Source organism: Schistocerca serialis, chromosome 9 (genome assembly GCF_023864345.2).
Source record: "Schistocerca serialis cubense isolate TAMUIC-IGC-003099 chromosome 9, iqSchSeri2.2, whole genome shotgun sequence".
NCBI classification, from domain to species: domain Eukaryota; kingdom Metazoa; phylum Arthropoda; class Insecta; order Orthoptera; family Acrididae; genus Schistocerca; species Schistocerca serialis.
This window is the reverse complement of record NC_064646.1, coordinates 440,320,069-440,464,247: the sequence shown is the minus strand read 5'-3', so window position 1 is coordinate 440,464,247 and position 144,179 is coordinate 440,320,069. Positions and strand designations below refer to the sequence as shown.

General features: G+C 39.2%; 2 protein-coding genes and 1 non-coding gene across 4 annotated transcripts; 1 reads left to right on the top strand and 2 right to left on the bottom strand.

Moving 5' to 3' along the window:
• Positions 1-55,914: 55,914 nt before the first annotated feature.
• On the bottom strand, positions 55,915-141,399 carry LOC126418490 (transport and Golgi organization 2 homolog). Of its 2 annotated transcripts, none has more exons than XM_050085268.1 (6): positions 141,359-141,399; positions 98,028-98,174; positions 61,866-62,109; positions 56,613-56,840; positions 56,158-56,268; positions 55,915-56,077 (listed from the first exon to the last, which is right to left on the bottom strand). In XM_050085268.1, exons 2-6 carry the CDS (start codon positions 98,167-98,169, stop codon positions 55,945-55,947), a joined length of 858 nt encoding a protein of 285 aa, XP_049941225.1. In that variant the 5' UTR covers positions 98,170-98,174; positions 141,359-141,399; the 3' UTR covers positions 55,915-55,944. The 2 variants fall into 2 exon arrangements, with proteins under 2 accessions (XP_049941225.1, XP_049941224.1); XM_050085267.1 differs by lacking the exon at positions 141,359-141,399 and adding an exon at positions 123,937-124,207.
• Positions 104,222-118,741, top strand: LOC126419694 (uncharacterized). The gene is made up of 2 exons (XM_050086878.1): positions 104,222-104,749; positions 118,700-118,741. The coding sequence occupies exons 1-2, from the start codon at positions 104,222-104,224 to the stop codon at positions 118,739-118,741; spliced, it is 570 nt and encodes a 189-aa protein (XP_049942835.1).
• Trnap-cgg (transfer RNA proline (anticodon CGG)) lies at positions 123,736-123,807 on the bottom strand. Its single transcript has one exon. It is a non-coding gene; the product is annotated as a tRNA-Pro (tRNA).
• Positions 141,400-144,179: the final 2,780 nt, after the last annotated feature.

Sequence of the window (144,179 nt, the reverse complement as noted above, 5' to 3'; positions counted from 1 at the left end):
TATCCCGGTAAGTTACCACACCTTTGCTGGAGTTAAGGGAATTATGCAATTCAACAATGATGTCGTACTCACCCAGTTTCTGCGACTCCTTAAGGGGTTCTCCAACTGTCCCAGTTAGTCTCAACAAGCAAGGAACCATTGCGCAACCGCTCAACAGACTTTAGGGTACTAGCCAGCCCTTCCAAGCCTTTATGAGTAGAGAAGGGGGACAGTTTCTCGAACGACCCCTCCTTCCTCTTGATCACTACAAATACATTGTTATTCATGACTCATTGAGCCTCGTTACTGACCACAAAATGATTAGCAGGAGGACCAGCCTCTCTCATTCTTTTGGATGCATGGGTGCGAGAACTCCCAGGCCATACACCCTTCCCGCTGGGAAAAGAAGAAGAAAAGTTCGAGGGTTCCATCCCGGTCCCATGAGCAGCTAGGGAAATAAGGGTCCACTCAGACAGAGCCCCGCATCCCTGAGTAAGCCTTATACAAGTGAGGTGCAGCAAATTCCCCGGAGGTTGCCCACTAATGACTGTTTCACCTCAACAGCCATGCATCTCATCAGCACGCAGCACACCTTGAGATTGAGGTTTTTTTTTTATAGAGGTTTATTCCGTCCTCGCGATCTGGGCGATAAAGTCAAGATCCCCATTCCCTGTGACACACAACGTTCCACCACCGTGCTGCACGGTGGTCGCTGAAGCATGCCCAGAGCTTACAGTGACAGAGAACTGGTGGCGCTTACCAGTCCCCAGCTCAGGAACCCCGGGGTCACCTAGCCTGTACTCAGCAAACAAATACTGAGCCCCTGAGGGGGCGAAGCCAACGAATATGAAAAGAAAAAAAACTGGTTGTGGTGACAGACTGACCTGTAGCATAGCCTGAGGCCTAGGTTAGGGTGGAAGGCAACAGTTGGGTGATGAGTTGCTGAAGTCAACGAATGTGAAAGCAGAAAACTGCTTGTGATGGCAGTCTGACCTGCAGTGTTGCCTAAGGCCTAGGTTAGGTTGGAAGGCAATGGTTCAGTTGCGAGTTGGCGAAGCCAGTGAATACGCAACCAGAAAAACTGGATTTGGTGACAATCTGACCTGTAGTGTAGACTAAGGCCTCACTTAGGTTGGGGGGCAACAGCTTGGTTATGAGTTGACGAAGCCAACGAATATGAAAGCAGATAAAATGGTTTCAGTGATAGACTGTAGCGTAGCCCAAAGACTAGATTAGGATGGGAGGCAACAGTTTGGTTGGGAGTCGGCAAAGTCAACCAATGTGAAAGCAGAAAAACTGGTTGTGATGAAAGTGTGACCTATAGTGTAACCCGAGGCCTTTGGTCCTGTTACATTACGTTCTGTACTAGAGTTGTACAGAAAAAAATATTACATGAAGAAAGAGAGAAGAAAAATAAACAGTATTGTGTTATCGTTTCCATAGCGTGTCTACCACAAATAGTTAATATGGTAATAATGATTTTGTTTATTTAACCACTCTTTATTCCTCTTATCACATTTTGTCTTTTACTTTTTCCGTAATACAAGCAAAAGGGTTGCCAAGCAAGCGCATCGTCATCCGAGCTCGACATTTCCTGGTTGACAAAGTAATGCTTCTACAAGCATGCTTGAACCTTGTGTAAGCTACAGGAATTTGTGCATGCTTACTCAAGCATGGCTGCGCAAGCGTGTTTGTCATGTATGCAGTTAACATGTGTGGCCACCTTTATGATACAACCGTGGATATTAATGCTGCATTTGGTGCTTAAGAAAACAATGCAAAATACCGAAACAGATGACTCCAGCCTCTTTTGATGGACAATTCGATTTGAAATCCATTGTGATTTCAGCTATAGCCTCCAAAGTAATTCGCTGCAGGGACCCAGTCCTTATGGAAAACGAATGCAATACAGTTGGTTCAAATGGCTCTGAGCACTGTGGGACATGCAATATAGTGAAATGGTTTACGTCGTATGGTTTTATAGCCAGGCGTAGAAAGCGTCAAAAGTGTGGTGGGGATGTGAGGTGTATTTCCCGTACAAAAGGTACAGATGGGATGCAGTGGAGGTGCAATAAGGCGGATCACAGAGTTAGTTGCAGCATTATAAAAAATTCGTGGCTTGAGGAAGCAAGTTAAGTATCGTAAAAATTGTACAATTAACTTGTCTGTGGGTCAAAATGTGCAGCAACTTTTTTATTACTGATGAACTACAGCTATCTGAGAAGACAGTAGTGGATTGGAAAAGCTTCTGCAGAGACGTATGTACTAAAATGTGCATCAACAAAAGTGAGAAACATGGTGGGGATGGAGTCATTGTCAAGATCGACGAGGCGATGTTCGGGAGAAGAAAATACGGCAGACGAAACGGGAAGATGGGTTTTCAGAGGAATCCAAAGAGGAACCCCACAAATGTTTTCTCAGAGTTGCTCCCAAATGTACGAAGGAGATGCTGCTCGGTGTCATAAAGCAGTAGGCCTAATCCTTCCACAAACGAATTTCATTTCCGATCGTTGTAGGTCGTACGAATGCTTGAACGAATGTAGGATTCAAGCATTTTCGAGCAATCCACGAAGTGACATTTAAGGATTCTTAAACGGGTACACACATTAATAGTATCGAAGGCAGCTGGTCGGCCATAAGGCGATATCTCCATGGCACCAGACACTGCAAAAAATATTTTTCAGTTACTTGTTTGAATGTATGACACAAAACGTTTTCTCAAAATCAGGATTTATTTATGGATTTTATGAAGAGTGGAGCAACAGTGTACTAGCTCTAGTGTGATGTGTTGGAATATAAAAAAATCATGGTATTATTATTTTTATGTTTTCTGGAATATGTTTCTACATTTTTATTTTCTGGAAGATGTCTATGTAAATAAAAGGCAGTTTGTTTTTGTCATGCACGTTTGCTTCCTTTTATTTACGAATTGTCACATTTGTGGCTTGTGATACAAGGCGATTCTTAAATGCAAAGAATCGAAACCTATGTTTGATAAAAATAAAATCCATAGATATGTCACGTCTCCAAGAATATGTCGATATCATTTGTGTTAATTCGCTTATTACGTGTGTGTACCTGTTTTTCTCTGTGAAACTAAAATTTCATTGCACTAATTATACATGCAATGCTAAGGGATGCTGAGAAAAATGCTACGCTTGTTTCTCCAGCGTTGGGAGACAAAACATCGTTCTTACTTGCTACACAAATCAGCTCTCCCTTCTTACTTTCCCGTCACCACTTGCGGCAGGCATTACCAACATACGCTGTAAGGTTGGAGTACTGACTGCCCTTTTACTAAAAATCGTAAATAAACAGTCCTGTGTTGCAACGTTTCATACTTCCTTTGTTTCATACTTCCAAGGATCTTTTGGAAATCAATTTTTTTTAGTTATTGCAATTTTTATGACACTATCCCTACTGTAAAAAAAAATGTTACAAATCAGTATAAATGATTCTATTCGCACATTCAGCACTGTGTTTCCAACAAATCGAAAAATATCAAGAACAGTTCAAATACCAAAAGCCGACTAAAACTTACGTGACCCACAAAACCACCGTCCATAAGCGTTATCAACGATGTCAGAAATTCTCGAGAGAATTATCGTTAAAAGATTACAGCAACCTCACATAGAAAATAACATAATATGCCTGGAAAGGTTCGATTTCAAACTGTACAATCTCCAGAACTCACTTTACACATCTCAGTATATATATCTCTTATAACACGAACAGTACTAATTACATAAATGCCATTTTCCAGACATAGAATAAGCGTACGATAACATTTAGAACGACTACAGTCGATACAAGCAACAACCGACTACTGCATAAAAATCATCGATTTTTCTTATACGAAACAGAGGCTTTTTTTGTCACGTATGACATCTATCCAGTATAAAACGTCTATAGAAAGGTCTACCACACAGATCGGTTTTATCAAGCACGATTTTTATACTACACGTGAATGACATTGCCATCTAGAATTCTTGCACAGTTTGCAGACGACAAGGCGCTATTACAAGCAGTAGAGAAATTAATGTGACAATAATGAGACCGCAATGGCATCTAAAGATCCACATACAAGAATTTAATAAATGCAGACAAAACAGAGGCAACACTTCTCACACGTTGACGATCTAGCTTAGAGAGACCGACTAACAATCAACAAATAAACTGGTCAGACCAGGTGACATATCCTGTTGTATTGGTATTATTCCACCGAATTGTTAAAAAAAAAGAAAAAAAAGACGACTCCCACATGCACACATTTTGATTTGGTTGACTGAGAAATCATACCACAGCGGACTGGTCAAGCAGTCTCTGCAGAAATTCCAGACGTCGACATAAAGCACTTCAATTGATAGAATTTAAACACAAACGCTTTCTTCCTTTGAGTGGCTTCGCAATATGTTGGGAACTCTCTACTTCTTTAATGCCAACTCTGGCCTAAGCTTCACTTCGTGCTCCTTGCATAACTATACACACTGACGAAAGATCTTACTCAACGTGGACTAGGCAAAACGAAACAAAACTACACAACCACACTCCGTAACTATACAAACACATTGCAGTCACGAGTAACGATGCTAAGTTACACGTCAGGTTCGATTCATGAGATCGCATGGGAAATCCAATCGATCGCTGCGATATTCAATTTGCCCACACGTGCGATCTACGGACAAATTACAGTATTGCACGACCTGACGAGGTGGCGACGAAACGCTTTGATCGTAGCGTGTGTATCTAGTAGAACGCTAGACGGGGACCTTATTTGCGTATTAGGCATTTCATGGTTCTTCCAGAGCGAATATAACTCCAACATCAGAAGTCTTAAGTTTGTTTGTTAATCACTTTGATAAGCGTTTAACTCATTTAATTCTTATATCAAATTTCACTTTACAATCGATTTCGTTATACCTTCCAGTCGTGCCGACATGGGCATGTCGTTCGTTTTCGAGAGAACCGCGGCAGGGCGGACAGCGCTAGTGCAGGTTAAATGCGCCATTAATTAGTGGGTTTATTTAATCATCGCCAATAACGCCAGTGACTGCAGCAACTAGTCAAAGCAGTTTTAGCAAATCTAAGATGATAAAAAACCTACTTAAATCATAATCAGTTAGTTTGCTATGTTCAAAACAAGGAAATGCAAAGAAAATTATAGTAAAAAGACAGAATTTCTGGAAAGTGATATTTTCTCAACACTTATAACCCTTAATCCGCCATTTCAAATAAATAAATTGTACACTATTAACTTCCATAGGGTGCGGCTGATCAAACTGATACACTGAATGTTCTGTCAACAATCGACGACAATGAGGCCTTTTCGCTTGTACCCGTTGTTCTTCGAACTCTTTTCATTGTTCTGTGCTTCAGCGCAGCACCGAATCGATTGTACTGTAGAGAAATATGTGCCGACGACTCAGCTTGACACACTGCATTGGTTCCCATCGCATTTCAACAGTTCATGTATTTGATTTAATGTCTTTATTTTGTTCATGGATCATTCAATCATATGTTACAGGTTTCTGAATATCGAACTGATACATGGCGCATAGTTGTGTCACTTTATAGAAATTTTATTATTTTAGGTGTGATGTACTTGATCCTGGGAGGCTACAGAAAGACATATTATCACATTTATAAATCATGTCGGAAATCGGGATTATTTATTTTATTTCTTTGTTGCGGCTTTTGTCTGAAGGCCATGGAGGCATGTTTCAGTGTTTTTGAGGTTAACCATGTGAGGCTGCATCTGTCAATGAATTTCATAGCTAATTTTAAAACTGTGATATTATTTTGTGAAGGAGGGTGGGTGTAGTACAAGGAGGTTATAATAAGGGGAAGTGACACTACTTGTGCTTTCAGCCATCGACCAAAGCCAGGGGCACCACCTTGTTGAGCCCAGGAAGTGAGTTTCTTGGTTAAATACTGTTGACCGATGCCGTCTTGGCTTTGATACGTCTAATAGGCAGTCATTTCTGTGTATATATTTTGATACTGTATAAAGTATCACTGCAATGCAGTGTGAATACTCACTTGACACCAAATTTTATGGACACACCAATATGGCGGCTGTGGCTTCACCTTTGTGGCATAAGGGTATCTCCCTTTATTGTAACCTCATTGGTATAGCATTGGGTAATGGTTGATGACAGTGGATTAGCTGTTGTATGAAATAGATTTGTTGATTTTTCATACACTTTACATTTAAAAAATATGTGATTGATATCCCCTACTGTTATTCCAGCACATCCATAATAAGGGTTATGTTAAATCTGTATCTGGTGAAGGTGTCTAGGGAGTGATCCATAATTAAATCTCACGTATACATTGGAGCTTTATTCGCCTTAATTGTGTAGAATCAGGGCTTCAAGGGAATATGTGGCTGTATTTGACCATAATTATTCCCTTTCTTGCGTAATGAAAATTCATGTTCTTCTTCCCATTGACCTCTTATTCTTTTATATAGCATAGTCTTCAGACAGTAACAATATGCTTTTGAAAGAGCCATTTTGAGCGGTGATTTTCGGTAAGTCATCGATCATTTCATTATACTTTACGTTAGCATGTCCTTTGATACATATAAATTTTATCATTTTTCTGAAATATTCGTTTTTCTTAGTAGTGTTCATAATATCCATCACCAGTGGATTAGTTTTCTTGAGTACGGCAGATGTATGCATACATTGAAAAAAGATTCGTTAATCTATTAAAAACAAAATGTTTCTGATTGGGAGATTTTGTGAACATTTTAAAGATGCAAATATGGCTGTAACTTATACAAAAAACTAGAAGTTTCACTAGTAAACACAATAAATTCTTCATAACCTGTGCCTGGGAATAGAAATGCACAGCGCACTCTGCCATTATCTGGGGTTTAGGAGCGATTAGTATAAATATGGAAGTATTCCAGGAAATTATCAGAAATGCAGGTTTTTAATAATTTTTCTGGTCTGTCATTTGGTTTTGTTGGAAAGTAGAAGTCATCAGCTACTGATATTATTCTGTTATAGTGGTAATCTGAATTAGGACATATTGGTGTTCTTCAGAGTTAAGGAGAATGCCCTTTAAATCTTTCAAGCTTGTACTTAATTCTGTTTTTAGAGCAGTGTTTATCCTCTGTATATTCACATCTCATTGAAACAATCTTTTGAGTTTCTATATAGGTGGATGGTCAATTAGAGTCTTTTTAGTAGGAATATATCCATCATTAATTTCCATCATAATGCATTTCTGTGGCTTCTGCTAGCAATACATTTTTGTTGGTGTGGAATGCATAGGTCTTAGGCAAGTCTTGATGCAACTAAACTGGAGTGTTCCTAGTTTCAAAATGATTTTCTGCTGCCTCTACAGAACAATACTTCCATGGCTGATTTTAGATCTTATTAGTTCTCTGTATATTAATAGCAGAATTTTATAATACGTTACCCACTATATGCTTGTAACTGAGCACACCACACTGAGACAAGAAGGCGCAAGTTCATTGTCATTCCTAGAAATTTAGTATGGCTCTTAACTGGGAAAATTGATTATTTAATCTTATGTGTGTTAAGCCCTGTGGAATCGTACACCAGCCAAAGTTAACTGCAGTTGTCTTCAGCAATGAGACCTATAAGCCTTTAGATACCAACCACTAATAGGGTTTCTAACTGGGATGTTGCTATGGTCATTACTTGAGTTTTTTCTTCAAGGCTGGTATCAGACCTATTAGTATATATGCATATATCATCCGCATATTGTTGAACTTCAATAGCTTTTGGCGGCCTGGTAGACATGTCTGTTGTGTAAACATTAAGCACTGTAGGGCTTAGCATTGAATCCTGTGGAAGTCCAACAATGGCATACCTTGGGCCTGCAGTTTTATTTTTTACATGTAAGCGGACAGTTCTAATGAAAAATTTGCTTACACCATAAACAAATTTGCATGGGAGTCTTATATTGTTCTATGCCATAACAAGCGAATAATAATATTACCACATACCCTTCAATATAGATAAATGTGAATGTGACATACTGACTTTCCTCAAATACAGTTTGTATGTCCAGAGTGAGTTCTGTCAGATTATCTAACACAGAGCGATGTTTTCAGAAACCATTTTTTATAATCTGGTAGCATGTTATTAGTTTCAAGACACCATTCAAGACCATTTTTAATTAATTGTTCCAAGGTTTTTGAAATGCTTGAAGATATTGCTATAGGTCTGTAGGGAGTGGCAGATGTTTGATCCTTTCCAGGTTTAGAGTTGGAGAGTTGGTATAATGATCTGTGTAGCCCAATCGTCAGCAAATGATTCATATAACCATATTAGATTATAAATATTCAACAGCCACACTGTATCAGGTTCAGTTGAATTCCACAGCATTTCATAATAGATATTGTTCACTCCTGGTACCATGTTCACTGGTCGAGTTAAGGCAATCGACAGTTCTTCCTTTGTACACAGTGAGCATAGGAAATTATGTGATACTTATTCTGGAGCACTCAAATGTTGTGCCAGTACTGAAGGACGCACTACCACATTCTGTCTAGAAGTATGTCCACAAGTGATTAATTAGTCCTTTGGAAATTTATATTGTGGGGTTACAATTGACGTAACAAACACTTAAATGCACCTTCTTTAGTTCGCACAGCTCAGTCAAGTTACATAGAAGAGGAGCACGTATAGTTATCACATCACAACACAAGCAGAACAAAGCAATGAATAACAGTCAAAAGATATGACGGACATATAATGTACCCTTGTTACTAATTTGACCTATCTCGGTTGTTGATCAATGCACTCGTTGCACACGCACTTAAACCCTTTAGCCCTCCCCCCTTTTGGAAGATCTATGCTCAAACACATGTTTAAGAGGCCCTGTCGTAGCAGAAGCCCAGAGCACCCAGAGCTCAGAGAAAGCACACTTGATATGTCTACCAGAAGGCGTCTGTGGAGCGGATGGTGGTGGGGGAACTGGCATGGGTGGCAAATGAGTGTTGACTGGAGATTCCACAAGTCGAGGTGGCTGCTGCATCTTGGTAAATGCTAGCTTCAGGCAGTCAACTGAGACAGTTCCATTTTTTTCCATTTTCATCAATGACGAAGGTCTTGTGGTTGTTAGAGATGATACTGAATGGTCAGGAATAAAGGGGAGTCAGTGGAGGCCTCATAGTGTCGTCTCAGATACAACATTAGCAAGGGTGAATAGGTCTTTGAGAAAAAGGGAATGCTCGAGATCAGTGCCACATTGGAGGAGGAGGATGCAGAAAGTGCATGGAAGCTTGTAATTTTTGCAGAAACCGGGTATATTCACATGTTCCCCAATCATGCAGAAGGAATGAGACGAAAACTGTTGACAAATTCTGCTGTGGAGCTTCCGATATCATTCTTTAACATACTACATAGACCCAGCAAAACAATGAAGAGGGCGGCCATCCATACTCCAATTTGACAGGCCAGTGCACCCTAAAGGGTAAAATGCATATGTTCTACCATCCTGTTATTGCAGATATAGTAGCTCGTAGTTTGCAGATGCTTGCAATCTGTCAGGCCTACTAATTCATGAAATATCTGATTATCAAATTGAAGTCTGTACCAGAAGTAATGGGATACCGAACTGGGTGAACCATGTGGATAAAACAGCCCTGGCAATGTTAACTGCTGGGCAAGACTTCGTAAATCTGTCAACTAAGGTGATGATATGACAGAACCCCCCCCCCCCCCCAAAGAAAGAAGGGGTCCTACAATGCCAATATGAACGGGATAAGTCACGTGACAGTCAGTTTTATTTTTCTGACACGGAATGCAACTTTGTGCACAGCGCCGACAGTCTTTCTATACTTCCAGCCATACAAGTTTGGGGGCCACTAACTGCGTTGAAGCATTAATGCCAGAGAATGGCAAGATGTGTAAAATATCAAAGATAGCCCATCGCCAATGAAATGGAATAAGAAGTCACATCAAATTGTGAGATGTGTCGCACCACAAGCGGTATTGAAAACCCTGTCATTGCACATATTTAAGTTTCATACCGGTAGTTGCTGGATCGAGGCCGCATTGTTACAAAAATGCGTCAGATTCTTGGTCAGTTGCGACCACTGCTTAATCGACACAAGTCAGAGATGCACAGTTACGCGTCAAGCAGTCTGTGGCAACATTGGCAGACCCTGAGATATGGCTGACGTCAGTAGAATATCGGGGAATAAATTACACATAACGTACCTAACGTTGGGAATTTAATTCGGAAACCCGTTGAAAAAGTGAAATTAAGGGTTTATTGGTCTGTGTAAATTTTGAACTCCACATCTTTCAAGTATTGTTGATAATGTTTGACAGGGAGATATGTAGCAATCAACTCTCTGTCAAACGCACTCCAGTACTTTTGCTGTGGAGACAGACATTTCGAAAAGAAAGCTAGCGGCTGCGAAGCTCCCAGTGCCAATTGCCGAAGTGCTGCACATACAGCAGGTTCGGTAGCATCAACAAAAAGTACCGCCTGAACGCTGGGGATACGATGAACCAAAATACAGCATTTGCTAAGGTCGGCTTCAAGGTTTCGAAGGCTTCCCTGCCCGCGCTCGTGCACAAAGCTTTCCTGACCCTGTAGGTGTTTGCCATCCAGTAGGTCATTGATAGGTTCTTCAATTCCCACAGGCCTGGGCAGGTGTCACCGGTAATAATTAACAATCCCAATGCGCCTGTGTAAGTTTTTGTATGTAATGGGATGGACCGTATGCGAAATACCGCCCAGCTGTTGAGATGTAGGATAAATACTGTCTTTGGACACATGGTAACCCAAGATATGCACTCTGTCCTAAGCAAACACACGTTAGTCTTTATTGATTTTGACGCTGTACGTGTTCAGATGAGAGAAATATGCATGCAAATGGGACCCATGATCAATCATATTGTCAGCAAAAACCAACACATCTTCCACATAGCAAAACCGCGATTTAAACCTTGTAGAACCTCATCCATAAAGCGCTGCCACGTCAGGTCAGCGTTACAGAGACCAAAAGGCATGACATTATGTTGAAATAAATCGCAAGGCATTGTGATGCCAGTCTTATGCTTGTCTGCATCTGCCATCGAGATTTATGCAAAATGTTTAGTACAGTCAACGACACTGAATACCAAAGCACCCTCCAAACTGCATGTAAATTCTAACACATTCAGTATTGGCTAACACTTTGGTGTGGTAGAAGAACTTAGTCCTTCATAGTCACTGCACAGATGCTAAGTGTCATCTTTCTTATGAGCTGTCTGTAATGGGGCTGCCTAAGCACTCTTAAGCGAAACACTGTTCCGTCTGGCAGCATTGCCTGACAGCAGTCTTAGCCACTCTTAACTTCTCCGGTGGTAGTCGCCATGGGTGGTGCATGATAGGTTACCCAGTCGTTGTGTGGAGGTGGTGGATGGTAGAATGTTTCCACTGGGATTGCACTGATACTGGATCGATAATGGCAGGGAATTCTTGACACAAGACCTGTGCAGAGTTGTTGGCTGAAAAGGGAGGCAAGGAGGAAGATGAAGGGGCACTGTACGGATCACTGTCGGGCTTTGTCACTAAGCTTCGTGATTCTACCTGGGCCACATGAAGGACCTTCTCTGTATCAGCAGTCTACTGCAGTAGACACATATTACAACCATTCAGGAGTCTTATACTCTCCTCTTCTTTCTGGAAAAGGTCAGTGAAAACATCAATCTCTTGCTGTACCATAGTGCAGTGCTGCTGAAGTGAAGCCAGTTGCGCGTACTTGTACTAATCACGTAACGTTTTTTTCTGACATGATGCACGCATGTGCAAACTGCAGCAAGGCATGCACAGAATGAAGAAAAGCTGTCATGGTGCGGAAGATGTGGGAGGTGCGGAAATCTTCATGCCAACGTGGCTAGAGAAGGAGACTGTACAAGAAGGTGATTACAGAGGTCTGTCGATAATGAGAAAAATTTAAGAAAGTCCATGCCCAGTATGGGGCCAGTAACGTTGGCCACTAAGAAACATCATGAGGTGTAAAAACTATCCTGCAGAGTCAGAGTCATATGTCTCTGTTCATCTGTCTTAATTGTAGATTGATTTTTCGCTGTTAGTATAGGAATGCCGTAAGATTGAGGCTTGTCCCTTACGTCTCATGGAGCGACACTTATCTTTAAGCCAGTGCCGACCAAAAACTCCATTTCAGAGCTTTTAGCTAAGACAGATAATCGTGAAGATTCGTCTCTGGCAGCAACTACAACTTATGTAACTCAAGAAGGCGCCCGATAGCTTTAGAACGGACTTGGCACATCTTTACATGTCTGTTGTTGACAGATGGGAACCTGCAACGTTGTGAACATTGCCTAGCATTGTCAAGAAGTGTCTGTGATACCAACACCACTCGAGATGGCGGGTAGGTCGATCGTCTGCACCATATGCACAGCCCCAAACAAAGAAAGCACCACCAATTAGGTGGCGGTCGTCATTTTGAACCCAAGTGGAGAAAGAGGAGAAGATTAGTGTTTAATGAACTGTCGACAATAAGGTCATGAGAGACGGAGCACAAGGTCGGATTAGGGGAGGATGGAGTAGGAAACAGGCTGTGCCCTTTCAATGGAACAATTTAGGGAAATTACGGAAAATCTAAATCAGATTGGCCGGATGCAGGTTTGAACCAACGTCCTCCCATATGCGAGTCCAGAGCGCTAACCACTGCGGGTGGCTACGGCAGCACTATGGACAGAACTGTTAAATTCGAATTTACGAGGAAGTGAATGGGACTCCATGTGCATGTGATATGCTAGTGTGTAAAGTAAACATCGTTTTCTGCTTTCTATTGGAAATATTAAGCGAATAAAATTACTACTTTTGTAGGCTGTCGGTGAAATATTTCCATTTTATTTTGCTCATAATACAGATTAAATTTCCTCACTCTTACTTTTGTGGTAAGTAATATGTCTTCTAGATGTAATAGCATTGTGTATTATGCCCTGTCAGTTTGTCTGAGGGAGATATTTGGGAACTGCAGGCCATATTGCAACACAAATGCATAATTCTGTTTACATATTAACTTCTTTAATGTGTTTGTTTTTAAGATTATAACTCTTTCTAAATTTACATAACATAATTAGCGAAAAATAAAGGAAATACATTATTTACCTGGTGACAGTCTCTTAAAATATCCTTACCGCATTTTTCATGCTATGTGTTTACTGCCAAATTTTGCAGCGTCCACCTTTGCCTGACGACTATACTTCTCCCCCCCCCCCCCCCCCACCCCCAAAAAAAAAAAATCACTGTTTTGTCAAAAATACTATTTGTATAATTCTCTCTGTGACAGTGTGACAAGACGGAAAACTTGAATGCTGTACATGTATATCCCTCCAGTACTTGAAACACTTTCGATTCCAAAATTTTTCATTGACACAGAAAACTATTCCTGCCAGTTGAAGAATGTTTAACACTGCTTCCGATTTACATCATGAGCTGTTGTCTGTTACGTAATTTTAAGTTCCGTTAATCTAAGGACTCTTTCTCAGTCAGACTGTTCAACTGCTGAAAGTGAGACATGATACACATCACACACCTGATTGATTGACTAGCTAATTGAGGAGTGTTATGGGACCAAACGGCAATGTCATGAGTCCCGTGATTCCACGTTACTCGCAAAAGAAAGAGGGTCTGATAAAAGTGGACGGATCCAGTCAGAGGAGTCGAACTATAAAACAAGGAAGTTAAAACACCATAGCAGAAGGGATATGGGGTAGACCAAATCTAAAAACTGGAAAAGTAGAGAGGTAAAAGAGCGGTCTATCTATGGGGGAGTCGCCATGGGTCCTAGACAGAGAAAACATGAAGAGACGCCACAACCACACTGCCCCTGCTACAAGAGTAAAGCAAAACCCTATATTTGAAAATAAAAACCACTTTTATAGAAGAAATTGAGGACCAGTTCAGCCACCCATGAATCCTCTACTGATATTAAAATTAAGTAATCTGGAAGACTACTTAGTACGGAGCGCCAAAAGAAAGGGACATTCCACATTATATGTCTGCTCCACAACCACATTATGGTGGTGGTTCATTACACAAGAGGAAACAATGGGTGTGCCTGCTATGACCAATGCATAACAGCATAAGACAGTGGATTCCTTCTGAGAAGAGTGGAAGGAAGAGTGCCAAATCACAGTAGTCTCCTTGATTGTGTAGAGTTTATTACTGAGAGCAGTAGTGCATCAGATGGTATTCCACTTTTGGGCAAAGAGGGAGTTGATGTAGATCCACATATCCGCAACTGGAATCATGAAAGGGAATTGGGAGGGGGGGGGCGGGGGGAAGTATCTGCTTCTGTAGCCAAACAATCAGGCAGTTCATTCCCTGGGATGCCCACATTACTTGGAACCCAGACAAAGACAACTGACCAGGCGGCATAACCAAGGGCAGAGAGGAAGTCATGGATAGGACAGATCAAAAGATGATTGGAATAGCATCGGTCAACAGCCTACAAGCTGCTCATTGAGTTGGTACATATTAAAACATTGTGTAGGGCAGTCAGAGTAACGAAATGGATGGCCCTGTTAATGGTTAGCAGTTGCGCTGTGAAAACACTACGTGGTTCCAGCAATAAATGGTGTTGCAAGCCAGTAGGAGGCGTGAAAATGTATCCTGCCTCATATATTGTCTTAGAACCAGCAGTGTAGAAGATGGTGGCACCCTGGAACTCTGCAAGGATGGAACATACAAGACGCCATATAGGTGACAGAGGCCTTAGGACCCTGGAACAGGTCAGTCCAAATCCGTGGTCTAGGCACCATCTAAGGGGGGATGTGGGAGTAATACATGGGGCTCATTCCAGTGAGTGGATATGAAGATCCCGACAGAGGGAAGTGAGACCCATTCCAAATGGCAATCCCACACGTGGCTATTTATCAGGAGGGAGGCATCCCTTGTTTGCAAAAAGGACAAGGTACTGGGATGGTCAGGGAATCGATGAATGGCGATTGTGCAAGAAACCGGAAGTTGGCTCCATCATGTTTATAGAGGGGGAATCCCTGCTTCTGCTAGGAGATTGTCAATGGGACTAGTGAAAAAGGCACCAATAGCCAGATGCACCCCACAGTGGTGAACAGGATAAAGTCAGGTTACCTTCCATTTGGAAAGTGGGTACACTCAGCGACTGTTATGTGACTTATAAATTATAAAGTGCAGCAATCAGTCATCCTTTTTTAGAATTTATTACGCAAATCCAGATTTCAGCTAGTAGCTAGCCATTCTCAATGCTAAAAATACAAGAAGTACATAGCCAGATGATATAATAAAAAGTTACAACTAATGGCATAACTTATATGGCTTGTATATTATATACCACTATTTTCTATTCTCAATGCATGTAAGTCCCTGTTGTTCGGTCGTCAGTCACAGTTCTTTGAATACTACTGTATAAGGAAGTAGGCTGTGTGCAGAACACATCAGTTGGTTGTATGGCACCCTCTATATGAACTACGTATATAATATTGAAAGGAAGTAAAACACTTCAAATTTACATGTGAATTACATAAAATAAAACATAAGTAAAATTCTCTACATTGCTGTCTGACTTATTTAATGTTTGCCAGTAAGTATAGAAAATTTATACAAGAAAATTTCCAGGTTCATTCATTAGGAGTCAGTTGTCTTAGTCTTTTAACAGCTAAGTAACGTCAGATGGGTAAAACTTTTTTTAAAATTATTTATAAGACACAATGAGACATTAGAGTTGATTTGATTTAAACGTTTTTATCTTTGTGTTATTTTTCTCCCTTTATTTAAACATCATAACAGGTATATTGTTCCTCGAATGAGATTTTCACTCTGCAGCGGAGTGTGTGCTGATATGAAACTTCCTGGCAGATTGAAACTGTGTGTCCGACCGAGACTCGAACTTGGGACATTTGCCTTTCGCGGGCAAGTGCTCTACCATCTGAGCTACCGAAGCACGACTCAAGCCCGGTACTCACAGCTTTACTTCTGCCAGTATCTCATCTCCTACCCTCCAAACTTTACAGAAGCTCTCTGCGAAACTTGCAGAACTAGCACTCCTGAAAGAAAGGATACTGTGGAGACAGGAGAGCTTCTGTAAAGTTTGGAAGGTAGGAGACGAGATACTGGCAGAAGTAAAGCTGTGAGTACCGGGCGTGAGTCATGCTTCGGTAGCTCAGGTGGTAGAGCACTTGCCCGCGAAAGGCAAAGGTCCCGAGTTCGAGTCTCGGTCGGGCACACAGTTTTAATCTGCCAGGAAGTTTCATATCAGCGCACACTCTGCTACAGAGTGAAAATCTCATTCTGGAAACATCCCCCAGGCTGTGGCTAAGCCATGTCTCCACAGTATCCTTTCTTTCAGGAGTGCTAGTTCTGCAAGGTTCACAGGAGAGCTTCTGTAAAGTTTGGAAGGTAGGAGATGAGATACTGGCAGAAGTAAAGCTGTGAGTACCAGGCGTGAGTCGTGCTTCGGTAGCTCAGATGGTAGAGCACTTGCCCGCGAAATGCAAAGGTCCCGAGTTCGAGTCTCAGTCGAGGACACAGTTTTAATCTACCAGGAAGTTTCATATTGTTCCTCGTATCTACTAAATAGTTCATAGATGGTGCCAAATGTCAGCTTTGCTATTTCGCTAGAGATGTAGGTGGTACTAGTCTATCTGTCACTTCAAACCTATTTTCTTATAAATACAATAAAAGCAATACACTGAATTACTGTTATGAACAATGTATATGCATCTGAGCTAACGTACCATGAAGAAAGTTCTGTAGGTTCAATGTTGCAACCATCAATACTTACTGGGAAACACGAAATAAGTCGGGCAGCAATGTAAAGAAATTTACTTATGTTTTGTTTTATGTAATTGCCAAGTAAATTTGAAGTGTTTTACTTCCCTTAGATATTATATACATAGTTCATATAGAGGGCGCCATACAACCAACCGATCTACATCTACATGGTTGCTCTGCAATTCACTCTTAAGTGCCTGGCTGAGGGTTCATCGAACCATTTTCATACTACATCTCTGCCATTTCACTCTCGAATGGCACATGGTAAAAAGGAACACATAAATCTTTCCTTCCAAGGTCTGATTTCTCATATTTTATTATAATGATCATTTCTCCCTATGTAGATGGGTGTCAACAAAATATTTACGCATTCGGAAGAGAAAGTTGGTGATTGAAATTTCGGAAATAGATCTCACCGCAAAGAAAACCGCCTTTGTTTCAGTGACTGCCACCCCAACACGTGTTTCATGTAAGTGACACTCTCACCCCTATTACGCGAAACACGAAACGAGCTGCCCTTCTTTGGACTTTTTCGATGTCCTCCGTCAATCCTACCTGGTAAGGATCCCATAATATGCAGCAACATTCCAGCAGAGGACGGACAAGTGTAATGTAGGCTGTCTCTTTAGTGGGTTTGTTGCATCTTCTAAGTGTTCTGCCAACAAAGCGCAGTCTTTGTTTCGCCTTCCTCACAACATTATCTATGTGGTCTTTCCAATTTAAGTTGCTCGTAATTGTAATTCCTAGGTATTTAGTTGAATTGACATAGTACCCATTGAATGACCTCGCACTTTTCTTTGTTTGGTGCTAATTGCCACTTTTCGCACCATACAGAAATTCTCTCTAGATCATTTTGTAATTGGAATTGATCATCTGATGATTTTACTATGCGGTAAATTACAGCATCATCTGCAAACAATCTATGGGGGCTGCTCAGATTATCACCTAGATCATTTATATATATCAGGAACAGCAGAGGGCCTATGACACTACCTTGCGGAACACCAGATATCAATTCTGTTCTACTCGATGCTTTACCGTCTATCACTATGAACTGTGACCTCTCTGAGAGGAAATCACAAATCCAGTCTCACAACTGAGATGATACTCCATATGCCCGCAGTTTGATTAATAGTCGCTTGTGAGGAACGGTATCAATAGCCTTCTGGAAATCAAGGAATATTGAATCGATCTGAGATCCCTTGTTGACAGCACTCATTACTTCATGGGAATAAAGAGCTAGCTGTGTTGCACAAGAACAATATTTTCTGGATCCGTGTTGGTTATGTATCAATAAATCATTTTCTTCAAAGTGATTCATAATGTTCGAGTACAGTATATGCTCAAAAATCCTACTGCAAATTGAGGTAGGTGATATGGGTCTGTAATTCAATGGGTTACTCCTATTTCCTTTCTTGAATATTGGTGTGACCTGTGCTACTTTCCAGTCTTTAGGAATATACCTTTCGTGAAGTGATGGGTTGTATGTGATTGCTAAGAAAGGCATTATTGTGTCTGCATACTCTGAAAGGAACCTGATTGGTATACCATCTGGCCCAGAAGACTTGCCTTTCTTAAGTGATTTGAGTTGTTTCGCAACACATAAGATATTTACTTTTATGTCACTCATGCTAACAGCTGTTCTGGTTTCGAATTCTGGAATATTTACTTTGTCTTCTTTCGACAAGGAATCACGGAAAATTGTATTTAGTAACTCTGCTTTAGTGGCACCATCATCGGTAACATTTCCATCGCTATCGTGCAGTGACGGTATTGACTGTTTTTTGCCACTTGTGTACTTTACATACGACCAGAATCTCTTTGGGTTTTGTACTATACTTTGAGACAATATTTCATTGTGGAAACTACTAAAACCATCTCGCATTGATGTCCGCACTAAATTTCGAGCTGCCGTGAAACTTAGCCAGTCTTGGGGATTTTGCGTTCTTCTGGATTTGGCATGCTTTTTTCGTTGCTTTTGCAACAGTGTTCTGATGTGTTTTGTGTATCATGGTGGATCAGTCCCATCTCTTATTAACTTATGCGGTATGAATCTATCTATTGCTGTCGATACTGTATCTCTGAATTTGAGCCATATCTGGTCTACACTTACATAATTAGCTTGGAAGGAATAGAGACTCTCTCTTAGGAAGGCATCAAGCAAATTTTTATCTGCTGTTTTAAATAGATATGGTATGTTTATTTTTGGTGGTTTTGTTGATATGGTTTTGAGCCTCGCTACGGTGACCTTGTGTTCACTAATCCCTGTATCCGTCATGACGCTCTCTATTAGATCAGTACGTGTTTTCCACACAGCTTACTTCCTTATACAGTAGTATTCAAAGAACTGTGACTGACAACCAAACAACAGGGACTTACATGCATTGAGAATAGAAAATAGTGGTATGTAATATACAAGCCATATAAGTTATGCCATTAGTTGAAACTTTTTGTTATATCATCTGACTATGTACTTCTTGTATTTTTAGCATTGATAATTGCTAGCTACTAGCCGACATCTGGATTTGCGTAGTAAAATCTAAAAAAGGACGACTGATTGCTGCACTCTATAATTTATAATACAGGATAAACTATTTTCATAGTGAAATGAGCTGCTGAGCAATAAACCTGACTACCATAATCTAGTCTGGGCAAAGCAGAGCATGATAAAGATGGAGAAGAATAGCTTGGTCTGCACCCCAAGATGTGTGGGCCAGCAGGCAGAGAGCATTAAGCTTCCGCATGGAGATAGTCATCAGGTGGTGAATATGGGATATCCATGTCAGCGTTTTATCAAAAATTAGGGCAAGAAATGGGACTGTGCTACAACGGCTAGAAGCTGGTCGCCTAAATAAAGTGAAACACCCACTAAACCTGCTGCGCAGAACAGGTGATTAGGATTGTGGAAAGGGCCGAATAAGGTTGAGGTCAGTTTTACCTTAAAATTGTAATTTACACATCTACATCCAAAGCAGCACATAGCCGAACCTTTACAACTACGAGTTTCAAACTCCAAGTCTTTTATGGCTGAAGGCCTCCAAACAAGAAATCTTAAAAATCAACAAGGTAAACTTCAAGTGACTGGAAACAGGCAGTTACAATTACAAATAAAACAAATTAAAATGTATATATCACAGCTAGGCTGAAACCCTCAAGGCAAGTGTGGATAGACAAACATAAACAAGATGCAATACAAACGGCTGATGGCCCACAATAAAATTTTCAAGATTTTAAAATAAATTACCATAACCTTTCAAAGGCAGAAGGCCACAAGCTTGAGAGGTAATTTTAAGAATAAGGTTCCAAGGCTGAAGGCCCAAAATTAATTTTCCAAAATTTAAAAAAAAATATAACCATAAGCCTTCAGCAGCTGTAACCGGACTAAAAGAAAAGACCGCACAACGGCAATAACCATACAGCAAATATGCACTTGCCGGAATTCATACTTACTTACATAAAATAAAGTAAAACCAACAATTTTTCTTTTATCATTGGCTATGATAGATTATAAACAGACAATTAAACACTGGTGAGAAAGACAGTAAAGACAACAGCACTCAGAAGCCTCCAGTGGGTCGGTCTGCCCTCGTTCACTTAGGTGACACAGGTGATGAGCCTAACTACACTTGATCCGTCAGAACCCCACCGAGGTACAGCCATGGACTGACCGTCAAACTACTTGCTTGCCACCAATCAGTACATGAGAATTCAAACACAAAATGTTATTGGCGTGATTATCCACAATCAAATATTTATATGTATCAAGCTGTCAAAACTACACACCATGTTGGACAGTGAAAACAGGTGAGGGAAGGACACAGCCTGAAATTACGTTAGTGGCCAGAGCAGGTAACTGGAACACTACCGGCCACAAGGCAGAAAATTCTGCTGATGCACTTGAATTGTAGTCAACCAATATAGTTTATCCCACTGCATGGCGGCTAAATTTCAGCAATACAGACACTCTGTGTTGCTCACAGGAAAACCGCCCCAACAGCGAACCACTGAAACAGGCCACACAACATGAATGGACGTGGCTTGGGTACTTGAGACCACTAGTCAACTTTGACGTCCTGGGTTGGTGACCCACGAAGCTCGTAGCGATCGTACAGCTCCACGCACACTCCAACACTGCGCAGAGACTGCCAGCGGACCCAGCCGACAGCACTGCGCGGAGATAACTTGCCTGGTCCGCAGCAACCGACCACTTCTCTCAGAATGCCGACAACATCTAAAATAGTCGTCAGTGGAAATCGATACCCAACAGTAACTAAGCACGCACGAAGACAAATTGGGAGTTGATGCGTGCGCGCGCGCACACACACACACACACACACACACACACACACACACACACACACACACACACACAGAGTCGGCCCGAACTCATGACCTGAACCCCCTTACGACAAACAACGACTGGGAAGTAATAGCAGTCTAACAAAGATACTACAAGAGGGGATATATCGATACAAGCTGCTAATGCTGCTCACAGTCAGGCAAAGCAGCAACTCAGTGATGGTAGTAGTTTTAATTTAACGTAGTGACGTGGAAGTTCGTTAAAAACAGGGTATAGAATACATGATGGCGGGAACACGAGCCCCACAAGGCTCATAAAGTTCTGGATTGGGGTGTACTGTGGGTCAATGACAAAAATGCATGACCCACGATTTGAAGGGAGAAAACTGTAAGCCATGGGAGATGGCTCATGCAGAGGCCTGTGAGATGGCACCTTGGAGCCAGTGGTGGGAGCTGCACCAGATGCAAAAATTGTCGACACACAACTGGGGTAATCAGAGGCCCAACAGATGTAATAGCCCATTGATGGCTATGAGGAAGAAGGTGACACTTAACACAGAACCCTGTGGGATACTGTTCTCCTAAATCCAAGGGGAGCCGAGCGAACTGCTAACTTGAACCCCAAAAAGCTGGTGGGATAAAAACTCATGGATAAAAATTGGAAGGGGGCTGTGAAAGCCCCAGTCATGGACAGTAACTAAAATATGACGGCACAAGCCATGTCATATGTCTTATGTATGGCAAAGAAGACAGCAACAATGTGCTGCTGGTTAGTAAAAGCCTGTTGGATTCCTGTTTCCAATCTGAGTAAATGGTCAGTAGGAGACTGTCCTTCCCAGAAGCCACATTGATACAGGGTCGAGAGGCCCCAAGATTCAAGTATCCAACATAATTGGAAACCAACCATCTTCTCAAGCAGTTTACAAAGTACATTCATCAGGCTAGTTGGGCCATAGCTGTCCAGAGATGTTTGGTTCTTCCCGGGCTTAGGGGCGGGGATAATTATACTGTTTCACCATTGTGAGGGGAAGGCACCCATGGGCCAAATACAGTTGAAGTCCCTGAGTAGTCCCATTGGCGGCCAAGAAGGCTATGGAGCTTGGGCCAAACCTGTGATGAAGAGGCATATGCCCCAGGGTGGAAACATAGCGCTCAAGCATTTCTCTTTACTCTGCTGAATAAGGTATTGAACCTTAGCATGAAGACGCTTAAAAGTATGGAGGTTGGTCCATAAAGGATGTCGTTTAAATCGCTGCAGCACCCGTCGGTGGTCCTGGACAACGACTGCTACATCCTTGGACCACCATAGTACCGACCAACGGCGAGGGGGATCAGTGGATACGGGGACAGCAGTCCAAGCAGCTTGAAGAATAGTGGCAGGGATGCCCTGCACGACCACATCAATGCAATTCGAGAGAGAGGTGTCGAAATGCACAGCAGACGTATGTTAAGGCCAATTGGCTCTGCAGGACGCCCAACGTGGTGATCTGTCTGCCTGGCGGCGGCAGGGGAGCGGTAGAATCACCAGAAAGTGCTCACTGTCACAAAGGTCGTCATGGAAGATCAATGTATGGAAGCCAAAAGGGCAGACGAGGAGATCGTGAGATTAATAGCAGTGAAGGTGCCATGAGCAGCACTGAAGTGAGTAAGGGAACCATCATTGAGGAGACACAAGTTAAAGTCTGTAATAAGTTGGTCAGTTAGAAGATCCTTTCCCAAAAAAGTGGCATTACCACACAGGGGGTGTTGTGCATTGAAGTCCCCAAGGAGGAGATATGGAGACAGGAGTTGCTATGTTCAGGGAGACAGTATAACATAGGGGAGTGGCCTTCTTGTGTAATTGTACTCATGGGAAACTGCAGACCTTTAACAGTTTTACACATTGTAGTTTTTCTGTTAGTACAGCACATTGCAAACACTGATTGCTGGAGTATTTTGCACTACCACTATTGCTTCCAGGTTGGTACGAAAGGGTATCCAGTCACTAATGACATTGGCACAAATCAAAGTGCAGACTAGTCCAGATGCCATCTCCAGGCCAGTACAGTTCTGACAGAACGTCCGATAGCGAAACGTTGAAGAGTAGTCATCACGGAAGTGCATTTCGTGAAGAGCACACAAAACCAGTGTACTAGGTGGTCGATGAGGAACTAAGCATTTTCTGTTTGATATTTGCCATGGCCCCTGGAACAAAAATTCTATAACACAGCAAAAAGCCACAGAACTGTCTTAGAACTGCATTAATCTGGAACTGGATTATTTGCTCGAAGCATGCCAGAATGTTTTTTCAGAGCATTTTGTGAAAGCCTGCACAACAAAAAACAACGGAAACCTTTTTCATTCAAAAATTAATTCTGATTGTTAATTGGTGTGGTTGTAGCCAAAACTACTACTGCTTTCCAGCTACATACCTCATTTCCAAATTTTTAAATTTTCGAACAGTGTAATTGTACTCATGGGAAACTGCAGACCTTCAACAGTTTCACATGTTGTAGTTTTTCTATTACTTCAGCAAATTAATTTAAGCCACTGGAAAATTATGTCTATAAAATTTACAGTTGATGCAGCAGAACCTTGAAGTACCTGTTGTTCCACTGCATACTTAACTGCTGCTGAAACACTATGATTCAAAAGTGTTTAAGTGGGACCAACTCTTATTTTATGTTGATGCCTTGGTCTTATTACATTTTCTCATAGATTCCAAGCAATGTACAGTTTTTCTTCTTCATCAATATCAAACAGGTTTACAACAGGCTCAACAGAGACTATTGCAAGTGACAAATTATTGCCTTCAGTGACTTGTTTGGGGAGCACAGTGTGCTTGGAAACTGTTAGATGGTTTCATTCTTCAGAATGAGAGTTACACCAGTCATGAAATGCAGCTTCTTAACAGAATCTTTGTAATTCATCACAAATTTATGAGGAGTAAAATGAAGCTGATAAACGAGAACAGATGTTAATATGTAATACGATATGGAATTTAAAGCTGTATAACACATAAAGTAAACTTAAGAAGGCAGTAGTATTAAGCGAAGAGAACAGAAACTAAAAAGGAAAAATGCACGAATGAACTCTTTCAGACCTTGCATTTGATGTCCAACACGCTGTTAATTATGCCACAAGTGTTTTCAAGTTGTTATTGGTATGAAGTGTAACTTATTCTTCATAGTTAAGTAATCCAAAATGAAAGAAAAGTTTGTTTTTTCACACTGTCTAGCAGACTTGTATCTAAAATATTCCTTCCACTTCAATGCAGCCAAATTTTGCATCTTTCCGCAATGCTTTCGCCTTGTGGAATTCGGAAAATTCTACCGCCATCCTCTGCCTTTGAATCGCAGTTTATTGCACAACACTCCGGCGGTCTTCACCATACTTTTGTTAGGCTCTTAATTTCATGTAAAATAAGTCTCTATGTTTCACATACCTATTTGTATAAAATAACTGCTAATTAAATCAGCTCTCCTGTGCTATTTGGGTACAAAATGGCTACCTTGTACCATGTGACAACCAGCTTACCAATGGCAGCACTCAGTTGTCGACAATCAAAAAATAAATGTTTGGTGCTACTTTCATTATTCAGGGCTTTAGACGCATGCTTCTAGGGCTGCCACTGTCATCATGCCGTTGAGTCTCGCCAATTCAATGAGGATTTTCTCCCTAGGTGGCTCTGCCAGTTGCTCGCCTGAATACTGAGTGTACGGGTGCCGTTTGGGGCCAGGATCCATAACTCATCTAATGCTGAGCATGAAGTAACTGTTCCCCACATGTAAGTGCGACAGCATCTGCTTACGGAGACAGTTCAGGAAACAGATAAAACTCCGAGAACTGTCTGCAGGAGCCACTGTAACCAAAGTAATTTCATGGACTGATCTGAATGGAGTTCTGGACCCACCAAAGCATGTAGCGAGCGCAGTAGCTGAGATGAGGATTCCGCTGTACCAAAATCACTGTCTACAATCTTTTTTAAAACAAGATTCTGTATGATCAAGAAATCGCTGCATGTCAGTCCCTGTAAATACTGTAGAAAAGCAGCGAGGCAGAATATCCTCAACTTGCTCAATATTGTTCAGCTGTAAGACGACGACAGCAAACTGGTCAACGCCTGGAAAAATGTACTGCAGTTTAAAAATGGCGTCCACTTGTGCAAACCAGAACTGAGGCCTCATAGGCCAGAAAGGCCTGTCTTGATAAGGTCTCACTGAGAGGGGCAGGAGGTTACTCAGGCACAGTAGGTGACTGTAGAGAAGAACCTGTTGCCAGCAGTTCTTGCTGTCCTGTCTTGTCATCATTACTTTGGATTGTAATTAAGGGTGAGATAAGAAAAAGCTACTCATTGATCATGTTGACGTCACCACAGCATTTTCTCTGTTCCCAAGCCGAAGAGACTTAATACATCTCCATGTATCTGTGACATTAGTATCTTTACATAATTTTTTTTATAAATGCTGTCTCTTTCTTCTTTTTCTTTAAAATGCACATCACTTGGGAATCTATTTTCTTAACTGTATGTACCTATCGAGTTATTGGTTTGCATGAGTTCCTCAGTGCGTTTTTCCTTGCTACAATTGTGCTCAAACATTCTGCATCCCACCAAATGGTTGGATTTTTCACTGGTTTCTTTGATATTTTCTTCATTGGAATTGCTTCAGAAGCTGTTCAGTTTATGTTTGATAAATGCTTGACCCATGGACCTTGCCGTTGGTGGGGAGGCTTGCGTGCCTCAGCTATACAGATAGCCGTACCGTAGGTACAACCACAATGGAGGGGTATCTGTTGAGAGGCCAGACAAACGTGTGGCTCCTGAAGAGGGGTAGCAGCCTTTTCAGTAGTTGCAAGTGCAACAGTCTGGATGATTGACTGATCTGGCCTTGTAACAATAACCAAAACGGCCTTGCTGTGCTGGTACTGCGAACGGCTGAAAGCAAGGGGAAACTACGGCCGTAATTTTTCCTAAGGGCATGCAGCTTTACTGTATGATTAAATGATGATGGCGGCCTCTTGGGTAAAATATTCTGGAGGTAAAATAGTTCCCCATTCGGATCTCCAGGCGGGGACTACTCAAGAGGACGTCGTTATCAGGAGAGAAAACTGGCGTTCTACGGATCGGAGCATGGAATGTCAGATCCCTTAATCGGGCAGGTAGGTTAGAAAATTTAAAAAGGGAAATGGATAGGTTAAAGTTAGATATAGTGGGAATTAGTGAAATTCGGTGGCAGGAGGAACAAGACTTCTGGTCAGGTGACTACAGGGTTATAAACACAAAATCAAATAGGGGTAATGCAGGAGTAGGTTTAATAATGAATAGGAAAATAGGAATGCGGGTAAGCTACTACAAACAGCATAGTGAATGCATTATTGTGGCCAAGATAGATACAAAGCCCACACCTACTACAGTAGTACAAGTTTATATGCCAACTAGCTCTGCAGATGATGAAGAAATGTATGAGGAAATAAAAGAAATTATTCAGATAGTGAAGGGAGATGAAAATTTAATAGTCATGGGTGACTGGAATTCGAGTGTAGGAAAAGGGAGAGAAGGAACCGTAGTAGGTGAAAATGGATTGGGGCTAAGAAATGAAAGAGGAAGCCAGCTGGTAGAATTTTGCACAGAGCACAATTTAATCATAGCTAACACCTGGTTCAAGAATCATAAAAGAAGGTTGTATACATGGAAGAAGCCTAGACATACTGACAGGTTTCAGATAGATTATATAATGGTAAGACAGAGATTTAGGAACCAGGTTTTAAATTGTAAGACATTTCCAGGGGCAGATGTGGACTCTGACCACAATCTATTGGTTATGAACTGTAGATTAAAACTGAAGAAAGTTCAAAAAGGTGGGAATTTACGGAGATGGGACCTGGATAAACTGAAAGAACCAGAGGTTGTATAGAATTTCAGGGAGAGCATAAGGGCACAATTGACAGGAATGGGGGAAAGAAATACAGTAGAAGAAGAATGGGTAGCTTTGAGGGATGAAGTAGTGAAGGCTGCAGAGGATCAAGTAGGTAAAAAGACGAGGGCTAGTAGAAATCCTTGGGTAACAGAAGAAATATTGAATTTAATTGATGAAAGGAGAAAATATAAAAATGCAGTAAATGAAGCAGGCAAACAGGAATACAAACGTCTCAAAAATGAGATCGACAGGAAGTGCAAAATGGCTAAGCAGGGATGGCTAGAGGACAAATGTAAGGATGTAGAGGCTTATCTCATGAGGGGTAAGATAGATACTGCCTACAGGAAAATTAAAGAGACCTTTGGAGATAAGAGAACCACTTGTATGAACATCAAAAGCTCAGATGGAAACCCAGTTCTAAGCAAAGAAGGGAAAGCAGAAAGGTGGAAGGAGTATATAGAGGGTCTATACAAGGGCGATGTACTTGAGGACAATATTATGGAAATGGAAGAGGATGTAGATGAAGATGAAATGGGAGATACGATACAGCGTGAAGAGTTTGACAGAGCACTGAAAGACCTGACTCGAAACAAGGCCCCCGGAGTAGACAACATTCCATTGGAACTACTGACGGCCTTGGGAGAGCCAGTCCTGACAAAACTCTACCATCTGGTGAGCAAGATGTATGAAACAGGCGAAATACCCTCAGACTTCAAGAAGAATATAATAATTCCAATCCCAAAGAAAGCAGGTGTTGACAGATGTGAAAATTACCGAACAATCAGTTTAATAAGTCACAGCTGCAAAATACTAACATGAATTCTTTACAGACGAATGGAAAAACTAGTAGAAGCCGACCTCGGGGAAGATCAGTTTGGATTCCGTAGAAATGTTGGAACACGTGAGGCAATACTGACCTTACGACATATCTTAGAAGAAAGATTAAGGAAAGGCAAACCTATGTTTCTAGCATTTGTAGACTTAGAGAAAGCTTTTGACAATGTTGACTGGAATACTCTCTTTCAAATTCTAAAGGTGGCAGGGGTAAAATACAGGGAGCGAAAGGCTATTTACAATTTGTACAGAAACCAGATGGCAGTTATAAGAGTCGAGGGACATGAAAGGGAAGCAGTGGTTGGGAAGGGAGTGAGACAGGGTTGTAGCCTGTCCCCGATGTTATTCAATCTGTATATTGAGCAAGCAGTAAAGGAAACAAAAGAAAAATTCGGAGTAGGTATTAAAATCCATGGAGAAGAAATAAAAACTTTGAGGTTCGCCGATGACATTGTAATTCTGTCAGAGACAGCAAAGGACGTGGAAGAGCAGTTGAATGGAATGGACAGTGTCTTGAAAGGAGGATGTAAGATGAACATCAACAAAAGCAAAACGAGGATAATGGAATGTAGTCGAATTAAGTCGGGTGTTGCTGAGGGAATTAGATTAGGAAATGAGACACATAAAGTAGTAAAGGAGTTTTGCTATTTGGGAAGCAAAATAACTGATGATGGTCGAACTAGAGAGGATATCAAATGTAGACTGGCAATGGCAAGGAAAGCGTTTCTGAAGAATAGAAATTTGTTAACATCGAGTATAGATTTAAGTGTCAGGAAGTCATTTCTGAAAGTATTTGTATGGAGTGTAGCCATGTATGGAAGTGAAACATGGATGATAAATAGTTTGGACAAGAAGAGAATAGAAGCTTTCGAAATGTGGTGCTACAGAAGAATGCTGAAGATTAGATGGGTAGATCACATAACTAATGAGGAAGTATTGAATAGGATTGGGGAGAAGAGAAGTTTGTGGCACAACTTGACCAGAAGAAGGGATTGGTTGGTAGGACATGTTCTGCAGCATCAAGGGATTATCAATTTAGTATTGGAGGGCAGGGTGTGGAGGGTAGAAATCGTAGAGGGAGACCAAGAATGAATACACTAAGCAGATTCAGAAGGATGTAGGTTGCAGTAGGTACTGGGAGATGAAGAAGCTTGCATAGGATAGAGTAGCATGGAGAGCTGCATTAAACCAGTCTCAGGACTGAAGACCACAACAACAACAACAAATGCTTTGTAAACACCCTGTACATCGTGGTATATTCTCCATTCTGAAACTTGGTGGCGACTCTATTTCTTGTATTCTTCTACTTGCATTGCTTTTATTCTCCATTTTCCACCTATCCCTACCTCCTTGTCTAATGTAGGAATTATTCTTAGGTTCATTTCAATTGGGAGATGATCTGAGTCCAGTGTATGACTCCGAACTGTTCAGTGAGCTAAAGCAGCCAGTTCTGGTGAACATGTGGTTAGGTGTACAACCGTCTGCTGTATACCTCGACAAGATACTATGGTGGGTTTTCTATTATAAAGCAGTACTAAACTGTAGTTCAGTCACCTCTTCCAGATGTATCCCATAGCCATCTGTAACCCCACATCCTCATAAAACATTATGTGTATTTAAGTCACCACGCACTTGATACAGCAGCTGCCTTTGGATAAAAATATTTCTCCGTGCTCTGTCCTGAATTCTGGTTCTTGGTCTAGTGATTAGAGAGAAACTGTGCCTCTGTGAATGAATTCTAACACCTACAACTCTAATCTTTTTGGCAGAGGTAGCTGCACAGGTAAAATTGTGTAAAAAAGATTCCTTCAGACAAGATTCACTACACCTCCTCTCTCATCCATTCTGTCCTTTCTTATAACACTGCAGGTGGAAACACTATACTTGGAGGTAGGTTTGAACCATCTGAGAATGCTGTGACATTAATTCCTGTAGCAAACTTTCTTTATTTGATACTGTTGATCGTATATTTGACTGTGAAATATTAAGCATTATCTTGTTTAATGAGTTGTTCGATATTTTTCCTGATTTCTTGTAGATATATATTTCCACCTTCCGTTAATTTTATTTGCTCTACTATAGGTAATATTAAGCAGAAGATACCATCCGTTAACCTGCGATTGCATTTCATGTCTTACTTGGTAGTGATGCTTACTTTGTGAAGTGAAGGTACATACAGATTTGAAAGTATTGGTTCTGTTGGTCTCTGAGAAAATATGTTACCTGAACGACATGCACTCCAGTTGCTGGTGTTATCTCGTTGTTTTCACATTGCGTTGAGAGTGAAATGGGTTGCTCTTGGCTGTAGTTGATGGTTTATGTTAATTTCCTGGTGTGTGCAACGCGTTCTCTTTAGAGGTGGAAATTCTGCGGCACTGCATACCAAACATATTGTTTGGAAGATTCTGTTCTACTATGGTTTATGCTGCAGTGTGACACTTTTTTATAAATTTAACATATTATTTGCTTTGTTATATGTAGCTATGTCTTGTATTTGTTTCCTTCTGGTGTATTTACAGTGTCTTCTATATGTAGCTAGACAATTTTCTTGGAAGCTGATACAGAAAAGAGACGAAGATGTGCAAGTATGTGATGTGTGTTGCCCCTGCATTTTTCGCATCTCGTCTGTCCGCTGCATTGATTGTTAAGGTGACCATAGCGCACATATTTGAAATGTTGTCTCGTAGCAGGAACAAACCGTTCTGCAGCACACCATGCCAATGAATAAAAGTTGATGTAAATGTTAATGCACAAGTTTGATGTTTGCAGAGCATTTCAGTCCCATTTTGTGTGACTCTTTTTGAAAACCTCCAGACCTTTATAATTTTAAATTCACTAATAATAACATCAGATACATCCTTTTCACATATTGAAAGGTCAACGTCCCTGATTGCAACTTGTTTGTTCATCATTTGTGTGGGAATATACACTTCCAAATTATTTTCTTTGACAACTTTTGCCTGAATTAATTGATATGCTGTCTCACTTTTTGCAAGCTCTCCTTTTACATGGCTCTCGCCAATAGCAGACACATTCACAATATCAGATTTCATAGCAAATACTTTTGCATAAATTTGTTCACCCATAACCGGTGGCTGGAGTTTACCAAAATTTTTTGTTGGGCCTTACGATGTACACTACATATGGTCCCGTATCTGTCTTCTTATATCTGTTCTGAGATGTTTTTCATACTGTCGAAATTACTGTATTTCATCCTGTGTGGTCTCTCTTTTATTTTCCTCCCAGCTGACACTTGTTGTTGGTTGTGCAGGCTTTCCTGTGTTTGTCTCTTCAAGTCTTTGATGGAATTTTAACTTGCGATTTTCTCCAGTTTGTTTATTCATTGTCCTCTGGTCGTTAGCAAGATCCTTCTCAATGTTGTTTGTCATCTCGTGAAAGTTTGTTCCTACCACAGTCTAACATAGACTGTGATCCCTACTAAAGTTCTGATTGTAGTGGAGAAAGTACCCACTGTTGTAGAGCAAGTACTCATTGCAGTAGAGCATGTCCTACCTGAATTGTGAGGAGCATGCGATACTGTGTGTTTATCTTCCTTCATCTTTTCCATCTCTACCTGCCTTTTTCTTGATGTTCCAGTACCTTCAGTATCCATGTCGAGGTCCTCCTGCATGGCTTGTACCATATTGGCGCCAGTCATCAAAGTTTCAAGATTTTCAGGCAAATCTCCATCTTCTCCTTCTCCATTATCCCCACTACCCATAGTGGTGTATCCACTAAAGACATTTATAGGTCAAAATGGAAGTTTTCCATTATTTTCTAATTTCGAAATATTATGCGCACTTAGAATTTACGGACTGCTAACCAAAAATCCAAAGTCAAGAATAGTACAACCATCTCTTTGACTCATGGCATCATCACGCCGCTAAGAAAACCACAGATAAGGTTTAGTATTTTTTCCCCTTTTTTATTGGCTTCTAGCATACAAACTTTTTAGCCATCACAAATAAATGTACTGGCACACATAACATGGTAACTTTTTTCATCATACATACTGTTTAGAGCATATATTCTTATGTTTTCAGATCAAAATTATCATAATCACATTACCATACACAGTTGACTGCTAAAAATTTGTTTCTTAAAAGGTTAAGTAACAGATGGCGCCAAAAAGCCAGACAGACCATGACGGTCAAGAACAAAACTAAAAAATCACGCGAAATATTTAAATCAGTTAATAAAATGAAGTTAACAGAACAACTGCAGGAAAGAGGATTTCTGCATGGCAGCAAAGTAAAAAAAATTAATAAAAGCAAGATTACTCCAAAGTAACCAAAACATCGACAAATAACGCACACGATTCCTCTAGAATAAACTGAACGAAAATATACAAGAAACACATAATGGTAATCTAATTTGCTTGACCTATACAGTTCGAATGAAGGCAGAGATGCCAGACATCCCCCGCATAAAACAAGATAATCGAAAAATGACACACACTCATCCCTCCAGAATAAACTGGACAAAAAGAAATGAAAATCTCTCACAATTGGAACTGAATTTTTCACTTGACCAATAGAGCTGATACCGAAAATCGCACCCCAAATCATGAAAACTAATATCGCAGTGTTCTTTAGACTTACATAAATAGAACTGTACGTCAGTACCAAAGACAGTCCCTCCAAATGAAAATAACAGAACGCAAAACTGAAAACCACCACTTCAAAAACATTTACCTTCCATAACTCAGAATAAATTAAGAAGTCATAAAAATGTATACAAACTCATAATAAATTAAGAAGTCATAAAAATGTACTTACCAAGCATAGTCCACTCCAATTTAATCTAGGTTGGTCACTGAACATACTATAAACTACAGACACAAACATACCCAAGTGCACGCACACTCACCTATACATTACCCCAAAAATGACCACACCTCACAAACCATTCCCAGGTAATCACAGCTGATAGCAGTCTTCAAATACACCAACCATGTATGACTTCACACTACACAATACATTTACATTACAACAACAAGTGGAATCACTGCATATTCTGGACCTATATACACTACTGGCCATTAAAATAGCTACACCACAAAGATGACATGCTACAGACGTGAAATTTAACCGTCAGGAAGAAGATGCTGTGATATGCAAATGATTAGCTTTTCAGAGCATTCACACATGGTTGGCGCCGGTGGCAACACCTACAACGTGCTGACATGAGGAAAGTTTCCAACCGATTTCCCATGCACAAACAGCAACTGATCGGCGTTGCCTGGTGAAACGTTATTGTGATGCCTCATGTAAGGAGGAGAAATGTGTACCATCACATTTCCGACTTTGATAAAAGTCGGATTGTAGCCCATCGCGATTGCGGTTTATCGTATCGCGACACTGCTGCTCGTGTTGGTCGAGATCCAATGACTGTTAGCAGAATATGGAATCGATGGGTTCAGGAGGCCTGGATCCCAACGGCCTCGTATCACTAGCACATGACAGGCATCTTATCCGCATTGCTGTAGTGGATCATTCAGACACGTCTCGATTTCTGAGTCAACAGATGGGGATGTTAGCAAGACAACAACGATCTGCACGAACAGTTCGACGACGTTTGCAGCAGCATGGACTATCAGCTCGGAGATCATGGCCGCGGTTGCCCTTGATGCTGCATCTCGGACAGGAGCACCTGCAATGGTGTAGCCAATGACGAACCTGGGTGCACGAATGGCGACACGTCATTTTTTCAGATGAATCCAGGTTCTGTTTATAGCATCATGATGGTTGCATGCATGTTTTGCGACATCGTGGTGAATGCACATTGGAAGCGTGTATTCGTCATCGCCATACTGGCATATCAGCTGGCGTGATGGTATGGGGTGCCATTGGTTGCACGTCTCAGTCACCTCTTGTTCGCAGTGACGCACTTTGAACAGTGGACGTTACATTTCAGATGTGTTATGAACCGTGGCTCTATCCTTCATTCGATGCCTGCGAAACCCTACATTTCAGCAGGATAATGCACAACCACATATTGCATCTCCTGTACGGACCCTTCTGGATACAGAAAATGTTCGACTGCTGCCCTGGCCAGCACATTCTCCAGATCTCTCACCAATTGAAATCGTCTGGTCAATGGTGGCCGAGAAACTGGCTCGTCACAAGATGCCAGTCCCTACTTTTGATGAACTGTGGTATCATGTTGAAGCTGCATGGGCAGCTGTACCTGTACATGCCATCCAAGCTCTGTTTGACTCAATGCCCAGGCGTATCAAGGCCGTTATTATGACCAGAGGTGGTTGTTCTGGGTACTGATTTCTCATGATCTATGCACCCAAATTGCGTGAAAACGTAATCACATGTCAGTTCTAGCATAATATATTTGTCCAATGAATACCCGTTTATCTTCTGCATTTCTTCTTGGTGTAACAATTTTAATGGCCAGTAGTGTAGCTCAAAAGAAGATAGGAATACAGTTACATCCTCACAAAAGAAACACGTAATCGAAAAATAACACAAACAAGTTCCTCCAGAATGAATTAAACGAAAATGTATGAAAACCACACAACTGGAATCGGTGTAGGAAAGTTCTATATAGCTCAAATAAAGACAGCGATACCAGACAATACCACCATCCCCCCCCCCCCCCCACCTCTCTCCATGAAAAAAGTCACATAATAATCAACAGATAACAACACGAATTCCTCCAGAATAAACTGAAGGAAAAAATATAAGATGTCATTACAATAAATCAGTGGAGATGCACAACATTATCCAAACCCTTGCAGCAGCACATTTAGGCTGTGAGCAAGTGGATTAATGTATATGGGGCACTCCTCTTTGCATCAGCTTGTGGAGATTTGGGTCAGATGGCTAAGACAGTTAAGGCAACCATTCTAGAGTAGAGGAGCATTCAGGTTTGACTTTAGGGCCAGCACAAATTTTTATCTGTCGCCATTGGATTCATTCATTGTGCCACATCAACAAAGTGTCAGATATTTCTTTCATCACATAATGAATACACATGCTGACTGAATCAATGGTGCCAGTACTTTTGGAGATGCGTGCCCAAAAGAACAGACACCATACATGTATAAGATTACTGCGCATTCCACTCACAACCCTTTGAACAATATTTGAGTTATGCACTGTTTGCAAAAGAACAGACACCATACATGTATAAGATTACTGCGCATTCCACTCACAACCCTTTGAACAATATTTGAGTTATGCACTGTTTGCAAAAATCATAGATTACACCAGTAACTATGACAAGCACCAATAACATTTAATAATAGATTGCTTACATCCTCCACAATCTAAACTCATGACATCGCCTAGGACATCATGGATCAGAGCAGACAGGCGGAATTGGATTGTGAACTTGATCTTCAAAACTAATTTCCCAGAATGTTTTGATAAAAGAATCAGGAAAAATTCTTTCTATTGTTGAGATGATGAAGAAAAACAAGCATGGGATTCTTCTTAAGCTTGCTACCAGTAAACAAAGGGCTGTACATTGTCAACTTTTTAGCATCAAGAAAGGCTGTACTGTAGTGTCCAACATTCCCTAAAAAAGGAATGTGTTATTCTGGCAACAAGCTTGCATGAGAATAGTTTAATAGATGCTGACGTAGGAGATAAACAGACAAGCCATCCATTGTAACATTTTGCAATAGCAATAAAGGTGAAGTCGACACTTCTAAAGGTTGATTACTTCATACAAGAACTTTGCGCTACTGACCCATGCTTATATTTTTTTACAATCATCATTATCAGTGGAATCAGTGCACAAGCACATAGTTTTGCCAGCAATTAAAATATTGTCAGAATCAAGCATTAGTTTTCCCTCATTTGGTTAGAAGAAGTTTGAACACCTCATGAATTCACACAGATCATCAGCAAGCTTGCAACATGTGAAGAAGAACCAGAGGGTGAATACAAAAATGAATAAAATGTAACTAGGATCATTGCGAACTTTATCAAAAGCCAATCCTATTTTATGCTCATTAAAACTTTTAGCTCTGGGCCTCTACCACAGTCCAATAGTGAGGATTAGACAAATAAATGATCAATATTCCGATTGTGGTTGTGCTCTTATAATATCCTCGCCAGTCTGTAAAGATATTTGCCATTTATAATGTGTTTAAGTGGTGAAATTTAAAAAATGAGCAAATGAAGATGCAATTTGATCAGTTTGACACAATCCCAATCTTATGGCGGAGTTGCACTATTGCATATTGCTTATCATACTAAAACTAACATACAGTAGTTGGCATTAACAATAAGATACACATTTTGTTTTACTTTTATTTTTTTATAAGGTTTATACCACTTGTAATTTGTTACTACAATACTTTTAATTCCTCGTGTGAAATATTTTTCATCAGTATAGTTCATTTAAGTAATGTTTTTCAAAAATGCTTCATTTTTATTAAACTTACATAGCTTGTAAGTTCGCTGTATTTGCATAGAAAGAGTTGCAGAAAGCTGGTTTTATGAGAGTGGAGGAGGGGACAGCATTGGCAGTTTTGGTAGGGTTTCAGGATCATCTGTGTATGGATCTGTGTGGGATGATGGTTTAGCTGTACCCTACAGCATGTAAGTTGTTCTGGTTGGTGTGGCTGCTCATCAGTTTGCATCGTCCACCATTGAAATGATGAGTAATTTGCTGCTCTTTGGCCTCTCTTGTGTCTCTTACAATCTACATTAGTCTGTGGTGAACTGGACACCAGTACACTGTTCCCCATCACACTAGACTCTGGTGGGACTGCTTTTGCTCAGATTGAGGTACTTGTGGTGGATCCTTGAGACAGTGGCATGTGAAAAGTCCAGAGACTGCAACGTACCTCTGAGATGGAGTAGCCCAGATGTAGGTCATCCATTATATGGCTGCAATCAGATGTGCTGATGTTGTACATCTTAATCATCCTGTACTTGATGGTGACATCGAGCAACAGTGTGAGGTCTGGCAATATTTGGGTTGTTTGAAATTCTGAACTGCTGCATTTTATGTGGTGACAGGAGGACTTTCTCCAAACACAACAGCTATCTGATACTTAACTGCTCGTGAGTGTGGTATCCACAGTAAAGAGACCTGTTCAATGTCATTTACTTGTATGTGATTTTAGTTTTTTTTTCTGATTTGGCCACAGTCATTCCACTACTGATCATCAAATACAAATAATGGTGAAAAAATGAAGTAAGAGCAAAAACCACAAGTTTTATGTCCCCATGAGAAAAAATGTTTGTATAAATTTTAACTGTACGTATTGAAATTCTAACAGGCAGATACTCTTCTCAGTAAGATTCCTAGGTCTCTTACTTGACCAGAATTTTGTCCAGACGTTGCAGCAACAGAGGAGAAGCTTCCATCTTGGGCACTCTGGGTTTTTCAAGCACCTTCCCTGCCAATACTGGCCAAGTTTCAAGAGCTGCTAGTCATTTGAAAATCAAGGCTTACCAAATGCTACTGATGCAGGTAATTTTCATGACATTGACAAACTACACAACAGAAATAAAACTAAACTCAGTGATTTCATAATCTGATACATTTCAGTAGTTGAAATGAGTTATTTGTATAACACTTATAAGCATTTCATTAAAAGCTATTTATAGTTAACATGCTGGAGACTATAGCTACAATATGTGGCCAGAAGTCTGCAAATACCCCACTGAAAAATGGTCAGACATCTTTGTCAGGAAACCCACTTCTGGTACAGCTCACGTACAAAGGTACTGGCAGGACGATTAGGTTCAAAAAGTCTTACTACTACTAAGAAACCAAATGTGACCACAAATGGAGAGGTACAAATAATGTCATCATCTGTCTGCACATCAATGGGAAACTTTATGGATTTATGGAGTGATTAATCACATTATATGATGGAGCACGCTGTTGGATACCTTGCATGTAGTGGATACCTAGATCTATTATATGTGCATGGCAACAGAGGTGACTGGGGGCAGTCACGTGACTGTCTGGAGCTGTTTTTTCCTGATTTTGGCTTGGACCAGCAACTGTGATTGATGGTAAGGCAAGGGAGCTGGGCAGCAAAATAGTTGGTTGGTTGGTTGGTTTTGGGGAAGGAGATCGGACAGCGAGGTCATCGGTCTCATCGGATTAGGGAAGGATGGGGAAGGAAGTCGGACGTGCCCTTTCAAAGGAACCATCCCGGCATTTGCCTGGAGCGATAGGAAAATAGTTATAGCAGTTTGTAGACCACCTAGTAGGGACATAGACACGTTCACTAATAAATTGGATCCTGTGCAGGACATTATGTTTACTAAAAAAAAAACATTATAAATGTCTTGGGTACTTCAATATAGACCATAAGCATCAATCTGCACCTTGAAAACTGTTTCCTAATGTACTGCACAGCTTCACGATGTTTCCTCATACAAACAGCCCCCCAAGAATAACAAATAGAATGGAAAGTCATATAGACAACATACTTTCAAATGGTGACACCACAAAGATAGAAATTATTGATACTGACTTAGAGGTATCTCCTCATAATGCCTTCATCCTTATAGTTCCAGCTATACCTGTGGAGGAAAAGAATGTACTTGTCTCTTATTAAAGAAGTTTTTTTGCAGAAAAGTGTGCTAGTTTTGTTAGTAGACTATGTAATGAATCCTGGTTAGAGGTCAAGTACTAACAATTCACAGTCAAGTACTAACAATTTTTATGATTCTTTCTCATCAATGTGAGTGGGTCGAAGGCTTCTTAAGAAACAGAATCCAGTATGTTGTTCTCGACAGTGAGTGTTTTCAGAGAGAAGGGTATCATCAGGGGTGTCCCAAGGAAGAGTGATAGGACTGTATTATTTTCTGTGTACATAAATGATCTAGTGGACATGGTGAGCAACAATCTGTGGTCGTCTGGAAATGATGCAGTGGCGTACAGCAATGTGTCGAAGATGAGTGACTGTAGGATGATACATGATGACTTAGACCAAATTTCTAGTTGGTGTGATGAATGGCAGCTGGCTCCAAAGACAAATGTAAGTTAATGAGGATGAGTAGGAAAAAAACCCTAAGGTTTGGATACAGAATTACTACTGTTCTGCCTTACACAGTCGTATTGTTTAAATATCTGGGTGTAACACTGCAAAGTGTTATGAAATGCAACAAGCATGTGAAGATGGTGGTAGGGATGGTGAATGGTAAGTTTTGGTTTATTGTGAGAGTTTTTGGAAAGTATGGTTCATCTGTAAATGATACTGCATTTGGGATGCTTCTATGACCTATTCTTGAGTATCGCTCAAGTGTCTGGGATCTGCACCATGTCAGATTAAAGGAAGACACTGAAGCAACTCAGAGGCAAGCTGTAGATTTGTTACCCATAGTTTCAAACAACATGCAAGTTTTTTGGGGATACTTTGGGAATTCAAATGGGAATTCCTAGTGGGTAGGTGACATTATTTTCGAGGAACACTGTTGAGAAAATTTAAAGAACCGTTATTTGAAGCTGACTGAAGAATAATCCCACTACCACCAAAATACATTTCACATAAGGACCATGAAGATATGATACGAGAAATTAGGGCTCATATGGAGGAATATAGATAGTCTTTTTCTGTTGCTCTGTCTGCAAGTGGAATAGGAAAGAAAACGACTAGTAGTGGTATGAAGCACTCTCCGCCACACACCATATGGTGGATTGTGGAGTATGTATCTATATGTAGATGTAGATACTCATGACCAATTTTGAAATGTGTTTCCCTAAGAAACTGACTAGAGTCCATTCATATCGGATCACTAAATCTAATACCTGAGTCCTGTAGGCCTTTAATAATGTTCAATTGTCAAATGGAAAGATCCGCAGATCCCCCACTTACAGGAAATGTAAAGAATGATAGTAAAGTATATCAACAAATAATTGCAAAGGCAAAGTTTCTTAGAAATGATAACATAATAGCAATGCCAGGCAACAAATCAAAATCTGTATGAGATACTATAAAAAGTGAAACAGGGGATGCATAGGGAGCATGAAATTACATTTACATATGCTGATGATATCAATATTGGCAAAAAAGACGTGTCAAATTATATAAATGATTACTTCATGGATGCTTGCCACAAACTTAGCTTAAATTTCACAAATCCAGACAAACTTAGGTTTTGCATCTCACATACAGCATTAGATAATTCCAATTCTTGAGCATGAAGTAGAAAAGGTGATTAAAAGTGTCAAATGCAAAAAAGCCAAGTAGATTCATTTATCATTCACTGAGGGAGATTAAAAATCTCACTAGTAATACCTTTATTCAGTAGTGGAAATAAACATAAAGTTGAAAATTACGGACCCATTTCACTCCCCTCAGCATTCTCTAAAGTAATTGGGAGATTAATGAAACAACAAATCACCATGTACTTAGACAACCGCATCCCACTGAATAATAATCAGCATGGCTTTCAGACAGGTAGAAGTATGGAAACAACAATAAATATGAAACAGTTAGAAATCTGGATAAAAACAATAGTATTGTAGGAGTTAATTTAGATCTTTCTAAAGCTTTCAGTGTGGACAGAAACGAAATCCTTCTAGATAAATTGGATGCAATGGAGATGAAAGGAATAGAAAGCAAGTGGGTTCAGTCACATTACAAAATAGATTACAGATGTTGGAACTAGTATTATCTCATGCTAATCATAGTATCTGATGCAAGGGAAGACAAAATAGGTGTACCCCAGGGTAGTATATTTGGCTCCCTTCTGTTCCTAAATTATGTAAATGATGTGTACAGCTCAGAAACTGCAGCCAAGATCATGTTGTTTGCAGAGAGAACTAGGGTAATAGTGTGTGATGTTAAGGAATCTCTGTCCATTACAAAATGCTCGAATGCCAATAGGCTGACCCATAAAGTGAACAAAGTACATACAATTTCGAAAGATGTATCAAAATCAAAATCTCCATCTCGTACTTAGGGAAAATGAGTTAGAAAGTGTACAATGCACAAAAGTTTTAGGAATGTATTTTGACCAACTGGAAAGACCAAAATAACTAATCTCTCCCAGAGACTCTATACCACATGTTTTGCTCTGGAATTACTTCTAAAATTTGCTCCTCATATGGTGTCAGAATAGCTTATTTTGGTTACTTCCAGTCCCTTGTAAAATTAATAGTCAGTTAAATGAAATTTTTACGTTACAGAAAAGTGCTATTCATATAGCTTGGCTAGGGCTCACTGTAAGCCCCTATTTAAAAAGATGTGTTTGCTCCTTGTACATGTGTAAATTTATGTTGTTGATGAGAGCTAGACTTGATAACCAGCTAACCAATCCAATTACCACAGTTATAATGCTCACAACTGTGTTTCCCTCAATATAGAACAAGTTAGAGCAACCTGTGATCAAAGACATCTAAGCGACTTCAGTGTCACTCTTTATAGTGCATTGTCAAACTACATAAAGAAGTTGGGGATGGAAATGGGTTTTAGATCAGACTTAAAATTATTCCTTGTTGAGAAGTGTTTCTACAATGTACATGAGTATGTTGACTTATAGGGTTACTATGCCCTCATTCATTGTTAGGTTTTTTGAATCTGTTATTAATGTACCATCTATGTTATGCTGTCTTTGTGAAGAATATTTCTGCTGTTGATTTTCTGTTTCCCTTGTTTCAGAAGCAGTGTAATACACCTCCACTGTGAGGGGATCTGGTGCTAGCCTAATTGTGATGGTTGTAGTGTAGGCAAGGTTGTGTGTGTTCATGCATTGTACTTTCCAGCAGTGCTAAATAATGTGACCTCATGTTTTATTTTTTGAGAGGTGTTTTATGTCAAAGTTTCATACCCACATCATTGAACTTTACTCATGTGTATTGATTGTACTTGTAGCGATCATACAGTAATAACCTGTACTTCTGTGCATACCTATGTATATGTCTTTGCTATATTTACGATCTTTGGGTCTGCTTCGCCTAGATAGTTGGAGGCGATCGAGTGTTTACTCTTTCACTGCGATGTTAACCTGTGAACGTTATCCGAATAAATCATTTTTGTGCTGTAAGAAGTTGGCTTATGGGACTCAATACCTACCAAAACACCACATTGGTTACCCCAGACAAGTTAATTCCGCGTAATGCGAGTTATTGCCGCTCAGTTACAAAATTTTTGAACAAACTATGTTACCGACAATGCATCCGAACAACGATACCGTGTCAACCGCCAGATTATTGGTTTCCTTCTATAGACGTTTTAATTGACTTAGAATCAGGTTTTCTTTCCACAGTGCTTCCGCATAATAGTGCTCCGAATATGTGTGTATCAACATGGAATTTTTTGACGCCTCGTGTGACCGTTAACTGTTACAGTGTTAACAGTGCTACAGACAGTGCTTTCGACTCAGGCATGTCACAATCGCCGTTCCGTGGTTTTCCTGACTCCATGGCACAACATTTTTCGCCGTTTGAACTGAATTGTGATATATCGCTAAATGTTGCACAACATGCTCAACGGACCAATTTGTGTGTACCGCCGATCATGGACAGTGCACTACCTTCACTGGACTCAACGCCAAACCAGTTCTGTATGGCTCAGAAGGCTATTCAAAACCAAACTTTCCCGCCGCAACCGCCAACCACGGTTTCTGCCGTGCCTGCTGTGCCGTGTGTTCGGGGAACGATTCCGCCCACTAACCTAACAACCGCGACGGTTGCAACTGCGCCGTGCTTCGACGATGACATTTCAGTGTATTTTGTGCCTGACACTGGTACTTTCCATGCATCCCCACCACCGCTCACAATTCCAGTGCAATTGGTCACTGCTGCCGTGTCAGACTCCAACCTGGCTACGTGGGACAACATCGCCTCAATGGCTCTTCCTGCACCGCAGAAACGTCTCAAGAGGCTCTACAACCAACCTGTGTCACACATCTCCACGCCGTTGAGTACAAGTCAGTCATTGCCCACCGCTAATGTGGGTTCTGCCCCCGTTTCCTCGGCCCAGTTTATGGTACCCCCATCCTGTGGCCCATCCTCGTCTGCTGCCGCACTGTACCATCCACAAACTCACAAGCCTGACTTATACTTACAGACTGTCTCACATAAAGACACTAACTTGTTAACAAAATCATCTGTTGAATTGCCTCCAGTCTTAGTTGAGAACAAAGCTACAACTATTAAATTTAAATCTTTAACCTAACAGCTGCAATTTCACATAACATTTCTAGAGATAATGCTTTAACTTTTGCTATTGGTTCATATTTAATCCCTTTTTTTAGAAATATAACACACCCACCACGATTTTGATTAGTTCTACAGTATTTGTCAGCTAGGGTGTAGCCCTCAGGGCAGTATAGACCTATTTCATCATTCTTTAACCAGTGTTCTACGAGACAGACTACATCTAAGTGATAAGTCTCTATGACATCTTCCACTACTTCCAGCTTATTAGATAAACACTGTACATTCCAGTGAAGGACATTAAAATTGTCTGATCTGTGCCTGAGTCTGTTTACCTCGAGATCATCTAGTTTCCTGGGCCCAGAGTGAATGGTTTGAAGATTATTTTGATCCTGCTGGAGCATATCTGTTAATGTTTTGCCAGACAGGCCAGCAGGCTTTACAGGTTTCCCTGGTCCAGTGGTATTACTGTAAAGGTGGCTATTTATTTACTCACAGTTTTGGTAATTAGTTTTGAGATTAATCTTCTTCCTTGGTTGTTGAGGTGGAATCCTTGTTGTGTATAGCACTCCCTGCCAAACTCGCTAGCTTTAATGATTGTGGTATTTTTGAATTTTGAACACAGGTGATAGAGCCGTTTGCTTACTTCCAATACCTTGCTATTTACCCAGGATCGTTTTGTGAGATCATACCTAAATGGAACATCGACAACAAACACTTTTTTCGATGTGATACTTGGTAATGTGCTTCTTAAACCTTTTATTAAGTTTGCGCTGTTGTTTTTCGCTGTGTCATTTGTTCCAGTCATAATTACGACGACATCAACTTCAGAAGCCTTTTTGTTAGTGTTTTGCAAGACATCCTTGGCTTCTGCTGAAGGATACATATACCCCAGACACTCGAGATTTACGTTTTCGTTAAGGTAACTTGAAACATCACGACCTTGGCTATCACTCAATAAGGTAATTTTACAGGTTTTACATACTAAACTTTGTCCATCACACTGTTTAATTCCTGTTTGAATTTCTTTTTGATATTTATTAGCACTATTATGTTTCACTGCATGTGTTTCCTGTTCGCTACTTTGTTCATGAAACTTGCTAACATTCACACTGCAGCTACTTATGCTGTTTTTGGCATTACGCCGTTTTGCTGCAAATGGTTCTTGTTCATCACTTCATTCACAAAACTTACTTACGTTCACTCTACAGGTTTTTACACTGTCTTCTACCGGGCAGAGCTGCGAATATTTGTTTACGTTGGTGAACCTTACTCTTCTTGGTGGTTTATTTACTGCTGCTAAGCTATTATTAAGGCGAACCGTTTCGCAGAGCGGAGGTTCTTTTACAGTACAGGTTACCTTCGATATCTGCGATTCGTTATTTACTGCTTCTGAAGTCCCACATGCTCTCTGAGTGAGTCGTAGCTGCTGATTTTCTTTCTTCAGGTATACGATTTCTTTACGTAGGACTTCCACAGTTTTCTGCAGACTGATTATTAGTTCGTTTAGCTTCACAGTAATATCACTACAAGGCACATATTTGTTGTTTTTTTACTACTGAACTACAACTTTCATACACACACGAATTACAAACACTACCAGTTGCTGCCATCTTGAAATGATGAAATCATGAAGGATGTACCCAAAATGTTCGGACACAGACTTGGAGGGAAATGCGATTAACACAGTGGGAGGCGACCGCTGAGTCAGTACGAGGCAATTGGCCCACCAGTACAGAGTAAGCCAGATGACTATGTGGAACATTCTCCACGACAATTGTTACTATCCTTATCACCTATGGTATGTGCAGGGCTTACTAGTGACAGACTTTCCACATCAGGTAGTTTTGTCACTGGTTCCTTCACAAGGCAACCACAATTGTGGGATCTCTGTCATCCATCCTACTCACAGATAAGGCCACTCTTACGTGGATGGTATCTTCAACTTTCATAATAGTCACTTGTGGGATAGTATGCAGAACCCCCATGGTATGGCGACAGCAAATCATCAGCATCAGTGCAGCCAGAATGTGTGGGCCGGGATAACTGGCGACTGTATTTTGGGACCAGTGTTCTTTTCTTGTTGCCTAACAGTCTGGTACTATCGCCTTCCCTGCTGGAAGAAAGGATTATGTGGCCGCTACATGATGATACTCCAGCTCACTTCGGCATTAACGTCTGGACGCATCTCAGTCGTGTCTTCCCTGGTCGATGATTGAGATGAGGTGATCGTTCACCGGGTCTCAGCCCGTACGATTTCTGGTTGTGGGATACTTTCAAATGTATCGTGTATGCAGAGGCCATTCCAGACGTGGAGACACTGGAGCAGCGTACTCATGCTGCCTTTGACACTGTTGGAATGCAACCTGTGCATTGTGAATGTGGGAGACGGAACATGCTATGACACATACACGCATGCATTGAGGCACATGGAAACCATTTTCAACACGTACTGTAACTGTGGCTGCATGGTATAGAGCATATTAGACTGCAGTCTCTGTGACAATGTATGAATGAATAATGGTCTCTGGCATGGAAACCAAGCATTTTCGGACATAAATTCATTAGACTTTTTCTGTTGAGTATGCTCTCATTGAGCAGTCCCTAGAGTTTCTACATGGTGGAAAAAATCACCTTGTAGAGAGGTAGTTAACAGGTTCTTAGGCTTTCAGAAAATGTTCCACTTCAAAAATCACCTCTCTATCACAATAGGAAAAGCATCCACTAATGCTTCCAGCAATGTTTCATAATGACAGCCTACTGCAACCTTGTCAAGAGATTTTCGTAGTATGCTCCTGTGACAGTTTGTCCCTTATGAGAATGGCCTGTTAGCATCATGACATGGCAGTCAAAAAAGAAGAAGAAGAAGAAGAAGAAAGGCCAACATCACCTTGACTGTTTATGGTTGGATCTACATGTTTCTACTGCTTGCTTTGCTCCTTTCTCTTGGGGTCACACTGATATAACCAGCACTTGTTCTTTGTGCTTAGTCATTTGGATTGGCCTGACACAGCTGAAAAAGTTCTCCTGCAGTCTTGGTTCAGTTGGCTTTTTGTGTAGGTGTGAGCAGTTGCAGTATCCAGGAGGCAGTGATCCTTGTCATGTTCAAATGTCATACAAGGTGTAAAAAAATAAGGTATGATTTTCACATTTTCCATTAACATCTTGACTGTAATATGCCAGCCTTTGAGCACTATGGGCTCCTCTTCTCTAGTGATTCCCAGTTTTTTTACAGGGAGGTGGTCTGCCATGTTTTTCTTCCTCATTCAGACTTCTTTCACTTACTGAAAGCGTCTGTGCCATCTAACCATTGTCACAATGGTGCATAGTTGTTGCACGCTTTCACCAACTCACTGGGGATTGTTGCAGCATTATTCCCTCTAAAATACAGAAAATGAAGTACCACAGGCCATTTCATCATTGGGCTACATCAGTTTATTCAGATAATGTTCACAGGTTAACATCACAGTGCAAGAGTAAACACTCGACTACCTCCAACTCTCTAGGCGAAGCAGACCCAAAGATCGTAAATGTAGCAAAGACACATACATAGGTATGCATGGAAGTACAGGTTATTACTGTACGATCGCTACAGAGCTTCCCCCCCCCCCCCCCCCCCCCCCCCACCTCCAGCACGGAGTGAGAGGAATGCAGGAGAGTGACATACTCAGATTGCAGATCGCCTCCGTAAGGGGTTTGTGGTCGGTGTAAATGACAAAGGCACGTCCCTCGAGGTCATCCTGAAAGTGGCGAATGGCGGCATAAACCGCGAAAAGTTCTCTATCAAAAGCTGACCATTTAGTCTGAGTAGGTGACGGCTTTTGCGAAAAGAAGTGTAGCGGTTCGACAGAACTACCTAAATGTTGGTGGAGCACGGCTCCGACTGCTGAGTCACTTGCATCTGTTGTAAGCGAAAGCTGTGTGTCCGGCATAGGATGTGAAAGAGTCACTGCTGTCTGAACGGCCGTTTTGAGTTTGTCAAAAGCCGTCGTCACTTCATCTGTCCATTGAACTTTGCACGTGCCTGAAGTATTCTTCCCGCGAAGCGCATTGGTAAGAGGACGTTGTAATGCTGCGGCATGGGGAATGTGTCTTTTACAAAAATTAACCATGCCGAGGAACTGTCGTAACTCTTGAAAGTCATTCAGTCGTGGGACGTTGGTAATTACTTCCATGTGAGGGGGTGGTGGAGCGATACCTGCAGCGGAAACCACATGTCCGAAAAAAGTTACTTGTGAAAGCACAAGTTGCAATTTGTCCTGCTTGATTTCAACACCTGCGCTTGACAAAGTGTCTGTGACAGCACGTAGATGGGCTTGATGATCCTCGCTAGAGGGTGAGAAGATTAAAATGTCACCTAAATATGCATACGCAAAAGGGAAAGGTTGTAACACCATGTCAATAAATCTCTGCCAGGTTTGCGCGGCGTTTTTTAACCCAAAAGGCATGTATAAGTATTCAAAGAGCCGTCTTTTCAATATCGTCTGGTGCCATCGGTATCTGGTGGTACACTTTTTTACAGTCTATCACTGAGAAAACCTGAGAGCCATGTAACCACTGTGTGAATTCCTGAATATGTGGCACCGGATAGTTATCCATGATTGTTCTGGAATTCAAAGCGTGGTAGTCGCTGCAAAGTCTGTACATGCCATCGGGTTTATCTGCTAAATGAATAGGAGACGACCAACTGCTACTCGAGCGTCTGATGATGTTGGCATCTAAGAGTTCGGATATGCCGGCATGTGCACTCAGGAGTTTTTCCGAATTAAGCCTGCAGGTTTTGTGTCTGATTGGCGATCCCGGTGTCGTGAGAATATGATGTACAGTACCCGTTGTTACCGCGCACACTGATGTGTGGAGTCGTTGGCCTGACTGTCCTAGCGGGGCGACGCAGGGAGACAATGGACTGGCCTGTATGTGGCGCCTCGAGGGCGTTGGTGTGGATGTGGTGGCAGCGGCAGTGGCAGCATGTGTGGCGGCAGAGCTCGGAACGGGCGTTATTACTGCAACCGGCGCCTCGTAGGTCAGTGCTGGAGGTGTCGTGGTGACAGCTACAGCCGACAAGGGCACGCGTAAGGCATGCCTGGTGTTGTGGCGGTGTGGTGGGGTCTGGGTGCCAACCAAGTGCCGCTCGATAACCCTTGGCACAGCGGCATCATGTTGGGTCGACGAGGTGTCAGCCATGGGCGCTGCGTCTGTGGCATCAGTAGCCCCGGCATCGTGTTGAACACGGTGACCAGAAAAGGAGTGGTCCGGCGGCAAAACAACGTTGTGGGGTGGAGTAAGACACGCAATTGTGCGGTCGCAGGAGTCGTAGAGGCAGGTAATATACTCATTTATGCGCCCGTATCGATTAAGAATGAAGAGTGTAATGTATGATCATATACATATGGGCGTGCAGATGGCATCGGAAGGCTCGAAAAATTAGAGCATGATTGTAGGTGCAGAGGTTCATTAGGACAGAGTGGTGTGCCTAAACAGCTCCGTCCGCGGAGTTTAAAGTGTTGCAGGGCACTCGGCACTTCGCGGCTTTATCACCGAATGTTGCATGGTACCAGCAGATTGATGACAGAGCCCTGTTGCTGTTGGTAGAAGCCGCGGAGTCATCTCTCCACTGGGCGGATGACCCGCTACCAGGCGTGGTCGGTTTGGTGTGTGGTTTAATGCTGGCGCGCATAGCTGGTTGTGTGGCTGCGCATGCGGAGTTGCCAACCTCGGTTGGCGAAGAGTGCATCATGTCCTGCGTGGTCACCGGGAGATGTAGGAAGGTGTAATGATTGTACGATGAAACTGTTGGAACCAGCAACTGGTTGATGGGGTTTGAATAGGGTATAAGATTCGTCTGCTAGGCACAGCTTAGCCTCTAGGGGAAGGTGTCTCTGTGGCAAGAGCGTTAACTGCAAGGTTAAAGGGAATTTATCCAACCAAATAGTCCAAATGGAGTTGTCTGGCAGGGCTTCCTTAGGAACCATAGCTCGTAAGTATCGCCAGTACTGGGACGGAGACTGGTCTCCGGGTGGTTCGTGATAAATTGCTTGGCATAACAATTCAGTTTCTGAGCGTAAAGCATGCTCGATAATAGCTTGTTTAAGTGCAACATATTTGTCATGTGCAGGTGGGTCAAGTATAATATCAGAAAATAACTCCGTGAAATTATGGAAGTGACTGACGAGGAGAGCAAATTTTGTGTCATCCTCATTAATTCGGAGAAAATGAAAAATACTGTCCACAATGGCGAACCAGATGCGTGGGTCCCCCTGAGGGCTACACCCTAGCTGACAAATATTGTAGAACTAATAAAAATCGTGGTGGGTGTGTTATATTTCTAAAAAAGGGGATTAAATATGAACCAACAGCAAAAGTTAAAGCATCATCTCTAGAAATGTTATGTGAAATTGCAGCTGTTAGGTTAACAGATTTAAATTTAATAGTTGTAGCTTTGTACTCAACTAAGACTGGAGGCAATTCAACAGATGATTTTGTTAACAAGTTAATGTCTTTATGTGAGACAGTCTGTAAGTATAAGTGTAGGATACTAATCTGTGGAGATTTCAATTTGAATTTTCAGTTGTCCACTATCTATTATTACATGAAATTATGGAGGTGACTGACGAGGAGAGCAAATTTTGTGTCATCCTCATTAATTCGGAGAAAATGAAAAATACTGTCCACAATGGCGAACCAGATGCGTGGGTCCCCCTGAGGGCTACACCCTAGCTGACAAATATTGTAGAACTAATAAAAATCGTGGTGGGTGTGTCATATTTCTAAAAAAGGGGATTAAATATGAACCAATAGCAAAAGTTAAAGCATCATCTCTAGAAATGTTATGTGAAATTGCAGCTGTTAGGTTAACAGATTTAAATTTAATAGTTGTAGCTTTGTACTCAACTAAGACTGGAGGCAATTCAACAGATGATTTTGTTAACAAGTTAGTGTCTTTATGTGAGACAGTCTGTAAGTATAAGTGTAGGATACTAATCTGTGGAGATTTCAATTTGAATTTTCAGTTGTCCACTATCTATAACTCATATGTAAATAATTTATTAAATTATTTTGGTCTTTATATTACAACCAATGAAATAACAAGGCCACATTATAAAGGTACTGGTACCTGTATTGACAATATAGTTGTATCAAATGAGTTAATGCATCTCAAGTCAGAAGTAATTAAGACCTGAGTATCTGACCACTGGCCACTACTTCTTAGAATAGATATAACAAGAAAGTGTAACACTGACTCAGTGCACATGGCAGGGAAAAAAGTATGTGTGGTCAATTATGATAATCTAAATATGTTTAAGTCTCATATTGATAAAAGTAATTGGTTGCAGGTTTATCGAGAACATGCAATAGATAGAAAGGTGGAGGAACTCATATCTACTCTTTCTGTATATGCTAAGATGTCTAAGATGTCCTTTCCCATTAAGTTACTAAATAATAAAAAGGCACTTAGAGTAAATAAGGTCAAGGATGAAAAGGTGTTGAAGATCAAGAGGGAGTGTGATCAGTATTATGACTGGTATAGGAGTACAGGTTCTCAAGTATTTAAAGACATGCTCACAGTGAAAAAGAAAAGATTAAGACAGGCCTTAAAGGAAGCTAGGTGTAAAAAAATGAAGATATAATACTAACATCTGAAAATAAGACACGTGCAATGTGGAATATCATTAACAGTCAATGCAACAGGAAAATGACTTCACAGGCTGAAAGCAGTAATCTGAATGCTGCACAGTTAAATACATTCTTCACTGAGAAGGTGCAAGAAATAATAAAGGTGATTGGCACTTCCAATATAGCCACTGACCATAAATACTACCTGAGAAACACCACAAAGCCTGAAAGTACATTTAGCTTTAAACTGGTCAAGGTACAGGATGTTACTAATATACTGAGGTTAATGAAGAACAGTTTTAGTAATGATGTTTATGGTTTAAGTGCAGCCATGTTAAAGTGTGATTCAGTTCAACTGCCAGAATTGATAACACATGTAGTAACTACATGTATTTTGGAGGCTCAGTTCCCAAAGGCACTAAAGTTTGTTAAAGTCACTCCAATACACAAAAAAGCCAGCTTCTCAAGTTGTGATAATTTTAGGCCTGTTTCAATTGTGCCAATCTTGTCTAAAGTGATAGAAGCTATATTAAATAATCAAATAGTAAAATACTTTGAAGAAAACAAAACCTTACTGATAGTCAATTTGGCTTTAGATCAGGGTTAGGAACTGTAAATCTGCCTTATCACTTTTAACACAGTGCGTGAAGCAACTAGAAAGCAAGATAGTGGTTCAGAATAAACTCTTTGATTTATCAAAAGCTTTTGACACTGTGTCTCATGAAATCTTATTGAACAAACTGCAATTCTATGGCTTTACAGGAAGTGCTCTGGAATTGATAAAATCTTATCTAAGTAATAGAGTGCAGAAGGTGGTTTTTAATGGTGCAGAATCAGATTACTTACCTGTGGGCATGGGTGTCCCGCAAGGTTCTGTACTTGGCCCAATTCTATTTATTATTTATATAAATGACTTACCGTGTAACATAGTTGGGCCGTCAACTAGGACTTACTTATTTGCAGATGATCTTGCAGTCTGTATAACTGCAGAAACAGCACAGAAGGTGAAATATGAAGCAGACCAGTGCACTGTCAAAGTTGAAAATTGGTGTAAAGCTAATTCCCTTTGTGTCAACCGAAAAAAAATACAAGACCTGTATGTATCGTGGAATAATAACACTGAACTTGATCAGAGCTCAAATGCTGTTAATTTCCTTGGAATCTCAATTGATTCAAAATTATCCTGGAGTAGCCATATAGAAAAAGTGGGAAGCAGCATTAGCAAAGGAATATTTGCTCTAAGGAAGCTGCATCTTTGTCTAAACATGCCAGTACTTAAAGTGGTTTATTTTGCTTTAATACACAGCCACATTTCCTATGGTACAATACTGTGGGGACATCAAAGCAAGGCAGCTAATGTCTTCAAACTACAAAAGAAGGCAATAAGACTGATATGTAGCTTGGCACCCAGAGCTCACTGTAGGCCAAGCTTTAAAAAATTACAGATTATGACCCTGCCGTCAATATTTATACTACAGTGTGTAATGTATATTAAGGAAAACTATCCGAGTTATCAACAGTATGACATGCGACATAATTATAACACAAGAAACAAGCAGGACCTAATTTCTTTCCGATGTAACTATAAAAAACACCAAAATGCTTCTTATACAAGTCCATAAAAATTTTTAATGCCATACCCCAACATATCAGGGATCTTCCAATTCAACAATTCAAAAAAAAAGTAAAAGAATTTCTTCTTGCGCTCAGCATTTATGAAACTAATGAATTTTTAAGGGAGGCAAAGAATATGGTATGACTACACTTTGTGGTCAGTTTTTATATGCTTCTATATATGAGTAAGTCTGTAATTGGCTAAATTTACTATGCAATATCAATTTGTACCAGACGTTTCACTGTTTTGTTTTTGTGTGAAGGTACCACAATTATTTGTGTAATATTTATATTTTGTAATATTTTTCTTGTTTTTGTAATTATTTGTCTAACATTTATACTATGTAATATTGACTTTTGTAATGCCTCAGATGATCTCTGGGGTCTCTACAACAATAAAAATCAATCAATCATCCTTTCTGAAATGACGCTGTCTCAGACAAACAGTGAAACACTGTTGCAAACATTGAACGCTGTGGTTGTTGTCGGTGGGGATAGGTCTCATGATAGAACTTTGCTGCCTGTCACAATTTGCCTTTCTCTGAATAAACACCATGTTGGCAATCTCTCAATTCAAATACAGAACCACTGTGTACAATGCTGTAGCACATCCAATACAAGGTGAGCTAGCAAGAGAAGTGAACTGTACTCATTAGCAATTACTATGGCAGGGGAGGGTGCTAGAGCATGACATATGAGGGACTGTACCACTCTCTAGAAGGAAACCAAGCATATAATAACTGTGGCTGCGTGGTTTCAGTGCATATTAGACAGCTGTCTCTGTAACAAAGTATGAGTGAATAAATGAAAACCATGCATATCCAAACATAAATTCATTAGATCTTTTTGTTTTGTATCCTCTCATTGATCTATACCTAGAGTTTTTACATGGTGGAAAAAGTCACCCTGAATACTTGTCATCATCACATCTTAGATATAAACTGTGTGTATTGTACAAGGGGAGGAGGGGGGGGGGGGTGCCTTTGTAACCTCTGGATTGCACATAGTGTGTTCTACAGCAGTCTCCATTCCTCTTGCCACCTCATTTTCTGCACTCCATTCTCACCCCATTTTTCCACATACACATATGCACCACCAATTTATTACTTGCCTCTAACTGCCACTTAGTTAAATTTATAGGTCTGTAAACCATCACCAACACTGAAAATGCAGACTTGTTCTCTCAAGGTCTCTACCAAGTCATCTGCTACTGGGGAAAAAGTGTTGCATTAACAGGTGAATATGCATCACAGCTTGATTTTTCCATGTTGATAATAAAAACTTAAAGGCTACATCTCATACAGTTCTCCTTTAGCATTGTGTGATTAAAAAAAAGTGTATGCCATAGAGGATTGTATGTACAGTATGAATAAATATGTAAAATTTTATATTGTAACAGAAAATATATAACAACATTTTATGTGCCTGCACAGTGCAATATTTAAGCCTTGATGTAATGTAACGTGGTAAATGCAACCAGAACACATGTGTTACATCTGTCTTTGCCTGGCTATAAAATTGTGTATTGAACCCAGTACTCTCAGCTGAAAATTATCAACTAGTGTCCATAGGCATACAACAAATAAATAATAAACGAAAACTTTAAAACTGATCCCATATGGCAATTTGAAATAAAAGTAGGTGAAGTACACTAGCTTTTTTTTATTTTTGTATCATATATCTGTGTGAGAGGTAATAACAAACTTGTCACAAATCGCGTAACTATATAATACACTGAGCTGCATATGATAATTTTTAGGCTATAATAGCCATGCATCATCAAAGAGAAAATTGGTTTAAACACTTACTTACATTGACCATATTACTGCGCTGTAGACATGCAAAATTTATATTTTATGTAATATTCACATTATTTGATTCTATTAATTGTTTTCATTAAGAAATTCGTCAGTGGAGCAGAAGAAGTTGGCCATCAATAATTCCTCTTAAGGGGGGTAGGACGTCAAACTGGCCAACTTGGAGCAAGAGAGGCACCACAGGACATTTTAATTTCCACTGTCTATACTTTTACAAATAAATTCATTAAACTTTGTCAGCATGACCAGGAAGGGTTCAGGATTCACGCTCATGGCAGTGGAAGTTCAAAAATATAATAAACTATATTTTTTTACATGTGGAATATCATCAGTTTTTCACTTACTATTGGCTGCATTCGTTGCTATAGGTACACTTTCTTCATAAGTAAGGGAGATTCTTTGATGAATTTTGCACAGCATACAACCCATACTTACAGGTGTATGAAATGCCAGAATTTTCCAAATCTATTAAAAATTGTGCTAAAAATTGAGATAATTAACCATAAAATTTGAGTTTTTTCTAAACATGAAGTTAAAAATGTAACAGCTCATTCATTTTTTCATTAACTAAATAAATTCTAGAGTTTCATACACCTGCAAGTATGGTTTATATGCTGTGCAAAATTCATCAAAGAATCTCTCTTACTTTTGAAGAAAAGCGTACCTATAGCAACAAATGCAGCCAATAGTAAGTGGAAAAATGATGATATTTCACATATAAAAAATATATTTTGTTACATTTTTGAACTTCCACTGCTATGAGCGTGAATTCTGAATCCTTCCTGGTTGTGTTGACAAAGTTTTATGAATTTATTTGTAAAAATATAGACAGTGGAAATTAAAATGTCGTGTGGTGCCTCTCCTGCTCTAAGTCCCTCCTTTAACTGAATTTCATTAGTAGTTAAACTTTTTATAGCTGCTGGCAGGTTATGGAAAATATGTGTTGTTGAATAATGGTCACATTTCTGAACCAAAGTAAGTGACTTTCCATCTTTGTGGAGATTATTCTTATTCCTAGTTTAGATTCCATGAACTGACCTGTTGGTTTGAAAACTGCAGGATGTCCTTGGGTTTACACCACAAATAATTTGTTACGCATTTCAGAACTTAGAAAACTTTTAGCTCGGCATTATGAGTTAACCTTAAAACTGATCCATGTGGCATTATGGAATAAAAGTAGACAAAGTATGTTAGCTTGTTTATTTTTGTGACATATATTTCTGACAACATCTGCATTGCAAATAAAAGCTTGTTTAGGTGCTTCAGCACTTCAGTGGTACACACCTCCCAATATAATGTATTTTCAAGCTCTAATTCAAAGAATTTAACACTGTCAACCTCTTCTATATGCTTTTCATCATCATATTTTAGACATAAGCTGTGCGTGTTGTGCAGGGGAGGGGATTGGGGGGAGGGGCGAGGGGAGCAAAACACCTTTATAACATGTGGACTGGATATATTGTGTTCTACAACAAACTCCTGTTGTCACCCTGTTTTCTGCACCCCATTCTCACCCCTTTTCCCCACATAAGCATTTTCCACTAACAGCCATTTAGTTAGATTTGTAGGTCTGTAGACCATCAACAGCACTTTCCTCAGCAGGTCCCCTCTGCTCTGACTTGTCTTCCCCTCGTAATTTCACCCCTCATTCCCATTATACACAACTAGCTCTTCCCACATCAGGACAGCTGTCTCTGGTGTCATATTCTTTTCTTTACATTGCTATCTCTCCCTTTCCGCCTAGTCCTTGTACGTATTCTGAAGAATAACACAAGTTTTAAAGCTGAACAATGTTGTTCAATTTCTTTTTTATGTGACTATCAACAATGTCTCTGCACTACAGTGAGTAGTTGTCTTTATCCATTCCATTGTTAATTTTATGCCCAAAGTTTCAAATTTTTGTATTAGTTTTTATTATAAAATTAGACTTTTTATTAACACTGTTTGTAATTTCTTCCACAAATATGAGACACAGTTATGAGAAATGATTGAGAAGGGCTGTGTAATAATAAAAGTATCTATTTATTTCCTATTTACTGCAACTGTACTTGACATGTTAGATGATTGTATTCCCAAACAGGATTGGTAGCCTCAATAGGGCATTTCATTGACCACTCGTAAAAGTCAGTATGTCCTTCATCATCCATAAGAATTATACTGTGTGCTCTGAAATATATCAAACACACATTAAAGCCAACAGAAATAATGAACTATTAGAACCATAGTGAATATAATTTATATGTTACCTTGTTCCATATGAACGGTTCATATTATTTACGAATACTGAGCTTAGTGGCAATAGAAACTCTGGTGTCACTTGAGGGGCACGTTCAGTGAGTACAGGGTCAGGAAAATGACTGAAATAAGTGAGAAACACGTATGTACATGATATATTTCTTAAGAAAATATATTATCAGAAATCATTAGTTACACACACTGTCATGTGAATTTGCATGTGCAAACAAAGTAAAACCCATTCTTGCACTCTCATTGCCTATAATGATGTTATTTCTTTATATTCAGAGACTGAATGGCACATTGTTAAGTTAATGAATAAACAATGAAGAAGATTAGTTGTATTCTATTCTACTAACAACAGCTTTAGTTAGCTTTTAGGAATGGTAAGCATTTGTTCTTGTTTTGTCATGTTGCTTTTGCAACAAACTTTTCGGAGAAAGGGCTTTGAAGCTTTTTAACATACCTTTCCTTCCACTGTAGAAAAGTGTGCAGTTCATTTATTAGGGAATCCTTGTTTGTTATATCACCATAGTTCTGGACAATTTGTTTAAATCTTTCGGTGCCTGCTGTCACTTTGAGGAATGGAGTATTGAACTCACTGTTACTGATTCCAAAGCAGTTTTCAGTTATTTTAATGGGTTCACCTTGATTACCAACATTTGAATACACATACATGTCAGCATCATTTTTCCTGGAAGTAAATATGTCTTAATGAGCAAAATAGTCAGAAAAACATTATGTAATTTATTTTCCTGTGCACTTAATGATGACACTGTAATGACAGTAATGGAGATAATACATAAGGTAATACAAAATTTACAAATCCTACACTACACAATGAAATTGTTATACATATTCATTCATGCATAGCACTTTATTAATTCAGTAGGTTTATGAAAATTTTGAAACCAAAGACTATTCTGAAACAAATGGGTGGGAAGCGTAAAATCACCATATATAATTGGTTATTGCAAGTATTAATGATATGTCACTGTTAAATATAGCAGAAGAGTTTGTATTGTAACCTGTACAGACTTTTTAGCTACACTGTCAGCTGTGAAATTGAAATAGGAGGATTTCTAAGCAAACAGTAACCCCACCCCCAACTCTGTAAAGAATCAAACTCCCATGTATGAAACAGGTACAAATATCTCATTACATTACAAATGAGTAAATATGTTAAACAGAAAAGGTTTGAAATTATCTTTACAGTAGTTGGAAGTTGCTAAGTGCTCTCATTATCAATCACTGGATGAGTATAGTCTGCACCATCTGTGGTTCATAATAAGGAAAGCTAGTTTTACGTGTATCTCAATGTTTGACATATCTCATGAACTATGGGTCATATAATTATATAATTTTCCAGTTATATTCATAAGGGTATGTGGATATTGTCTGTAAAATGTGCATGAGTAGGGTTAGTAGTATAGAAGTAATAAATTAAAACATCATGCCTGATGCTGAAGTTCTGCTGAACAGTGAAAATGTAGCAAGTGATAAACTTTTTTCCTTTGATTATTTTGTAGAGGGTGTCAGCAAGAAAAAGTTTCAAAAATGTTTGAAACCATCTGGAAAGTTTGTTAGAAATTGTTGACTGCTCTCATTCTCAAATACTGGATGAATGTAGTCTGGGTAATTTGCATGCTGTGAGTTATCCTGACTCAAGACTTATATACAGTTTCTAACATAAATACTTGATTTATTGTGTTAAATGTTTAATGCAAGATTATATCACTTAATGACTGGATTATGATTTCATTTTCAATTTTTAAATTCAGTCAATAATTACATGAAATAATGAAAATCAAATTTTTATTGCTCCTGGAAACCATTAGATCAACAACCTGCAGTTGGGACTCAGTGACTGTTTTAGCTATTTGGTGATATACAGGGTGGAGAGGACGTATGTAGGCACCATTAAATGGCTGTTAAGTTTTTAATATTGATGTAATAGTATTAGGAATAGCACAAACATACATAACATTAAATAGGATAGTGATTTTTCATGCTGTATAGTACTGACAATGCCCACAAGAGGTGGTACACTCAACAACAAAGATGGCCAATTGCCTTACAGTTAGAGAACAAGCAAAGACTACTTCATTCTATGAGATGTGGAATTTGATGATTACTGTGTAGAGATGGTGACATATGGTGAAGGGAAGGAATGCCACAATTCATCTAGAGACAATAAAGAACTCAACTGAAGGTAATGACCACAGGTTCAGTAAAGGATGCAGTAAGAACATGTTGTCCATCCATGTCTCACTGTCCTGAGAATGTGGTGAGAAAACGAAAGAAGAGGAACTTTTAACATCCCATGGACAACGTGAGACTGAGCACAAGGTCAGGTTACAGAAGGATGGAGAATTATGTCAGATGTGCCCTTTTGAAAGGAACCATAGCGGAATTTACCATAAGTGATTCAGGGAAATCACAGAAAACTTAAATCTGGAAGATTGGATGATATTTGAACCATCATCCTCCCAAATGTGCTAACCATTGTGCCACCTCACTCAGTAAAATTGATATGAGTGATCACAATGTGGGATCATATCAATTTCACCAAATAACAGAGCTGCATCATGCAATGGACACTTTTGCAAAGGTGTTTCTTTGTCTGTCAAAACTAAAGACAGGAAGAATATGTAGCATATCATCTCCAAAATGGCTGTGAGAGATTATGGCTGCCATCCTCTCTTAAAACAGACACAGCTTAAACATAAAAATTAAGAGGGTATTGCCAATTGGAGAAATAAATAGCTGATACATAACGAATCTATTCATGAGAGATAATTAATTAAAAATAGCTTACCCTTGTAATACCAATATTTAATTGGCCAATTAGACATAATTGCAAATTGCCAGAACAGCTAGTCACCTAACTAAACTCTCCCCCACTTCTCCCTTCGACCCATGATAGCGCATTTATTTAAATTAACAGAAATGTTCCAAATAAGAACAATAGTCTCAGTGCAGTGAAAAGGGTGCCAATTCTGTCCATTAGGCAGGAGGATACTCAGAGCGCCGGCACCCTGGAACCAGTGGTACACAACACAATGCACCTCCACTGCTTTTGGTTCTATATAGCTATGCGACTTGCCAACAGTGGGAGATGCTTACCCTTGGCCTGGGTGAGGGAAGAGTTCTTTTCAGGTTATTCCTACCTGTGTTGGTATCTGGAGGCATGTGCTGGGGGACCTGCTCAACAGAAAATTTTGAATGGCTTGGCTATTGAGCCACCAGCAAATTCATTATTAGGCTCTCAGTAGACTGTTGATGATAAGAGCATCCTTAATGCTACATTTGCAAAAAAATTGACACCACGATTGTCAGTTGTATCATAATACAGATAATTTGCTATAAATATAGTAAGTTAACTTCTGATATACACACACACACACAGATATACAGGGTGTCCCATTTATCTTGACCACCCTAAATAATTGTTTGTCTAGATGCAAATTACAAAATGTTTCAAGCAAATGTTCCTTAGCCATCAGGGCAACATTAATCAGCATGATTGTCTTCGTTGTAGCTTCATTTTTTTACAAAGATATGAACAGTGGTATGACTTTTTAAAAAGGCACCCTGTATTTTTTGTTCGGTAATTCATTTCCTCTCCTAAAGACACAATGTTATTAATTACATAACACAACATTGACTTTGAACCTGCGATCACAAACTCGTCCACTTGCTGGAGTTGTCTGAAAACCAAGTAAAATCATAACATAAAATTGACTCTGACTCTCCTGTATCACTTCCCAGGAGTAGAACATTCAAAGGTGCTCGAAGTGGTGACCCTGGGCACCGATATGTGGTGCACTTATTGAATGAAAGAATTATTTACTGCTTCCAGTGTTTCCTGCTGAAGAGAATTACAAGCAAGAACGATATATTCCTGCATGTCCTCTGGAGTTGTTGGAATATCGCGATAGACAACTTCTTTAACACATCCCCAAAGAAAAAAGTCCACAGGATTTAAATCAGGACACCTAGCAGCAGGTCAAGTAACTGTTTCTCCTCAAACAATCCATCTGGCAGAATACCTTTGGTTCAGAACATGACGTGCACGCAAGGCATTATGTGCTGGACATCCATTGTGTTGACACCACATAAGCATTCTGGTTCTTAGTGGCACTTCATACAGAAGAGGAGGAAGAATTCGTCTGAGGAAGTTGGCATAAACTGTGCTGTTTAGACTACCATTGATGAAATAGGGGCCAATAATTGTAGTACCAAGCATCCCACACCAGACGTTAACTCTCCACTGATGCTGATGTTCCACCTGTCTAAGCCATTGTGGGTTGTCACTGGACCAATAATGCGTTTTCCTTATATTTACCTATACTTTATTAGTGAAGGAACATTCATTGGTAAATAGAATGTTAGAGAAGACGTTCGGATTGGCAAGGATTTGCTGTTGTGCTCACTGACAGAACTGTTCACGATTCTGGAAATCATTCCCATGCAAGTCTTGATGTAGGTGTACATGGTAAGGATGGAACTGGTCATGTGTAAGAACACGATGTACACTGGTTTTAGGAATGCCAATCTTGTGTTCAAGCCGTCATGTGCTCACATGTGGATTCATAGCAACGGAAGTGAGAACAATTAGTTTGGCAGCATCGTCTGTGGGAGTGCTACGACAATTGCGTTGTCGTGGGTTGAAACTTCCCATTTCCTGAAGCATTGCAACAAGATGAGGAAACATCTGTCAGGAAGGTGGGTTCTTGTCAGGATATTGATCTCTGTACAGTTCCGCTGCCTGCGTAGCATTTCACCTACCTTCAACAATAACAATAAAAGAAACATTATGTCAATGCAGTTTGTAGGAAGGACAGCCTTTACTGTATGCCTGCTCTACACAACAGTATTTAAAAGAACTAAACTACTGTACTATGTGTAGCTGAACATAAGAAAACAGTGTTGCAACTACTGTTCTGATAACTTACATTCCCCATAGATGAGAAGCATTTCTACTTTCTCTTCGTTGGTGTACATTCCACTCACACAACTCTTCGACTGACGATGGTTGATGGCATGACAGGTGTGCATTCTGCTTCTGTTTACATTTGTCCTCTATCGACATCAGAATGTGGCTGTGTTCCATTACCCTGAGTACCTGCACTAAGCGCTGGGAGCGTCAATATCAATGTTGTGTTACGTAATTAATAACATTTTGTTTCAATGAATGGTACAATGTGATACATTTTTGAATAGGTCTTTAGGAGAGGAAATGAATTACCAAATAAAAAATACAGGGTGCCATTAAAAAAAGTCATACCACCTTTCATATCTTTATAAAAAATGATGCTACAACAAAGGCAATCATGCTGATTGATGTCCCCCTGATGGCTAAAGATCATTTGTTTGAAACATTTTGTAATTTGCATCTGGACAAACAGTGATTTAGGGTGTTCAAGATAAGTGGGACACACTGTATACCTGCACCCCAGCAACCACTATGTAAGACACATATACGTGTGTGTATTTGTGTGTGTGTGTGTGTGTGTGTGTGCGTGTGTGTGTGTATGTGTGTGATTCAGTACTGTATGTAAACCACTGTAGGTAATGACAACTTATCTTCTAACTTAACAGAATACCTCACACTTCTGACTACATCTCACGCAGTAATATTATTTCTGTTATAATTAGCACTTCAGCTTGAATGCCCACACTTGTATGAGTTTAAATATGCTAGTTGCACATTTACCTCAAGTGTAATGTGAGAAGATTGAAAGGGCGATAATTTGCACCATTCCCTGCCACTTCTTGCAGATATTTGCTGCAGGAAACATTATTACGCACAAAATTGGCAAGAAGACTACCTCTTCCTAATAGATGTGGAGGATGCTTGCCGCCTGGCATCATGATATTGAGTAACGCACCAAGTTTTCCATTCTTTGCTGAAAGAGCAAGCCATGCGCCTCCCTCTTTACCAGGTTCCAAGTCACGACCTATTGGACAAAAGATGCAATCAACAAATTAATACAACTGATCTGCACGTATGTTGACATTAACCGTCACATATAGGAAACATACTGTTTAAGAAAACAATGCTATGCGAAGGAAATTTACTACTCACTGTATAGTGAAGATGCTGAGTCGCAGATAGGCACAACAAAAAGACTCTCACAATTATAGCTTTCTGCCATTAAGGCCTTCATCAACAATAGACATACACGCACACACTCACTCACACACACACACACTCACACACACACACACACACACACACACACACACTGTGTTGTTTCAGTTACCTGTAGTTGTGTGTGTGTGTGTGTGTGTGTGTGTGTGTGTGTGTGTGTGTGTGTATCTTATTGTTGATGAAGGCTTTAACAGCTGAAAGCTATAATTCTGATAGTCTTTTTGTTGTGCCTATCTGCGACTTGGCATCTCCACTATACAGTGAGTAGCAACTTTCCTTCTCATAATATTGCTACATTCCATCCTGGATTTTCCATTGTTTAATCTTGAAGGAAAGGCACTTTGGCTGGATTCATTCTTCTAAAACTGATAACCATAGACTGAGTTTATTACTAGATGTGGCAGCAGCTATTAAAGATATAGCTGACTTTTGAGTCATGTAGCCTTACAGAAAATATTATTTCTTTACAAACTTTATGCTAGTTTCAGAAAAGGCTGATAAATGAAATTATTGACATGGAGTAAGATATGATGAGATGAGATCCTATGGGTAAAACATCAATGTTTTAGACTGGTTCATATGACTGTGAGATGGATTTAACAAAAACACATAAAACCAATTTGTTCTATCAGCTATACTTGATTATTGAAGAAAAATTCTACATTTCTGAAGCTTTGATACTCATCTTCAGTTGAAAATGATACATAGCATCTGTGCAGTATCCTACATGAAACTTCAATTGCAAACTTGTATGAAACTCACTCAGTGACAAGAACATAAGATCATAGGGAGATTAACACCAGGTAAAGTAAATCAACTAGGAGAAAGCTGACCAGCTGACATGTTGTGATAAAGCGATGAGGCCAGTACACACTAAAATACACTACTGGAAATTGAAATAAGAACACCGTGAATTCATTGTCCCAGGAAGGGGAAACTTTATTGACACATTCCTGGGGTCAGATACATCACATGATCACACTGACAGAACCACAGGCACATAGACACAGGCAACAGAGCATGCACAATGTCGCCACTAGTACAGTGTATATCCACCTTTCGCAGCAATGCAGGCTGCTATTCTCCCATGGAGACGATCGTAGAGATGCTGGATGTAGTCCTGTGGAACGGCTTGCCATGCCATTTCCACCTGGCGCCTCAGTTGGACCAGCGTTCGTGCTGGACTGCAGACCGCGTGAGACGACACTTCATCCAGTCCCAAACATGCTCAATGGGGGACAGATCCGGAGATCTTGCTGGCCAGGGTAGTTGACTTACACCTTCTAGAGCACGTTGGGTGGCACGGGATACATGCGGACGTGCATTGTCCTGTTGGAACAGCAAGTTCCCTTGCCGGTCAAGGAATGGTAGAACGATGGGTTCGATGACGGTTTGGATGTACCGTGCACTATTCAGTGTCCCCTCGACGATCACCAGTGGTGTACGGCCAGTGTAGGAGATCGCTCCCCACACCATGATGCCAGGTGTTGGCCCTGTGTGCCTCGGTCGTATGCAGTCCTGATTGTGGTGCTCACCTGCACGGCGCCAAACACGCATACGACCATCATTGGCACCAAGGCAGAAGCGACTCTCATCGCTGAAGACGACACGTCTCCATTCGTCCCTTCATTCACGCCTGTCGCGACACTACTGGAGGCGGGCTGCACGAAGTTGGGGCGTGAGCGGAAGACGGCCTAACGGTGTGCGGGACCGTAGCCCAGCTTCATGGAGACGGTTGCGAATGATCCTCGCCGATACCCCAGGAGCAACAGTGTCCCTAATTTGCTGGGAAGTGGCGGTGCGGTCCCCTACGGCACTGCGTAGGATCCTACGGTCTTGGCGTGCATCCGTGCGTCGCTGCGGTCCGGTCCCAGGTCGACGGGCACGTGCACCTTCCGCCGACCACTGGCGACAACATCAATGTACTGTGGAGACCTCACGCCCCACGTGTTGAACAATTCGGCGGTACGTCCACCCGGCCTCCCGCATGCCCACTATACGCCCTCGCTCAAAGTCCGTCAACTGCACATACGGTTCACGTCCACGCTGTCGCGGCATGCTACCAGTGTTAAAGACTGCGATGGAGCTCCGTATGCTACGGCAAACTGGCTGACACTGACGGCGGCGGTGCACAAATGCTGCACAGCTAGCGCCATTCGATGGCCAACACCGCGGTTCCTGGTGTGTCCGCTGTGCCGTGCGTGTGATCATTGCTTGTACAGCCCTCTCGCAGTGTCTGGAGCAAGTATGGTGGGTCTGACACACCGGTGTCAATGTGTTCTTTTTTCCATTTCCAGGAGTGTAGTTACAAGTAAGGATGTAAAATATTTAGATTTACCCAGGTATCTAAAAGCCTGTTTAATAGAACATCGTCTAGTTGTTTTTTATCTGCATTGTTATTTGTTGGTGAAGAGCTGAAATCACTGTATAAATGAATGAGAGTTACTACATGGACTACGAGAATTGCGAGTCACCCTGTCTGTAACTACGTAGTCATTGATTTTCATTTGTGAATCACCATTCACTTTAAAATCTGTTCAGAAAGGTAAGATAATTTATTGGAATGATAAGCACATTGTTCCCTCCCAAGGGACACTGCCTGATCAAAGGACCTTCAGTACTGGGTGGGAGCGTTTGTGTGCTCCAGCGAAGTTGAGAGCTATGCTGGCAGTAGTGTAGCTACTGGCAGGGTCATCCAGGCTGGACAGGCCTCAACGGAGGAGCCAGACAAAATGTGTCCCATCTAAGGAACAGGGATCTCTATAGGCATGGTGAAGCCAACCCTCCTAGGGGAGTAAACCCTGATATCAGATCCTGGTCCTCCAAGTTGGTCAACAGGCCAGCACCCAATTATCCACAAAAACTTCTACAAGCTTGAGAATCTAAAGCGGAGCCTCAAAAATCAGATAGAAACTCTTTACGACAATTATTGGCAAGGGGAAGGACATTGACAAAGCCTGACAAATAAACACACCAAAATAGAGAATGAAATTAAGTCTACTGAAGTTGGACATAATTATTCTCTCAGAAACAAAAAAGAAGTGACAAGGGAATGAGAAATTTGGAAATTTCATCCATTATTGGTCTGGAGTTGATAAATATAAAGGAGCAAAAGCAGGCGTTTCCATTCTAATTAACAAAGCTCTGAGCACATACATAAAGGACTATGCATTTATATGCAAAAGAATTGTCACGATTGACATCAAGTTATATGGCATTGAAACAGTTATAATAGGGGTGTATGCACCAAACGATGATGTGGCACAGCAAGCCAAAGGCCATTTCTACCAGAAATTAGACCATCTACTCAACCAAGTCAAAAAGCACAGGCCATGCTAGGTAGCCACGTGGTCGTCCTCCCTCGGGCATGGGTGTTTGTGTCGTCCTTAGCATAAGTTAGTTTAAGTTAGATAAAGTAGTGTGTAAGCTTAGGGCCAATGACCTCAGCAGTTTGGTCCCATAAGACCGTACCACAAATTTCCAAAACTTTTCAAAAAGCACCAAGAAGTAATAATAGCAGGAGATTTTAATGTGAGGATTGGCTCACAAGTAAATGATGCAGTAGTAGAAATATATGGAGAAAATCTCATTAGTAATTCTGGAGAAAATCTTGTAGAACTCTGTAACCAATGTCATTTGAAAATTCTGAATGCCCACTATTCACATATAGATATCCACAAATATACATGAGAGAGACCATCATTACAGCAGAAATCAATAATTGATTACATCATTACCAAGCAATGGCCAGAAATGGTAGTTCAAGACTGTAGAGTCATGCGGGGAGCCAACTGTGGGTCTGATCACTACTTAGTTTTAGCAAAGTTGACATACCCATTTAGGAGAAAAACATCAACAACTGGAAAAGTGGCTGACCACAGCCATCATGAGGAATTAGAGCAGGCAAGGTATAAGCTCTTTCTCTTGAAGCAGTTCAGCATCAAAGATTCCAGAAGATGACAATGTTGAAGTAGAAAATGAAAATATTAAAAAAGCACTTACAAAAATTTCTCTAGAGGTACTAGGGATTGAGAGTAAAAGACTAGGTAAACGGGATCCTCCATGGATGTCTGATGACCTGAAGATGTTGATTAGGGAAAAGAAAAATCTCTACAAAAAATGGTTATCAACTAAATCACTACAGGACAGGAAAAACTAACAGACAACATATTACAAATTAAGAAACAGATTTCAATTAGAAAAGAACAAGATGTGGGAACAGAAATGTTTCAAAATTGAGAGTCTAATAGGTGGATCAGAAATAACAGAAGTGTGGAGGACAATTACCAGTATGAAGAAAACACAAGTAAACAAAACAGTAAACAACCTAATTCCCTTAAAGGAATGGAAAAACACTATGCAGACCTTTTAACTGAAGATAGGCCATATTACACGCAAGGGAATGAAGAGAAGATGGAAGTAACTGACTGAAATACAAACATTACAATAGAGGAAGTGAATTATGCATTAATTAAAATAAAGAATGGTCAATCACCTGGTCCAGGAAACATTACTGTTGAATTATTGAAGGCTGGAGGAAGATATCTGAAGAAACGAATAACCTGCCTGATGAACAACTGTTGTAAAAGGATTGAAATTCCCTCAGAATGGAAAAAGTCTTTTCAAGAAAGGGAATAGAAAAGACACAAACTGCTATAGGGGCATTAGCGCCAACTGTACAATGAGCCGCTTATTTGGCAATATAATGTTTGAAAAAATTAGACAAAATGATGGCCACCATAATGGGGAGGCCAGAACGGGTTTAGGCAGGACAGATAATGTACAGATAACCTATTTATCTTACAACTAATGGAGAAATTTATAGCAGTAGATTTAGAAAAAGCTTATGAGACAGTCCCTAGATCTGAGCTGTGGGGAACTATGAAACATATAGGCATAGATGATCACCTTTTACAAATTATTATTGAAATGTACAGAGATAATGTGGTACAAATTAAACGAGGTTCAAAGTTATCAGAACCTATTAATGTTACTAAATGTTTACGACAAGGTTGCAGTATGTCACCCATCTTGTTCAATTTATATGCAGAAGTGGCTCTCTGAAATTGGAAGAACAGCTGCAGAGGAATGGGAATCACTGTCAACTTTGTACAAATATTTTCATTAAGTTTTGCTGATGATCAGGCAATTACAGCACAAGATGATTATGGCCTTGAGTTCATGATATGATGTTTATATCAGGAGTATAACAGGTGGGGACTACAAATGAGTCTAACAAAAACAGAGTATCTGTTGGTGAATAGTGATGCTAAATTTGAAGTACACATCAATGACAAAGCAGTTATGAGACAGGTAGAGAAATTTAAATATCTCAGGGCACATATTGATAAAAATGGATTGGGCAATACAGAAGCAAAGTATAGAATACAACAAAGCAGAAAAGTGTTAGGGTGTATGAATTCTTTTTGGTGGGATAAGAATATTTCCAACAGCATTAAGAAAAGAGCAGGTAAGATAATGGTTGAATCAGTGCTATCGATCAGATCTATGGATCTTAAATGCAGATCTCAAAAGAATACTAATGGCTGTGGAAATGGATTATTTGCATAGGAGTGCCAGAATATCGAGAACTGAAAGAAAAACTAAGGAGGAAGTAAGAGCTAGAATGAAGGCAAATGATACAGTGATAGATAGAATTGAAAGAACATCAATAAAACCGTATGGACATATGATGAGAATGCCAGATCATCGGTGGCCAAAGAAGGTTTATGATTGGAAAACACCTGGCAGACGTAAGTGCAGAAGACCACGATGTTCTTGGACAGGCCACATAACTTTTGTGGCGGCGTTCGTAGGGACAAACAATTCGCTGTAGAAACGGCTTACGAAGTCACCGCCACACTTTTAATAGCAGGCCGACCGGTCCGCTGGAACAGTGAACAGAAAGAGGAAAACCCAAACACTCTGATTAAATAAAAGTCGGTACTTATCTTTATTAACGAAGATACAGCAACACAGTAGTGAACTCCGTGTCTACAGAAATCTGTCTAGTTCGAGTCGGAGCGGCTAGGTCAGCGTCGGCTGACGACAAACAACAACTCTGCTGCGATGAACACACAACTGACTAGCAAGTACACAATTCGGTGGTGAGTATACAACTGAGCGGCGAATACAGAACTGTCCTAGCGCTCGCGACTCCAGCGCTTAAGAAGCCAGAAGCCAGCGGTGGCGTGCGCAGACTTGCGGCGATTTCCTGTCTCGCTGGCGCTGCTTATGCGGACGGCGTCCGGACTTTGATGCTGCCAACCTTTTGGCAGCGGGCTCGGGTGGCATTACTGGCTAGGATATAACAATAACTGGAGTAATGGAACATTGCAGCATCAACAAGGAAGATACGCTAGATAAAGAGGCTTGGCGGAGGATACCAGGAATACAACAAGACATTGTTATTAATTAATCTTTGTGTTGATTAATCCTGTAATATTATTAATAATAATAATAATAATAATACTAAACACTGTGTTTTTTGTACAGCTGTGAAAAACTGAATGAAGATTCAGTCCAGCATCCCTGACATGTTTAGAAAGTGATGCATTTATTCTGATACAAATTCAGTTTAGCATGCAAATGTATACTCTTGGGCTAATAAGATGTCACCTTACCACTGTCAATTATTATGTGCATTTTGTTTTAGACCTTGACACTACAACTGTCAGTGGACATATCAAAGTGGATGAATAGTTTGATTCAAATTAAAAATTGATTTATTTGCCTGTAAACAACTGTCATGTTTGCAGAATGATATTTTCATTCTGCAGTGGAGTGTGCGCTGATATGAAACTTCCTGGCAGATTAAAACTGTGTGCCGGACCGAGACTCGAACTCGAGACCTTTGCCTTTCGCAGGCAACTGCTCTACCATCTGTCTACCACGTGACATGTTGAATAAGGCATCATCAGTATGTACATAATTACATTGTAACAGTAATGCATTTTGTGCTTTGGTGTTGCGAGAATATCAATACCTACACATGACCTCCCTGACATGCACTTTTTTAACCTTGTCATTATGTACAAGTTAAATGCTTTTCATTATTTTCTTGACCACATGTTCTTCCACAATTTCAATCTTGAGTAAAAAGTTGATTCTGTTCATTTAAAGGATAGATGCTATTATTTGTTTGGACTGTATATCTAACCACATAATTCCTGGCTTTGATTAAAAACTTCTGTGCTTTCCCACTTCCATTATCAATGACAAATGGCTAAATCCGTACTGAGATGATAGATGATGACAATGAGCTATTTCATACCATTTTTGACTAGATCAACAAGCTCTCCCAACAAATTTTAACATGAACCCTATGCAGTGCAATGGAAATAGTGCTAATTCTGCAAAGTCACCACACCACAGAGCAGTGAACATTTCTGCTGAAGCAGAAGGAAATGTTACACCAAACTTAAAAACACTGTCAGCCCAGGTAAATTCTTCTATGTTGTGACCATATGTAATGACAAACTCTCTAATAGAGCATCCACAAATGCAGGCGATGCTGTCAGTTTCACACCATGGTACAGAGTATTTTCACGTTAACACTGATGGCGTGGTTACATCAGAATCAGGAACTTCAACAGTACCAGTGATCTCATCTACACCGTGATCACAGTTAAGTAATGAACTATTCATCTGTCAGATGAAGCAGTTCATATGCACTCACCTGCAATTATGGGCTTAACTGTTTATGCCCACCCAACTGCAAACTTGGGTTGCAGCAATAGAAAATATGCTCCATCTACAATAAGTGACTGACAGTCATGAACAATTTACTTTGGTGATTATTAGTTTGGAGCAACAAACCACAGCATTATTATCAGAAACGATTGTGCATCCACCAGCAGATCAAACTTACAACAGACTAAATGACAAGCTGATTTCTCGCTGTAAATAATCCACCAACCTCAGGATCAGGCAAGTGATATATCAAGAGAAGCACAGTGACAGGACCCCAGTAGAGTTCTGGAGAAATCTACGTAATTTAGTAAACATCTCCACAGTTTCCAATAATTTGTTGCTACATATTTGGTAGCAACAACTACCAGCACAAGTCTGAACAGTGTTGGCAGTATATGGTGATAAATTTTCTGACAGTTGCTGCAGGTTGTCAATATGCTCTACATAATGCTTGAGTTGCCTGGAACAGATACCCATGACAACATTGGCGGACTTGCCAGCCAAACATGACTGATGTCTGCTGAGTTCACCCAAAATGACAACTTCCGACTGTGCAGCCATCACGACATGATGCCCATCAAGTATTTCTGAGGAAATCCAAAGTTTACCAACCATAGTGGACGCACTGTCAACTTAATTGCGCACACGGCTGCCGTGACAGGATGCTGATAGTCAAACCCATCACCAGTTCAACCTGGCGTCACCAACACATAAGCTACAGCGACAACAGTACAATGCCTGCATGATATGCTGGTATCTCAGACATTTTGGCTAACATGCTGCAAAGTGTACTTCACAGTGCAGCTACCCAAATAGCAATCACAATCTGAGCTAGGCACAACAGATTGCACTTCGGACAGAAAGTGCCATCATCGCCACAATAGCCAGTGCACTCACAGCAGCAGTTCAGAGACTACACAGTGTCCTCAGCAGCCACCTCCACGTGCACAGTCTATTGCATCAAAGAGACTTTATGTATCAGACAGGGACACAGGCACACGACATTCCTCATAGATGCTTACTCTGACATCAGCACACTACTGCCAGCTACACACTGGACAACAAACAGGATGTTCAATCACAACCATTAAAGCAGCTAACAGCTCCATAATCAACACTTAAGGCCACAAACTGTACACCTTCAAGGTCAGTCTCTCCAATCCTTTCACTCAGTTATTTATAGTTGCTGACGTCAGTGAACCTATTTTCAGCAATGAGCTCTTGCATTAACAGTTGATTAGCAGAGAATGCTGTTGATAGCAGTGCATGTATGAAGTATCAAAGAACTTCCATTTTGGTCCACTTACTTGCATGACATTTTGGTGTTCTCTCCTAAGTTGCTTAGTTATATGTTTCATAGCTCATTTTGCACGATAAATAGTAATGATGTGGAGTGAGTCATTTTACATTCAAATCACCAGTTAATTTGTTATCTTTTTTTACAAGAAAAAAAGATATATGTATGTGAGTTAGTAATTCCTATCTACCAACTTTTAAACATTACAGTATCAGTAATTTTCTATGGAATACAAAGAGTTGTCAAGGAGAAACTTTCGATATTTGTTATCAAGTTTTACCTTCCTGCTTATCAGACATTGTATGTCATTGGATAAGAGATCAAAACTTTTTGTTGCAGCACTGTGCACCCCCTTTTGGCACTGAAGACAACCTTAATTTGGCATATCAAATGTCATTTTTCCTTCTGGTTTTGTAATTATTTACCTCCTTGTTCCTTTTGAACTATGGTGGATTATTTACAACAAACTTCAAGAGGGAATAAGTATACTGTGAAGCAGTAATCAGAGTGCCCAACTCCTTAAGCAGATCTCTACAAGATGATCCTGGGTGAGCATCACTATTATCCTTACAGCTTGTTTTTGTGCAATGAAAACTTTCTTTCTTGAGTTACCACAGAACATTACTCCATATGACATTATTGAATGAAAATAGGCAAAATATGACAACTTACTGATTTGTCTCTCTCCAAGATTTGCAATGATTCTAAGTGCAAATGTGGCTGAACTAATTTGTTTTAGAAGTTCCAAAATGTGGTTTTTCAATTTAAATTCTCATCACTATGGAAACCCAAGCATGTTGATGTTTCCACTTATCATTGGTGTAGTACCTCTAGATGTGTAGAACTGAATATGTTGTGTATTTTTAAAATTAAGAGTGAGACCATTTGCAGAAAACCAGTCAATGATACTTTTAAGAACTTTGTTTACCATTTATTCTGTGTCTGTACATGTGCTTGGATTGATTACAATACTAGTGTCATCTGCAAAAATAATTAATTCTGTTTGCTGTGTACAAGACAAAGGATCATTTACATATATGAGGATGAATAGTGGACCTAAGATTGAGCCTTGTGGAATCCTATATATGTTTTCTCCGCAGTCAGAATTGTGTCCCTACACTATATTGCTTGAATTACTAAGTACAACTTCCTGAATTCTTTTGGTTAGATATGACATTATTCATTGTTTGGCTGTGCCATCTATCCCATAAAATGTCCATTTATCTAGGAGAATACTATGATTCACACAATCAAATGCCTTAGAGAACTTGCATAAAATACTAATCAGTGCCATTTTATTGTCTAAGGTTTGTAAAAATCTGGTGATTGAATGTGTAAATGACATTCACTATGTTTGCATGTGACACATCTTCTGAAAGATGAAAACCAAATTTCGGAAACCGTTTATCACTGTTGTTCTTACATATCAGTAGATTTGATAGCCCAGTTAGATATGGTGCTGTTACAGTTTCTGATTTAATCAGCCTAATCACTATTTCTCTTTGATTAATTATGTATAAACAGCTTCAGTCTAATATTTCAACTTATCCTTTGCTATATAAAAAACAACTATGTCCATATTAGTCAAAAAGTTAGAAAAAAGATGAAACCTGATGGCTGAAGCATGTTTCAAAACCAATTGCATTTACATGAGAACAAAAATTGACTGTTGAATTGGAAAACCGGAAAATAGAAGCAGATTTGCAGAATCGATTTTGAAGTGTTTTCATGACCACCCAGAAGCAGTGTTGGGAAATTGGCTTACGAAATCCGGTTTTGGGACCCCATTGCAAATGCAGTGATTCTCAGTAGAGAAAGCCTTCTGAAAACCAAACTGTGATTTGCTAAGGCTACTATTGTTGCTAAGAAGAGATACTATTCTAGAATACCATAAAATGCGGTTACTTTGAACAACAGTGTAACACTGAACAATTTCCAGAAAGTCATATGTATTATCATAAATACTATTAAAACAAAATTGGAAGGTAAATTTCTGTCTGGGATATTTAGGATATTTATGTTGAACATGTTGGTACCAATGGTTTCTTCTGTTAGCATTTGTATATTCTTTGGTTAAAATTTGAAAGGGCACCAATATTTGCCTATTTTTTTCACATGTGATCAATTTTATATGCATACAAGCTAATATTGACCTTAACCTTCCAATAATATTTGTATAATAGTCTTTAATAAGTTCTTCAAATGTAGCATGTATGAGGTTTGTATTGAATTTATGTATCTTAAGGTTATGTCAGAAAATATTTAATGGTGAGATTTTTAAGCAAAATGGGCATAATGAAACATCGTATTCATGATCTATGGAACAAATATTAATGATATATAATGTAATGTTACAGTATGTGGCAGGATTTCCATTTGACCTGCTAGGTTTACAAATGATGGCAAACATCTTTTTGACAGCACAGGGACATAAGTTACCTGCATTTAAAAATATTATGCCAGGTATAGATTGGGCCACTGGATTTCTGAAAAGACATAGGGGCAGAATTTCATGGTGCATGAGTTGTAACATTACAATAAACAGACTTCATTATCAGTAGGAACTGTCAAAGGTTACTTTTAACAACTTCAGTTTCACTCTGAAAATGGTGATGGCTCTGATGTCCCACCTGATAATATTAAATTGCATTACATTACATTGAGACCAATTTGTTGGATGATCCTGGCCAGAGGCATTGCATATTTAAGAGAGGAATGAAATACCCAGATAGAATCCGGAGCACTACCAAAAGCTCAATTTCAATCATGTTCTGTGGTCCAGCCTCTGGTGTTATGTTACCAGCTTACATCATATATAAGGCAGAGCACATCTGATCTACACAGACAGAAGGTAGTCCTCCATATACATGATATAATTAGAGTAAGAGTGACTGGTTCGACATAATTGCGTCCAGTGACTGGTCTGAAACAGTTTTTATTCCTCATGTCAAAAATATTCCAGGAAGAAAAGTACTAATAGGTGAGAATCTCAGCAGTCATTTTAATAAAGATATTCTGAAACAGGCACAAGACTGTAATATCACATTCACATGTCTACCAGCAAACAGAATTCACTTGCTGCAAACAAATGGACGGTGCATTTATGGACCATTAAAACGTCACTGCTGAAATCTACTAGGCACTTGGAAATCTTCTGGACAAAAGAAATCTCAAACACTCAGCAAGGATCAGTTTCGACAACTCCTCTATCAAATTTACAAGAAGTTATATCCAACACAACACAAAATAAGTGAAAATCTAGTGTCTGGTTTTGACAACTGCTGAATACATCCTGTCAGTGCCAACAAGATGCTGTCATGCCTACCAAATGGAATTCACAACAAGTCCTCCAGCAATTCTGGAACTGGTGACATAAATTCACCATCGCATACTGTGTCGCAAATAGTACTTGACATGCTGAAGAAATTGAGAGGTATTAATGTACCAGTGAAGATGCAGAGAAATAGAAGAATTAATGTTACTGCTGGGAGAAGCATAGGATGTCGTAAAGTTCATTAGTGCTCCAGATGTCGATTTTTACTTTTCAGCAAGAAAGAATTTAAAGTGTACCAAGATACACTCCTACAGACAGTGGCAAACTAACGATTTCATTTTACTGTGTTATATTTTGTGAAATTAAGAAAATGACTGCTAAACATTTTTGCAAACCTTATATTCAAAGTTTAACTAAATTCAGTTAAATAGTCATTTTATTTAATCTTAATAAAGTATTATTAAACCATTACTTTCATTGAAAAGCAATATTGTTCTACAGAATTGCTCTCACAGACTTAAACTTTGAACAGCAAAATAAAAATACTGTATCTTCAATGTTACTGCCCTCTCAGGGTAACTTTCAACACTGGCTTTTATTTTTATTACTTATAATAAACTTGCATATGATCATTTTTGACATGAACAATCATTTGAGACCCTAGTTTCCCCGCATAGCTGCACTCGTTTCTTTAAAATAATTAAAACTATTTTTGTGGTAATGTAATAAAGTTTGAAAGTGTTTAAAGTAACCCCATTTGATGGTACATCATCTTTTCAAAAAATTTGGGGAATGATGTCAGCAGTGAAACAGGTTGGCTATTATGGACATCTCTCTTATCACCTTTCTGAAAGAAGTCTCTCTGGAAAAATGACTTGAGTTAGTGATGCATTACACATTTCAGATAAGACTGGGCTTCTGGGCTTATTACACGGGAACAAGTTTTTAGCACTCCATTGGAAAACCAAATAAGCTTTTATTTTTGAGAGAACATCCAATTTTCGTAATTTCAAAAGAAGTTGGTGATACATTTGTGTGACTGAACTTTGTGAAAGTTACATTTTCAAGATACTGATTTTGTTCTTGAAAATTTTGTCTCTATGCTTTCCCCTATATTTAAGAAATGATTATTAAATGTATTTGCTATGTGTCATTCATCATTTATAGCCCTTCCATTCAGTTCAGTAGTGATTTTGTCTTGTTTTGTGGCTGATTGTCCTGTCTCATTTCACTGCATTCCATATACAATAAAGTCTCTTGTTGAAAGTACTGACTTCTGACATTAGGTGCATATTCTTTGCATTTTTAATATACGTTCTTGCTGATCTTGAGTGCACAACTACTGTTGGATCCCTATTTGTTGTTGCCAAAAGATACATTTCCCTTTCACAAGATACTTTAATTCCTCTAGAAATACATGGTTTTTTACATGGCTGTTTAGTGTCCTTTCTGATCAGCCTATGTGGAAAGCTATTTTCAAATAATGATATAATTTTATCATGGAATAGATTAAATTTTATGTTAGCATTTGGTTCATTATAAATTTCATCCCATGTCATGTCCTGTAAACTATTCTTAAAAACATTTGTCCTGGAGTCATAAACTATTCTAATTTCCAGTGAGGAGTATCCATACTGTGAGGCGCTGTGTTATTTATCCTAACTAACTGTGTATCATGATCGGAAACAGTATATATTACTGGATAAACAATTAAGTAGGTGAACAAAATGTGTGCAAGGTGTACCAGTGGCTGCTTGACCATGGAGTAGTCAGGTCCTTTCTTTGTATGATAAATTTCTGCCACTATCACCTCCCTGAAACTGCAGTTGAACAGACCCCTCTCGCCAATGCAACTGCTGGGCTGCAACACCAGAGGTCCGTGAGTTATGAAGTGGACACCCGAGGTAGAACAGAGAGTCTGTAACCTCCAGGTGAGCTTAAGTGAGGCAGTGCTCCTCACTCATCCTGTGCCTCAATGCTCACCTGGTTATAATTGTTTATGTGAGTCAGTTAACGATTAGTGCAGCAGTCCAACAGCAGGTAGACCAACACTGGCAAACACTCAAATTTTTCCCTAAATAGTTGCAAACCCTCCATTGGAGTGCACACAATAAGGAGCTGTTGCAATTTATGAGGCAGGCAGATACTTCTGACTGCAAATTGAAGCTCAACCAATGTCTACATTTGCAGACAAGAAACCAGTTACTTCCACATTCAAAAACATTAGTGATAACTATTCACCTTGATAGTTCCAGCATACTTAGTTCATAAGCCAGTTCACAACAGACATTCACCATGTAAAAGGTGCTGAAACTTTAGTGGCTGATTACTTCTCTCATATCTGTGGTATGATGCAGACTATAGACTACAGAGGGCTGGCTATAAAGCAGGTCTTGGATCCACAGTTATGACAGCTGTTGAATGATCCATCTACAGGACTACACCTCGATTCCTGTACCAGACTCAAAGTTAAAGCTGTGGTTTGCCATCTCTTGGAACAAACCAGCCCATACATTTTGCAGAAATTCCACAAGACAGCCTACAACAACATCCACAACTTATCTTATGCAGGGACCAGCACTGTGTTTGTTGTAACTGTGGTGTCACCGCCAGACACCACACTTGCTAGGTGGTAGCCTTTAAATTGACCGCGGTCCGTTAATATACGTCGGACCCACATGTCGCCACTATCAGTGATTGCAGACCGAGCGCCGCCACACGGCAGGTCTAGTGTAGACTCCCTAGAACTCGGCTCAGTTGTACAGCCGACTTTGCTAGCAATGGTTCACTGTCTACATACACTCCTGGAAATTGAAATAAGAACACCGTGAATTCATTGTCCCAGGAAGGGGAAACTTTATTGACACATTCCTGGGGTCAGATACATCACATGATCACACTGACAGAACCACAGGCACATAGACACAGGCAACAGAGCATGCACAATGTCGCCACTAGTACAGTGTATATCCACCTTTCGCAGCAATGCAGGCTGCTATTCTCCCATGGAGACGATCGTAGAGATGCTGGATGTAGTCCTGTGGAACGGCTTGCCATGCCATTTCCACCTGGCGCCTCAGTTGGACCAGCGTTCGCGCTGGACGTGCAGACCGCGTGAGACGATGCTTCATCCAGTCCCAAACATGCTCAATGGGGGACAGATCCGGAGATGTTGTTGGCCAGGGTAGTTGACTTACACCTTCTAGAGCACGTTGGGTGGCACGGGATACATGCGAACGTGCATTGTCCTGTTGGAACAGCAAGTTCCCTTGCCGGTCTAGGAATGGTAGAACGATGGGTTCGATGACGGTTTGGATGTACCGTGCACTATTCAGTGTCCCCTCGACGATCACCAGTGGTGTACGGCCAGTGTAGGAGATCGCTCCCCACACCATGATGCCGGGTGTTGGCCCTGTGTGCCTCGGTCGTATGCAGTCCTGATTGTGGTGCTCACCTGCACGGCGCCAAACACGCATACGACCATCATTGGCACCAAGGCAGAAGCGACTCTCATCGCTGAAGACGACACGTCTCCATTCGTCCCTCCATTCACGCCTGTCGCGACACCACTGGAGGCGGGCTGCACGATGTTGGGGCGTGAGCGGAAGACGGCCTAACGGTGTGCGGGACCGTAGCCCAGCTTCATGGAGACGGTTGCGAATGATCCTCGCCGATACCCCAGGAGCAACAGTGTCCCTAATTTGCTGGGAAGCGGCGGTGATGTCCCCTACGGCACTGCGTAGGATCCTACGGTCTTGGCGTGCATCCGTGCGTCGCTGCGGTCCGGTCCCAGGTCGACGGGCACGTGCACCTTCCGCCGACCACTGGCGACAACATCCATGTACTGTGGAGACCTCACGCCCCACGTGTTGAGCAATTCGGCGGTACGTCCACCCGGCCTCCCGCATGCCCACTATACGCCCTCGCTCAAAGTCCGTCAACTGCACATACGGTTCACGTCCACGCTGTCGCGGCATGCTACCAGTGTTAAAGACTGCGATGGAGCTCCGTATGCCACGGCAAACTGGCTGACACTGACGGCGGCGGTGCACAAATGCTGCGCAGCTAGCGCCATTCGACGGCCAACACCACGGTTCCTGGTGTGTCCGCTGTGCCGTGCGTGTGATCATTCGCTTGTACAGCCCTCTCACAGTGTCCGGAGCAAGTATGGTGGGTCTGACACACCGGTGTCAATGTGTTCTTTTTTCCATGTCCAGGAGTGTACATTCCCATTTGCAGAGACAATAGTTTAGCATAGCCTTCAGCTACGTCATTTGCTATGATCTAGCAAGGTGCCATATTCAGTTACTATAATCTGAACAGATAATATTGTGAACCATGTACCATCAAGAGCGACATTCATCATTAATGGATTAAAGTTAAGTATCCAACTAAGTATGTCCGCTTTCTGAATTCTAATTCCTTGTCATGTTCCAGACCTCAGGTCAGTATAGTTCTTCCCTCCTCATGCCAGCCTGTGTGAGCTAAAACACGTGCCTTTCAGCCTCCACTAGTAACATGGTGTTGGCTCTTCTCCCAACACTACAGTAATGGTGACCAGAGCGGTCACAGGGTTGAAGCGACGGAAAGTGCGGTGGGACCCACTGAACCGCCCGAACAACAACACAACAGGAAAGGACGGACACGACCAACAAAGGCCAGAACAAACAACAACAAGATCGAAACAATGCAGTCACAACAAAACCTAACAACTGTGTCCACTCATACACAGAACAAGAAAGTAAATAAGCTGTCTAAGGCGAGGTGATGTGTCCAGAGATGTACACAAGGTTAGATCGGCTGGCTGAGCGAGAGGCAGGCACTTAAGTACTCTATCGACAGTGCTGCTATTGGCCACTGGAACCATGTGTTCCACTGTGGCATCCTCACACTAAATGCAGGCCAGGAGGCGTGCACCGACACAGTTTACGGTGCAATGGTGCAGAGGCCTCTAGGGGTCTTTTACATCCATGACGTCTGGCGGAGATTCAAATTCCGCGGCGAGTGGTACCAGAGTGTTCAGATTGCTTATACATCATTGGTGTGGTCTGCCATGAAGAAGTATGTGCATGTGTGAGCACATTTCTGCATTCCATGCCAACAGAGCGAAGTGGGTTGTCATGTAGATACTAATATAAGCAAATTTGAGGGAGTACAACTAGATTAGGCTATTTCGCGTCCATCTCTACCCTCCACCTTTGGATGACTACAGGTGTTTGTTCACAGCCATGGACAGATGTACATAGCAGGCAGAGGTAAGCCCTATTGCTGATACATTGGCTGAAATTAATGCAAAAATGTGTATTTGTAAATGGATTGTGCATTTCAGGTGCCCTCTCCACATTACAACCGATAGTAGTTGCTAGTGCGAATTCAACCAGCTCCAAAAACTAATCAAACTGTGCAGCTTTCAACAACACCACACAAATAGCTAGTACCCCACTAGTAATGGTATGGTAGAGCAGTTGCACAGAACTTTAAAGCATTGCTAATGTCTCACCAAGAAAAGTGGAGAGAGTCAGTAGTTCTCTTAGGCCTCCAAACGGTGTTCAAACCTGACATTGGTGCACCCAAGCCAAAATGGTTTATGGTGAGCCTCTTTACATTCTGGTGGACTACTTAGTGCCAGCACCAGTACCTGCCACATCAAAGTTCCCTCAGTTAGTGCAGCAGTTAAATTACCACTGCACTAGTATCTGCTGCCTGCCCACTTCTCGCCATAGCTACCATCAGGTGTTTGTACACAAAGATTTGCAAAGTTGTTCACACATAATGCCGTGTACAAATGCAGTCAGTTCACCCCTACAGCAACTGTACATTGGTCCTTTCCCAGTGCTAAATAGAAGGATCACATGTCAAACATTTGATACAATGGAATGTCCTTGAAAATCTCCAGTGAACATACCAAACTGGTGTGGATTTTATCCTCACTTAAACTAGAAGCCTTGCTGACACTACACACCATGAACAGTCCAGAGTCACTGGACTACGTTCCTGGACACTGACCAACCCCCCCCCCCCTTTCCACAGCCTGTGTATACCATACAAGAGGTGGTCGGCAGATCAAGTTTAAATATCAAGAAGACGTTCTGGGTGCTCTGCACTATAGGTAGATCTGAGTTTGGGTGGGTGGAGGTGAGTGGGAGCCTGAAACATATTTTTTTTTATCTTTGCCATAACCTCTAATTTCAGTTCTTTTCATTACCTTCTTTACTGCCTTCTTGACTACACTTTTTTGTATGTTTTCATTGTTGAATAAAAAGTTAATTCTGTAGTTTAAAAGATATACACTATTATTTATGTGGAGTGCCTATCTAATCACAATACAAATGGTTAACATATATACAGAAATGATCACATAGATTTTGCTTACCATGTACACATCACATAATTTGTTTTGTTACACAGATTACCTAGGCTACAAATTAGATTCTATGTCGAAAGTCATAATGTGGTTTGTCCACGGTCACATTTATAATGAAAGATCATAGTGAGTTTCTGAGGCAGCCATAAATCACACTATTTTCTATTGACCAGTTTCGCTCTTCAAATGAACAAGAGCATCATTAGAATATACAGTTTAAAGTTAGCCGACAGCATTAAAGATTGTGTTTAAAGTTTGCTGGCAGCTCTAAGGATTAAACTGGCTGCACTGTAGTACTTAAAATTACATTTAAATTATATTTAAAGTACAGTAATAAATGATGACACTGACAGCGCTGCATGCATAAGTAATCTAAGTATTGACCGGTAACTGCAAATATTTTATGCATTACAAAGTATTGTCTGCAATAAGTTAAGTCAAATGGCTCTGAGCACTATGCGACTTGTCTGAGGTCATCAGTCGCCTAGAACGTAGAACTAATTAAACCTAACTAACCTAAGAACATCACACACATCCAAGAGCGAGGCAGGATTCGAACCTGCGACCGTACCGGTCGCTCGGTTCCAGACTGTAGCGCCTAGAACCGCACGGCCACTCCGGCCGGCAGTTAAGTCACTTAAATCAAAAATACCTCTAATAACTTTCTTCCGCCAGAGGAAAACTTCTTTTACCCCAGCAGTCATGCAGTTTTGTTTGTTTAAAGGCCTTCTGAAAAGTGAGGTCACTGTTTTTTCTGCATATTGTCATGCTGCATTTTCACCAAATAAGTATTCTATGATGTAAGTGTGTGTGGAAAAGGGCACAGCATTTCATAAACATGAGCTATTTACTCACACAGTTCTTCAGTTTCCTTGGGAGATAGAAAACTTACCAGATTCCTGCAAAGATTTCCTGTGTGGGCATTCCAGTATGGTTTACTTTTGAGGTAGATGCCTAACAATTTTACTGCATGCTAGAAATAACTTTGTCTATTGTTAATATTTGTAAGGGAAAAGAGGATTTTTCAGTTTTATTGTTTAGTGTTAATCTATTTTCTTAGAACCATTGAGCATCCTTTTCTATCATCATTTCTTCAACAATATCCACATTAGTATTCAATGTGATAACAATTGTGTTATTGGCATACATCATGTATCTATATAAGTTGGGTCAGTATAGTGGGTAAGTACATGGAATAGTCAAACGAAAATGAAACAGACAGAAAAAATAAAAGCAAAGTTTTTATTATTTCAGAAGTAATCACCACAACTGTTATATTATCCTGCTATGAGAGAAGATGTTCAATGCCTTCGTGGAAAGATGTTTACAGTTGCCTACTGGAACATGATTGTACCAGGGCACACACCTCTTTATCTGAAGCAAATTAGTGAGCACCACTGTCTTTCTTTAGGGCTCCAAAAATATGGAAATTTCACAGGGAGAGATTGGGACTGTATGAGTGGGCCCACATGTTGGCAAGGTGGTTTATACCCTGCTGCAGAAGTTTTGGTGGGAAGCTCTAACACATACTCCATACAGTCCCGATCTTTCCCCATGCGATTTCCATATTTTTAAAGAAAGACATTCACAGTCACTGATTTGCTTCAGATGAAGAGATGGTCACCTCGGTACAATAACAGTTCTATAGGTAACTGCAAACACTTTTCCATGAAGGCATTGACTGTCTTGTCTCACAACAGGATAAATATATTAACAGTTACAGTGATTATTTTTGAAATAATAAACAGTTTACTTACTCTTTTCCCATCTGTCTCATTTTCATTTGACTGCCCCTTATAATTAACATTTTTACAGCAGTTGTCAGATCTGTACCCATATGTCCTTGCCTGTCCTTGCATCAGACATAAACAAAGCTGTTGATGTAATAATTCATGAAAACAGCTGTGAAAACAGATGGGCTATCGCCCTAAATCCCAACATGCAGGGAAACTAGTGGAAAGGGCCAACTCCAACAAGATTTGCCCCAATATAAACAATCCAGAACAGCAAGAAATTCAAAGTGACAAACTAAAAGTACCATTAAGGCTCATGCACTTAAATATACAATATCTTAGAAATAAGCTCAATGTTTTGCAGACTTTTGTAGATGATCATTCACCTCATGTAGTTGTGTTAACTGAGCATGGAGTGAAATCTGAGGAAATTATTTACTTTAAACTAGATGGCTATTTCGTAGGAAACAGCTACTGTAGACAGCATCTTAAAGGTGGAGGTGTAGCAGTATTTGTCAGAGAGCAGTTCAAAGTAAATAAATTAAACCATCTAGATCTGTATAATAATTAAGGCTTGATTGAAGTGACAGGCGTTGAACTCCATATCAAAGGTTGTGGAAAGGGCATGATGAAACTGAAAATTATTGGGATTTATCGTCCACCTAAATCAGAGGTAGGGAGTTTCATAGATATTTTTAGTAGAATAGTGGGACACTGTGGCCCAAACGAGGTAACAATACTTGGCGGCTTGAATATAGAGGCAACATCTTGCAATAACCATAACAGCAGGCTAATAGATATCCTTAACTCCTATAATCTTATGAATGCAGTAAATTCAGATACAAGAGTAACTCAGTCTACTTCTAGTAGAATAGATTACATAATACTAAGTAAAGAGGTAAAAGATAGTATTAGATGCTGGAATGTGGACTTCCACTACTCAGACCACAAATGTCAATTTGTAGACTATCAACACACAAGCATCCAAGAAAGGACTCAGGTCGTAGAATATAAAAGAGTGCCTAAAGAGAAAAACATTAATGCTTTTAAAAGTAAACTAGAATCTGAGGAATGGCAACTAGTTCTTCAGCAAAAGGGTGTGAATGAAAATGGGCCAAATTTAATGATATTATTTTACAATATCTGAATTTTTGCTGTCCAGTGAAAGCAATTAAGAAAGTAGTAACTCACAATCAAAATGTAAAAAACACCACACTGACTCTTCCAGCTTACATGATTAAACGCAGGCAAAATATCGAGGATCTAAGTGTGCTACGCAAGTCAACTAAATTGCAAATATTTAAGGATAAGTACAATCAAGCTAAAAAACAATTTCAGGAACAGCTCTCAAATTTAAGAAAACAGATCCTACATAAGGAAATAACTCAGTCATCAAATATAGGGAAGACTTCATGGAATATAATAAATAGATATCGAAAAAAAAAATGTTCAAATGTGTGTGAAATCTTATGGGACTTAACTGCTAAGGTCATCATTCCCTAAGCTTACACACTACTTAACCTAAATTATCCTAATGACTAACACACACACCCATGCCTGAGGGAGGACTCGAATCTCCGCCGGGACCCACCGCACAGTCCATGACTGCAGTGCCCTAGACCGCTCGGCCAATCCCGCGCGGCTAGATATCGCAAAGCCACCCCTAAGTTAAATGCTCAAATTAACAGAATCCAACATGAAGGAAACCATATTAAAGATCCAGATAAAATCTGCCATGTATTTAATGAATATTTTATATCTTCAGCTATGAATCCAGTTAATAACACAGATCTGACTCGGATGGTAAAGCCTTACCCTAGGCTGGAAACTGCTTTTGAATTTAAGGAAGTGAATGTGGAGGAAATAGAAAAAATAATAAATAACTTAAAGAACAAGACCTCATCTGGCTGGGATGGACTGAATAGTATTATAATTAAAAATGCAATAAGGAATTAGTTGGAATAATTACTCATACGATCAACAGTGGTATCAGGGAGCACACATTTCCAAATATATTGAAGAAAAGTACAGTTAAACCTGTGCATAAAAAAGGATTGAAAGAATAGTTATCAAACTTCAGGCCCATATCACTAATACCAGTTTTCAGTAAAATATTTGAAATTGTTTTGTTGACACAACTTATTGATTATTTCACAAAGAATAATTTACTAGCATGGCTCCAGAAAGCATCACAGTACCATTACAGCAATTACCGAATTTCTCCACAAGGTGTATGATGCCCTGGATGAGGGAATGCAGACAGCAGGGATATTTCTAGACCTTACTAAAGCATTTGACTCAGTGAACCATGAGCTACTACTAAGCAAACTGGAAACTTACAATATAAATGCCACATCCAAACAACTACTGATCACTTTTCTAACCAATCATAAGCACTGTACAAAGCTGAGTTATGAAATTAATGGTCAGATCAAACATTTCCAATCCAGCTATGAAACAGTAAAACAAAGTGTACCTCAGGGCTCCATATTGGGCCCTTTCCTTTTCCTGTTCTACATTAATCATTTAGAGGCACCTCTGTACTCTAGTAAGTTATGCAGATGATACCTCACTTTTGTTCTTTTGCAAACAAACTAATGACTTGACATTGGCTGCAAGGTCTAAAAGTCAATATTAGCAAATCCCAGCTATTACCATTTAAACTTGGTAATTCATACCAAACCTGTGTTGATAATATAAGTAGCATCAAAAAAGTAGACACTGACAAATGTAAATTTTTGGGGATATACCTAGACGAAAATCTAAGATGGGTAGAACATATAAATGTTGTATGCAATAAAATCAGCAGTTCACTGCACAAAACACAAAATGTTACAGAAGAATTTCTGGCGTATTTCAAGAATTATAAGAGAGTGCTTCACAAAGTCATAAAAGAATCTAAAAAAACAACAAATGATCACCATATAAAAATGGCCAGGAACAAAATGAAAGCCATGTGGAAGATAGATAGAGAACAAGTAGGAAACGAGACCTCCCAAAATGTAAATCTCCAGGTAATCCAAGATGGCAAAAAAATTACAAATCCAGAAGAAGTAGCCAATGCTTTTAATACATACTTTGTAAATATTAGTGAAAAATTACTATCTGACATAAAATCTTCAAATAAAAATCCTGCTACAACACCATCCAATCAAAATAGAAACTGCAAGTCCCTATTTCTTACTCCAACCAACCCTAAGGAAATTATACTATCAATAAGAGAGTTAAAAACAAAATTTTCAACAGGTGTGGATGAGATTCCAGATTATGTCATTAAAAATGTGGGGGACCTCATTGCAATACCATTAGCCCACATTTTCAACAGTTCATTAACAAATGGAGTTTTCCCTTCCTGCTTAAAGACAGTGAAACTAAAACCACTGTTCAAAAAGGGTAAGAAAGAAGACATAGCCAATTATAGACCTATTGCCTTGCTATCTACATTTTCTAAAATACTAGAAAAAATTTTTCATAAGAGGTTGCTAGATTTTCTAGAAAAGTGCGAAATATTATCCACAACCCAACATGGCTTCTGGAAAGGCCGATCAACAGAAACAGCAATATATGAATTTCTGGGTGAAGTACTCGAAAAAATTGATAGTGGACAAAAAGTAACTGGCATATGCCTTGATCTGTCTAAGGCTTTTGACATCATAGACCACACTCTATTGCTGCAGAAGCTTGAAAGAATTGGTATCAGAGGTATGCCTAACAGCTGGCTTAGATCATATCTTACTGACCGCAAGCAAGTAGTAGAAATACATTTTCACAAAGAAAATAAATCAACAAGACACTATTCTGATTATAAAGCAGTAAAATATGGAGTACCGCAGGGCTCGGTACTGGGCCCCATCCTATTTTTGATATATATAAATGACCTAACATCAGCCAACCAGTACCATAGCACTATCCAGTTTGCAGACGACACAAGCATATTAGTCAGCGGGAAGACTGCAGAGATACTACAGACAAGACTGTCTGAGGCATTAACAAATGTTGTAAACTGGTTCAACCAAAACAAACTAATAATAAATAAAAGCAAAACAGTAGCATTAAATTTTCATAATATCAAGAGAAACATTGAAGAGGATATAAGAATTCAGATGTCAGACACGGATATTGCAAGTGTGCCTAATACAAAATTTCTGGGGGTCTGGCTACAGGATAATCTTAGATGGGAAACTCACATTGACAACATATTAAAGAAGCTAAGTACCATGTGTTATTTAATGAGAGTGCTAGAAAACTGCTGTCATAAGGACTGTCTAATGACAGTTTACTATTCTAATATACATTCTGTCTTAAAATATGGGATCACTTTTTGGGGTAACTCGCCATACTGCCTAAAACTCTTCAGGATGCAAAAAAGAATAGTGAGAATCATGGCTGGAATAAAAAGGAACAAACCATGTAGACCATTATTTAAAAGGATGGGGATTCTTCCCCTTCCATGTATTTTCCTATTTGAAAGTGCAATGTTTATAAAGAAATATACAATAACAAATCCTAGTATCCTCCCCAAAAATGAAAATGTTCATCATCATAATACAAGACAGAAAACTGACTTTCATGTACTCCATACAAAAACCAGTTTGTGTCAAAAAGGAACATTACACCATGGAAAAATTATCTACAATAAATTTCCAAGAGAAATTAAAGTAATGACAGATGTAAAAATTTTTAAAGCAGCATTAAAAGAATATCTGTTGACACATTGCTTTTATAGTGTGGAAGAGTTCCTCCAAAATCCTCGAGAGTCTAAGTGATGATTATGCAAATACTGTAACCATTAATATTGGCCTATAAATACATTCAGATGTAATTCTCAAGTTTATAATGGGGTTCAAGTATAAGTTGTATAGCGACTTGCCCAGTATATGAAGTAAAATTCTGTGAATGTAATTCTCTAGTGTACATGTCAGTTCATAGTGTAGAAGAGTTCCTCAAAAATCCTTAGAGCTTAAGTGAGGATCATGCAAATACCTTAATTGTTAATATTGGCTCATACATGTATTCAGTTGTAGACTTCAAGTTTCTAATGTGGTTTAATTATAACTTACACATTGACTTGCCCAGTATATGAAGTGCTGTAAAATTTTGTGAACATAATTTTCTAGTTTCTAAAGTGTTTTAATTGTAAGATATACTTTGACCTGTCCAATATCTGATGTGCTGTACTGTACATGTAAGATTTACTGGACCAATAAATACAATACAATACAATACAATACAACTATCAAAATTAGTCTCTGAACAAACATTAAAAACTGCCTATTATGGGACAATATTTGCATATATTAATTATGGAATAGAGGTATGGGGATGTGCTGCTGATAGCCACATGAACAGAATCCTAACACTGCAGAAAAGAGCAATCAGGACCATGCATCGACTAGGATACAGAGATTCATGTAGGGAAACCTTTGCACAACATAAATATCCAGCAGTATACTCCTCGTATCTGTACAAATTAATAACATTCTTTGTGGACCATAAAAATAATGAAGCTAAGTGCTCTGATGTGCATACCCATAACACAAGACAAAAAGATTGCTTCTTCAGAAACAGAACTAAACTAAAGACAACAGATCATAGTCCTTGGATAAATGGCCAGATATGGGTTAACAAACTGCCAAGTGCTATAAGGTGCCACAGAGGTAAAGTGTTCAAAAGGGAATTAAAATCATTCTTAACTCTCAAATGTTTGTACTCGCTGGTAAGAGGTAAAGTATTCAAAAGGGAATTAAAATCATTCTTAACTCTCAAATGTCTGTACTCACTGAATGAATACTGATATTAAAATGTAGCTATTCTTAAATGTAGGCCTAACTCTTCTGTCTGTACGATGTACTATTCCAAGGTGATTGTAATATATATTAATTTTGTAACAACATGATGTAAATTCAGATACCTATACTATATAACAACTGTATGTTGCATTACAAAGTACTGTACCATATATTGCCAAGTGTGTCACCCTTAAGTGGCTTCTTGTAAATGTGAATTGAATATTCCTACTGTTTGTACAAAAATTGTATAAAAATGCTATGACATTGCAAAATTTGTCAGTTGGTAACTATATGCAAAAAAAGACAATAAATAAATTAAATAAATATTCCACATTCTTAATTCATTATTTCTTCTTGTATGTCAAATTGTGTATAGTAACTAAATGACTCTCGGTATTTTCTGATCAGATATTTCCTCTGGTGCCACGTATATCATAGCTTCCTGTGGCTTAGTAACAATGAATTTTTTTTTTTTACATTTTTGTTAATGTTGAGAGACATCTGCCTTTACATATATGTCCTCTGAGAACATTGTAATAAAAGACGTAAAATATTTGTTTCAGTAAACATAGGCCAAGGAGTGCACATGAGGCTTTTTTAGACTAAACAGTAGTTCGATGTACTCTGATGAACTCTCACCATTCGAAACACAGCAAGGGAGGTCAGACCATGTTCAGCATATGGGCACTTTACCGTCAAAATTTTATCAGTAAATTGACAAAGTATTCATAACAAAGTTCCTGAATTTAGTGCCCTCCGGGAAAGTTGTAGTGCGCACATTATTTTTGGGACTGAGAGATAACTGAAATCTAAAGTGGAAAACTCTGAGATATTTAGTGAGCCATGGAACATATATCAGAGAGACAGATTAGAAGCCATAGGAGAGAGACTGTTCATTGCTACTGACAAAAGTATTTTCTCCAGTGAGGTCAAAGTTGAGCGTGACAGTGAAGTTATCTAGATCGTATATAACAGACCTAGGTGAAACCAAGTTATTTGTTGGATGTTTTTACCAGCCATCTGATTCTGCTGTGACAGTTCTAGAGTCATTCAAAGAAAGTCTATGGTCAGTAGCATGTAAACAACCACATCATACAATATAGTTGGATGTGATTTTAAGCTACTGAGTATAAACTATAGATTCATTGCTGGGGCTACAGAAATATAGTTGTTCAAAATATTTTTGAGCACATTTTCTGAAAACTGTCTTGAGTAGTTAGTTTGGCAGCCCATATGCAATGGAAATCTCTCATACTTTGTAGCTACAAATAGTTCAGACCTTATCAATACCATCAGTATAGAAACTGGTATTAGCGATCATGATGTCATTATGGTAACTACAGTTACAAAAGTTAATAAATCAATTAAGCAGTCTAGGAGAGTGTTTCTGCTAGAAAGAGCAGATAATCAGTTGTTAGCATCTCACTTAGACAGTGACTTGACATCACTTACTTCCAGTAAGATAGATGTAGAGGAATTATGGGCATAGCTTAGAAGATTGTAAATCGTGGTGTTGTGACTCGCTGATCTTTCAAAGTGCCGCCGTGCAGTTACACGCGTCCTCTACATGCGGCACTGTCTGCCAGCCATGCAGCAGCAGTGCCATCTAAGCAGCCAGCCAGCCAGTGGCTGCTAGACTCGGACTCAGTTATGATTTGACTGTTAAAGTGTACACACGTCTTACTCTGTTTACTTGATCTGTGACTTTCATGTATTGCGTCTTCCTTGAAATATATTTGTTCAACTTGAAGTTATAACAATTGGCAACGAGGTAGTCATTTTTCTTTTCCATCGTTGACCCACATGTTTCCATGGCTACTTTAGAGCAACTATTGCAAGGTCTCATAGAGCAGCAAACGCTTCTCACAAATGCAATTTGTGATTTCCTCATGGCATCAAATGGGGGGCGTCTCTCATCGTTATCTCTATCGTCCATCCGCTAAGACTTCTGATCTGTTGCGGAACTACTACGCTTTGCGTTACCGCCTCACGGCTAGGGATCGTGTTATCCTCCTTTCCACTGAAAATGCTTCGCTGCGTGTTGTGGTACCTGCGTCTTTGCGTGCTTTGGTCTTGCACCTCCTTCACCAAGGGCACTGTGGTGTCTCTTGCACAAAATCTCTGGTGCGACATCATGTGTACTGGCCTGGCATCAACTCTGAAATCGCACACATGGTCGCTGCCTGCGGCCCTTGTGCGTCACAGGCCGCTGCCCCAAAGTCATCTTTGTCACCGTGGCCTTCGCCTGAGAAGCCCTGGGAGTGTATTCATGCTGACTTCGCAGGACCTTTTTAGGTGCTTATTGGCTTCTCGTTATTGACGCCTACTCTAACTTTCCTTTCATTGTCCATTGCACGTCGCCTACCACCGCGGCAACCACCAATGCTCTAGCTCAAATTTTCTCTTTGTAAGGCCTTCCCTCTACTCTTGTTATTGATAATGGTCTGCAATTTGTCTCTTCTGATTTTGAGGATTTTTGTGCCCGTCATGGTGTCATGCATGTCACGGCCCCTCCGTTCCATCCACAGTCAAATGGTGAGGCTGAACGACATTTAAGGCTCAGATGAGGAAACTCCTGACTTCTTCTGCTGCTGATGATGTGCTTCTCCAATTTCTGGCCTCTTACCGTTTCACCCCCATGGGCGACCACAGCCCGGCTGAGCTCTTACATGGCCAACAGCCTCGCAAGCCGCTCGATCATCTGCGGCCTCCCACCTCACGGCCGCGGGTGCCTTCGCTTGGCTGGTTCACCGCCGACGACCTTGTATGGGTATGGGGATATGGCAGGCAGCCAAAATGGAGTCCTGGCCACATCTTACGACACCGTGGCCAACACCTGTATGAAATCCAGATGGACATGGGTGTTTCAGTGCGTCATTCGGACCAGCTTCGGCCTCGTGTGCTGGCAACGCCTGTTCCGGATGCCGCTACACCACCTTTGGCTGTACCTGACGCTCGGGATACTGAAATCTCTCATTACTTACAACGCAGTCCTCTCACCATCATATCAGTGCCAGCACAAGAACTGATGCCACCAGGAGACGTGCCCATGTAGGGACCAGATGACCATCATCTGTCGGAGCAACTCTACTCGCCTCCTTCTCCTACGGACGCAGACACATTGCCCATGTCTCCTGTTATAACAACCGGACTTCCCGCAATGGGCAGATTGGTGCACGGGGCCCCAGCAGATTCGACCCACACGTCTCCTGTCATCTCGACCCGTTATCATTGGGGACACTTCTGTCCGTACGGGAAGCCTCCTCCTCGAGGCTTTACGGCCAGTCAAACAACACCTATGGATGTTAGCAATCTACATGCGTCCTCTACATGCGGCGCTCTCTGCCAGCCATGCAGCAGCAGCAGCAGCACCACCTAAGCAGCCAGCTAGCCAGCAGCCTCTAGACTTGGACTCAGTTATGATTTGACTGTTAAAATGTACACACGTCTTACTCTGTTCACTTGATCTGTGACTTTCATGTATTGCGTCTTCCTTGAAATATATTTGTTCAACTTGAAGTTATAACACATGGTTTGGAGAATTACGTGCTTAGTAAGTGGATTAAAGGCTGAGGAAACAGAGGCTGTCGCAGCTGTGGTTCAAAAGAGAGTGCACAAATGATGACAAGTAAAGGCCAGTAGAGATTTGTTGACCAGTCTGGTGTGGCAGTTGAAGATAGTAAAATGAAAGCAGAAGTTTTAAACTTCACATACAAGAAATTGTTCATGCAGGAGAATGATACAGACATACCATCGTTTGACCACTGAACATGTCCTGGATGGATGACATAATTATAAGCATCCATCACCAGGTCCAGATGAAATCCCAATTCGGTTTTTCAAAGAGTACTCTACAGCGCTGGTCCCTTACCTAGCTCGCATTTGCTGCAGATCTCTCGCCCAGTGCAAAGTTCCATGTGACTGGAAAAAGTGCAGATGACTCATGTATATGAGAAGGGCAAAGGAATGGACCCACAAAATTACAGACCAATATCTCTGACATCCTTCAAATATAATACATTTTCTTGAGACTGAGAATCTTACATCCATGAATCAGCTTGGTTTTGAAAGCATCACTCATGTAAAACTGTTTTCCCTTTTCTCACATGATATACTTAGAACTATGGATGAAGGGCAACAGGCAGATTCCATATTTCTAGATTTCTGGAAAGCATTTGACATGGTGCCCCATTGCAGGCTGTTAAAGGTGGTAAGAGCATATGTGAGTGGCTGAAATATTTCTTAAGTGATATAATCCAGCATGTTGTCCATGATGATGAGTGCTTATCAGAGACAAAGGTATTGTCACGAATGATCCAGGGAAGGGTGATAGGACCGCTGTTATTCTCTATATACATAAATAATTTGGCAGACAGGGAGGGCAACAACCTGCAGTTGTTTGCTGATGATGTTGTGGTATACAGTAAGACATCTAAGTTCAGTGACTGTAGGAGAATACAAGATTACTTAGACAAAATTTCTAGTTGGTGTGATGAATGCAGACAGCTCTAAATGTAGAAAAATGTAAGTTAATGTGGATGAGTAGGAAAAATGAACCCATAATGTTCAGATGCAGTGTTAGTAGTGTCCTGCTTGACACAGTCACATCATTTAAATATCTGGGCTTAATGTTGCAAAGTGATATGAAATGGAATAAGCATGTGAAAATTGTGGTACGGAAGGCAAATGGTTGACTTTGGTTCATAGGGAGAATTCTAGAAAAATGTAAAGGAGACAGCACGTAGGATGCTAGTTTGGTCTACTCTTGAGTAATGTTTAAGTGTTTGGGATCCGTACAAGCCAGGCCGCTAGATTTGTTACTGTTAGGTTCAAACGGCACACAAGTGTAGGGACATGCTTTGTGAACTCAAACGGGAATCCCTGGAGGGAAGATGACATTCTTCTAGTTTAAAGACCTGGCATTTGAAGCTGACTGCAGAATGATCCTACTGCCTCCAAAATACATTGTGCATAAGGACCATGAGGTTAAGATATGAGAAATTAGGGCTCATATGGACACATATACTTTGCTCTATTTGCGAGTAGAACAGGAAAGGAAATGACTAGTAGTGGTATGGGGTACCCTCTGCCATGCACCTTATGGTGGATTGCAGAGTATCTATGTAAATATAGATGTAATAACAATGTAGGAAAAGACAGATTGCTACTTACCATTAAGAAGACACGTCAAGTTGCCAACAGGCACAATTAAAAGACACTCATATAAAACTTTTGACCACATGCTTCATCAGTGAAAGAGAGACACATACAGTATTCACACAAGAAAGCACACCTCATGCACACACATCCACCAACTCCAGCATCTTTGGCCAAAATGTGTGATGTAGATGTAGAGAACAGGTGTTGCTCATTAACTGTATCTGCAACCTGGTGTAAACTGACAACATCAAATACTGACTGTTTAGCTTTGAAAAACAGGATTTTTCACTAGCATACTAGAAAGATACAATCTTTCTTGTTGTGGCAAAAGTAAAAATTTCTCTGATCAAAATCAATTGTTCAGTGCTGTTTGCTTAAAGCTCTTCTGAAAAAGTAAGGCCACTGTTTCTCCTACATATTCTCATGTTGCAGGGTTTCCGATTATAGTGATGTGAAGGTCGATGGCAGCATATCATGACATCACACAAATGCAGGATGCTATTCAATTGGTACCCCTGGGATTTGCAGTGGGATGATAGAGGCTAGCAAAGTGGGGTGGTTGTAGGAATCTGGAACATTCTATAATAAGTAGTACTGGAATACTTTAGTAAATAACTTTTACTTAACTTTGTCCTGTCACTGCACTCCAGGAACATAACTAATAACAACTATCTTTCTTGAATACAAATGACTCATTAACAAACATTAACTGGATTATACAAAAAGCAAGGTAACACAGTTCTGATACTATTTGCACAATACATGCACGAACTAGAGGCTGCGAACCTAGTGAGCTGAAGGCTATTCTAATCTGACTTTGCTCACAACCTGTAGCTGACTCAGACAGTGCGATCTGCAAATCTCTGTCGATGCCATATGGCGGCGCTGCAAGTGCCAGTGAGTCCAGAGAGGTTGCAAGTGCTGGACCACTATTGATTATCGCAACCTCTAGGTGACACCACATATAGTCTTGCAGCAGTCAAGGAATTAGCCATTGTTTCATATATGCATATAAACTAGCCTAATCCAGCTTTCCAATCTCACATGCATTGGACTATCAGCTATGTATCATGCCATATATTTCACATTTCTGGCAGTTACTTTCTCCTTGGTGCAAATCTAAGTTAGTGCTCACCTGCTTAGAGCAAAATTCACTTTGAACAGCAGTTGTATCAACATAGTTTCACAGCAACATCTACACATATATTCTGCAAACAACTGTGATGTACATGCCAGCACAGTAGCACAGTACAGCATGTTAGGGATTCTTCCCATGCCAGTCACATTTGAAGTCCAGGAAGATTGATGGCCTGAATGTCTCACTGTACACTATAATTAGTCTAACTGTGTCTTCGCAGTACCTACATAAGCAATATATAGGGAGCTGAAGGGTATGTCTAGATCCTTCACTTAATTCTTGTTCTCAAAACCTTGTAAGTAGAATTCTCAAAATAATTGATGTCTACCTTCAACCATCTACCAATTCAAGTTTTGCAGCACCTCTGTGATGCTTTTCCATGAAACACACAAACTGGTGACCATTCATTCTGGCTTTCCTTGTATACTTTCAATATATTTTGTTAGGCCTGTTTGGTAGTAGTGCCACATATTTGATCAGTATTCTAAGATTAAATGCACAAGTGATTTGTAAGCAATGTCTTTTGTAGACTAACTACAGTTTTGCAGTGTACTGCCGATGCAATGAAGTCTGCCTTACTTACAACTAACCTGTCATCATTCCATTTCATGTAGCTGCAAGTTCTTACACCCAAGTATTTGTATGAGTTGACTGATTCCAGTTGTGACTTATTGTTGTTATAGGATACAATCTTTCTGCCTTGTGTGAAGAGCACAGTTTTACATTTCTGTGCTTTCAAAGCTAGTTGGCAATATTTATATCACTTTGAAATCTTATCAGGATTTGACTGGGTATATGTTCAGTTTTTTCAGATGGTACTTCATTATATATAACTGCTTCATCTACAATATGTCTGAGGTAACTATTAATTTTGTCTGCCATGTCAGAGCATGGGTCCTAACACATCTCCCTGGGATATGTCTGAAGATGTTTGTACTTCTGTTAATGACTCTTCATCCAAGAAAACATGCTGCACCCTCCCTGGCAAGAAATCTTCAATCCAGTCACAAATTTTGTTTGGTACCTCATATAATAGAACTTTTGTTAACAAACATTACTGAGATACTGAGTCAAATGCTTTTAGGAACTCAGGAAATACTTCATCCCCCTGATTGCCTTGATATATGATTTTCAGTATGTTTTACAAGAAAAGCACAACTTAGATTTTGCATGATGTTTTCAGAATCTGTGCTGTCTGGCATGATGGAGGTAATTCTGTTCAAGATACTTTATTATAAATGAGTTCAAAAATTTTTCTGGGATTGTACAACAGCTGAACATCAAAGACACAGAGCAACAGTTTTGTAGATCACTTCTGCTACACTTTTTGTGATCAGTGTTTCCTTCCAATCACTGTGCAGTTCTTTTTAGGAATCTGTGATATGTTATGGTTAAGCTGTTGACTGTGTGTAGAATCTATAAGGGTTCTATTGTGGCCTGGAGCCTTGTTTAATTTTATCAATTTAAGCTATTATTTTCCTTAGTGAAGGAGCATTTAACAACAAAGCTCAGCAAATCTACTTTTCCTTTGCTACCCTCAGTTTCAGTTCCTATGTCATCCAAGAGTGTCTGAACCCTAACTCTGGTGTCATGGGCAGTCTTTATACACAACAAGAATTTCTTTTGGTTTTGTGAAAGTTCTTTCAACAATATTCTCCTACAGTACTCATTGAAGTCTGTTTCATTTGACAGCCTGTTACATTTCATTCAGCATCCCTCTATTTATTACACTCTGCTTTATCTAACATGTATTATGCAGTAGTCACTGCTTCTTTAAAAATTTCTTCACAGTGGCTATATGTCACGAAGGATTCCTCCCACCATAAACTGTTTTACTAGGTATGTATCTATCCAGTGCATGGTCAGCTATTCTTCCTCTACATGTTCCTGACCAGGGGTAATTGTTTTGAGTTTTTCTTTGAGATATGACATGGCTGCATCTTTATATAGCTAACTGATAATGAACATCTACCTACTCATTTTAGCTGAATTTTGTACTTTGGTATCATTGTTGCTGCAACTGCCCCATGATCACTGATACCAGTTTCAATACAGACATCCTCAAAGATGCAAGGTCTTGTTGTGTGTTATAATATCCAGTTGATTTCCATGATGAATACATCTCTGAACTATTTGCTCTAAATAATTTTAAAAGACAGCATTTAGTATTATTTCCCAGAAAGTCTTATCACACACACCACCTACAAAACAATGATTATCCCAGTTGACATTGGGCATTTAAAGATTCCTCTATTAATGACAGTATGATTGGGGAGTTCAGGGTTTCTCTAAAGTTTTCAATTACTGGTGGTTTATAGAAAAATCCAATTATAAGTTTTTGCATACCATTGGAGTTATTAGCCTTTTAATTGCACCGAGTCTTGTCCAAAAAGAAGACAACATTGCAATAAGCCAATAACAAACAATTACTATGAAACTTCCTGGCAGATAAAAACTGTGTACCGGACTGAGACTCAAACTTGGGACCTTTGTCTTTTACAGGTAAGTGCTCTACCGACTAAGCTACCCGAGCACAACTCATGACCCTGCATCACAAGTTTATTTCCACCAGTACTTTATCACTTACCTTCCAAACTTCACAAAGCTCTCATGTGAAACCTGAAAGACAAGCACTCTTGGAAGAAAGGATATTGTAGAGACATGGCCAGACCACCAAGAAGTTTCATATCAATGCATGCTCCACAGCAAAGGGAAAATCTCATTCTGGAAACATCCCCCAGGCTGCAGCTAAGCCATGTCTCCAAAACATCCTTTCTTCCAGGAGTGGTAGTCTTACAAGTTTTGCAGGAAAACATCTGTGAAATTTAAAAGATAGAAGATGAGGTCTGGCAGAAGTAAAGCTATGAGGACAGATCATGAGTCATGCTTGGGTAGCTAAGTTGATAGAGCACTGGCTGGCAAAAGGCAAAGGTCCTGAGTTTGAGTCTCAGTCCAGCACACATGAGAACAATTACTATATTTTCTTACAGAATAGTAACTGGTAATGGTCATATGATCACAAAGTTATTGTGGTTCTTTTACTTTCATTTAATAATTGTTAAGTCACAATACTTATTACTGATTGCATTGACAAAGCCATAATATTGTAATGGAGAATGCTACACTTTCTTTTATCTTGCTCTAATTATTCAGCACCATGCAGATCATTGCCGAGATATGAAACAACAATTCCAATCCTCAAATAATGCCTGAAGCTGTGGATAAATGTAGTTTCCAGAACTTATATTCAAAATACACTTTTATAAAAGCATATTACCTCCTATTACAGTCTCATCTTCTTTCCAGAAGTGAATAGGCAGAGCTGGGCGTATGTAGTACTCATCACGGTTTGCAGCCAGAATAAGGCGAAAACGGCCAGCTGTTGAGGAGGTCCGAGTGTGAAGGAATAAAATGCACATTATCCCTAGAAAAAGTCATAAAAAGTCATTTATTACATTGATGTATGCTGGAAATGAAGATTATTAATATTTTAAATAATTATACAGTTAAAACAAAAAATGAAGTGCCACACTATCAATGTTCTAATTCTGCTATTACTTTTCGTTCAGTGAGTTATTGTCATGAATCATCTCCACTTACCCAGCTTCAGTGGAGAACAATTCACCAGTTTTATCTATTTAAGAAGATCATTTAATTTTTGATATGGCTTCATTCTGATCCTCGTACTTCTAGGTCTTGGGTAATTTGTTTGATCAACACCTTCACTTCTGTTCTTACTCACAATGGACTCTTACAGTTGTTTTTCGTGTGATGACACATATCAGATTCATGTCATTTAATATGCCACGCGTGCCTCCCTATGTTATTTCCAATGATGATCATTTCCAGGAAGTCAACCAGTCTAAACCAGGTACAGGCATAGAGAATTCAGGGTGTCCAATCGGGGGACTGATGAGTGTCTTAATTCATTTATAACTTTAATTTCTGGGTTTGCTACAATGGCTACTGTTCAATTCAAACAATGTGAATCACAAAAAATGGGGATGTTGGCTTGATTATCTGGATCAAAAGAACATTTCTCTAGAGCAGTCAACTTCTAATGATAAAAATGTAATAGGATACATCCCTATCAAAATATATTTATTGTGATTAAAAGAAAAGGTGGGTCTTTTGACAAGATGTTGCCTTTCTGTATTTAAAAAGCTCTAGAATGTGTAACTATGAAACAGTTACACAGATGCAAACAAATGGGGAGGTACTCTGCTGTGATGGAATGACATAACTCTCTTATCTCAGGAGAAAGTGTAATCTGTTGCCAGTATCACATGCATATTGGTATGAAAGAATTGTTGAAAATGGTGCTACAATATGGTTAGCCAGAGCAATGCAGTAGTGCAAGTATATATGTATGTAAGCAAGTATATGTGAATGTATTCTGTGCAAGTTATCTCAGAAAAAGAACACATCTAAAAGCTTAGCAACATTTTATTATGTGCCTCAATAGGCACTCAACTACTTCCAATCTTTCCATGATTCATATTTCACCAATGACTTCCCATTACCACACCATATTTAAGTTAGTAGAGAGAAACAAGCAGATGTTTTTTAGCATGGTCTATCTGCATTCTATATAGGCTGAGTAATGGCTTACTGGGTTATGGAGGGGAGTGTGGGGGTGAGAATTGTAGAGAGAGAGATGATGGCTTGTCTACAGTAAGCAGGTTAAGTGAATGTAGGTTGCAATGGTTTTGCAATGATGAAGAGACTTATACAGGATACATTAACGTGGAGGGCTGCATCAAACCAGTCCAAGGGCTGAAGACCATAGAAACAAAACAACAACACTATTTTGAACCCTATTCAAATATGTCAATGCTTTAATAAATTTCTCATAAATGCAGCAAAATCTAATGTAGGTGTGATTACTTATTAAAGTAGAGTAAATTTCTTTGGTCGGAACCAGAATGACTCCCTTGTAACTTTCAGTAAAGTCTCAACCAAAGATGTAAAAGAGCTATTTTGTCCTTAAAAAACAAAAATGCCACAGAGTAGGATGAAATACCCATCAATGTGATTACATTTGTGTATGATAAAATAGCACACCCTCTATCTTAAATAACTATTCAGTCATTTGAGCATGCCGACTTCCCTCGTATACTTAAATATACACAGGTCAGACCATTACACAAAACAGTATCAAGGGAGAAAATGGAAAATTATCTTCCTGTCTCTGCCCTCCCAGTGCTATCCAATGTATTTGAAAATGTAGCTGTAGTCCAGATAACAAATTTTATCATGAAACATGATGTTACTCTCAAAAAATATATAGGTTCCGAAAAGAGAAAAGTACCATGAACACAAATAATGCATTCATTGAAAAAATTAGCTCATCACTGGACAAAAGCAATAAAGTTACAGATTATCTTCTGCAGCCTTACAAAGGCATTCGATTCAGTACTGCTTCAGTTACTGCATCAGACAAAATACTCTGCAGTGGCTCAGGTCTTACCTGACAAACAGCAAGCAAAGGGTAATCATATTAGATATTATGAATCTCTGCCAGATATAATTCTACAGGAGTCCCGCAAGGCTCAATCTTAGGATCAAACTTGTTTCTCTTTTACACAAGTAATCAGCCAGTCACATTTGCTGATGATGTTTCAGTACTTATTGAGATAGAAAATGTGACAGAAATTCTGATGGTGTAATAAACACTCTGAACAACTGAGATACATAGCTTCAACAAAATGGTCATAAACTTAACATTTTAAAGACTCTGTTTACACAGTTTAAAACCAAACAATCAAAAATCAGAGACATCAGTATCATGAATAAAAATCAAGTTATGGAAGAAGTTCAGTCCATCAAATTCTTGGGACTAAACCTGAACAAAAATCTAAGCTTTCAAACACACACAGATTATTTAGCTACTAAATTAAATAATATTGTTCTTGCAATGGACATACTACTTGGTGTAACAGACATAAACAGCCAGAAAGTGATATACCACAGTCACTTTGAAACCTTAATTAGATACGGTTTAATATCTGGGGGAAATTCAACCCACATGTAACAAATCCTGCTATTTCAAAATATAATTGATAGAAAAATGTATGTTGCCCCTCCAGAACCTCTTTTAACCCGTTATTCAAGAACCTAAAAATATTATCTATCCCTGCAGTGTACATATTTGAAATTATCCGCTTTTTACACAGTAACCTTGAGCTAACTGAAGAAAACAATTCAAACATATGTGAAACACTAGACACAAATAAAATTTCATTCTTCTAAAACATTGCTTAAAAGTCTACCAATGGGCACCATAGTGCATGGGCATAGAAATCTACAATAAACTCAAGGGCTGAGATGTACTGGATATGGAAATTGGTTCATTTAGAAGAAAACTACGTGATTTCCCTGTTGAAAAATGCTACTACTCAGTTGAGGAATTTGTGAATGAGGATGTTGTGACTCGCCGATCATTCAAAGTGCCGCCGCGCAATTACACGCGTCCTCTACGTGCGGCGCTGTCTGCCAGCCAAGCTGCGCCACCTAAGCAGCCAGCCGAGCAGCGGCCGCTAGACTGGGACTCAGTGCTCATTCGAATGCTAACGTGTACACATGTCTTGCTTGTCAACTTACTCTGTGACTTATATGTGTTGTGTCGTTCTGAAACATATTTGTTAAACTTGACGTTATAACAGAGGAAATGATTCATTTGAACATTTGACCATTTGATATCATAGTGTTGTGTATGTATACAATAATATCTGGAAAATTTAGACACTAAGTACTGGTACATCATAAGATAACCAGTTTAATAGTATTATTGTGTTCGTATTTGTATAAACATGTGCTGGTAAAGATAATGTTAAAGAATTGTGTAATTATTTATATCATAAGGTAACAATTAACATGTCTCCTGCACAGCATGATCAGATGATCTGTAAAATGTATGTCATGAGATGAATAAAACATAAATGCAATGCAGACTGGAGAAAGACAAATATTTATTTATAGCATTTGTATATTTAGAAAAAGCTTTTAACAATACAATACATTCTTGAAATTCCGAAGTTATCTACAACTAGTACAAAAACCAGCTACAGATGTGACATGAAATGGAGGCAGTTGTTGGGAAGTGAGTGAGACAGGATTGTAGAGTGTAACCTTTATGTTATTCAGTGTATACATAGAGCAAGTAGCAAAGTACTGATTGTCTGTTTGTTATTTGGTTTTGTTTGATTAAATTATGCAATGAGCATACACTTGTAATATAGAACAAGCCAATTTAATGTCTTAAAGTCTCTAGCATACATATGCAATATAAAATATTAAATTGGCAACTGATAACTACATTGACTACATTTTTCTCTTGATTTATGCAACATTTCAGTTTCTTACAAATAATTTATTTTAAACTTTTTATTTTAAATTCTACTCACTTTTACAACACTTATCTACTATTTGATGGTAAAATACTGTTTTATGGCCCCATCTAGGTGTCTGTGTTCTTTGAATCTTCTTCGGATGGTTCCCTCCCTAACACTGACCCTCTTCAACTTGGTGGAGTTGATTTTGTGCTTCAGTGGCAGAGGGTGGAGTTGATTTTGTGCTTTAGTGGTGGAGTGACAGTTGCGGAGAACGTTAAATTGGAGTAAGTAGTCATCTCTAGCCAATGTTGCCCTTATCAGGCCCATACCAGGGTTCCTAGCATAGCCTCCAGTTTCTCTGGATCTCCTTCAGTTCTAGATATTATGGAAGGTGTAGCTCTTGACATTTCTGTTCCATAAAGTATGCCATGACCATCTTCCACCAAAGCAATAATTTCTACAGCATCTTCAGTGTTTTAACAGAACGTCTACGCCAGAAAACTGATTACAATAGTCACAGAAAGTGCCTACAAACACATGTGATCAAAACAGGAACAATACAAGATATAACAATAAGTGCTACAAAAGTGGGAAATCATTATTGCCTTGCATCAAGTGATATGTTTTTCAGATTGCACAGGAAAGAATCATTAAGGCTAGTGCAATAAACAATTGATACTTCATTGGTTGCTCACAAACGAATTATTTATTATGTGTTGCTTTTTCATGCCAGTCAGTGTATTCAGGTCTTAAAGTTATTTACATACTCCATCACTCAGATGGCTACAGAACAGAAAGTAGAAAGATATGTCATTATGCATACAGTATATTCAGGTGATTACAGTACATACAGCTAAGAATTATTTACATGTATATTCTTCTACACTATAAAGTTATTTTTCCAGTAAATGGTACTTAAGAAGTTTCTGAAATGTCTTTTCACACATACTCTCCAGTAGACTTACAATAAGACACTTTATCAGGTTTACTCCTGAGTATCAACTATCAAGGATTTTCTTAACAGATGGCGCCTAGTGCAGATCGGGAGTATGTTAGTTCCGTACAAAAGTCAAAAAATAACGGGGAAAAGTGTTCGATATGCAACAAATTCTGTGTGTATTATGACAGTACATGTATGCCATGTTATATTATCGCAAAAGTAGACGCCAAAAAAAACCTGGTAACAGGAAAATGTTATAATCAGGCATCTCATCCAGCAAGTACTTCGACTCATTCGTGGGAAATGGTGAACTCTGATACAACATGCCATTGCAAGAAACGTGTTGTAAAAGGTATAATGTGCTTAAATTGTAAAACGGTTTTTCATTATTCGTGTGTTAATGTCAGTCCTAAAAGGAAACTATTGTTCTGCAATAGCTGTTTCAAAGGCGACTTAGGCCAAAAACCTAATATGAGAAACACCAAAGACGAAGTTATCAGTGCTCTACTGGAAGAGTTTTCAGTTATAAAACATCACGAACACGGACAGTATGAAAAAGAAGCAAAGAGGCTTAGCGTTTTACCTCAAGATACTGTAACTTTTGTTAATAACAGTTCTGTTGTTTATGTTTGTAGAAAGTGCGGGAAAAACACAAACAGTGGTGTAACCTGTTGTGAGTGCGAAAGAAAACATCAGTCTAAAACTCCCGTCCATGTTCCAAAACTTTACATTTTAGGCGATAGCCACAGCCGCGGTATCGTCTCACGCATAAATAAAGCTTCAAATGTGAAATCGATGAGCTTTGTAAAGCCTGGGGCGCCCCTCTCAGAAATAAGAAAACTAGTTTTTTCTGAAGAAATAAAAAAGCTGTCTTCGAAAGATTTTGTTGTCCTCTTTGGTGGATCTAATGACATTTATAAAAATGATACATCTAAAGCCTGTTGCGAATTAAACAAGTGTTTATCTGAACTAAGTCATACAAACGTTATCCTCGTAAATATACCACAAAGGTGCGACTTGATGTCCTGGTCATGTGTAAACAAGGAAATTAGTGCCGCCAATGAACTTTTTTCCAGTATATGCAAACAATATAGAAATGTTTCTGTTGTTAATATTAATACCATTGGACGCAGATTCCACACTACTCACGGGCTGCACTTAAATGGCCTTGGAAAGCAACTTGTTACATTAAAGCTAATGGAAATTATTCAGAGACTGCAATACTTACCAACAACATCATCAGTGGTACCTGTATCATCATCACAGAAAGTATCTCTAGGAGTGACTAATGCAGAATCAGATACAGTAACAGAAAATGCAGCAGAAGTACCTAAAGAAGCAATACTAACAGAAGTAGAATCAACAGCAGCGTCAGAAGAACCACGTTCAGTAACAGCAGAAGTAACTCCTCCAGCATTAGAACGAGCTCCTACAGCGGTAACACCATCTCCCTCACCAGTAGTAACAGCACAAACTACTTCACCAGAAATAGCAGAAGAAACACCATCAGCAACAGCAGAAGCAACTCCTCCAGCAGTAGAACTAGTTCCTATAGCAGCAGCACCATCTCCCACACCAGCAGTAGTAGAACCAACTCCTTTACCAGTAATAGCAGAAGCAACTCCTCCACCAGCAGCAACTAAACCAACTTCACCAACAGCAGAAACAGTACAAGCTCCTCCTCCATCACCTTCAAGAGTAGCAGAAAAGAATAGACCAGTCACGGTAAGTAAAGTATCATCTTTGTCTCATGATGAAGTGATACCAAATGATTTGGGAAAACATGTTCCTATAAAACTTGTGGACAGTAAAGTGAAACAAACTTCCAACCGTGTTTCAAACAGACCCAAAAAATTACCTAAGAGAAATGAAGATTTTTTATGGTTTATCCCAAGGAAGTCCAACTGCCACCTAACATAGATTCCAGGGCTGAAAAAACAATTAAATGTTCTCCATTGCCCCATAATACTGTACTCCTCCCCTCCTGTGACAGTAACTCTATCTTATTTCTGCACTTAAATGTCAGGTCTCTGAAAAATAAAGCTGATGAGCTTGGTATACTATTAAAAAGTAACAAAAGAATGATTTTATGTATAAACGAACATTGGTTAAAGGAAGAGGATATAAAACTGTATGTACCATCAGGTTTCAGATTAGCTACATACTTCTGCAGACCCAGTGAATCCTATGGGGGTTCATCCATATATATCAGCAATGATCTAGACCTAAAGTTTTCTGTTCTTGAAGTTAGTGACCTATGCACTAAAGGTGTTTTTGAAGCAGCTGCTTTTATTATACCTAGTATACAGCTCATAACTGTGTCTTTATATCACACTCCTGAAAGTAATGTAGAACAATTTATAGAACGTTTAGAAAAACTTGTGATCAGTATACAAAAATATACTAAATACAAAATTTTAATCTTTGGGGATCTAAACATAGACATTAGGAAAATGACAGCCAGAAATGTTAATTTAGTAAACATGTTAAGATCCTATAATCTCTTTTGTGCTAATGAAAGTCCTACAAGGCACTCCTCCTGTCTTGACAATCTAATAACAAATGTATACAAATGTGATTTTGAGCTAGGCTTACTTAATGTCGATTACCTGTCAGACCATAGAGGTATATGGGTGAAACTAATTACTAAAAAACCAAAAGAAGACGAGGAACAAACTCAGTGTGTCAGACTATCTACAGATACAAATATTAGCAAGTATAGAGAAGAACTTAAGTCTATAGATTGGAATACTGTTTTACATTCCTCCAGAAATGTTGATGAAGCCTTCAGCACATTCCTCAAAATCATTTCTGAAATCTTCCACACATGCTGTCCACTGGTTAAAAAACAAAAAAACAAAAAAGTTAAGAAACCTAGCCACTCAACTTTACAGAAATGGTTTTCACCCCAATTACAAAAACTGAGACTATTGGTAATTACTTGTCACGATAAGGTCAAAAAGGGAGCAGTAGATAAAGAAACTTACAAAAACCTGAAAAGAAAATATAGATCTGAAATTAAAATAGCCAAGTGTAAGGCAAATGGTGATTTCATTAAAAAATCACACAATAAATGTAAGACTGCATGGAAAGTAATAAAAGCAGAGCTAGGTATGGATATAAACTACAAAGACAACACAAATGCTGCTAACGTCACTGCTGATGATTTCAATCACTTTTTTGTCAACTCTACCAATCTTAGCCTTCCAACCCATAGCAACCAGAATTCCAATTCAACACATACACCTATTTCTCACCCCATATCTGGCAGAAATTTTCAACAAAACATTACAAACATAGAGTCAGCTTGTAAATGGAGAGAAGTACAAGTAACTGATATAATTAAAGCAACCTCTAAATTAGGATACTCTAGATCTGAAGATGTGTATGGCCTGTCAAACTATGTAATTTAAAAAGTTGTAGATCTCATAACATACCCTCTTTGCATACTGATAAACTGGATGCTCTCGAGTGGACACTTTCCAGAATGTCTCAAAAAAACAATTGTCATACCATTATACAAAAAGGGTGACAAGTACTGTATCAATAATTATAGACCAATTTCACTTGTGCCTATTCTCTCAAAAATAATAGAACATTGCATAATGCAGCAAATATGCATACACCTGTCAGACAATATTATATTAAATGATTCTCAGTATGGATTCAGGTCAAACTTATCAACAGTCAAAGCAGTTGAAAACCTTATCTCTTTTGTACTAAGCGCATTTGAGTCAGAATTATCTGCTGAAGCCATTCTAATTGACTTGGGTAAGGCTTTCGACTCAGTTAACCACAAATTATTATTAGATAAACTGTGTTGCTATGGAATCAAACACTTGGAACTCTCACTAATTGAATCATACCTCAGCAATAGAAAACAAATAGTAAAGCATAATGACCAACAGTCACAGACTTTAAGCATAAAACGAGGTGTTCCTCAGGGCTCAGTGCTTGGCCCTCTACTATTTATATTGTTTGTAAATGACTTTCCGAACAACTTACCCTGTAAATCTATCCTCTATGCTGATGACACAACATTAGTTAATTCTGGAAAGGATATAAACATATTGAGGGAGGAAAGTGAAGAGTGTCTCAAAATATCTAATATCTGGTTTAAAGCTAATGACTTATCTATGAACCATGAAAAGACTGTCAAGATAATCTTCAGTTTATCAAACAGTAACATGGAGTTATCATCTGTTAAACTACTAGGAATACACATAGACTCAAAATTAACTTGGGACACACATACAGATTATGTATGTCGAAAGCTATCACGAGTTATCTACCTACTAGCCAAACTACACACATGTGTTACACAAGATTTATTGCTTCAGTCATACTATGCCTTCTTTCATTGCCATCTACAATATGGCATTCTTTTATGGGGTAACTCTCCAGGAGCCAAAAAAATTTTCACTTGGCAGAAGAAAGCAATTAGACGTTTGTACGGAATCACTGACAACAAGACCTCATGTAGACCTTATTTTAGAGACTTAAAAATTCTCACAGTCCCATCTCTTTACATATATTGTTGCCTATTAAACATAAAAGAAAACTTAAACCACTACACTACAAGGAAATCAGTTCATCAACACAATACTCGACAAACAAATATGATTGATATACCCACAACCAGGCTTAAGAAAACCCAATCTAGCTATGAATACATAGGCATAAAATTATTCAATACTTTACCCGTACGGGCTCAATTGGTTTCAATGGATATTTTCAAAAATAAAACCAAAGTGTGGATGAAGAAAAATACTTTCTACAGTGTAGAAGAATTTCAGAATAGTTGTAAAGATGATCTAATTTATTGATAAACTAAGGCTTACTGTTATGTATAGTTATGGATGTAGAGGCAGCTAGCTATAAGCTAATAGGATACAACACTATCTTTTTTTTCCATGTAATAATTTTGCTATATGAAACATAATGTACAAATAGCTATAATACTTCTGACAACATTGATTGCATGTTAATGCTGATAAATTATGGCTTACTGTTATGTATGGATCTAGGTGTAGAGGCTGTTGTAAGCTAATAGTTTACAACATTGCTATATTTTTACTATGTAATATTTTGGTATGTAAAACATAATGTACAAATAGCTGTAACTCTTCTGACGACATCGATTGCATGTAGGTGCTGAAAGATGGATAAAATAAATAAATAAATAAAGCTCTGTGTGGTATGCTTCTCAGCTGGCCTTTATTTCTTTTGTCATATGAATGAACATTTGCATTTTTTCTAGTACAGTATTGCCTTTGATTAATGAAATTATTGTTCTGTATATGTGCATGGATGGAAATGTCAGTATTTTTAGACTGTGGAAAGCAGTTTTGTATACATCTGTTTGTTTTTTATTCAGCATGGTCATAATTATTTTTGTATTAGTGTTTCTCCAGACAGTAATTCCATATTGTAAGTATGGGCCAAAAAGATCGTATAAGTTGTTTGTTATAATAATGTTGCAAGCTGTTTTATAATAAATATTACAGTGCTTAATTTACAATAAACATTATCTACCTGTTGTCCACATTGGACCTTACTGTCAAATGTAGTCCCCAGAAAATTACAGAGGTAACTCCTTTCAGTCTTGTTTCACCTATGAATATATCTATGTGATCTCCCTTTTCTCTATTTGTGAACACGATGAACACTATTTATTTATTTCTCATGTGGTTTTTAAGCACAATATTAAATTTAATATAAACAATAGCATATGTAATTGACAAACAGATGTCTCAATTTTTACTACAGTCAACTGTGTCATTCTTTACTGTCAGGATAGACCCTGATGGGACATTCTGCAAGTATGTGATGAATGGTTTACCTAGCTGCTCCACAAACAGGTGTTGGAGATGGATCCTTACCCTGCCTTGAAGAGAATCCATACTTTTGCTATGATTGATGCATATTCTGTTAAACATTGTCCTTGTTCTATATGACAGGTCAAAGGCTGAGGGTTTCTTTCTTATATAAGGCAAGATTTGGCAATGTGAAAAGCAAACCTCTGTCCAGTCAGAGTGTTAAGTCGAACTGAGATATTTTTGTGAATGGTTTTCTTGACTGAAGCCAGTTTCTTTCTAGGATAACCACATCTTGATGGCTAGGGAGTTGTGGGTTGCCTTGTATGTATTTCAACTCATGAAGCTGCTTTTCATTGAAGTCCATGGGGCAGAATGTGGCTCAATGTGGACAACTATTCAGTGGGGGTTGATTTTAGTGCACTACTGATAATTCTCGTTGTGTTGTTAAGCTCTCCATTGAGAGTTTGTGTGAGTGCATTATTGAACCATACAGGAGTACCGTATCCACAGAAGAGTAGACCAGTCCAAGTGCTGAAGTGCAGAGAGATTCAGCAGCTGAGCTCCAGGTTGTTCTGCATAGCTTATATAGAATGTTTTTCCTAGTTCATATCTTCACATAGCATTTTCTAGATGCTTCTTATAGGGCAGTGTCCATTCCAGTGTAACCCCTAGCTATTTTGGGTGCTGATTATGGTGCAGTAATCTGTCACCAAAATAGATATGGAGCTGCGTGGTTATTTGCTGCTTTGTTGCACAAATGTAGCAAGTCATCTCTGTCTTTGTAGGGTTTGATTTCAATCTCAATTTCCAAAAGTATGTTCCCATTATTACAAGACCAGATGTTAAGATGGCTTTTGTTTCTTCAAAATTTCGATGTCCCCCTGTCATCACCTAGTCATCAGCATAACCAAATCCATGAACGTGTTCATTTTAGATTTTTAATTAAGTCATCCAGTACGATACTGTGTTATTTATTGAAATAAATGTGTTTCTTTCCAATGTTTCCAGATTTTTTTCTACATTTGCTAATGTCATCTCATCAGCATACACAATTTTCTATCCTTTCACTTATCTCAGTATTACTTATAAAGAGGCTGAACAAAAGTAGATCAGGTTTTAATCCTTGAGATACATCATACTTAATATCTCTGATTTTGGATCCTGTAGTCACACACTTCTTTCTGTTACCAATGTGTGGTTTTATCCATTGTGCTGTGTGATGATGTTTACCATAGCTTTAAAATTTTTAAGTTGGCACTGTATGGCTGATTGCATCAACAACTTTTGACAAATCCAGAAACATAGCAGTCAGTGAGTTTCTTTTGCCTTCTATATCTATAACAGATTCTGTTAGGGTTGAGATTTTTCTTTTTGGAAACCATGTTACGTCAGTATCGGAATAGTGTGTTTCTCTAGGAATGTAATGAACATACAGTACATAAGAATCTCTAGTATTTTTGAGAAACCAGATATTAATATGCTGGTCTGTAGTTATTTGGATCATCTTTATCACTTTCTTGTATATTGGCACTACTTTGAATATTTTTAATTTTTCTGGAAATAATTATTCTCTGAATTTGTTAATTCAGAGAAGAATATAGTTCAATTATTTCTTCACTTACATACTTCATTAAATAATTTGATATTTCATCATCTCCCCTCTCCATGTAACACCACTTTATCATAGTACTGGCCACATGAGTGGAGAGATGTGTGTATTCACACGAAACTGAGAGCTATGGTGACGTGAACATAGCTATTGGCCAGGTCTCTCAAGCCACAGGTCTCATCAGATGAACCTTACAAAACATGTCCCACAATGTCCCATTTCTTCCCACATACTTTCCAGAGTCCTTATCTCCACCATCTTAGGTGCCTTGCCCAGATGTCCAGTGTGATCTGTGCCAAGTGGTGCGTGGCACATAGCAAAATGTGTTGTGAATGAAGCCGCAGGGATACCAGACGATCTCTCTGAGTAACTAGTCTTATACCGGTATAGGGCTCCACTGGTGTTGGCCTGATGTACCTCCAGTTCTTGTGGGACCAAAACAGAGAATAGAGAAACAAATTTAAAAACTAAAGGACTTGGTGCCTCAAATACTAAAACATTGGATGTTGAAGCAATGGAAGCCGTTTCTACTGTTTCCCTGTCCACGAAGTGCAGAATGTCATTGACAAGTTGGGCCAGATCAAGATCACAGCCTTGTCAAGCGCACAGAGGAGGAAACTTCTAGGAGAACAGAGAGAAAGGAAGGCAAAAAATTCCTTTCAAAAAATTAATGGAGGTAATTAAAAAGTCTTCAATCTAAGATTGCAATAAAATACTGTCTTAGAGTGAAGGGGGTAAACAAACCCCTCCCATTTTCAAGTTATGGAATAAGAGGATGAGTCTATTACTTCCACTTCCCATGACAAACAGACCCAGAAAAAGCCGAAGCAGGAAATAGGGAAGCAGACCCATAGTACTACACTCTCAACTTTTAGGATAATTCAGCAATGATGTCCATTTGTTAACATCACTCTGCAGCAGGAGGAGCTAGTTTGAAAAGATTAGGGAAGACAGAAGGCAAGACCCCAAACTCAGGAGGGACTACATGAACAAAGGTGAACCAAGCTTTGTCTGTGAGGGGAATAAGAGCAGCTGACTGACTGAAGGAGATAGATATCTGTGGGAGAAGGCAAAGCTGCTGATCAAGACAGCCAAGGAACTTCTCAGGGCTATGAAGATATCGATATTTCTACCTAAACTGCTTAAGCATGTACCTCCAAAGACCCTTTCTGAGAAAATATGAGTGCAGGGACCAGAAAGTTTCCACAAATGACTGGAGGATAATTAACTGGAAGGTTGCATCTGACACCTAAACACTTGTGGGAGAAGATGTTGTGAAATCCCTGAAGGCAATGCAAGTTCACGGCTTAAAGCAGAATTTAGGGTCCTTGCAGGTTACTGTCAAGGAGCTTAAGCTCATCAGAATTGACAATGGAGCAAGCTGCCAGCTAGAAGAGCTGCAGAGAAACCTGCAACACACTAGGATGGCAACTGACACATTGGGCCACCTTCTGAGAAGACAGGAGATAGATGTAACCCTGATCCAAGAATACAGTTTATATATATTCCATGACCCATGGACCTTGCCGTTGGTGGGGAGGCTTGCTTGCCTCGATGATACAGATAGCCGTACCATAGGTGCAACCACAACGGAGGGGTATCTGTTGAGAGGGATGTGTGGTTCCGGAAGAGGGGCAGCAGCCTTTTCAGTAGTTGCAGGGGCAACAGTCTGGATGACTGACTGATCTGGCCTTGTAACACTAACCAAAACAGCCTTGCTGTTGTGGTACTGCAAACGGCTGAAAGCAAGGGGAAACTACAGCCATAATTTTTCCCGAGGGCATGCAGCTTTACTGTATGATTAAATGATGATGGTGTCCTCTTGGGTAAAATATTCCAGAAGTAAAATAGTCCCCCATTCGGATCTCCGGGCGGGGACTACTCAAGAGGACGTCGTTATCAAGAGAAAGAAAACTGGCGTTCTACGGATCGGAGTGGGGAATGACAGATCCCTTAATCGGGCAGGTAGGTTAGAAAATTTAAAAAGGGAAATGGATAGGTTAAAGTTAGATATAGTGGGAATTAGTGTAGTTCGGTGGCACGATGAACAAGACTTTTGATCAGGTGAATACAGGGTTATAAATACAAAATCAAATAGGGGTAATGCAGGAGTAGGTTTAATAATGAATAAAAAAATAGGAGTGCGGGTAAGCTACTACAAACAGCATAGTGAATGCATTATTGTGGCCAAGATAGACACGAAGCCCACGCCTACTACAGTAGTACAAGTTTATATGCCAACTAGCTCTGCAGATGATGAAGGAATTAATGAAATGTATGATGAGATAAAAGAAATTATTCAGGTAGTGAAGGGAGATGAAAATTTAATAGTCATGGGTGACTGGAATTCGACAGTAGGAAAAGGAAGAGAAGGAAATGTAGTAGGTGAATATGGATTGGGGGTAAGAAATGATAGAGGAAGCCACCTGGTAGAATTTTGCGCAGAGCATAACTTAATCATAGCTAACACTTGGTTCAAGAACCATGAAAGAAGGCTGTATACATGGAAGAACCCTGGAGATACTAAAAGGTTTCAGATAGATTATATAATTGTAAGACAGAGATTTAGGAACCAGATTTTAAATTGTAAGACATTTCCAGGGGCAGATGTGGACTCTGACCACAATCTATTGGTTATGAACTGTAGATTAAAACTGAAGAAACTGCAAAAATGTAGGAATTTAAGGAGATAGGACCTGGATAAACTGAAAGAACCAGAGGTTGTACAGAGTTTCAGGGAGAGCATAAGGGAACAATTGACAGGAATGGAGGAAAAAATACAATAGAAGAAGAATGGGTAGCTTTGAGGAATGAAATAGTGAAGGCAGCAGAGGATCAAGTAGGTAAAAAGATGAGGGCTAGTAGAAATCCTTGGGGAACAGAAGAGATACTGAATTTAATTGATGAAAGGAGAAAATACAAAAATGCAGTGAGTGAAGCAGGCAAAAAGGAATACAAACGTCTCAAAAATGAGATCGACAGGAAGTGCAAAATGGCTAAGCAGGGATGGCTAGAGGACAAATGTAAGGATGTAGAGGCTTATCTCATGAGGGGTAAGATAGATACTGCCTACAGGAAAATTAAATAGACCTTTGGAGAAAAGAGAACCACTTGCATGAATATCAAGAGCTCAGATGGAAACCCAGTTCTAAGCAAAGAAGGGGAAGCAGAAAGGTGGAAGGAGTATATAGAGGGTCTATACAGGGGCGATGTTCTTGAGGACAATATTATGGAAATGGAAGAGGATGTACATGAAGATGAAATAGGAGATATGATACTGCATGAAGAGTTTGACAGAGCACTGAAAGACCTAAGTCGAAACAAGGCCCCAGGAGTAGATAACATTCCATTAGAACTACTGACAGCCTTGGGAGAACCAGGCCTAACAAAACTCTACCATCTGGTGAGCAAGATGTACAAGACAGGCGAAATTCCCTCAGACTTCAAGAAGAATATAGTAATTCCAATCCCAAAGAAAGCAGGTGTTGACATATGTGAAAATTACTGAACTATCAGTTTCATAAGTCACAGCTGCAAAATACTAACACGAATTCTTTACAGACGAATGGAAAAACTGGTAGAAGCTGACCTCAGTGAAGATCAGTTTGGATTCCATAGAAATGTTGGAACACGTGAGGCAATACTGACCCTACGACTTATCATAGAAGAAAGATTAAGGAAAGGCAAACCTACGTTTCTAGCATTTGTAGACCCAGAAAAAGCTTTTGACAATGTTGACTGGAATACTGTCTTTCAAATTCTGAAGGTGGCAGGGGTAAAATACAGGGAGCGAAAGGCTATTTACAATTTTTACAGAAACCAGATGGCAGTTATAAGAGTCGAGGGACATGAAAGGGAAGCAGTGGTTGGGAAGGGAGTAAGACGGGGTTGTAGCCTCTCCCCAATGCTATTCAATCCGAATATTGATCAAGCAGTAAAGGAAACAAAAGAAAAATTCGGAGTAGGTATTAAAATCCATGGAGAAGAAATAAAAACTTTGAGGTTTGCTGATGACATTGTAATTCTGTCAGAGACAGCAAAGGACTTGGAAGAGCAGTTGAACGGAATGGACAGTGTCTTGAAAGGAGGATAAAAGATGAACATCAACAAAAGCAAAACGAGGATAATAGAATGTAGGCAAATTAAATTGGGTGATTCTGAGGGAATTAGATAAGGAAATGAGACACTTAAAATAGTAAAGGAGTTTTGCTATTTGGGGAGCAAAATAACTGATGATGGTTGAAGTAGAGAGGATATAAAATATAGACTGGCAATGGTAAGGAAAGCATGTCTGAAAAAGAGAAATTTGTTAACATCGAGTATTGATTTAAGTGTCAGGAAGTTGTTTCTGAAAGTATTTGTATGGAGTGTAGCCATGTATGGAAGTGAAACATGGACAATAAGTAGTTTAGACAAGAAGAGAATAGACGCTTTCGAAATGTGGTGCTACAGAAGAATGCTGAAGATTAGATGGGTAGATCGCATAACTAATGAGGAGGTATTGAATAGAATTGGGGAGAAGAGGAGTTCATGGCACAAGGGATCGGTTGGTAGGACATGTTCTGAGGTGTCAAGGGATCACCAATTTGGTACTGGAGGCCAGCATGGAGGGTAAAAATCGTAGAGGGAGACCAAGAGATGAATACACCAAGCAGATTCAGAAAGATGTAGGCTGCAGTAGGTACTGGGAGATGAAGAAGCTTGCACAGGATAGAGTAGCATGGAGAGCTGCATCAAACCAGTCTCAGGACCACAACAACAACATAAAGGGAACATGTCAGACCTCAGAGGAACTGGAGGTAAGCTCATTTATACTAAAAAAAAACACAGAACTTGCACCTATGTTAAGAATTAAATTTTATAAACCGCTAATGTCACTATGTTTCAGTGACTTAATGTCCATCAGGACAGAAAAGCATGAGGAAGGGAAGGGAGCTTGAGAGGAAAGAGGAATTGTGCATGCCTCAGCTTACCTTCCTTTGGAGAACAGTACTACTCCTTCCCAGGAAGTGAGGGGACTTGGTAGACAACTGCTCACAGCTGAATGAACAACTTCTGGTTAGTTGCAATGTCAGTGGCCACAACTTGGTGTGGGGAAGCAGTGACATCAAGTGTAGAAGTGAGTACCAACTTGAATACCTATTGGAGAGCAATCCCAAGATCTTGAATAATGCTAAGGAACTTACTTTCAATAACAGAAGAAGGGAAGAAGTAATTATATAACTTTTCGACCCACGTTAATGGACAGTTATGTAACATAATGGCATGTGACGATGGACCTGTCCTTACCTGATTTCATGTATATTAAGTTTGAGGCTGAAATAGTTGCTAAGCAGACTGTGCCCCAAAAGGAATCCTAGTAGCATAGACTGGGACTCATATAGGAAAGTCCTAATCTTGTGCTTATCTGAAGGTAAAGCTCCAAATAATCCAGTAGAGTCAGAGGAAATAGCAGATGAAATTATGTCTGCCATCATGACCTTGTACCTGTTCAGTCACCAAGAAGTGCACAAACAGGAATGCACCCTAGTGGAATAATAATCTTGAATTGCAAATGAAGCAGACAAGAAGACTGTTCAACTCTGCTATAAGGAAAGGACAATTAGCAAACTATTGGGAGACCCCTGCCAAATACAATCTCTCTCTATTAAGCAAGCAAAGCAATCATCCTGGAAGGTATTCTGTGAGGAGGAAGAAGGTACAGCTGTCAGAACCAGACCTCACAAAATCCTCCCAAGAATACCAACAAATCCAATGAGTGCACTAAGGAAGAAGACAAGAATATCAACAAATCCAATGAGTGCACTAAGGAAGAAGAATGGTGAGCTTATGAGGACAGTATGTGAGACACTGGATGTTCTACTCAAGATTCACTTCCTTCTGTGCATTTTGGAAGATGCCACAGATGAAGCTTCAGTCCATGGAAGGAGCTGTTTATAGATAACCAATAGGAGAACTGGGACTCTGCCAGAGAATATGCTGACTTCAAGAAAATCCAGTAGTCAATGGTAATGTTTCAGCCACTCAAGTCACCAGGCCCAGATGGAGCTATTCTGTCTCTACAAGCAGGAGAGGGATTAATCAGACTTCTATACAGACTGGTTAGAGTCATTCTAACAGCAGAAATCATTCCTAATACTTGGATGACAATGAAGCTTGTTTTCATTCCAGAGCCAAGGAGACTCAATTGTATCAAGGTTAAGGATATGAGAACTATCAGTCTACCCTCCTTTTGTGTAAATACATAAGAAAAACTAGTTACTGTGCATGCTAATCATGACAGGTTAATTGAGATTCCTCTACATTATAACTAACATGCATATCAACCAGGTGAATCATGTGAAACAGCATTCACCAACTTTTTGGGAATGTAGAGAAAGATCTACAGTTCCAGTAAATTGCTCTCTGCATCTTTCTGGATACTAAGGGGGCCTTTAAGAATATGACTTTTGAACCCACAGCCATAGCTGCAGAAAAGCATGGCATTAAGACCAGTATATGATAGTGGATTGAGACAATGCTGAGCAGGAAGAAGCCATCATGATGGATGTGAAAATAGTGGGTGTCCACAAGGTCGAGTTTTGTCTCCACTACTGCACCTAGTGGTGAATGAACTCATTAAAGAGTTAAATGCTAGGCATTACTTTTGACAAGGATAAACAAATGATTTAGTCACAGTAATACTTGGAAAATTTGCGAGCATTGTTAGAACAAGGCACTCTGAACCTTAGGCAAAACTTGTGTAGGGAAAAGGGTCTAGGGGCTAGTCCCAGGTAAGGTGTTGTAGTACCATTTACAAGGAAGCATGACCAGAACATGTACTGGAATCTTAAGCTCTTTGATGAAATTCTGCTGGTAGAGAGGGTAATGAAGTGCCTAGGGGTAACTCTGGATGCAAAACTGATATGGTTCTTTCATGTCAAAAATATGAATTCCAAGGCAAAAAGGTGCTCTCATGTCCACTAGAAGAGCCTATGGTAAAAACTGGGGTCTAAGACCCAGGAGAATGTACTGGATAAAACAGCTTTGTAAGAAGAGCTATGATAATTTATGGGACCACATGGTGAAATAATGTACAACTGTAATGTAAAGTAAATATTATCACAGAAAGCTAACATTTTAGGAATAAGTGGTGTCTCAAAGAAGTGTTTATAGTCATACCTCAAAGACAGAAGCAGAAAGTAGTGTTGTGTATTTTTATTTTATTTTACATGTCTAGTTCTGTAGGACAAAGCTGAGGAGTAAATCTCCAAGGTCACGAAACATGTCAGTACATTAAATTATGACATAAAAGTAATAACAGATAAAATAAAATGTTTATGAACCCAAAAAAAGACAAGCCATAAATTTATATAAACACAATCAGCAATATAGCACAGGAATCAGCTTAATTTTTCAAGGAACTCCTCGACGGAATTGAAGGAATGACCCATGAAGAAACTCTTCAGTTTTGATTTGAAAGCACGTGGATTACTGCTAAGATCTTTGAATTCTTGTGGTAGCTTATTGAAAATGGATGCAGCTCTATACTGCACATCTTTCTGCACAAGAGGCAAGGAAGTGCGATCCAAATGCAGATTGGATTTCTGCCTAGTATTAACTGAAAGCTGCTAATTCTTGGGAATAAGCTGATATTTTTAATAAGAAATGACAGTAAACAATGTATATATCGAGAGGCCAATGTCAAAATACGCTGTGCAGGTGATTTTTATAGTGGTCTGGCTTCATCAGAATGGAAAAGTATCAAGTGTGTAGTGCCACAAGTATCCATTCTTGGTCATTTACTGTTCCTAATATTTATAAATGACCTACCATAATGTAAAAAGCTGCAGTGCAATTTTATTATTTTTGCAAATGACACCAACATTTTGATTGTTTTTCACACACATGAAGCATTTTCAAGGAACTGATAACAATAATCTCATTGATTTATTAAAATGGCTTAGTGTCAATGGACTCTTGTTAAACTTTAATAAAACTAACTACATTCATTTCGCTGCAACTGCCAAAACTGAAGAAGGGATAATTGTTAAGTGTGTGACAATGACAAAAGAAAGAGTTGAAACATTTAAGTTCCAGACTGACTGCAGAGGAAACTGATCTCATCACATAATAAATCTTCACAAGACACTCACCTCATTGATTTTTGCCGTAAGTATAATCTCCGAGAGTGGAAAATTAAACACTATGAAAGCTGCGTACTATAGATACTTCCATTCTCTAATGACATACTGAATTGTATTTCAGGGAAATGAATCATTAGCAAAGAAAATATTCTTGGCCCACTAAAAATTCTTACTACTATTTTTCAATATATATTTTCACTTCTGTGTTTCATCAGTAAAAATACTTAGGTGTATAAAAGAAATAATGACTATTATGAATACAATAAAAAGAGGAAGCATGATCTGTAAAAATCTGACAGTGATGCAAAAGAGTGAGCAGTACACTTGCACAAGAATTTGTAAGGCTCTACCTCCAGATATTACATGTAAGTTTTATAAAAAGTGCACATTTAGGGAGCTTCTGAGGCAATTTCTTCTGGAAAGGTCATTTTACAGTTTGGATGAGTTCCTTAGTCACAATGAAGCAAATCTTCTAGAACTATAAAATATATGTATGGTTTAAGATAATGTAAGATTGAATAACTACGCAGATACTCATTGTTTATTTTTAACTTTCTAGGTGAAACTTATGTATGGTGCAAATGTGACCTCATATTAATGTTGTATTTTTGTAATCTTTCTCCATATGTACTGATTTGTTAAAGATCACACAAATTGCAATTCTTTTGAGATACACTCTATATCCCTGTGAGATTATCACAGGCAGACTGAAGGACTAAGAAACAAATAAATAAAATAAACAACGGAAGGTGGCTGTGAAGAACCTCAGGAGGAGCCGAGATTGGTTAACAGATGGAAATAGCAGCACACCCATTACAGAAATGGAGACATACCCCCATTACATTTGTGTGTGACAATGGAGACAGTGGCAAGGCCATATAGGTTAAAAACTAGAAGTCTTTAGGATATGCAGAATCTCCCACTAATATAATGACTGTGGTAGATATAGAAACAGTTGGAGAAATGCTTGCTGACTATCCAACAGCTTCCATTTGCTGCAACAAACTTTTCGGGTCTAGTGCAGCAGGGGATACAACCCGTCGGCTTTGGACAATGACGTCACAAGTCGCCAGAGAGCAGTTTACCATTTTCGCTTTTGCTGCTATGTTTCAGTTTCGTTTTTTTTACTGACTGCTTAATAAAGTGGATCTGTTTATTCTATCTCGTGAGATTTTTTTTTAAAAAACCAAAAAACACTTATCAGCCACTGAAGGGAGCTACAACACTAAGAAGAATCGCTTCTCGATTGGCGACTTGTGACGTCATTGTCCAAAGCCGACGGGTTGTATCCCCTGCTACACTAGTCCCAACTTTTCAGTGTAACTATTGGAAGCAGGGATCAGTGCAAGAATGAACCATAAGGAAAAAACAATTGGTTTACTGATAGGCTGAAAACAGATGAAGCTGCTGGGGCTGGGAGATATGGAGTACTAGAGTGTGCAGTCTTTCTATGGAAGCTGGTTGGGATATTCGAGATGGATATATTCTTTATCAGGAGGTGCCCAGAGTAGAAACTACGTATGTGCTACAAGGATTATTGCATCTACATTTATTCAGACAGCCAAGCAGCTCTGAAACCTCTATCAACTCTGCAAAAAGATAAAATATCATCACAGAATGCCATGAGTATCTTGTGTGGCTGGGGGGGAGCAACAGGGTAAACATGTAGTGGGTTCCTGGTTTCCCAGAAATTAGTGGTAATTAATAAGCATATAGGCTGACCAGGGCAGGGTCAGATGACTCTATTTGTTCGACTGGAAACAGTCATAACTATCATTAAGGTGATGAAGAAATCTAAATTACATAGCAGGATCAGAAAGTAGCACAAATAATATTGGACTAAGATCCAAAAACAAAATCATGGCAAGCTAACAATTCCAAAAACATGTTTTAAGAGAAGTTTTGCAATCCTAGACCTGGATAAGAGACAGGGGATAATGTAGGCAAACCCCTACTAGTATATGCATATTTTGCATTTTTCCACTCCCATCTTATCTATGGAACTCTTCTATGGGTAACTGCCCCAACTCAAAAATTGTATTCAAGCGGAAAAAAAAGCTATCAAATGTATAGCAACATTTACTCCAAGAGAATCTTGTAAAGATCACTTCAAAGTGCTCAGTAGGGGACTGATGACCATAGATGTTAAGTCCCATAGTGCTCAGAGCCAAAGTGCTCAGTATTATGACAGTTCCCAAACTCTATACATACAGTGTTAAAGGGAATTTAAAAAACTTTAACCTGAGGATGTCCATACAGAAACACAACACAAGAAGTGGACAGTCAATTGATTGTCCTACATTAGTGTAGATTAGGTGCGCTGCAACCGCAAATATCTAGGACCTGGATTATTCAATAGAATCCCAAGAGCTGCCCATTCTGTTCCCTTTGTTAAATTTAAGATTGTTCAAGCAGAGTGATTTAAGAAGAAAGCACACTGCTTCACAACAGAATATGAGGAATCAGTCTTGACTGACATAAAGTCTGACTTCTGTCATACTAAGTTGAATAGAATAGAATATTTTTATTAGTCTTTCAGTACTTTTCATACAATTGGCTTCGTCAAAGTTTACAGAGGGTTTTAGTTTCAGTACGATATTCAAATAGTTACAGAAAGGGGAGAAAAGGAACTAAAGACCTTTTCTTCAGCGTTATGTAAAACAATGTTTTATACAATAATTAAATACACACAAAAGAAAAGAATCACAGTAAATAACTAGCTTATATAATATCAAAACATTTTCTTCATAACTTAGGTAAAATATATATTTTGATGATTAGTTTCTAAGAATTCTTCAGTTGTATAGGATTCGTTGTTTTTTAGCCAAGTTTGCAATGTATTCTTATATTTATTTAGTGGTACTGTATGAGCAGAGCATGCTAACTTACTGAAAAATTTTATGCCTAAGTACATATAGTTATTATGGACTATAGCAAGTCTTGTGGAAGGCAAGTCCAGCAGGTGACTATTTCTTGTACTGTGTGCATGCACATCACATCTCATGTTCAATTTTTTCAGATTTTCTCTGACATTTATTAAACAGTTATATATGTACATGCTTGGCACTGTCATTATGCCAAGAGATTTAAAATAATTTCTGCAGAACTCTCTGGATGCTAACCATTCCATGCACCTGCTTGCTTTCTTCTGTCATCTGAAAATGCATTCAGCCCCTGGGGAGTTACCCCAAAGCAATATTCCATATTGCAGTTGGGAATGAAAAAAAAGCATAGTATGAGTGGAGTAGCAATTTTTCCATCTATTACTATGGCATTCTCAATTTTCATTGATTTAATAATATTTATATTACTTGTAGTCTGTCATTCAGTGTTGGTTATGTACCATGCAGTTTTACTGTTATGGTTTTAATTTGTTATGGCTCTCTCTATTGAATTGGCCTTTGTGTCTCTTATTAATTGCCTATACGTCTTCCAATACTGCTTTAACGTCTTCATATTCCATGTTTGTCCAAACTTCTTCTAGAGTTTGCTTCCCCCCACCACCACCAGTTGCTTATGGTTGCTTACCATTACCCAGCTTTTCTGACAGATCATTCTGAGGAAGATTGCAGGAAATGCATTATTGTGTTAAGAAATGATGTATCATACATCTCGCCTATGTTGTGCATTTGCATTGTTTCAGTCTAACATTTTTTACCAGTATTGTTTTAAAAATGTTCATGTTTTGCAGATTGATAATCTTGACTTCTCTCCTGCATTGCTTTATTTGTGTTTTAGGGCTAGATATAACACACTAATCCATGAGTGCTAGAGATTGCTGTATGGCCTGGCTTCGACCAGTTTCATTAGTTGTGGAATTACAGATTTTTTTTTTTTTTTTGCTGAGTGGTGGGGAACTGCACTGTGTATGTGTGTGTGTGTGTGTATGAGAGAGAGAGAGAGAGAGAGAGAGAGAGAGAGGGCTCAGTTATTACATTCAACAATTGACCATCTGGTTCTGCTGTTGAGACATTGGGGTCATCCAGTTTTTTACAGTGTGAGGATTACAATATTACAGTTAAAGCTGCACCAGCTTGTTCTGTTGCTGGGTAAGACTGATCTTCCTCGTTTATGGAATGTAATGGTTCAGTTACATCTTGCTGGTCTTTTAATTTTGTAGGGGGTTTTTCCTCTTCAGTACTATGTGTTTTACTATGATATTTCCATTACTCTGTTCTGTATTCTGGTCATTATTGTAAACTGTAGTTCCCTGCACAGTTTCTTTCCTTCTTTTTTTGTTTTTCCCCATTTCATGGAAACAAATGAAAATTTTGAAAAAGTAAAGTAATAACTTTATGTTTACTGATGACATTGTAATTCAATCAAGATTTCAAAGGATTTGGAAGATAGATGTATACATGGATGCTCATACCTCCTTCGGTGTATATTATTTTATTCGACTCACTGAAGCACAGTCCAAAGTCTCAGCAACATCTCTCCAATATTACTATATCAGTACATCCATTAAAACACATATATTATGTACCGTATTTTGCTTCTATAGCGTCTGTCATTTCCGGCAGTAAAATGTGAGGCAGATTTTAATTTTATAGCGAAAGGCGTTAAAGAATCACTTGACTGTATGGACCTCTTGGATCCATGATCTTGTGTCAGTGTCAGTGTCACAGAATTAACAACTTTAAAGTCTTCAATTGTAGTAAGTGATTAACACAATAACTCCATAATTTATAAACGTAGTCCCTTGCAGTTTCCACTCTGTTGTGGCATGTGGATAGTAGTCTTAATAAGATAAATCCAGTGAAGGTAATGTAACATAAATGTCTGAATGTGTTGAATAACGGGGGAGAAACATAAATATTGGGAAAAGAAGTGTGGTAGGTCAATGAAACTCCGCAGAAAAGTAGTAGGGCTGCCAACAGAGCAATTTTTGAAGAATTAACCCTGTTAATTTTCCCATTAAGCGCGTTGTCAACTGCGTGGCACTAATTTCCAACGGCTAAACAACCTTTCATAAAAAGTGCCGACAGATACAGCGATAGGAATCCACTTGTTTCTAGTTTAAATGGTCTGTTATCTATTACTTCTAATCGTAAATTGTTTATATATTTTACGTATAACTGCATTAGATGGTCAGACATCTGCCGGATTTACTGTATTCCGTAAAATGTTTGCTATGGGAAAAACAAAATATGAAACGGGCCTGTCCGGGATTTGAACCCGGGACCTCTCGCACCCGAAGCGAGAATCATACCCCTAGACCAACAGGCCACGGTCCGATTATTGAACAGCATGTGTAAATACGGGTATTGCGAACATCTTATATGTTCTTCTTGTTATATATAGAACATTTCGAGTAATGATTGTTTTTCATTTAGGATATGGGGTGATCAAAATTACCTGTTATAAACGGAGTAACTAATGCTCTGTAGGAATCGGAGACTGGCTAATAGCTCACTGTTTACTTTTGTCAACTTTGCGTTGTGTAAGTTTACGAGAGCATTGTCTCACTGAATGTAGATAGCATAGCAGAGACTTTAGATTATTTTCTTACGTCGGCACTACACTTTCATTAAGTGTGATTGAGGTAACAACTCTTCTCTGAGTCTCAGCAGGCTGTAAAGTTGTACGGATCGCAAAATCCGCAACATGTCCTGCCAATACGAGCTATCCCCTGTACTAGTTTTGAATTCTTAATAACTATCGTCGTTCCCGGCTTTTTTTTATTATTATTATTTTTTTTTTTTTTACCTGTAATCACAGTGACAACGAGGACGACGTATTGTTACGGAAGATTTTATCTTCTATATGTTCTTATTTTGTTTTGCCATTTATTTTTACTAACTGTTTTATTTGGAAATATATGTTAATGTTACGCTGCCAGTATAAAAGAAAACGACGGTTGATCATCACTGAAGGAAGGTGGGGAGGGGGCGTAACAAACATAGGCAATTTCTATGTACCTTGGACACAACCCGCTGCGAATACCTTATTAGCCGATAACATGACTCCTCTTATTCAGTTCGTTGAATTCAATTTATTATCATCCCTTTTATCACATACATCATATAGGAATTATAGAGAGAGAGCAGTTTGTATTTCTAACAGTTAAAGGAAATTACATTGTTTTTTTCTTTTTTTTTTTAATTACGCTTTACACATCTGCAAAAATTTGTTGTCTTCCTTATACATATAGGTTAAATAACAATAGTTCATAGGAATAAATCAAATGATAAAACCTATCTGTTTCGATGACAGTAATGTTCATAAACACTATAGTAACCTTTACTTAACAATAGTTTCTTTTTCTTTTTTAAATTTATGTAGTTTTTATTTTTGTGGCAGGACATTAAACATTATTTTTGGAGATGCATCACGCTTGGTGCAAAGCTTTTGAATGAATGTCTTGGTGAAAATCTTGTCTGTTAACGTTTTCATAGTTATGTACTTCACTGTTTAGAGTAGAGAATTGTTGGTGTGACATAAGAAAACATATAGATTCATAAATGAATAAACCAGGAAGGGTCAAAATTTTTAATTCCTTAAAGAGTTCCCTGCATGGCTTTATCTGGGCAAAACCCCTGAGAATTCAAATGGCTCTCTTTTGGAGCTTAAAACACTTTTATGTACCTGCTGTATTTTGCCAGAATATAATACCATACCTTATACAGCTATGTATATAAAAGTAGTAGGCACATAACACTGTTTCAAAACTGCAGTATTCTGTAAGTTTTCTTGACATATTCTTAAGTTACTTGCAAAAACCAATAAATAATGCCCATGTTTTATCAAACTCAGAAACAAAGTGCAAATTTAGACTGAACAATGATGTGAAAGGAAACTGATTGTCCTCACATTCATCATACATGGTTTAAGGAAATGGGCATGGCCGGATAGAAGGTTAAAAGCTGCTGCCAACAAAATACAGGCACGGAAACTGTACCAGACTGTGTGATATGTTTGCCTATGATGGGTTCATGTCTTATCGCTAATTAGTCTTCCTCCCGCTAATACTGATGCAAGATTAGGTTTTATGTATTTATCCTTTTGTAAACTACTGCCATCTGTAAAAACTGTCATTACATAATAAATAGATGTTGATACTGTATGATCGGGGAGGTGTGAGACACACAGAACTGCTACAATACTTATAATAGAAAAACAATAAATAAAAATACCATTGGCAGCCTCCTACAAGAGTGCACAGGTGTGTTTCATGTTACATTGTACCTTTACAGGTAGTGTACCATTTTGATGTAGATGTCATCTTTGACTCAATTGAGTATCTTTATTCATCTGTTAACAATATAGATTTATAGATGCAGTCAGTTTGTAGCCGGCTCTCGTTACAATAAAATTTCTTATATTTTGGTTGTTTACACACTTATGTATACAGTTATCTTACATCAGTGTACTTATTCTCATATGCAGTTATTTGTCAAAAGCTATGTGGTGTTAAAAAAATTTTTAGCACTCCGAATTTATGAAATTCTTTAATTTTCTGTATTGCAGCAGGCAGTGCACTAAAAAGTATTTTGGGTTGATAATGTACATTTTTTGGTAAATGGCTATTTTGTGTGTGTCTGTGAAAATCATCTCTGTCTCTTGTTTAGTGGCTGTGAAACTGACTGTTGAAAATTCCTAATTTGTTTTCAAAAAGCACACACATTCATAAATATATAAGCTATGAAGCATAATTAATTTAAATTCTTTAAATATTTCCCTGCGTGGCTTTCTCTGGGGAACTTCTTTCTTTTTGTTCATTTTAAAGTGTAATTTGCTGTAGCCACATTTCCCCAGAAGATAAGACCATATGTTCACACAAGCATAATAGGCACACAACAATGATTCAACATTCTCACATAATGCTTGCTGCTCGCAGTCTGGCTCCAGCTGCCAGAGACTGTGGTCATGTGTGTGTACTGCGTTTGCGTGAATGTGTGCATGTGTGAATGCTGTCTATTTTTGACAAAGTCCGTGTTGGTCGAAAGCTAACTTTCCGACAGTCTTGTTGTTGTGCCTTTCTGCGACTCAGCATGTTCGCTTTGTGGTGAGTAGCAAGTATCCTTATCGTTATATTGTTACAATCCATCCACGATTTTCCGTTTTTTGAAACATCATATGATAAATTTCACAGTAATGTCTTTTCATCCCTACACAGATTTCCAAGTTTTTCACTTCGAGAAGGGTGCTTCACCTTCTCTTTCACCAAATGATTTTTTTTTTTTTTTTTTTCATTAATACATTTTAGCTTTATACCTTCCACATGTTTCTATAAAGCTCTAATTGATGGAAGATGAAAATATTCTGATAAATATTTATATGCAAGTATACAGCAATATAACATATTCTGGATAAACACCTTTATTTTACCATCAAATCAAAGCCTACTTTCCTCTTAGTAGGTGCTCTAAATTGGCTCAAAACAAGATATAAAGCTTTTTTTGTAAGATACTCACAGCTTATTGTTGTAAGTATTTCTCCGTCATAGCCACATTTTCTGCATTAAACTTTCTTCTTGCAGTTCTTGGGTGGTACATGTACCTTTCAAACTGTATGAAACTTTGAAATAAATGAACAATATCAGCTTCTTTATATTTAAATTGCTTCTTCAGCTGATCAATTGTTCCATCTGATTTAATTATTTCTTCCTCACCCGAACTTAGTGGCACATCTGAATTGTATAGTGCAGCCTCTGTACTGGAATCTTTATTCAGGGCATGCACTAATGCACTCAGTACACCTCCTTCAGTCGCATCCACAGAGCACGATGCTTTCTGCTTTTTCTGCAGTGGCACAGTGAACCCATTTGGCAATTTGCACCTGACTGATATAACTGAGGGATTGGTTTGGAACACCAAATAATGTTGGCACAGCATTCCACATTAATTTCTTCTTGTCTGCATTCATGAACTTTCATGCCTCAGAATGGAGAGCATAAATTCTAATATTTTTGCATAGATATTGCATATCTTTCTCCATATGGCTGGCCCTTCTCGTATTTATAAGCCACTTCTTGCCCCTGGGAGTGAAAATAAATGATTACTCTGTGGAAAAAAAGCTCAATGCATACATATTGGAATACATGACGTTTTTACACTATCCATAAAATATTATTTCATCATTTTTATACCCACATAACATAGCCTAATGCAGTTGAGAATGTTTCCTCACTTTCACGAATTTCTTATGACACGTTAATTTTAAAAATTTCTTGTCTCTTTATACTTGTAACTATACATTTCACTACTCAATCTAGTATGTTGCTGCAAAAATATAACGGTATGGTAAGTAGGCCCTATTGAAAAAGTTGTCGATCACTTATCTGCAGGTAGGAAAATGTCCAGACATTTTTATCCAAAAGTAACATCATGAAATCATTAAGATTTTGTGATTCTCTTTAAGAGGTGAAGTTCTGAAGATACTACGAGCAAATGGAAATGTTAAACATTTTCTCACATGCCCAAAATTAAAACTAGCCCTCCTAAAATGAGCTTTTGTAATATTATTGGCTTATCTCTCAGTATCCTTTGGAAATCGAAAAAGAGATATTTCTGGATTATATTTTTGATTGATGCCACAGTAAGCTCCAAAATACAATTGCATTTTCAATATGCCCCCCCCCCCCCCCCACTATACACATACACAAACAGGCCAGCCACTTGGCAGCACTGCAAGAGTGAAGCTGCAGAAAATCTCTGGGAGTTACACAATTCATATGTTAGACTCAGCTACAATAGAGGCATTGTGCATCATGTTGTAGTATACTGTTAAAATTCCAACTATGAATATTCCTAGAAGATGAGACATAACAGTCCATTGAAATGCATTTAAAACATCTATTTTCAATCCAATTTTAAATAAACAGAAATCACTGATGTAGACAAAAGGTAGTGGTATAGGTAAACCTATACTTATAAAATTGTTACAATGAAACTGGCAACTAAATTATAATTGTACTGAAGTATATACATCCTGTAATTGGTACGAATATTTAGGATTAATGTAATGAGGTTAAATCTGGAACAAATAATCGAGTACAATGGTCAAAGTCATTTCTTTGAAACTGAGATGGATTTGTGTTAAAACAGTATCTACATTAAAGTCTGTGTTATTTAAAGGAAAAGCCAACTGAGATCATCACAATTGATTAGAAAATTGACATGTAATTATCGAAAAATCTTATAAGTGGCGTGTAAACATAGGCGGTTCCTTAGGTGTTTTGTCAAAAATAAACAAAAGACCTATTTTACCACATTCATTGGGAGACTTGGAAACATATACATTAGTAGGAACATTTTCCGAACCATGTATCTTTTGTATTTAATACAAATATTAAAAATATTGTTAATACTTCATATTTTGAGCATTTGTACACTCTTAAAATGTTATATGTTTGAAAATTCATCTATGAATTTGCTCTATAATAGATAGTGCAACTGCTGAAATGAGTCATTAATTTTGAGGTAACAGTTTTAATTGTAATTTGATTAAAAAACCCTTTATAACAATATCGAGGATTGTTCGGAATTGTATATAAAAGGGGCATCCATGTACGCACAAAAGGTCAGTACTTTATGATCATTCGATGGAGTAAGGTTTATGTCAGTGTCTTATGAGATTTTGTGCAAGAAGCATGTAGTTTCTTACATGAGTACTTCATGTAAATTCATGCAGTGAGCAAAAAAAGAAGTTCTGAAACGTAATGTTCGATTTAGTCATTCTTGGCATAAAACATCCAGTTACAGTGGACATACAGTAACTCAGTGACTGTTGCAGCAGCGGATTGACAAAAAGGAATGGATTAGTACACCCCACAATATTATATGAATTTTAATATTTAATTTTGCAGTATTTGGTTTAACAATTTTTTTAGATGTATTGAAGTTGCATTATTAGCAAATAGTAGTCAAAGTGAAAGAACCCAGCAGGCGGGAAATTTCACAATGAGTGAACCAATACAATACTTCCTTCAGCATAAATTTCAAGAAAAGATCATCACTGTAAAGTTAGAAAGATTCAGGCTCATGTGAATGCTTACCAACAATTGTTCTTTTCACAAACCATTCACAACTGGAGTAGGTGTAGGGGACAAGAGATAGTGTTGCACAAAATATCCTTTGCCACACCATATGGTGGCTTGCAGAATATAGATGTAGATGCAGATGCATTATGATAACCAGATGAAATACTGATTTGAGGGAAATGCTCATGACATTTGCAGTATTTGATAAGTCACACGTGCCTCCCTGGCCCTGCCAAATGGCGAGAACCTCAAGAAGCTCAGTCTTTATTGACCTGGTATAGGCTTGTCAAAACCAGTTTTCCTGAGCTGGGTTCTAGAGAGTGCTGCCAGTCCTCTGTAACTTAAGTTCTGTGCGTGCTTCAGTGACCACCATGTGACATGGCAGGGTTCTTGGCTTTAGTGCCTGGATTGTCAAGATGGAAAAAACCTTTTTAAAAGCATTCAGCCTCAAGATGCCAATGAGATGCATGGCTGTTGAGTAGAACAGTTGTTAGCAGGTAACCTCTGGGAAACATGCTATAGCTCTGTTGTACAGGGCTTACACAGGCAAGCAGGACTATGTATGGGGAACACCTGTTATCCTAGCTGCTCATGGGATGGCTATGAAGCCTTTTAATTTTTAAAAGCTACTCCAAGGGGATTAGATGGGCTGTTAGTGAGAACTCTTTCCCAACCCAACAAGAGAGACCATCAGGTCAACTATCCTGAGCATGCCCCTATACAAATTAGGAACAGTTATAGTAACAGCACACAAACATGTCAGAATGTTTTTGTGATCGCTAAAAGGAAAAAAGGTACTTTTGCTAAAGTGTCCTCATTGCACATACAGATTGGCCTGAAGTTAATAAAGAGACTCTGCAATGATACACTGTCGATCAAAACTGCCACTTCGAGAAAAGTACAAAAACTTATTACATCAAAGACACTGGCTGAATACTTCATTGTAGCTGAACTGTGTAAAATTCTAAATTCCAGCTACAGGGTGGTGTCATATGAATACGTAGTGGACCAAGACCTCATTATACTACAAAAGGAATGGGCAGGTGAAGACATTATTGACATGCAGAATGTGATAAAGTGAGTGAATGGAAATCTTGAAAGAGCACCTACATTGATTTTAACTTTTCAATTAGCAATTCTTGCTCAGTTCGATTACGACTGGTTTCTTATGCTTCAGTGATCACCTGTATTTTCCAAATCTGTTGCCACTACCAGCACCAGCTTGTGTTACTGCACACACAAAATCACAGGCTCCAGTGAACCTACACCCACCAGAGAATTACTTTGACCTGCTTCTACAACTGACAATGAGACTCTGTTACTCTTAAAAGAAAAAAAAATCTCACCTGCACTGTTTGGCTCACTCAATCACAGTACTTCTACCCAAACAGGTGAAATTACCATGAAGAACAAATTGAAGTTCTATAGAATGGAAACTAAAGCAACAGTGACGTAATCAGCAGATGCCTCATATGCTGAATATTTGGAAATGGAAGTGGTCCCTTTGAAGGATCCACAAAGTCCTGCTAGTCCATCTCCAGTAACCTTGGACTTCCCTTCAATGTGCACAGAGAAAGAGAAGGCAAACCTCGCCAACAGATAATGGACATAATACAGTGGAACTTAAATGGTTTCAGAAATCGTGTGGAGGAACTGAAGCTCCTAAGCTAGATCTGTGTGTATATGCATTCAGGAAATGCATTTTAAGGATTCTAATACCCCACTGCTATGGGACTATCATCTTTATGGAAAAGATGACCTCTGTCATGCAAGGTCTAGGGGAGCAGTGGCAGTGTTCATAACTGATACACTTCACTCCTCACCTGTCACCCTAACCACCACACTACAAGCAGTTGCTATCACAGTGATTTTGTGTCATTTTAGGTAACATCGTATTCTATAGTAAAAAGAGATCGAGAACTGCTACCCACAATCAAATGTAAGAAAATAGCTTACTTAGATGATGTGATATAAAATAAAAGGTATCACTTCCTTCAATTGATTATCAAAGGGAAGATTAAAAGCAAGAGAGGAGTTGGTAGGAGGAGGATGTCATTGCTCCACCATGTCATACAGTGGACAGGACTAAGAAATACAGGGGGCTTGATCCATACTGGAGAAATAAAGGAGACTGGGCAGATGTGATTGCACGCCTCCATTAGTGGGTATGCAGGAGAAGAAGAAGAAGAAATGGAGTGGTTGAGAATTTATTAGGATCTGAAATCATTTGCTTCCTGAATACAGGGACAATGACACATTTTTGTACAGCAACAGAATCATTCCTTGCCATTGATCTGACAGTTTGCTCCCATGCTCTACAAGAGTCTGTCCTGTGAGAAGCGGCAGATGACCTCCACTCCAGTGACCATGTCACTATTTCTGTTCACCTAATGCAAAGAAGGGCCAGAAAAATACCCAAATGAATGTTCTGCAAGGTAAACTCGACACTGTACAGCCAGTCAGCCAGCTGGTCATACTTGAACACCAAGATAGTGTCCAAGCTCAGGAGGATCACGTTATCAGTCTGATCCACTTTACCACTTATGAATCAATACCAAAACACCCATGCCATCGCAGGAGCAACATGTTCCTTGGTGGAATGATCAGTGTTGGCGTACAATAAGATGCAGATGAACAGCACTGTGAAAATTGAAGCCCAGTCCATCAGCAAAGAACTTTGGCATATTTTGGCTAGCAAGAGCAAACAAAAGCCCAGTGGATAGTGAAGGAGTGTTACAAGCAATTATGGCACGAGTTTCTGAAGTCTGTTAGCCCGTCAAGTTTTGTCAGTTTAATACTGGAATCAACAAGAAGGTTCACAGATAATATAATAATCAAACAACTGTACATTTTTCAATACATTTTGTTACATATAAACCAGGTAAACAGTGACTTTATAGCCCATACAGAAGAAAATTTGTCTTTCAAAATATCAGAAAAATATGCTTGTCACACGTTGATGGAAGAGTTTCACAGTTCCCTTCTAAATCATTTGTTCATTGTAGAATAGGGAGTGACTGTAACTTATGATGTGTCTTCTACATATTTGTAAGGCCATTCTGATGCTTGTTTACACAGTCAATTTACAGACATAGGTAATACTCTGTTTTGGACTTTCCGTATGTAAAAATTCTCAATAATGTTCTTAAGAGCAACTATTTGTCATAGTTCAGAAACTCACTATTGACAGTGCCGTATTAGATCTGATGAAAACAAATAGACTTGACCTCTTTGAGGATGTCTATATTGAAACTGATATCATTGACCATGAAGCAGTTATAACAATAGTAATTACTAAAGTACAAAGTTCAACTTAAATAAGTGGGATGATATTCAGTAAACTAGATAAACATATATCACAGAGGTACTCAAAACAATTGGTCTTGATAGGAGCATGTGAGTGAACAGTTGCTTTACACTAGAAGAATAGTTGATCAATCATTGGATAGATTTGTACCTAGATGAAATGCTCATCATGGGAGGGCCCCTCCTGTTATGCAAGCTTTCTAAAGGAACAGCAACTACTTCACAACAGGTGTAAAACAAAGCATATGGCTAATTAAATACATTTGCCTGTCAAAAGGGCAATGTATGAAGGATCAAAGGATTCAATGATTACTGTAGCAGAATCTTATAAAAGACCTCTCACAAAAACAAAAGAAATTCGGGTTGTCTGTAAAGGCTGTCAGTGCCACCAAAGTTAGAGGAGGAGGAGGAGATTAGTGTTTAACGTCCCGTCGACAACGAGGTCATTAGAGACGGAGCGCAAGTTCGGGTGAGGGAAGGATGGGGAAGGAAATCGGCCGTGCCCTTTCAAAGGAACCATCCCGGCATTTGCCTGAAGCGATTTAGGGAAATCACGGAAAACCTAAATCAGGATGGCCGGAGACGGGATTGAACCGTCATCCTCCCGAATGCGAGTCCAGTGTCTAACCACTGCGCCACCTCGCTCGGTCCAAAGTTAGAGTTCAGAAACTCGTTGATGACACAGGATCTGAAGTGAAATATAGCAAAGCAAATGTAGAAGTAATAGAACACTCTGTTCAGAAATTCCTTTAATAGGGAAGGTCCAGGGGTACTGTCCAAGCATTGTTATTGCACCACTGCAGTGGGTGATATAGATATGAGTGTATTAGGCCCTGTGTTTGACTAACAATGATTACCAAACCATCTGAGCACTGCAGACACTGTGATGTTTGCCAATGACACAATCATTTTATATGATGCACAGAGGTTGACCCACATCAGAATGTCTCTAAAATAATAAATGAAGTGTACGGATGAATGTCAGTAACATTGCAAGTAGAGCTAGATGGAGCATAAAAGCTGAGTTGGGTAATTATGCTATTGTGCAAGCTCCATCTACAAAATTTCTTGGCATATAGGTGGATGAGCTCTTGAGATAGGGGAACTATCTACATTTTTGAATAAAAAACTAATTAAATGCAGTTATGTGCTAAGGATGCATCAGGACTGCTGCAGAATTGAATCATTGTTGTGTGCCTATTTTGCTTATATGAATGGCTTGCTTAGATATGGTGTGATCTTCTGGGGAAATACAGGTATGGCAAAACAAACTTTCAAACTTCAAAAAAGGGCTGTCAGAATAATGAAAGGAATTCCCTGTAGAGAACCATGCAGGGAAATATTTAAATGATTTAAAATAATGACACGTCATTGCCTATACATTTATGAATGTGTGTGCTTTCTGAAAACTCACCAGGTGTTATCAACACTGAACAGTTAGGCTCATAAGTACAAAACAAGAAACAGGGATGACTTTCAGAGACATCTCAAAAAATGCCCTTTGCCAACAAACTGTACATTATCAACCCAAAATACTTTTAGTGCACTACACTAAAGAAAATTAAAGAATTCCACAAATTCTAAGTAGAGCTAAAACCATTTTCAATAATGCATAGCTTTTATAAAATTGAAGAATATCCGAATATGAAAAAATAAAATTAGTATACTGATGTAATATGATTGTATTATGATGTAAGATTGTTAACAACTTAAATATATGAAATTTTATTGCAACTGGTCCTGGCTATGAATGAACTACATCCATACACTGTATTTTATTAATGGATGACTAAAGAAATTGAACTGAATTAAATTCAAGTAACAGTAGTCCTGACAAACAGCTGAATTTGCAAATAAATGAATAAGGTCCCAAGATCTGAAGGCATCCCTGTCTGACACTACTGTATACAGAAAATGTAGCAATCTGAAGAAATCTCCAGTCATACTCATCTACAAGAAGGGTAGCCGGGCTGATCCACAAAACCACTGTCCCTAACAATCATTCACTCATTGTGTCCCCTAGATCCCTTCAAAAGGATAATCTTCAGGGATGTTAAGGTGTACATTAGCAAAAGACAAGCAAACTGTAGAAATTTAATCTGTATACTGTAACAATAGTGAACCGTCAGTATACACTTCATGCTTATGGCAGCTAAATTTAGCTGAATAAATTACAAACTTCACAGCAGAAGATATGGGGCCGGTGGAAGGGGGGGGGGGGGGGGGTGGAAGCGGGGGGGGGGGGGGGGCACCAGCATATGGAAGCAAATCCTTGTGGTTACTGAGGTCAAGCGAGACATCAACTTTATTTAGATGAGACTCAGAATCCAGACAGACAGCATTGAAAGAAATTAAAGTAACAAAGACTCCCAGTGCAACTTATAATAATGGAGTGAAAAGTGAAATTAACTTGTTTCATGAAAATGTTTGTGGGGGGGGGGGGGGGTCAAAAATAAAGCAAATCAGTTTTTAATTTGTTGGAAGATCTTAGTAGCTGGAAAAATAAAATTACAGCGATATAAAATCTTAATGAAATTCATTATGATTTAATGGATATTCATATAGATTCAGTATTGATAAATTAGGTGTTACCACATTCACAAGAAAGGATCACAAAAACAAAAATTTAAAAACAAGTACATGCTGAATAGATCAGGATATATGCACGTGCTTGTGAATTAAATGCTGGGAAACAAATCACTTGTTATTGTTCCAGTATTAAGGTCTCCATGTGCAATGTATCCAGAGGAAAAAAATCACGAAAATTGATGAGCTACAAATGATTCTTTCAGAAGGAAAAAACATCAAAGTTGTTTGCCTAAACAAACACCGGCTTATGAAAGATTCAGTCACAGTTTTAAACAAATTAGAAAACTTTACAGCAGCTAACAGTTTTTTTAGCAAAAACAGAACCCATGGTGGCTCCTGTACACTGGTTAGCAACTCATCAGAATATAAAGAAAGAAAAGATATTAATTTTCTTACTGAAGAACTTATATTTGATAGTTGCTGTATAGAGCTGGAACAATGCAATATTATTATTATCTCAGTATATAAGATTCCAGGTAGCAATGCGACTAAATTATTCTTGTAGAAATTCCAGTGTCTCCTACATAAACTCACAAAAGAAAAGAGGAAAAAAATTGTAATTGCTGTTGATTTTAATATAGATACAGTGAGTGAAATAAGCTTGTCAGCTAAGTTTGTTGACATAATTCAAGAATATGGCTTTAGACTAAATTTCACTGATTTCGCCAGATTAAATGAGCGAACTGCAATGTGTATAGACAATATTTCAACAAATTTCATATTTAAAGACACTGCCAAATTTTCTTTACACCTAGATATCTTAAATCATTCTGCTTGGCAACAAAACTAATTACATGATAACTGCAAGATAACCATTATCCATACTAATAATAAATCTCCCAAACTATGTGCCTTATAACTGTCATAATGTAATATATTTATTGGAGCTCAAAAAACATTGCTTAAAAATATTTATTGACAGTTTCCAATAGACATCACTAATCGCACAATGTTACTTGCTTTTTTCCAAACATCTTTTTGTAGTTGCTTTTTTTGGTCTTGCCAATTTCATAAAACTTGAAAGTTCTGTTCAAATTTCTATCTCTGTGATCTCTACACTGATTGCCTACCAGTAACAAAGCTACACATTAACACATGGTGGTGAAGACAATTTCTTAGAAAAGGTCAACACATAATTAAAACAAAACAACTATAAAGCTTATTTGAATGAAAAAAATATACAAAAACACTAAGTTCAAATGCTATGAATGTGATAAATACAACATAATTACAAGAAACTGTTAACAGTGTCTGATGTGATAGTTCATTAATTTTTCCCAGAGATAACTTGCTCCAAGAATCGACATGGAAGCCTCACAGTCCTTCCTGACTTCAATACTCTCATATTCAAAGTTGGTTCCTTTGGGGAATGTTGTGGTTTGATATCCTTGAAGAAGTTAGAAGATTCCTCACTGATTTCTTTTTTTTTTGCAAGAGATAGGCTGGCTTAAGTCTGTCCACTGACACATTTATGTGTTTGTATTTCCTCTTGATGGTTACAATTATAAGTGTTGTGGGCCGTGATTGCAGATTTCAAAGTTCCATGTAGTCACTCAAACTTGTCATTGCTTTGAGATTGATAAGGCACTATGTGTTACATTTTCATTCCACATACTTTGTCCAAATTATTAAGCAATTGTGATTCAAACTGTGTTCTTTGGTCGGCGATTACCTGTGATGGATGCTGAATATTACAATCCAGTGCTGGTAAAAGCCTTTGCTGCTTTTTCAACTGTGGTATCTTTGAGGAGTTGGATGACTTCCACCCATGATGTGAAACAATCAGTACAAGTCACACAGTGAGTCACGTCATTAGAAGGATGCTAAAGGCTGATGAGGTCAATGTTCACAACACTGAAACATTCATCAGGCTCTACAAATTTTGTCAAATTGTGATTTTGTGTGGTAAGTGATCTTGGTTTTCTGGCAGCTAACACAGGATTTAGTTCATTGTTGCACTTAAGTTTTTATGTTTGACCAAATAACTCTATTAGTTATCAGTTTGATTATAGTCCTATGCCAGGATGAGCTAAGCCATGAAAATGGAGAACATAATGAAAAGCTTGAGGAATGTAAGGTCTGATATTTGCAGTTGAAGTGTCACACCACAGTGTTTTTCCTGATGGAAGCTGATACAGCCTGAAATTGCAGGAGTTGTTCCTTGTTCAGAGTTGCTGCAGTTCTTATCTTGCTGATTTTGTCATAATTGATTAATGTTATTTCATCAACTCCGAATACAGGATCCACAACAATATAGGCATGACCACAGACATGATGAAAATCAGTCAAAGATAGTGAAATGTAAAGCAGCTGTGTCATCTGTTGAGGAGATATCATTTCACTGCTTTCCTTAAAAGCAAATGTGAGTGGTTTATGGTGAGTGAAATTTATGAAGTCTCTTCCTTCCAGCAAATGTGTCAACTTTTTTATGGATCGGTAAATTCCCAATAATTCTCGGTTGTAGGTACTGTAAACCTTCTGCAATTGATTCAGTTTCTGGGAAAAGAATGCAAACAGTTTCCAGTTTCCCTTTTCCAGTTGTTGGCATACAGAACCAACACCAACATCCGATGCCCCTGAGCATACTGCAAGGGGTAACTCCAAATTAGGAAAAACCAATAAAACAACATTTGCAACACCATGTTTACGTTTCTTCTTCACTTCCTCAGTCCACTGAATTTGCCTGTTACCTTTCCTTTTTCGTCACTTAAGATAGTCATGCAATACAGCCTGAGTTTATGCTGCATCTCTAATACAGCAACAATAGTAGTTGACAATACTGAGAAACGCATGGGGCTCATGGAGTTTTTCAGGTAACGTGTACTCTAAAATTGCTACACTTTCTCAGGCAGTGGAGTGGTTACTTCTGGTCTTATCCACTATCCCATGGACTCTATTTCGTTTACTCCCAAGATTGATTTTGAAACGTTGATTAGATATATGCTCTGGGACTCGTTTGAGATACACTCACTCTTCTTCAATACTGGATGAGGCAATTAAATTGCCATCAGGGTAAGGAAACAGAAAATCCAATCCAAATTTAACCTCATAATGAATCGCTGGAATGTTGAAGATGCATCCCACTGGCATAAACTCATTAAATTGAATTCTTACAATCCAAATGGAGTGTTTATTAGCTCCTTGTGCTTATTTTTTTCAGCAATGGCTGTTTGATAGTAAACCTTAAACAGATCAATTTTAGAAAATATGTTTTTGACTTGCAGAATAAAGCAGAAATTTTCTATTTGTGGTACAGTATAATGGTCAGGAACGGTTCTTTCATTTAACCATTCATAATCTCCAGACAGATTTATCAAGCCATTCTTCTTGGGTACCATATGAAAAGGACTAGCCCACGCAGATTTAGGTGGCCTAATGATGCCGTTGTCTAACATGAATTTAAGTTCTTGGTTTTGCCACTCTCATGCACTTTGGCTCTAATTCTCTCATGCACTTTGGCTCTAATTGTCTCCCCCTAGAAACCACAGGTGGGTCTTCAGTGATAATGTAGTATTTATCATCATGTTTAATTCGTCAGGTAGCAAATTAGATTTTTCTTTATCTGGATAGATTTCTAAATGTTGTGTTTTGACTTATAGTACTTCTGATATTTTCCTCTGAGATTAACATAACTTTAGCTCATTTACATCATCTATTAAACTCTTAGGGAAAGCAGGAAAAGGTGTGGACGGGGCCTAATCAGTTACATTGGTTGCACAGTAAACACATACATTTTATTTAAGGAAATAATTTATTAAAAACAATCATTTTTTTAAAAAAATATTGACTGTAACACAAGCTACACTGGTGGCTGAAGGCCTTATTAAGAGAGAATTCAAAATTATTTGTTGGCTGAAGGCCACAAGCAATAGGAATAATGTAAACAAAATATTATTTTTAGACACTTGACACAATCAGACCAAATAAAAAAAGGGGACAGATCTATAGACAGTGCTCCAAGGATTGACCTAAGAAAGGGTCCGTACAGCTGCGTAAGCGGTGAGACAGGCAGCCAAGAGTTATGCTCACCTTTACCCAGAAGAAGAAGTTAGCAAGGACAGGGCTTACAATAAGGGAAGATCTGACACATGAACGGCTAAAGATTTTAAACAGTGCCATATCCCATTTCGGTCTTCAGAATGTGTGGACTCAGGATGGCAGAGTAATCATTAAGACAGCAGCTGGAAAGAAGACAGTCACAAACATGACAGAACTGAATAGTATTAAGTGAAGCTACTCGAGCCAAAAGTGCAAACTTAACACCATTTGCAATTGTAACAGCCCCAATACTCAGATATAGTCTTGTAATTTTATTAATTTTTTAATTATACCCATATTTGTACCTTAAACTAATTGTTTTTGTAACTGTATTAACTTTTTCTCTATTTTTTGTGTCTGTAGCTCTAACCATTACTTAATTTTAGTTACTGCTAATACTTTTTTCATTTTCTCAGTTTATTCTCTTCCGTTCTGAAATAGTTCTATTGCAATTATTAGTCTCTCCTTTAGTTCATTAATCACCCATCTCTTTGGTTTAAATTGTTCATAACAAAAGTCACTATCAGTATCACTTTAGCAAATTTCAATCTAATTGTAGCTTCCTACGATAATCACTACCAGTATCACTTTAGTAAATTTCAATTTAATTCTAGCTTCGTACGATAATCTATTAATTATTAAGCTTACTTCTCTCTGCTGGCAGCATCGGCCTCTTAAATCGCTCCCGTCTCCCTTATTTCCACCCTAAGCTGTTTCAAATACGCTAATTACATTTCTCCTCTTACGACAGAGGATACACAGTGACACACAGCCGTCACTGTTTCGGTCATATTCTCCTTGCACCGAATACCACTAATCCATTTTCTATACTCCCGCAACCTCAGGAAATCTTTAGCAGTCGCCTTTCTTTCGGCACTCGCGGTGTCACAAACATGGCGTGCAAAATCTCGGACACCCCTGTGTTATGTCACTTGGCGGAAGCAGCGGCCAGTGCCCCTCGCGGCAGGTAGTGCCTAACAAAGGGACAAACCAGTTTGCCACCCTACCCCAGGCTGCTCAGCGGAACACGTCAGAGCTTTTAGCAGCTCACTGCAACATCCAGTCTTTACCTGCGCATTACGAAGAACTTAGCCTCCTCTTCAACCAACTAAACTACCACGTAATCCTCTTATCCGAAACGTTGTTGAAACCACACATATCCTCTGCATCTTTTCATCTCCCAGGGTACACATTTCTTAGGGCAGACAGATCAAAAAAGCGAGGTGGCGGGGTCGGCGCGTATATACGAACAGATCTCAAAGCGAAAGTCTTATGTACGTCAAATCCTGCTGAAGAAAAAGAGGCTGAATTCATGTTCATTGAAATAAATATACAAAGTCGGAAATTCTTGACTGGCGTCGTGTACAAGCCGCCAAAAATAAGCTCAATGAGTTCCTTCCAGTCGGAATTACATTCACTTCAGTGCCAATACGAACATGTCATCGTAATGGGTGACTTGAACATAGACCTGCTAAGAGACACTCCCTCCGCAATAAACCTAAGAAGACTGTTTAGTTGCAATAGCATGAACATTCTTCCATTACAACCTACACACCATACGGCGCACAGTTATACTCTTATAGACGTAATCGCAACGAAACAGACTGACAAAGTAAGAGATGTTGGTCAAACATCGGCCCCTGGCCTCTCAGCACGATGTAATATTCCTGGCCTACTCTGTGCAGCCCCCAAGGATCAAATCGCGTTACATGACTTGTAGGAACATGAAACGTATTGACCTTGACGCTCTAACAGCCGATTGCTCAGAAATCTCATGGCATCAAATAATCAGAAAACCCACAATCGACGGCAAAATTAATGAACTTGGTGATAAACTCACTGCCCTCTATGACAAACATGCACCTGTGCGCACAATCCGTGTACGAAAATCTCCTGCTCCATGGCTGACAGCTGAATTACGTCAAATGATGACTAATAGGGATGCTGCCCACAGGCGTTTCAAGGCAGATCCGAAACCCGAGCGTTTCGAAGAATATAGAAAGCTACGGAACAGAGTGAAACAATGCATTCGCAATGCTAAAATCAGGCACACTCGCTCCCTTGTATGCAGCGATCTGACGCCCACGACTCTATGGAAGAATCTCCGTAGCTTGGGGGTCGGAAAGGCAAAATCGGAAACTACTTTTCATGTGTCAACTAACGAATTAAATGAATTCTTCTCTGCACCTCTGAATACCAGCACAGCTGATAATTACTGTCCACAAGAATCCCCAAACAGGATAACTAACAACGATACCTTCCATCTAAAACATGTAACAACAAATACGGCAAGAAAAGCAATAATGAGAATCTCTTCTGATGCAATAGGCAACGACAGTATCGGTATAACCATGATTAAGAATGTTGCCGATATCTTAGTACCTGTCTTGACTGACATATTTAATTTTTCCCTCGTGAGCGGAATATATCCCACTGCATGGAAAAGAAGCCTAATTCGACCCATCCCTAAGATCGAAAACCCGCAACTGCCTAGTGATTACCGACCAATTAGCATACTGCCTGCTGTTTCCAAAGCACTTGAATATATTGTTCATGACCAAATCACTGAACACTTGCATGAATTCAGCCTATATGACAAATTTCAATCCGGTTTCCGTAAACATCACAGCACAAACACTGCTCTAATTAAAGTAACTGATGACCTGAAATATGCCATCGACAATCGAAAGGCAACAATATTGACGCTACTGGACTTCAGCAAAGCTTTTGACACTGTTAACTTTGACATATTGCTCAGAAAAATGCAACAGCTTAATTTCTCTGATAGTGCAATGAGATGGTTTGAAAGCTACTTAAAAGACAGACAGCAATGTGTTGTCTGCGTAAATGAAAAATCTTCCTGGAAACATGTTTCCTCGGGAGTGCCACAAGGATCAGTCTTAGGGCCACTTTTGTTTTCTTTATATGTCAACGATATTTCGTCGGTTCTGTCCTCCTGTAAATATCATTTCTATGCCGACGACCTCCAGCTCTACCTAAGCGTCAGACCTGAAGATGTAAACACTGCAATCGCTCAGATGAATGATGATCTGTCTTCAGTAGTGACGTGGGCGAAAAACCTGGGGCTTAAACTAAATGCAAAAAAGACGCAAGTAATCTTAATAGCCCATCAGAAATTAATAAGTTCAGATTTCCGCGAACGGCTACCTCCTATTCTGCTCGACGGTACTCCAATACCATATCAGAAAACAGTGAAGAACTTGGGTGTAACTTTGGATGAGCATCTCAACTGGGCGTAGAATACAGTCACAGTGTGCCGAAAGACGTCTGCTTGTCTCTATGCTCTCAAAAAGTTTCGGAACATATTTCCACAGGACTTGAAACGTCAGCTCGTGCAAGCACTCGTTCTACCGAACCTCCACTATTGTGATGTGATTCAACAAGGCATGAGTAGTGAAAACAAAAGACGGCTAGAGCTAACCATGAATGCCTGTGTGCGTTACACCTGCAACATTCGCCGATATGATCATGTTAGTGCTTCATACTCCGAGCTAGGGTGGCTGCGGCCGGACAAATTGCGTGACTACCACACTCTATGTCTACTCCAACGACTCCTCGTCGCGCAAGCACCCCAGTACCTTGCTTCAGAGATTAAAAACCTGTCATGCCATCATAATCGAAACACGAGGTCACTCTTATTTGGTATCCTAACTGTGCCCACTCACAAAACAAAAACTTTTGCAAACTCCTTCTCAGTTGCCGCTGTCCGCCTCTGGAACAAACTGCCCCTTACCTTGCGCAAAATTCGATCTCCTGCTGCTTTTAAGAAGAAGTTGAAGCATTTCCTACTATCATCCTCACAAAGTTCTCCACAAAATTAATGTACAAGGACAATCCCCTCATCTGTCAAATAGCAAAGATAGCGTCTCCTTCCTTGCTCCTGAGATGCCTTCCTCTTCATCTATCTCTATTAGCCACGCAATCTTCTTTTCCTTTATATTTCCTTAATTATGTTTCATCACGTCTCTATTCTTCTCCTCCCTTCACAATGAGTCTCCCTCATACTCCCTGCTGCCATCACTCCTATCTAAAATCTGTCTCTTCAATAATGTCTAATTATAACAGTACTTGTGACCTAAGAATATAAACTCTATATGTATGTATTTTTCCAGGTGTACCTTTCAAATTGTTTATTTCACTTTTTGTACTAGATGTAGTTTAACGTGCCTACTAAAACATGTGAATGTAAAATAAGTAGAATGCCTGGTTAGATGTAAGAGAGGGCCTGATGGCCCTAATCTTGCCAGGTTAAATAAATCAATAAATAAATAAATAAAAAATAAATAAATAACAGGATGGCAACTCAAACTATGGACAGTTTAAATGCCGATCAATCCTCTTACCAAATCCACCTAACGTGTGATAACCAGTACAACGATGGAACAATTCAAGCGAGAGCAAAGTGACAGACAGCAGTGCATCTTCAGAATTCAGTGTTTAAAACATCAAAAGGCAGAAGGAACCACTACAACCAAGGTAGTCAAAATCAAAACCACAATCGACATCGCAATCAAGGAGGCTGTCAAACTACACGTCATGCCGGACAGCATCGGCAAGATGAGGAAAAGTACACTGCCACAAAAATACACTAACCTCCAGGGCAGGTAACTTAGGTGTTAGCGGCCACTAGGCAGTAAAATCCGCTGGTTGCACTTCACCAATA

Bases quoted from the DNA above. Each gene is read 5' to 3' on its own strand.
- LOC126418490 (XM_050085268.1), bottom strand. From the start codon at position 98,169: ATGTGCATTTTATTCCTTCACACTCGGACCTCCTCAACAGCTGGCCGT. The intron at 62,110-98,027 runs GTAATATGCTTT...TTTGTCCAATAG, and splicing joins AGATGAGACTGTAATAGGAG to GTCGTGACTTGGAACCTGGT. The intron at 56,078-56,157 runs GTAACATATAAA...GATATATTTCAG, and splicing joins AACCGTTCATATGGAACAAG to AGCACACAGTATAATTCTTA.
- LOC126419694 (XM_050086878.1), top strand. From the start codon at position 104,222: ATGGAAATTATTCAGAGACTGCAATACTTACCAACAACATCATCAGTG. The intron at 104,750-118,699 runs GTAAGTAAAGTA...ATTGTATTTCAG, and splicing joins AAAAGAATAGACCAGTCACG to GGAAATGAATCATTAGCAAA.